Source organism: Ochotona curzoniae, unplaced genomic scaffold (assembly GCF_017591425.1).
Source record: "Ochotona curzoniae isolate NIBS_2020 unplaced genomic scaffold, NIBS_Ocur_1.0 scaffold_3171, whole genome shotgun sequence".
NCBI classification, from domain to species: Eukaryota; Metazoa; Chordata; class Mammalia; order Lagomorpha; family Ochotonidae; genus Ochotona; species Ochotona curzoniae.
The window spans coordinates 1,788,229-1,926,543 of record NW_024467104.1 but is presented as its reverse complement, the minus strand read 5'-3'; the positions used below and the strand labels follow the sequence as shown (position 1 = coordinate 1,926,543).

Below are 138,315 nucleotides of genomic sequence, written 5' to 3'. Positions count from 1 at the left end.
TTTACGGCAATTCTTGTAAGTGAGGCAATACTACCCTCATTTTTGCAGGTCCAGCAGCCAAGCAGCCTGCCTCAGGTTGGGTAATTCACGCACACCTGGGGTGCAGGACCACAACTGCCTTTTTTCTGGCACAGTGGCACAATCTCTCCGGCTTCAGGCCTTTCACAGTCCTGACCTCCATCCAGTTCTTTCTTCTTCAAAGGGGGAGAGGGATGGGCTTGGAATAGCCGGACTTTGAGGACCTCCAGGGCTTGGGGGAATGGGATAGAGGAGGGAGGGAGAATTGGAATGCTGGCTTCATCTAACCCGCCAGGCATGCCTCCTCTCCCGCTTCGGTTCCCTAGCGGCGCTTTTGATGAGGAAAAGGCGGGGTAGTGGCCAAGAAGACGCTGGCCCAGTTGCTCTGGACTCCAATGCCAGCCAGGCAGCTGGTTAGGCCGGCTAGTTCATGCTGATCACAGGCTCGGATGGGCAATTATATATGTCTTTGATTAATAAAAAATGGGGCAATGAATGAATAGTTAATCAATGCAGTCTGGCAGAAAGGCTCCTTAAGAATCCCGGCTGGGGGTGAGGCAGGGAGCAATCAAAAGGAGGGTCCTTGTGTGTGGGGGGAGGGGATGGTGCCCAAATGCCCATCAGGTCTGGTTCCCTTCTACGGGATTTTCTGGAGTGCCAGAGAGAGGGGTGACCTGGCTGGCACACTGGGGAGATGCTGTTCCAGGTAAAGCTTGCGGATGTGTCTCTCTCGCACCTGTGCCTGAAACAGCCTTAAACGAACTCGGCTGGGGAGGGAGTTACCAGGAAGTCGGGAGAGGAAAAGAGACGCCGCTGCGGGCGGGAAGAGAGTTACCGAGCAAGAGGAAGACGTCCGAAAGGGCTCCAGAGACCCACGCAGCGAGGCCGAAGGAGAAGGAAGTGGTGGAGACTCGGAGGCCTGTCCCAGCCCCTTCCGGGCAGGCGGCCGGGCGGGCGGAGGCGAGCCCGGCACAGGGAGGGGCACCGAGAAGCGCGAATCCGAACTGCGCGCGGCGCGCGGGGAAGGGCACGGGGAGCCCCGGCGTGGAGCGGGCCGGTAGGAGCCTGGCAGGACCGGTCTGCGGGCAGCGAGGGTCCTGTGAAGAAAGAGGGGGGAGGGGTGAAGGGCGCTGAGCCCTGGGCAGGGTGCCCCTGCGGTGAGGACTGGTCGGGGGTCGGCCAGCGGTGTGGGGGCACAAGGGGGCGGCCGCCGGGTGCTGCCCTGCTAGGAGTTGCGGAATGCCAGGGGAGCCCCGTGGGAACTGAAATGAGAGGCCTAGGCCTGGGTCTTTGGGCGGCCCGGCAACTCGTGTGGCCTGCGTGGTGGTGAGGAACGAACTAGCCTGTGACCTTGGGTGAGTTCCTGATATCCCTTGGAGTTTTTGGAACTGCAGATAAGGACATCTCCATGTTTGGAAGGTGGTTGTGAGAATTGGGATGCGCACACACACAGCCCCCTAGCCCCCCAGCCCGTTCAGAGGGGTGGATGGCATTTCAGTGGTCAGAACTCAGAATCTGAACTCAGGGATGCTAGCTCACCTGTTGGGAGTCTAACTTGGTGTAACTTTGTATAAAGTCTCTGCCCTCATCTTTGCCCCCAGGGTACTGCCTGTGAGCATCCTGCCTGTCCCTCCACAGCTTCCAAGAAGAAGAAAGAAGAACTGTTTTCCGTCTGGAAGTTCCCTGGAAGCTTCTGTGGCAGTCAGCCTCTGTGGATTTCCCAGGCTCCAGAGGACACGTTGATGTGTTGTGCCCAAGCCCGACACACAGCCGGACAGCTCCTAGGCAGGAAGGGCTCGCCAGAGGAATTTTCCAAGTACTAGGACGCCAGGACTGCGGCTCCTGTGGTCAGGCCCCAGGACAGCTTGGGCTTGGAGGATCGGTGCCTTGGGGCCATGGCAGCCCGGGGCCTGCCCCTTTACGTGGCCACCCTCCTGACTGGGCTGCTGGAGTGTGTGGGCTTCGCTGGCGTGCTCTTCGGTTGGACTTCCCTGGTGTTCGTTTTCAAAACAGAACATTACTTTGAGAATCTGTGTGAGCCACAGGCTGGGCCGCTGGGCAACGACACTGGTGTCGATGAGGGTGAGGGCTTCTCCAGGGCAGCTGAGTTCTGGCTTTATCTCTTTGCCTCCACCCCTTGCCTCCCACTGTCCTGACCCAGTTGCAGTGGGAGGGTCCCCAGGGTGGGCAGCATGTGGCCCAGGGGCATGGAGGCGCAGTCGTGTTTCCAGGCAAGCTATCCAGGTTGTCTGGAGGGGGATGCTGTGGCAGGTGCTTCCTGAACCTGGGGCGGAGTTGGGGGAGTTGGGAGGGCAGGGGTAGTGTGGCCGGTTAGTCCTGGACTACAGCCCCCTTCCCTGCCTTCCAGGCTGCAAAGCCCAGGATGCCAGGTTCTCCCTGATCTTCACCCTGGCTTCATTCATGAACAACTTCATGACGTTCCCCGCCGGCTACGTCTTTGACCGCTTCAAGACCACCGTGGCCCGCCTCATAGCCATGTGAGTCCCGTGGGGCCTGCTCCGGCAGAGGCTGGGAGGGAAGCCAGCTTCGGGCAGCTGGGCAGCCTTGCCTGGCTGTGAGCCAACAGCTGGCAAATGCAGCCGCGAGGAGCAGAGCAAACAGACTGTGGGCCCATTCCTCCCCCACCCAGCCCTGCTGCCCTCTCCTCACCTCCTTCCCCTCTCCAAAGGGCTGAGGCTGAGTGTTGGCGAGGACTGGCCTGGGGCCTGGGTTGTGAAATTAGGAACTCCCACACTGGCATTTCCCTGTTTTTACCCTGCGGCTCCTCTTTCTCATCTCCCGTGAGGCCTCACAGCCAGGCTTCCTCCTCCACCTCCTGCTGTCCCTCTCCCTTAGCCTCGTCGCTTCGCTCTCTCCTAGGGCGGCCATGGGTACCTCCAGGGGTGGAAATTCAGGCCCCCCTCACACCGCAGGGGAAAGAGTGGGGCTTTCCCGAACAGATAAGTCCCAGAGGGCCGGCATATGATCCTGCTCACACCCCGAGCTCCCTGGTCTTGGTGCTCTGGGCTGGGCTTTCGTGATAAACAGTGGCCTGTGGAAGGTGCGGAGGGCTGATACACCCCAAAGCAGGCCCTCCAGAGTGGGATCAGCTGCGAGAGGGAGGGCCTGGGCCAGGCTGTGGTCCCGCCAGGTGCATCCTCTCTGGCTCAGCCTTCTTGGTCATTGACTGGGGTGGGGTGGGGCTGGGCTTTCTTTTTCCCGCCCTATCGTTTCTGCCCTTCCGGTTGCCTACCCCCTCTCCTCCCGCCACGAGGCCCTGTTACCTTACACCTTAGCAGATTCTCCTCCTAGCCCCTCAGCTGCTGAGGGATCCCTACCACCTTGGGTTTGTGGTCTTGGAACGCTAGCACCCTACAATTCTAACCTTGGCTAGATCAGTCCAGTCACTTCCTTTTTTAAAATTAGTTTTACTATTTTAAATGTATTTATTTTACTTGAAAAAGTTACAGGGTTATTTGAAAGACAGATTTTTCATGTGCTGATTCATTTCCCAAATGGTTGCCAGAGTTGGGCTGGTCTGAAGTGGCAGCCAACACTTCCTTCTAGGTCTCCCCTGTGCAGGGGAGGGTGCAGGGGCCCAAGGCTTTGGGCCATTCTCTGCTGCTTTCCCCGTCACATAAGCGGGGAATTGGAAGTGGAGCAGCTGGGACTTGATCTGGCACCCATATAGGATGCTGGTGCCGCAGGTGGAAGATTAACCTGTTATGCCTTGATGCTGGTCCCTAGCCATTTCTTTTTATAGAAGAGATTGCTGAGGCCTAGAGAATCTTGACCAATGTCACACAACAAGGAGGAAGTGGAACTCGGGGTTCCCGTCTCCTGGGTCTGCCCACTGTGCCCTGAAGTCCTCAAGTAGTCATGCCCCTCGCTGAGCTTATTGCCCAACACTTATTTTAAAAAATTAAGTAATTTAAAAAAATTTAATATTCTCTATTTTAAAGATTTATTTATGTTTATTTGAAAGGCAGCTTTTTTTAAAGATTATTTATTTATTGGAAAGTCAGATAAACAGAGAGGAGGAGGAGAGACAGAGAGGAAGATCTTCCATCCGATGATTCACTCCCCAAGTGAGCACAATGGCCGATGCTATGCCGATCCAAAGCCAGGAGCCAGGAGCTTCTTCCGGGTCTCCCACGCGGGTGCAGGGTCCCAAAGCTTTGGGCCGTCCTCGACTGCCTTCCCAGGCCACAAGCAGGGAGCTGGATGGGAAGTGGAGCTGCTGGGATTAGAACTGGCGCCCATATGGGATCCTGGCACATTCAAGGCCAGGACTTTAGCTGCTAGGCCATGCTGCCGGGCCCGAAAGGTAGCTTTTATAGAGAGAAAAGGAGAGCTTCTCTCTGAAGCTCTTCAATCCACTGCTTTGCTCCCCACATGGCCGCAAGGGCCAGGGCTGGGCCTGACAGAAGTCAGACACTTCTGGGTCTCCCACATGGGTGGCAGGGGCCCAAACATTTGGGACATATTGGTTATTTCCAAACTTTCTATTTCTTCCCATTTCTGCAGGGAAGAGGGAGATAAGGGGAGAAGCCATACCCAACCTCCCAAGCACCCCAATACCTGGGGATGGGGAACGGCTACCCGATATTAACCCAAAGTCACAGTGTGATGCCTGCTCCAAGGGTTCTGCTCAAGTGAATGTGATAGTTCTGAAATGCTGTCAGTCTCACCAATCTATGGATGGGGAAACCCTGGCAATGTCCGTTGGCTGACACAGTTGACCGTAGTGTCTCCATTTGCCCAGATATTTGCTATCTTCCTTTGGCTGGGGTGGTTGTCCAAGTTGCTCTGTTCTCCATTCCCTGCTATGGTATTGGATGTCCTCTGCAGGCCTTGATGGGCCATCATATGCTCTATGTGGACCAAGGCCTGCAGTCTACCACTTTGTCTTTTACACGGAGGAGGACCGGTTCTCACAGGTGGACGCATGCTGACCCAGGCCCCACTGGACCACCCCACCCCCGAGGCTCATGGATCCAATGTCCACCTCGTAGGCAGGCTGAAGGGCCTGGGCCAGGTGATACAGGCCCTGCCAGAACCTCGACCCCCAGGGCTCATGGACCAGGCACCCACTGTGCAGGCAGGCCTAAGGACCTGGACCAGATGACCTGGGTCCTGTTGGAGCCCTGGCCCTGGGGTTCATGGACCTGGCCCCCCACCACGCAGGCTGGCCCAAGGACCTTGGACCCAGATCCCCTACCCCTAGGGCTTTTGGAGCCAGTACCTTGGAGGCAAGCTGAAGATCTGGGCCAGACAACCCAGGCCCCACCAGACCCCGTCTGTCTGGGGCTCACTGACCAGGCACTCATCACCCCCAGACTGATGACATGGCTTGTCTCAGCTCAGCATCCAACAATGGGTGTTTCAGTCTGGCTTGGTCTAGCCTGTCCCCTGGTCCAGCTCCTGCTGGTGGGTACTGTAGCCTGGCCTGTTTTGGGCTATTCTTTGCCTTGGTCCTTGTGCTTACCTGCGGGGACTGCATCCTGACAAAGGAGTTACTTGGGCCATATTTTACTGCTTTCTCAGGCACATCAGCAGGGAGCTAGATGAGAAGTGGAGCAGCTGGGACTCTGCCCAGCACCCATGTTGGATGCCGTAATTGTAGGAGGCTGCTTTACCTGCCACGTCACAATCATGTCCCATTAGTTTTTCTTGTGTTCTGTATTTCAGATTTCTCTACACGAGCGCCACCCTCATCATCGCCTTTACCACTGCAGGTGAGAGCTGCCATGTGTATGGGAGGGACACGGTGCTAGTCACGGCACAGGAGGCCTGAGCAGGGGCGGATGGGCAGGACACATACACCCCATGGTTATTCTGAGGTCCACAGCTTAAAGAATCTTGGAATTAGTGCCGTCTAGGGAAGCAGTCTAGTCTACTGAGAAACTACGAAGAGGACAGTGGAGAGTGCGTTTGGAGGAGAATTTATTCAAATGTTGCACCGCTCTTCTTACGTGTGTTCAAATGTTTCGTCTTGGTTTCGTGAAGTGGTAATGTGCATGACAGTTTTGAAAACATATAGCACAAAACCACATAATGTATGACATGTAACCACACAGAAGTCCTGTGGAATTCAACAACTTTTTTTTTAAAGATTTATTTATTTATTTAAAGATCTATTTGTATTGCAAAGTCAGATATATATACAGAGAGGAGGAGAGACAGAGAGGAAGAGCTTCTGTTCGATGATTCACTCCTCAGGCATCACCGGTTCTGAGTCCCGCAGCCCCACTTCCCATCCAGCTCCCTGCTTGTGGTCCGGGAAAGCAGTTGAGTATGACCCAAAGCCTTGGGGAGACCTGGAAGAAGCTCCTGGCTTCAGATCGGCTCGACTCTGGCCGTTGTGCTCACTTGGGGAGTGAGTCATCGGACGGAAGATCTTCCTCTCTGTCTCTCCTCTGTGTACATCTGACTTTGCAATAAAAATAGATAAATCTTAAACAGACAAAAATTGAACTGGTGCCCATATAGGATCCCAGTGCGTCCAAGGTGAGGACTTTAGCCACCAGGCCACCATGCTGGGCCCCCTCAACAACTTTCTAATTTGGCTTACAGAAATCTGGAAATTCCAATTTGGGTAATCCACATTTGCCCCAGGGTTATGCAGAGGATACACCCAAGGGTGGAGAGGAGGCTCCTTGACCAAGGCCATACAGAAAGTTAGTGACCTTGGCTGAGCTGGTGGCTAGCTTGTACGGGCCACAGGGTGCTTCCCTGGCTTGCTCCCCAGCTCTGCATTTGGGTTAGGAAGCAGAGATCTGAGATGTAATTCCAGGGTGTGTCATAGCTGTGCTGAAGCCAAAGTGTGTCATGAGGTTGTCATCTGTAATAGGACGGCTCAGGGCCTTAGTCCAAGCAGAGATGGCCTGACACCAAGTGACTCGCCCTAACAAACAGGCTTCCTGTACCCCAGCCTGTAAATGGTTTCCAAGATGACTTGAATGTGGAAGTGGAAAGCGGCTAATGTTGACTCATCGTGTATGAATCGTTTAGGCAGAAATCCCCTGTCCTTTTTCATAAAAGAGGGCTTTTTGTTTGGCCAAGATCTCAGAGGCCATAAGGACTCCATTGTGAAAGGGATCGCCCCAGCCTTCAGTTCTTTGGGACAGATGCACAGTTTATGAAGGCAGACACTGAATGGTAAATTGTGTGAAATTGCTAAAATTAGCTTCCTGCAGGGCCTTTAAAGGTGTAACACATTAATTACCGAGGAGGACATTGGGGGCATACACAGACTACATTAATAGTCACTCAGCCACCTGAGAAGACTGCACGGTGCTCCTTCCAGTTATGTTTGTGAAAGAAACTCTTGAGATGCGGCTAACATGGGTGCCCTGCCAAAGGCAGCCGTAGCCAGCTACCTGGTTTTTAAGATTAAGTTGATTTGATAGGCAGAAACGTGGTGGGGTGGGGTGAGCTCTTCCATTTACTGGTTCACTCCCCCAAGGCGGCAAATAGCCAGATTGGGTCAGGTGGAAGCCAGGAGCTATCCAGGTCTTTGATGGGAGTGATGGGGGTCCAAGCAGCTGGGCCATCTGCTGCTGCTTTCCCAGTTGCATTGGCAAGGAGCTGGATTGGAAACAGAGTAGCCAGAACACAAGCTACTACTCCCGTATGGATACCAGCATCTGAAGTGGTGGCTTACCCATTGAACTACAACACTCCGAGTCAGTAACATTGTTTTCTTCTCATTTGTTTTTAGTCACTTTCTTTTGATGACAGCGATGCCTGTGTTTCATTTGTAACAGTAATCCAAAGTGTCCTTTGTCAACAGGTCTGGGGATGATTGGTGCTGCAATTGAGAGAGAGCTTGAGATGCTTGCATCCTGTTTCATAGTGTCTGGGTTCAAGTCCAGCCTCTGCTTCCTGCTTTCTTTAATTTGAAAGGCAGACTGACAGGGAGAGGTGGGGAGACAGAGAAGAGACAGGCTGGGCTAGGCAGAAGTCAGGAGCCAGTGCTCCATTTGGATCTCCTGTATGGTTGCCAGGAGCCAGGTATGTGGGCCAACATCTGCTGCCTCCCTGGTGCGTTAGCAGGAAGCTGGATCAGAAGCAGGGGCAGGAACTGATCACAGGCACGCTGATGTGAGTGTCTGAAGCAGCAGCTGCACGTGTCCACTCCCACCTCCACTTCTGATGTCACTTCCTGCTAAGGCATGTGGGTGCCAGCAGCTGATGGCTCAGGTGCTTGGGTCCCTGCCACCTATGTGGGAGACCAAGATTGAGTTATGGGTTTCTAGCTTTGCTCTGGCCTGACGGGCATTTGGGGTATGAACACACTAGAGGGAGAATTCTTCTTGCCTTTCAATAAAGTAAAAACAAATACAAGTTTAGGAATGGTTTCTTGGGCATAAAGTGAGTCCGCTTAAACACATTTCAATGAGCATCAGGACAGGTGTGGTTTATGGCCCACAGGACTGTAGCTTGGGAACAGCTCCTCACATCGAGGGCTCCCCGACCCTCTGAGTTTTCTGGTCAACATCCACCACTTTCCAGACGTGTTTTAACAGTTGTTTGTAGGTCAGTCTCTTCAAGGGTGGAAGGATATGCTTTTCTCTTCTTGCATTTTCCAGGCCAAGCAAAACACCTTGCTTGAAAGAAGGGTCCAAGTTTACTAAATAGAAGGCGAGACCGTTTTCTCATTCAGATCTCACAGTGCCTCCTCGAGGCAGCAAGGGCAGGACTGGTGTTCCCAGTAGGATTGTCAGTGAGGCATGGTTCAAGGTCATGCAGTGAACTAGGGCCTGGGCTTGGGGGCTGAATCTAGGTTTCTGTTCCCCCACAGTGTGGAGTGTGAGTACTTGTAGTCTGATGAGGGAAAGAGGTGGTGATTTTATTCGACTCCTATCACAGACTGGGCACCATCTCTGATTAATCAAGAGACCTCCACAGGGATATTTGGAGGAAGTCTTGGCCCATAACCCAAGATCCTCTAGGAAGGATGGTAGGATTCGGGCCTTGACTCCAGTGCTGCTGGGAATTTGGGACAGATAGGAACTGGGACCATTTGGGGTGCCAGGTTTGGGTTGTGCTAAGTCACCACCTGCCTCTGACCTTGATCATTCCAGATTCTGCTCCTCTTCTCTTCCTGGCCATGCCCATGCTCACCGTCGGGGGAATCCTGTTCCTGATCACCAACCTACAGGTGTGAGCCTGCCCTGGACCCAGTCACCCAGTAGCAGGCTGAGACAAAGGAGGGAGGGAAGGAGGGGCACCTTTCTCCATCTGACAGCCTGCAGTGGGGCTTGTTGGGCCTGGGTGGGAGCTCTCTAGGGAGAGGATGAGTTTAGGGATGATGAGCACCTGTCACAGGCACGATGCTTGTGTCATGAATGACTAGATGACTCACGCTGCTCTCATCTGCTTCAGATCGGGAACTTATTTGGGAAACACCGTTCGACCATCATCACCCTTTACAATGGTGCATTTGACTCTTCCTCGGCAGTCTTCCTCATCATCAAGGTAAGGAGCGAGTGCCAAGGTTAGGAGTGACACTTGTCCTGTGAACCACGTGAGCTGTCACTCCATCCATCCCTGGAGGTGTGTGCTGTTTTACTCTCGTCTTACAAAGGAAGCGTTAGGGTCAAGGAGGCAGGATGCTTGCTTGGAGTGTATATTTGGCCCAATGGTAAAGACACCACCTTTCACGTCTAAGTGCCTGGGGCTGAGTCCCAGCTCTGCTCTGAGTACACCTTGCTGCTGGTGCATACCCTGGGAGGCAGCAGGTGATGGCTCATGCGATTGGCTTCCTGTCACTCATGTGGTTGGCACCTGACTGTAATTCCAGCTGTGGGCCATTGTGGGAATTTGAAGGATGAGTCAGCGGATGTGCTGTGTGTCTTTGATGGTTCTGCCAGTAATAACCGTGAATTCTAACTCTGAATCCCAGTTGTTCAGTTCTAGACTCTGAGCACGTGACCATTAAGAGTCTGTTCCACACTTCGCATTATGGGCAAAGGGGGAAAGAACGGCTACGATGTACTTGTGCCAATGTTGGGCAGAGAATAGGAGCCCTTTGGAATGGATGGCCAGTGGGACCCCAGGGGCAGACATGGGACCCTGGCCAGCTTCACCTAAAGCTGAAGTTCAGTGATGGGATGATAAATTGTTGCCAGTATTTTTGGGAGTCTTTCACCAACAATTTGTTGCTGACACTTTCATCTGTGCTGTGATCTGAGTAGGAAAGGGGAGGAATCTTTTTTTTTTTTTAATTTTGTCAATCTTTACATAGGTAATTTGGGCAAAAAGGGTCAAGGGTTACAGGAAAGTGGGTAAGACTATTATTTCCATATTGTTTCCTTCATATATCTGAGGTAGAGGGGGATATTGAGGGAGAAGCCCCGCCCGTTTTCCCACCCACCCAAAGTCCCGCATGTGGGGCATGCTCCAAGGTACTCATTGAAGTGGTTCCAATAGGTCACCAGTTTTGAAATTGCTGCCAATCTTGTCTCTTCAAACACGATAAGGTTGTTGAAAAATTCATTAATTGACCTTGTCCATAATAGCGTCTCTATTTGCCCGGTATTTTGTTGCTAACCTATAGCTGAGGTGGTTGATTAACTTGTTCCATCTTCTGTCCCTTCATGGTTAGGGTTCTGAGTCTGGCATTTCAATTGGGGAGGTCACCAGCGAAACTTCGTCTGAGGTGTTCCCAGGCCAGATACTCGTATGCACCAGCAAGCACAGGGCCCAGCACAGTCCATCACCTGGTCAGCTGGTAGTTGCAATTGCTGAGTTGGTTCTGTTTTCAGCCCCGCCTTCTACTGGAACCAATGGGTGTTGCAGTCCAGCCTTGTTCTGCACAGCACATACTCGGTCTTCACCGAAACCAGTGGGAGCTGCATCCTGATGAGAGCGGAAGGGGAGGAATCTTGATTAATCTCAGCCAATTCCTTCCCCCATTGCTAGTGATGGCTAGAGGTGGGCTGACGGTCAGTCTTTGTCCATGATATGACGGGGTGTAGAGGAAGATGTTAAAGAATATTTCCTTATGGGTGAAAGATGAGAACTGTCTAAAGAAGAAAACCATTTTTCTTGGTTGTCCTTTTAAAAAAAGTTTATTTATTATAGTGCCCGCTTTGTCAGCACATACACTAAAATTGGAATGAAATGTTTATTTATCTGAAAGAGTGACAGAGAAAGAGAGAGAAAGACAGAGATATTCCATCGGTCCCTTTAGTCATCAGTTGGCCATAATAGCCAGAGCTGAACAAAGTCAAAGCCAGGAGTTAGGAGCCAGGAATTCCATCTGGGATCCAAGTACTGGAGCCACTACCTCGTAGGGCTGGAGCCACTACTCCCAGGGCGTGCATGAGCAGGAAGTTGGATTGGAAGTGGAGGTGGGACTGGGACGCAGCTGTGACAAGTGGTGGCTTGACATGCTGTACCACCATACCTGCCCCTTGGTCCCTCTTCTTTGAAGGTTGCAGTGAGAGGATGTGATGGGCAGCAGCTGTGTCACAAGCTAGACGACCTAAGTCGGGCTCTAAAGGTGGCCGAGTAAGAAGAAGGAAGGAATGTGGGTCTCATTGGACGTGCATACCATCTTTTGTTTCTTCATTCATCTATTCGCAGACATTCGGGTTTTGGCTGTTGAACTGATGCTATTTTGGGATGGTCGTTAACACACTTTTCTTTTCTCGTAGCTTCTTCACGGACTTGACATCAAACTCATGCACTCCTTCATCTTCATCTCTATCTGCAGCATCTGGCATGTTGCACGCACTTTCCTCCTGATGCCACGGGGGCACATCCCCTACCCACTGCCACCCAGCTACAGCTATGGGTAAGCACTGGCATCTTCTTACTGTGAATCATGGCCCTGTCTGACTTAGAGCAGCAGCAGCGAAGGGGCATATGGGAGAGGACTGGAACGGGGGATTATCAGACGCAGATTTTTTCTGTCTACTGCTTCACTCCCCAGATGACTGCGATAACCAGGGCTGGGCTAGGCAGAAGCTAGGAGTCGGGCTTGTTCTGGGTCTTCCATATGGGTTGCAGGAGCCCAAGCCCCTGGGCCATCTTGCACTGCTTTTCCCAAATCTTTAGCAGGGAACTGGATCAGTAGAACAGCTGGGACATAAGCCAGGGCCCCTAAGAAATGTTAGCATTGCAGGTGGTAGCTTACCTGCAGTGGCCCTAGTTAGCTATTGCAGTGTATCAAACTACACTGAAACTTAATGGCTTGGATCATTAAGCACTTAGAAAATGTGTTTTATTTGAAAGGTAGAATTACAGAGAAAGAGATCCAGGGAGCTGGGTCAGAAGTGGTGTGGTCGTGGCTCTAACTGGTGCTCGTATGGCAGGCGATGGCTTCATCAGCTGTGCCACAGCGCTGACCCCAGCTAGCATTTATTATTGTTTTGCTGGTCTGTGGGGAGCCAGGCCTGGAAGGTCATGGCAGGGCTCATGCCTCTGATGATGTGGTGGAGGAACAGGCTTGGGGTGGCCTCATACACGGGACCTGCAGTGACCAGGCTGTCTGCCCAACACAGCTATCCTCCAGTGCCGGGCTTGCACAATTTTATCTAACGACCTTAAGATTCCGAAAGAAAGTGGGAACATGCGCAAAGTTTCTTGAAGTTTCGGCTTGGCATTGGCACGTGGCTTCTGCCACATTCTCTTGGCTAAAGCAGTACATAAGCCAGCTTGGATTTAGGGGTGAGGAGAAGGAATCAGAATGGCAGAGGCCCAATTTGGCAGGTGGACGTGGCAGAAGTGGTGAGGAGAGGTGACCCTGCTCATGATCACATGGAGGATGGGAGGGGGCCCGGTGTGATGGCCTAGTGGCTAAAGTCCTCGCCTTGAACATGCTGGGATCCCATATGGACGCCAGTTCTAAGCCGGGCAGCCCCATTTCCCATCCAGCTCCCTGCTTGTGGCCTGGGAAAGCAGTTGAGGACGGCTCAAATCCTTGGGACTCTGCACTCGCATAGGAGACCTGGAGGAAGTTCCTGGCTCCTGGCTTCAGATCGGCACAGCTCTGGCTGTTGTTACTTGGGGAGGGAACCATCCGATGGAAGATCTTCCTCTTTGTCTCTACTCCTTTCTGTACATCTGGCTTTGCAATAAAAATAAAATAAATCTTAAAAAAAAGGATGGGTGGCATTCATTGGTTGCTCATCTACTCTTTGGCAAGCACAGGTGCTCTCTGACGTCATCCTCCAAACAATCCCGTGTTTTCCAGATGTGCTCAGCAGGTTTTATCTTGGCAGTGTCTCTGCAGCTACAAGAGGCTGAGTGGGGCCCAAGCCCTGGTCTGCCCTCCCCTGCCCTGTGACCAGTGGTCCCTGCCCTTTACTGCTTAGTTCACGTCGCTTGGCAATCTCTTCTGTTGTTTTTACTTTTTAAATGGGAACTTGGCTTTCAACTCCAGACATTCTGGTTCACCTGCTCCGGCTGTGACCTGGGCCTCGGAGTTCTGAGAAGGTGGTTCCATTGTGCATTGTGTTGGGGATCCCCACACCATTCCCTCCAGTCTGCACCCCAGTTTTAGCTTACATTTCCCTGCCTGGGGTTCTGTTTTCACAGTCTGTGTGCCAGGGACAGTCCCACCATGACAGAGAAGCAAATAGCTGAGCAAAAATGCAGGGAGCTGCAGTCAAAGGAGTTCCTCCCGTCAAAGGAAGGTGAGTCCTGCTCCTCGCCCTCGACCTGACCCTGTCCTGGACCTGCCTGGTTCCTCGCCCGGGACCTGGCCCTGCCCAGGGACCTACCCTGCTCCTCGCCCAGGACCTGACCCTGTCCTGGTGCCTACCCGGTTCCTCGCCCGGAACCAGGCCCTGTCCTGGGACCTGCCCAGCTCTTCGCCCAGGACCAGGCCCTGTCCTGGGACCTGCCCAGTTCTTTGCCCAGGACCAGGTCCTTCCCAGGGACTCTCTTGGAGACCTAGCCCTATCCAGGGATCTGCCTGACTCCTTACCCAGGACCTGGCTATGCCCAGGGACCTACCTGACTCCTCACCTGGAACCTGGCCCTGTCCTGGGACCTACCCGGTTCCTTGCCTGGGATATGGCCTGTCCAGGGAATTGCTCGGCGAGCTGGCCCTGTCTGGGGACATGTCTTGCCTGGGGACTCACTCAACTCCTCATTCGGAGAACCCTGTAGGGGCTTGGCCTCAGGAGGAATCAGGTGGAGGAAGAACCTCTCAGATCTCCTTACTTCATCCAGGGTACCGGGAGGGCAGGAACTTGGGTTCCCCTCTGTTTCTTTCCCACCTTATCCACCCAGCCTCCCCTCTCCCCTTGGCTCCCCGAAGTCTGCCTTCCGTTCCCCTACCCCAAGGTCCCTCTTCCTGCAATGATGATATACAAAGTCTGGTTCACTCGTGTCCATTTCTGTAGTCGTCTGTTTGGGTCTGCTCTCTCTCACTGCCCTCTCTCCAGCACTGCCTCATTCTCCTGTCTTCTCTGCTTTGGGCCTTTGGTTGGCAAGCATCCCGAGTCAGTGCTGGCTACCACGGAAGGCAGCATAGGAGGCAGAAGCAGGGGGAGCAATGGGGAGATGTAGACTGAGGGATGCAAGTAGCAGATATGTGGGATGAACGTGTCTGGCCATCTTAGGTACAACATGAGAACTGTCATTAATGAAATTGTATTGTATTTTTTTTTTTTTTTTTGCTAGATTTGAGCTATTCTTGCCACAAGAAAATGGGTGGCTCTGTGAGATGATAGATATGCTAATTTGCTTCACTATAGTAACCACTTTACTATCTATATGTGTCCTATGACATCATGTTGTATACCTTAAATATACACAATAAAGTTTATTTTAAAAAATGAAGGATGAATTGGATTCTGGGAAGCTCACAAAATCAAGAGGAAAATTGAACTTGCCAGGCCAGCAAAGAACCAGGGGAGCTCTGGGCATCCCAGTGTAGTTATGGCCCGTCCTGGCCTTGCATAGGGAATGAATGAGTTGGTTGACCTTGGGTGGGGAACAGGTCACAGTCCCATCTGATCATGAAGAAGAGAGCAGGAGAAGATGCCCCAGAGAAACCCAGGAGGCAGGTACCACAGGGGAAGGAGAGGGCCTGGAACGTGGTGGAACAGGAGCTGGCCTCACCCTTCTGGCTGAGAAGGATGGACAAAGTGGCTGTGAGAGGAACTCAGAAGGGTCATTCAAGGTGGTGGGGCCAGGATGATGAGGCAGGAGGTGGGGAGGGGTGCACTGTAGGCAGCTCTAGGAGCCTGCTGGCTGAGTCCTGTAGAGAAGGGTGGAAGACTGGCTTTGCTCCCCAAGGCCCTGCTACCCTGGTTCTTCCTGAGTCTTCTCACCGTTTTTGTAATTCACACCGGATCCTCCTTCTCCATCAGAGATCTCGGGACCTGCGCAGCAGCAGGGATCTGGCTCTTTCTGGAGCTATGCCCTCTCTTGGCGCTTTGCCTGGCACCTCATGTGGCTGTCTGTGATACAGCTGTGGCACTACCTCTTCATCGGCATTCTAAACTCCATGCTGACCAGGCTGGCCAGGAATACAGAGCTCGGTAGGTGGGAGGCATGCCCCAGGGACGTGGGTGATGTGTGCTAAGCGCTGTAGGGCTGTGTGTTCCCAAGCAGGCTCAGAGGGTCGGGGGAGAGCAGCCGAGCTGGACAAGGGCAAGGTGTGAGAGCTTTCTCCTGGAAGTCAGGAGACATGTGTGGCATCCAACCCCCTTTTGCTCTCTGCAGTCAGCACCTATACAGACGCCTTTGCCATCACTCAGTTCTTCGGCATCCTGTGTGCCCCCTGGAACGGCCTGCTCATGGACCTACTGAAGCAGAAGTATCAGAGGGATGCCAAGAAGACAGGTGAGATGTGGGGGTCACGAAGTCCCCCCATGCTCTTTTTCCAGCCCCTTCAACTTGTCCTCATTCTTTCAACCACTAGTCCCCCGAGTGACAGTTGTGTGCCAGCTGTGGTGCCAGTTTCACCTTTGCCCCAGCTATTTTCAATCTAGGGAAGGGAGGAAGGAGGCAAACAGGCAGTTAAAATCTGTTTTATGATGCCTTGAGTTAATGATCTTTCAACTTCACAATGTATGAAAGTGTATTCATGCAACTGTTTTGTTGTATGCGTTCTTTTTTTCTTATTATTTTTTAAAGATTTACTTTTTTGGGAAGAATTTACAGAGAGAGGAGAGACTGAGAAAGATCTTACATCTGCTGATTGATCCCCCAAAATGGCGACAAGGGCTGGAGCTTAGCTGGTCCAAAGCCAGGAGCCAGGAGCTCCTTCCACGTCTCCCCGGTGGGTGCAGGAGCCCAAGGTCTTGGGCCATCCTTTGCTGCTTTTCCAGGCCATAAGGGGAGCTGCATTGGAAGTTGTCCAATTGGGAATATGAACTGGTGCCTGTGTAGGATTCTCATATCACAGCTGGAGGATTAGTCTGCGTCACTGTCCTGGCCTCTGTTTACATTCTTATTTAACAAATATTTTGAAGGATTTTCTTATTTGAAAGTCAGAGTTCCAGGGAGAGGGAGAGAGAAAGCTCTTCCATTTGCTGGTTCACTCCCGTGATAGCAACTGCTGCTGGGGGAGGGCCAGGCCGAAACCAGGAGTCAAGAGTGTTTTCCAAATTGCTCACATGGGTCCTAAGGGCTTGGTCCATCAGCTGCTGCTTTTCCAGGTTACTAGCAGGGAGCTGGATCAAAAATGGAGCAGCAGAGACTTGAATCAGTCACCATATGGGTGGAGGTTAATGTACAATACAATAGCACCAGCCCCGAGGAGTGTTGAAGATATATTAGGCTGAGTTATGGGGTTCAGTCAGTCAGGTGATTTAAATGTGTTTTGACTTGGGATACTTTCAACCTGCAATTGTTATGTATCCTCACTGTAAGTGGAGAAGCAGCTCTGTGTCCTTAAGGAGCTGTGGGTATACAAGGAAGGGCCCGGTATTTTTCTTTTTTAACATTTAAAAAATTTTTTATTGGAAAGACAGATCAGATTTATGGAGAGAAGGAGAGAAGAAAGATCTTCCATCCGCTGTTTACTCCCCAAATGAGTGTAATGGCCAGAGCTGAGCTGATCTGAAGCCAGGAGCCAGGAGCTCTCTCCTAGTTTCCCACATGGGTGCAGGGTCCAAAGGCTTTGGGCCATCCTCTATTGCTTTCCCAGAGCATAAGCAGGTAGTTAGATGGGAAGTGGAGCATCTGGGACACAAACTGCTGCTGATAGGGGATCCCAGGAATGGCAAGGTGAGAATCTAGCCATCGAGCCATTGCGCCGAAGACCCATATTTTTTGCGAGTGTGACAGATGTTGGGGTGTCAGTATCGGTTTCCTGCAGGAAGTGCCATCTAAACCAAGACATGAAGGATGAGTGAGACGTGAAGAGATGGAGCGGATGAGTGCAGGAGAGGGGTCAGGAGCGCAATGGGGTCAAGGAGGTCAAGCAGAGATGGACACTGAGGAATCCCAACAGGTGACATGGACAGGCCCAGGCACCGAGTTGGTGGGGTACTCGCAGGGCAGGTGCTGGGGGAGAGGTCAGCAGGGATCTGCTGTTCGCCCTGCTAAGGCATTTAGACCTGATCCTTGAACATGATGGGAAGAACGCAGTGTTGTGCGGGCTGTGTGCCCTGGGCAGTGAGGAGGCGCAGGACCGTGTAGACGTTAGACAGGAGCAACAGCGTCAGACGCAGGGAACAGGTAGACGGAAGCAACTCGCCACTCCCCTGTGCCTACTGGCAGCCCTGCCGCTCTGATCCTGCTGGAGGATTTCCAAGCTGATCTCTGTTAGCTGTAGACACTTCATTCAGTATGTGCCTCTGACAAGCATGGCCACTTTTACCATGACCATCGTCGCACTTTATAAAAACGGTTTCTTGCCTGCTTTGCAGTCACTGGCCAAATTTCCCTAACCATCTCTAGTATTTCTTTCTACAGTTAGTTTGCCATTTGCATAATGTGCCTTTGTATCTTTTAACACATGAAATGGTGTGTCATTCCTCCCATCTCCTTTTCTTTTTTTCTTGTTGAAGACGCTGGGTGATTTGTGTGGTTGGATTTGGTTTCCCCTTGGTGTCACTGGGAAGTGTTCCTTTGATTGGGTGTTTCCTGTAAACAGGCAGATGAGACGCGTGAAAGAACCTTGATTTGATTTTTTGGCAAGGCTAGCTGGGGATGCAGCTGCAGGCATTCTGTATCCTCCCATCAGCTGGTCCCTGGTGATGGTGCTAAGCTCGATCACCTAGTCCAGACTCTGATCCGTCCATTTACCAAGCTTCCCCTCAGCCGTGCGCCTAATGATTTTTAGCAGCCATTGGTGATCCTAGACCCATTGTTTTATTAGAGTGGTGAAAGGGATGATTTCCTATTTCTGTCTGTCTTTTTGCTTTTCATGGCCTGATTTCTTATAGAAATGAAAACCTTAGCTGAGTGTTTTTCTGCCGTGGAATTAGTGCTTAGTTGGTTTCTCCCTGCTTACCAGCTTCAGAGTGAGTCAGCGCCTTGGTGACCGGCAGAGATGACTACTAATGGGTTCCTTCTTGAGTCTCATTTTAAATATACCTGACAAGTTTTAGTACGTTGTGTTGTACTGCTTCTTTAGTGCACCATGTCATTGTCCATCTTTGGCCATTGAGAACTTTACTATTCTGTCATCTATACCCTTCAGACGTATGTTCTGATTTTTTAAAAAGTTAAATTTTGGGGGCCTGGTGTGATATGATAGCCTAGTGGTTACATCCTTGCCTTGCATATGCTGGGATCTCTTATGGGTGCTGGTTTGTGTCCTGGCTGCTCCGCTTGTGGCCTGAGAAAGCAGTGGAGGACGGCCCAAAGCCTTGGGACCCTGCACCCGCGTGGGAGACCCTGAGGAGGCTCCTGGCTGTTGGCCTTGGAATGTCCTCAGTTGCATTGTTGAGGCTATTAAGAGAGTGAACTAGCAGATGGAAGATCTTTCTCTCTGTTCTCCTTCTCTCTATAAATCTGACTTTCCAATAAAAATAAAATTGAAAAAAAAAATCAGAGTGACAAGAGACACAGAGCTTCCATTCCCTGGTTAACCCCCCAGATCGCTGCCAAGGCCACAAGACTGGCTGGGCCAGGCTGAAGCCAGGAACCTGGATCTCCGTTTAGGTCTCCCATGTGGGTGACACAGGCCCAAGCACTTGGTCATCTGCTGCCTTCTCTCACACAGTAACAGGGAGCAGGAGCAAAGTCAGCGAGACTCCAAACAACATCCCTGTTGCACGAAGTGGTTTAATGCACTGCACCGTAATGCCGGCCGCTCTTGATCTGTTGAAATGGCACCTGGTTCTCTCTTGCTTGACTGCTGTGTTCCCTGCTGGCGGCTGTTGGGATGGTTTCCTGGCTCTTGCTCTCACCAGCTGGGCTGGAGGGGGCAGGAGTGAATGCAGAGTCTGTGGGTTGTTAAAGGGCATAAAACCAGCAAGAGTGAGTGGGACAGAGGGGTGGCCCCATCTGCATGGTGTTCAGGAGTGATGGGCTGGTGTGGGAGCGCCCAGGAGGTCTTCCCTCTTGGATCCCAGGGTAACTCTGGTTTTAGCTGGGGGCTCCCCGTCTTTGTGGCTTTCACTGTCCTGTGCCGAGTTCTCCCCAAGGCAGCCTCTCCTCCTCCCTTGTTGACCAGGTACCTCGGACGCCTCAGTGGCCCTCTGCTCCACGGTGCCCTCGCTGGCCCTGACGTCCCTGCTGTGCCTGGGCTTCGCCATCTGCGCCTCGGTCCGCTCCCTCCCCCTTCAGTATGTCACCTTCGTCCTGCAAGTGATCAGTCGCTCCTTCCTCTACGGAGGCAACGCGGCCTTCCTCACCCTCGCGTAAGTGGGCTGCAGATGGGTCCTGCCCACGGGGGGCTAGGGGGTGGGGCATGCTCCCGGGGGTAGTGGGGTGAGAGGGGAACACCTGGGAACCAGGGAGCAAGGTTGAGGTAGAGAAACGGTGAGGAAGGGTGGGCTGGTGGTGATCAGGTGAGGATGCGCGGGTTTGAGAGCAGGTGGCCTGGCTGGGGGGAGGCTCAGGGAAAGGATGGAGCATTCATGTTCTCTGCACTGATGCGCATTTGATCTCAGTTACCTCCCCTGTGAACTCCTGTTCACCCTTCAATGCCCACTTCTATGCTGCCTCTCCCATGGAAGGATTGAAAAGAAGGTGTCTTCCTTGCTCGGTGCCCCGGCACTCTCTTCTCACCCCCTTTGGTTGTGCATGCGTCTGGCCTGCTTCTGTGCTGGCTTGTCCCTCACTCCTCCCTAAGCACTGCCTGTGTCTGGGACCCTGCTGTTTCCCCAGGCCTTAGCACAGCCTCTTCTCTCCGTGCTCTGGCTGCAACACCTAAGCAAAGGGTCAGAGGGAAGGGCTGTGCAGGCATGGATGAGAGAAGCGTAGGCCTGGGGCAGGTGATTGACGGAAGTCCAGGGAGGCCAGGCCCCTCCTTGGAGGGGGAGTCCCTAAGTTCACGGGAATCCTGTTTCTTTCTCTTCCAGTTTCCCTTCGGAGCATTTTGGAAAGCTCTTTGGGCTGGTGATGGCCTTGTCGGCCATTGTGTCCCTGCTGCAGTTCCCCATCTTCACCCTCATCGAAGGGCCCCTCCAGAGTAACCCGGACTATGTGAGTACTGCGGGACACTGGCCTTGAACCAGCAAGTGGGTGACACAGCAGCACCCCAGCAGGGGGCACCCCAAAGCTGCTTCAGGAGGCCCATGTGGCAAGAACCATACCCAGCATGCCCCTCAAATGGATCTTGCCTCTCAAACTTGGGTCAGTGGGAGCCCCGGCTGGTGCTGGCAATGTGGAAGTTGCTGAGCGAACATGGCACAGCTTCTCAGAGAGCTGTGTGTGGTGTGTGTGTGAGCGTGAGCACATGCACTTGGAAACAAATAAGCATGTGCTGGAGCAAGACATACGGTCCCAGCAAAATTTCAAGCAAAACCCCAAGACTTCAGAGGTGTTTCCTGCTTGTGGGACTGCAGGCGGAGCCTTCGCAGGGCTGCCAGCCTGCTGGCTGAGCTGGGGGTGCAGCATGCATTGCTGTCCACAGCTGCCCCGTGGCAGGTGTTCTTTGCGTCACCTCCAGATCTGGAGGGATGCTCCCAAGCCACACCCCACTCCAGCAGGTGCACACCACTCTCCAGCTTTTTGTATAACCTGGAGCAGCTCCAAGGGATTGTATGAATCAGGTTTTCACATATACACGCGTCTGCAAGTAGAAGTCTTTCAAATCCGAACTAAATGTTACTGTGCTTAACCCTAACCCTAACCCTGCTTGAAGCTGTGTCTGCCTCACTTAAAACCTCACTAGGAGGCTGGTGTTGTACAAAGAGGGTCAAATTTCCGCTTGTCATGACCAAACCCCACATCAGAACCCCTAGTTTGTTTTTTTTTAAGATTTATTTAGTTCTATTGAAAATCCAGATATACAGAGAGGAGGAGAAACAGAGAGGAAGATCTATCCGATGGTTCACTCCCCAAGTGAGCGCAATGGCCGGTTCTGTGCCGATCTGGAGCTAGGAGCCAGGAACTTCTTCCAGGTCTCCCATGCAGGTGCAGGGTCCCAAGGCTTTGAGCTGTCCTTGACTGCTTTCCCAGGCCACAAGCAGGGAACTGGATGGGAAGTGGAGCTGCTGGGATTAGAACCGGCACCTACATTGGGTCCCGGCACGTTCAAGGTGAGGACTTTAACCACTAGGCCACCATCCCGGCCCCAGAACCCCTAGTTCTTTTTTTGTTTTGTTTGTTTTTCTATTACCAGAATATAATTTATTAATTTTTTAAAAATTACATTGCATTATGTGACAGTTTTATAAGTACTGGGATTTCCCCCACCCCTCCCAAAACCCTCCCCCCATGGTGGATTCCTCCACCTTGTTGCATTACCACAGTTCAAGTTCACATGAGAGTCTTTCATTGCAAGCATATCCCAAGCATAGAGTCCAGCATCTTATTGTCCAGATAAATTCAATGGCTTCTTGGGAAGACCATCTCTGGTCTGAAGGTAGAGCTGGCAGAGTATCATCCCAATCACCCCTAGTTCTAATCCCAGCTGCTCCACTTGTCTTTGTGCTTCCTGTATGATGAGCTTGACGTAAAGATCCTTGGTACCTCTGTGGGAAACTCAGATGGAATTTCCGGCTCCTGACTTTGATGTGACTTGGCCTCGGGTCATGGACATTTAGGAAATGAACTTGGATAGAAGAACTTTCTGTCTTTCTTTGACTTTCAAGTAGATGAAAGAAATCAGTCGGGAGCGGCATGACAGCACAGTCAGGTAAGCTAGTGCCTGGGATGCTGGCCGTGAGTCCTGGCTGCCCCACTTCCAGTCCAGCTCCCAGCTCCCTGGTAACGTGTCTGGGAAAGCAGCAGAAGAAGACAGCCCAGAGGCTTAGGCCCTGCCGCCCATTTTGGAGAGCCAGATGAAATTTTAGGCTCTTGGTTTTGGACTGGCCCAGCTCTGGATGTTGAAACTACTTGGGGAGTGAACCAATAGATGGAAGATCTTTCTCTTTGTCTCTATAATTCTGTCTTTCAATCTACTATCTGGATATACATCCTAGCCAGCCCTTCCCCTGGCCACCTAATGGGACCTTGAACCCTGTGACCATTAAAAACTCTCCAGGCTTCTGGTTCCTCACCTGTAAAATGGACATCATATTTCCGCTTCATCCACTCCGACAGGGCAGATTGAAAATGACTGAAACTTCTTCCTCCAGGAGACCATAGTGCCTTGGGGGGATGCTGACCAGAAATGGGGTAGGGCTCTGGTGGCTCCAGTGGAGGGGCTGTCCTGGGCATGGTCTTACTCCTTCTCTCTCCCTCAGGTGAATGTGGTGTTGGTGCTGGCCATTCTCCTGACATTCATCCATCCCTTCCGGGTGTACCGGGAGTGTCGTGCTCAGAGGAAAGCCCCTTCTACTGCTCTGTAGCTCAGCCAGAGTCCTCGCCCAGCAGCCCTGAGGATTCTCTTGCTGATCTTTCCCCCAGATCTTGAAGGATTCCCTGTCCAGGAGGACTTCCCCTACCCACTCCATGTGTATGAAATTCCTTTAACTAACAGCTGGGACGTCTGATTACCAGGACAGAATCTCAGCTGCTAAGTGGGTTGATGCAGTTCAGACCCGAAGTCAAGGCACATGGACTTTCTCCCTGGATGTGGCCTTGCTGACCCTGGGCCCCAGGGAGGACGTTTGGGGAAGGAACCATGTGGCCTGGTGCTGCTGATGTCCGTGGGCGCTAGAACCCCTGCTGCCCATGACCTTCAAGGGAAGCCCTCGGTCGCCATGACCTCCCTGCGCTTTCCAGCCTGGAAAGGCAGTGGCGACAGTGGCCCCTGCTTGCCTGTGGCCCCTGCTCACCTGCAAAGGTGCAGCCTTGGGTACAGAACTCCTGGTGAGCTGTGGGCAGGGGAAAGGCTGCTGCCCCAAGGACATGATGGAGTCGGGCCATCCTCGGTGTCTTGGCAATCAGCTGGAAGGCCAGTGGGGGAGGAGGATTTCGATCAGCTCTTTGGGGAAGTTTTTGTTTTCAAGGTGGGAAACTGGTTCTTTAGTTTGAGAGTTTTGTAGGGAATTTTTTTCTAAGAAATAATTTTATTAGAAAAATAAAGCCTTTATAAGACAGCTGCTGTGTGTAAGCTCTCTAGGCTCTGGGGCTGGGCTCTTGTGTTCTGTGAATGTGTGAGCATGTGTGAGCCTCTATTTGAATATGTGTGTGAAAAGTGGGAGTGTATGAGAATGAGCTTTGTGTGAGAGCTTGTGCATGTGTGAAAGCATGAGTGAGCATGTGAGATGTGAGAGTTTAAGCATGTGTGTGACAACATACATGAACATGTGAGTGTCTGAGCATGAGTGCAAATGTGAGCTTGTGTGTGTGAGCATTTGCGAACATGTGCATGAGTAAGTGCGTGTGTGAAAGCCTCTGTGTGTGTGTGTGTGTTCCTGAGCAATCCCCAGCCTGGAGAGTGGGTGCAGGAGGAATCCGGCCAGGGATGCAGCTGAACTCACAGGAGGCACGGGAGCCCTCAGAGATGCCTTCCCCTCGCCCCCACGTGGTTAAGCCTCCACAGAGTGCCCTGCGAAGCTGGAAGCCCACACACAAGCAGAAGGTCCCCGTCTGAGTCAGGTCCCCCTTGGCAGCTGGGCAAGTCCTGCAACCGCTGTAAGTCACAGGTTCCTTACCTGTGAAGTGCAGTGAATCATCAGGCTCCCCGAGGGTGCCTGGGAGGAGGTGATGTGTGCTCAGCACGCGGTGGGAGCTCGGTGATGTTCGCTCCTTTCCTCACACCCAGAGGGCAGGAGGGTGGCAGGGAGGAGGGAATGGTGAGGTGGCAGGTGGGTGAGATGGAGAATCTGCCACTCGCCAGTCATCTTAGGCTACTTAACCAGGAGAGGGAGCTGGGGGTAGGGGACTGGCAAGTGGAATTTTCATTCATTCATCTTTCCATCATCCAGTCGTTCCACAAAGCCCGTGCTGGGTGCTGGGCATGTGAAGCACAGGGTCTGAAGCTCAGCTCTGCCTTCTGCCCGGGTGCTGCTCGCGGTGTCATTTCTGGGGCCCGGGGGACTGGGGCTGAGGAGATGCCAGACTTCTCATGGATGCTGATGATCTTGGTGCTCAAAAACTTCCCGTGGCTCTCCCATGCCCATAGGACAACCCAGACTCCTTTGTGCCCTTCAAGGTTCTCCACAGTGGGATCCCCAACCTCCCCCCGAGGTTCTGTGGACACACCAATTCTTCCACATTGGCAACTGGACGCATATCCGCTCAGGAAAACCACCCCATCTGCTGGAATCACTGTCAAAATGCTTCCTCTTCCAGGAACCCTTTAGTCACATCCTTCCTGGCAACTGGCACCTGCCTGACTGCAAGGTGACCTCTCCTTGCCTGGGCAACAAACTGTGTGGTGAGGGCTGGGTTTCGCTTGGCTCAATGACTAATGAGTGCCTGCCATCTGCTTGGTGCCAGTTAAGGCTTGTGGAACACATGAGCTTAACACAACAGGCTTATTTCCTGTTCTGGCTTCAGACCCAACTGGAAGAGGGTAGAAAGGCACATCAGAAGTGGGGGGCAGTAGGGGGAACCCTTGTAAATCTCATCTCTGCCATTCTCTGAATGTGACTTGGATGGGCCATCTCCCCTCAATATCTCAGCTCCTCCAGCTCTGAAATGGGAACCAGACTTCCACTCTGGCTGTTTAAGGACTAGAAGTTGGTCAGGTGCCCTGTGCCTGATAGGGGCTGAATACACCACAGCGAGTGGGGCAGGTCAGGTGGCGGAGCGAGAAGGCTCAGGTTCAGCAACCGGTGAGTGGATGAAGAAAGCAATCCATGCTGAGGGGTCAGTTTGGCAACAGAAATAGCAAGTCCAAACACATGCCAGGCATGCGTGAACTCGAGAATGCGATGCTAAGTGAAAGGAGCCAGTCATGAGATCACATAAGAACACACGCATTGAAAATGCAATGTTCTCGCTTCTCGGCCTTTTGGCTAAGATCAAGTGAGAACGCAATAAAGAAACCAGTCGTGGGTTCACATGTGAACGATCTTTGAGAGCTCATGGGAAATATGAATTATGAAAAAAGTATGCATGGATCCAAAAATGTCTTGTACTAAAATTAACTTCTCTTTCAATTCTATGTTAGCATGAATCTTTTTAAGTGTCCTCCAGGGAGGGTCAGCCTTGTGGCACCACAGGTTAAGCCATTGCTTGGGATGCTGGCATCTCATATGGGGGCCCTTGAGTCCTGGACGCTCTGCTTCTGATCCAGCTCCTGTCCACTGTGCCTAGGAAGACCAAGAGGACAGCCCAAGTACCTGGGCCTCTGACACTCAGGTGCGAGGCCTGGATGGAGTTCCTGGCTTCGAACTTTTCCCTGGCCTACTCCTGGTTGTTGTGGGCATGAGAAAGTGAGTCAGCAGATATAAGAGTCTCTTTCCCTCATCTCCCTATTGCTCTGCCTTGCAAATATTTTTCAAAAATTTAGTAAGTTCTCTTGTATTGTCTGATTTCATTTATGAATGTGAATTCAGGAGCCTAAACACTTGAGCCTGCCTTCCAGGGCTCATTAACGGAGAGTTGGGGACCTGGCGGAGTAGCGTCTGAAGTACTCACCTTGAACGCAGCAGAATCCCATACAGGCACTGGTTCTAATCCTGGCAGCCCTGCTTCCCATCCAGCCTCCTGCTTGTGGCCTGGGAAAGCAGTCGAGGATGGCCCAAAGCCTTGGGACCCTGCGCCTGTGTGGGAGACCTGGAAGAAGCTTCTGGCTCCTGGCTTCGGATTGGCTCAGCTCCAGCCATTGCGGACGCTTGGGGAGTGAATCATCAGACGGAAGATCTTCCTCTCTGTCTCTCCTCCTCTCTGTATGTCTGCCTTTCCAATGAATAAATAAATCTTAAAACAAACAATCAAAAAAATCCAACAGGGAGTTGGATTAGAAGTGGAGCAGCTAGGACTCTACCAGGCCTCTGATAGGGATTCTGCCTTACTGTGCCATGCTGCAATGCTAGTCCCTCAAGCTGCTATTACAATTTTTTCAAAATTAAGAAATACAATGCCTGGGTTTCCCAGGCAATGCAGAGAGTACTTATCTGCTGAGCGCAGTGCCAAAGCATCGGAAGTCAGACGAGCTACCAGTCCATGTGCACAGCCTCACGGCTCTGCAATGCCTTCCTTCAAATGAGGAAGCTGCCCAGCCAGACCTTTCACAAGCTGTGATTTCACTCAGCAACGGGCTTCACCCCTGTATGCTGTCACCAGCCTTAGCGGAGAGGGACCAGAAGTGTTCCAGGGTGCCAGGCTGGGTCTTCTGCGGAGGATAGCGCCTGCCACAGAGAGAACAGTCCATGGTGTAACATGGGCCCTCAGTTGAAGACCTGTAATCCTTGAGACCCAGGGGGAGTACATGAGCAGCCTCACGTGACAGAGGAGAAAAGTTAGGCTCTCCAACTAGCACACCTTGGAGCTGGTATTTTTTTTAAAATTCTTTTAAGAAGGAGAGAGAAAATGAGCGAGAGTCCTCTCCAATCTGCTAGTGCATTTTCCAAATGGCTCTAGCAGCTGGATTTGGGGCCAAGCCAAAGTCGAGAGCTGGGAACTCAACTGAAGTCTCCCACCTGAGTGACAGGGACCCTGATGACCTGAGCCACCACTTTAGCCTCTCAGATCCCACGTCAGGAAGTGGAAAGCCAGAGTAGACCCAGGACTAAAGAACCCAGGCACTTAGGTGTGAATTTTGGGCCCCCAAGGCTCTGTCTTAAGCACTACATCATATACCTGCCCACGGGATTATCTAACACAGGCCTGTCTGACTTTCAAGGTCATGTACTATGAGGTTGTAACAGCAGAAAAATAAAGAACTGCCTGAATTAGTACCCCTGCTGTGGACCACACTCCTGAGATAACCATGAGTGGCATGTTGGTGTGTGTGATAGTTAAATTGAACCTGTAGGCAATCCTTTATATTACCACCCCTCTCCTGGACTGATTGACCCCCTTGCTTTCAATTCCCCATAATGGCAGCTGCAGGGGCACCTTAGGGCAGTCCAGGGCAGCAGAACTGAGAGCATAGATGATATTCATGTTCAGGGTGATGAGCAACAGATGCTGTCCCAGGGGCTTCCCCAAGAAGAGCCACTCTGGGAGTTTCTAGAGAAGGACATCATGTCTGTGGATAACCCTCTATCCTCTGGTGGAGCAGCTTGCTGCCTACTGCTTAGGAGCTGCTGCTCTCCTGAACTCCAAGCTCGGAGCAGCACTCCAGCGGGCATGTCCTGAGCCACCTTCCCTGCTTCCTGCACAACTGTAGCTAATGTGACTAGGCACAGCAGGGAATCCTTCCAATAGTGTTCTCCATTCCCCACCTAGGATTCCAGGCCTGGGGTCTCTGGTTGTTTGTTGGCAACAAGAGACATGACTCAGCCCATGTCACTGGGGCAGAGCAATGAAACCCGGGCAGGGTCTTGTGCTCATACCAGGCCTATACTCCAGGGATTTTGACCTTTTGTTTTCTTACCTTAAACACCTGCACATAGGCCACTGGGGCATCTTTCTTTCTAGACCCAGTGATACCTGGCAAACCTGAGTTTAAGTTGGTGCGAAGGAAAGTCTCTGGGTCCCACTGGCACTGGCCAGTGGTGTGGCCCTGTGGAAGCCTGGAGACCCACTGCGCCTCAGTTGGCCCATCTGAATGAAGACAGGAAGTACCACAGGGGTTGATAGCAATGACCAAAAAGAAACTTTGAAAATGATGAGTAGAAGCAACTTGGGCTCTGAAGTTGGGTGATCCAAGGCCGTCTTGCAGCCCTTCCCGGAGACTGAAATTCTTCATCTGCAAAATGGTGTAACAAGGGTATCTTACAGATCTGTAAGGATTAAGTGACACATGAACCTCTGCACACTTTAAACAGAAGCTGGCACCTCGCTAGTGTGTGAACAGATGAAACTGCCTGGAATGATGTTATTTGCAATACAAGGATGTGGGGCCCCTGGAGGAAGGCGGAGTGAGGTGTGTCTGCATTTACACCTGGTGCCACCTGGAATGCAAGAACCTCAGTTCAGGTTGGAAAGCCACCTTGCAAACATGTGCCCAAACTTGCTTGTGCTTGCAAAGCTTCCCAAGTTCTTTGTTATCTGGAATGAGAAAACTTCAAAGGGAGGGAAAAAGACTTCCTAATTACCCCAAATCTTAAGCCAAAGTCAATGAAAAACACCAAGCTTTATATTCAATTTTTCATATTCCATTTTTGTGCTACTTTCGTTTTACGAGCAGTCAGCGTGGAAACTTAAGGTTTACATAAGACTCAGTTCCCAAGGACCGGGCTGTGTGCTCGTTCTGGAGCCCCGAGTTGGGTTCAGGCCCTATTGAGGAACAGTAAGAGAACAGGTGCAATAAGGTGGGTCAGAGACTGGAACAGACAAGAGCACATTCGTTCCCCCTCTCTGAAAGACTAAGGCAGTCCTTCCCAGATGGCTGAGACCTACAGAGAAGGTAGGAGCACAGTGGTTAGAGAGGAAAGAACATATGGGGCAAATGGAATAGCAGGTACAAAGTTATGGAGGCCTGATGAGATCATGGCATGCTAGAAAGTAGCAGGGTGTGGTGTGATGGGAGCACGTGGTGCGTATTTAGCATTTAAGGAGCCGAAGGCTGTAAAGCAGCGCCTCCCAGTAGGGTGTGATTTTGCACTTAAACAGAATACATGGGATTGTTTGGAGACATTTTGATGGTTGCAACCTGGGGGGGAAGGTAACGCCATCAGAGACAGAGACACATCTGAAACTTCCAGTGAGGTTCCGGACAGTTCACCCTAACAAAAGGGCAGAAAGATCATTTGCCCAGGAGCAAGAGAGATCAATTGAAAGCACATATGTGCGATTACCACCGGGTTTTTAGGAAGCTCATTTGGGCAGCATGGAGACAACGGAAGCACTTGGGAGTTGTTGAATGCTGTAAGTGACAGGTCGCCAGCTGTCAGCTGGGACAGCGACAGAGGGAATGGGGAAGCCTGGAAGATGGGATGGTGTAGAAGCATGATGAGTTAGGGATGTGTGGGGAGCAAAGCAGGAGGGTTGAGGGATGGCCCCAGAATCCTTGCTGGGGGTCTGGGTGGAGAGCGATGATTTCTCCTAAGAAGTGGCCCCAAGAAGAAGAGGGAGATGTTCATACAGGGGTGCGCATGTGTGTGTGTTAAGTTCAGTCTGAGATGAGTTGAATTCACAACTTTCCCGGGATTCTCAGCGAAGAAGCAGTTGCTTGTTGGTTAACCACACAGCTCAGCAGCAGGCTTGGGAGGGACTGGTGTGTGTCTGGCAGCTTAAGGCGTGAGGGTGGATGGAACGGCTCAAGGAGTGTGTGCAGAGTTCAGAGAGAAGGACACCCAGAACCACGTGACTCCCGCTGTTGAACCTGGCAGAAGAAAGTGAGGATCCCATCAGTAGAAACCAAGGACGAGTGGCTGCAAAGATGGCTGATGAAGGAGGCGGCTTTTAAGAAGGAAGTGTGGGGGTATCTCCTCCAGCCGAGGGCAAGTAGGGTAGGAACTGCAGAGTGTCTGTTGGGTTTGGCAACCGGGTGGTCAGTGGGGATTTTGGCAAGAGCAGTTTCAGTGGAGCAATGGGGGAAAGGTGGGGGACTGAGGAATATGAGGGGGTGAACAGCCAGGCCAGCTTGCTGCAGGAGCTCGGCTTTGGGGCAAAGCAAAAATCACCTCACCCTTTGATTCAACCTGCAGGGTTGCATTGTCTGTATCCTGGCTTGAATTCCAGCAGTCCTAGGCCATGGCTTGGCTGCTCAAAGTGCCCACACTTCTTCTCTGCCTGCTCTTCTTGTCTATCAGAGCCTGGCCGGAATACGTTCTCCTCCAGGAAGTCCTCCCTGATTGCCCTCACCTTTTAATGACTCTCACAGACTTGAAAACTTGTGTCTTCCAGATGGTGCTCTCCACTTCTAACAGTCTACTCAATACAGGCACCTGTTTTACTGACAGATTCATTCTGTTTGTCTTAAGCATCAGTAAATTAAACCTTCCTGACAGCGGATTACCCTTAAGTATTTTTTGAACAACCGAATGGATGAACATTTCAGAGGCTCAGAATCGGGACTGTCACGATAGTTCAACTGGCTAACCTTCACCTTGCAGGGCCAGCACCCCATATGGATGCCAGTTTGTGCCTCGGCTGTTCCAATCCCTATCCAGCTTCCTGCTTGTGGCTTGGGAAAGCAGTCGAGGGCGGCCCAAAGCCTTGGGACCCTGTAGTTGAGCGGGAGACCCGGAGAGGCTCTTGGCTTCAGATCAGCTCAACTCTGGTTGTTGTGGCCCAACTCTGGTTGTCGTGGCTGCTTGTGGAGCAGACTGGTGGATGGAAGATCTTTCTGACTCTCCTTCTGTTTGTAAGTCTGGCTTTCAAATAAAAAATAATTAAAAATCTGAAAGAAAGAAAGAGAGAAAGAGAGGAAGGAAGGATGGAAGAAAGGAGCCCAGAATTGCTTCTTTGTTGAGTGAGATTAGGAATGTACCTATAGAATTGCCACAAATAAATTCAATTCTTTTTTTTTTTTTTTTTTAAGATTTGTTTTTATTGGAAAGGCGGGTATACAGAGGAGGAGAGACACAGAGGAAGATCTTTTGTCTGATGGTTCGCTCCCCAAGCTGCTGCAACTGGCTGGAGCTGAGCCAATCCGAAGCCAGGAACCAGCTCTCCCGTGCGTGTGCAGGGTCCCAAGGATTTGGGCCGTCCTCAGCTGCTTTCCCAGGTCACAAGCAGGGAGCTGGATGGGAAGCGGGGCCGCCGGGATTAGAACCGGCACCCATATTGGATGCAGGCACTGCAAGGTGAGGACTTAAACTACTACGCTACCATGCTGGGTCCAATATAAACTCAATTCTTAAACTCAGCTGGATTTCTCCAGGGAGAGTAAAGTACGAGCTGACTAGTTCAATTGATTAATTAATTCCACACATAAATGAAAATCTCCGGCTATGACCGGCCAGAGTTCCAGGCCAGGGAAGGTTCCTGTGGTCATAGGTTTGCTTCCTGCTGTGGAAGCCAGGCAGTAAACAAAAAACCAAGAGATGAACAAAATCATGTTGTTTTTATCACTGCTCTGATGGAAACGAGCAGGATGTTATGGATCCAGGTGACCAGATAAGAATGGGGGTGAGTGGCTTCCCTAGAAAGAGCTCCCGGGAAAGCTTCTCGGAGGAGGTGACATTTGAGCTGAGACCTGACAGATGGGGAGAAGCAGATGTAAAGACTTTAGCTTGGCCAGTGCAGTTGGAGGGGGTCACTGGTCTTGGGATGGATCAGTAGGCAAGAACCCAACCATGAAGAACCTTACAGAGCGTGGCATGCGTTTGGATTGCCTCTTAATGTGTGGGAGAATTGTGAATGGGGAGCCTGGGGACAACGGGCTTGGATGTATTACCAGACCTGCTGGTGGGGCCATCAAAGTGGCAGCAGACAAGGAAGTCAGTGATCTGGGGCTGTGTTGGAGGCTAGGGTAGGGAGACACATTGGCTACTAAGTTGTATTCCTTATAAACTTACTGACTGTTCACAGGCTCTGGGAGAGAAGACCCACAGGGGAAGGAGGTAAGTGTCTCTAAGTGTGTGGGAAGAACATGAACCTGGAATCAAGATACGTAGGTCCAGTCCAGGGTGTGTTTCCACACGGGAGACATGGAGATTGCCCTGGGTCATATCTCAAGACCTCTTTCAGTTCCAGCACGTCTGTCATCTTGGCCTCTGTCAGTCGTTGGGACATCCAAATACAGAAGTGTCAGAGGAGCTGTTGTCAAAGCTGATTTCACAGAGCAATGGTCCTGGTCCTGAGCTGCTCAGCCTGGGCACGCAGTTAGCCCTTTCACCACCCCTTATCTGTCTCAAGGGCTGTTGATCAAGCCCAGTTATCAGACAGTTGACTAGCTGGTGGGGTGGGGAGCGGTCAAGTCGCTGGAGCCCAGCACATCTCTGCAGGTGGGGAGGGGGCAGTCCTTCTGAGCAGAACTGGAACTACAAGGGGCTGTTCAGCTTGCTGCATCCTGGGCTGAGTGGAACCTCTGTTCTCTCCAACCTGGCTGTTTCACTAACCCTGGGTTCTTTCCCAGCAGGTCCTCAAGGCCACTCCTTTGGGAAACTTCTCGGGGCCCAGCTTCGTACCAACTACACCAACTAAATTCAGTCCTGGGAGGGAGACAGGTCAGGAAGACTGTTAGTCTTCACCTATGTAATACATCCCACTCACACAGTGACGTCAAACAATCTGCAGTTAGAAGTTCACATTTCTTGAACACGAGTGTGTGTACCGCACGGTTGGGTTTTCTGATCAGGGTCTCACAAGGCTAAAATTAAGGGTTTTATGTTGAGTCATATGCTCTCCTAAACCTCAGGATCCTTTTCCAAGATTGTGTGGTTTTAGCAAGACTGCTTCTCCGTGAGATTGTTGCACTGATGTCTCCTTGTTTCCTTGTTGACTCCCGGAAGCAGGATAGACTCAGCTCCCCGAGGTGTCCCACCATCTTTGCCTTGTGATCTCTTCCATTCTCAAAACCAGCAGCGAAGAACCTCCTTTGGATTGGTTCTGCTTCATGTGCAGAATCTCTGATTTGAGGAAAACTCCAGCTCCTTTTAAAGGGCATGTCTGATTACCCCACATGGTCTTTCCTAACAAAGCCATGGGAATAAAATCCATTCTATTTATAGCCCTAAGGACTATGCATGTTGTGTACAAAGGGATTTGATTTCTTGGAGGGCATCTTAGAACTCCATCGCCAGGGTCCGACAGGACTCTATCGAGGAAAATGGACTATAGCATCATCCTGGGCTCTTTGGGGAATGAAGCATTCGGTAAAAGTCAGAAATTCTTTTGCCTCAGAAGAGGTCATGAAAGAACGGAAGTTTGGATCCCCCTGCAGGAACATCACATCACATGGTTTCCATGATTGCAAGATTCACGGTTTCTTGGTGCAGGTTACGGGGGAGGGATCCACGTGGAAGTGAGGGCTGAATCGTGTGAACTGAGTGTCTTGAGCTGCAGAGCTTTTTACCTTCAAGCCATCGTGAGCTGAGGATCGGGCATGGGAAAGATACAGAGCAGACTTTCTTGGCATTGGCCATCATGGCCAAGGTGATCTCTGTTCTGGGCCTAGAGTGCCCATGGGATGCCATTTGTACAGAAGGGTGCCAGGGCTACCCTTAGAAGCCTGGACTAGGGGCTACAGTCAGCTCTTCCATAAGTCTAGATTTGGAAAAGTGTCCCGAGGACGAGATTAGGAGAGACTAATGGCAGGATTGGCCTGTTTTAAGTCCCTGTTGTGAGTCCCCCATGGGAATGACCACTCACAACATTTAAGCTCTAGAGTAAATCTGGAGTCTAAAGGGTTGGGGATTCTTGAGATCTAGAATCCTACAATGTTGACAGAGCACTTCTAGGGGAGGGAGACAAAGGTCTGAGGCTGAGCTGAGGTGATTAGCCCCCGGCTCCCTTGCGCAAAAGCATAAGACCCCCAGGTGCCCAAGTCCTTCCTTCCTTTCAAAATCCGGGTCTTGTGTGCATGCTGCAGGTTGTGGTGCACAGATGGGTCGTGCTGGTCAGGCATGTAGGCCTCTTGCGTGTTTAGGTGGACTTAAACTATTTTATTGGAACCACATGTCATCTTTAGTCTCTTGAGACTTCAATGGACTTCAATGGACGCCCCCAGAGACTCTGATCACTTCTGGAACTACTAATACGAGTTGTATTCACTCACTGAGCAGTAATTATATGCCAGTTTCTGTGCTAACATCAGCATCAGTCAGGGCTCTTAAGAGCAGGCACCAGAAACCTTTCCCGGCTGATCAGAACAGAACGAGTTCATTAAAAGGAAGTGAGGTAGCTCATAAAATCGCAGGAAGGGCTGGAGAACCAGACTTAGGACCACAGCTAGGCTGCAGGATGGGTCTGGGAATAACACCACTACTTCTCTGAGATCCAGATCTTGTGCTCAGAACCCAGGCTGGCTTAGGGCTGGCTTGGTGTCTGGGTCCACCCTCTGGTTTCACGGCGCTGCAGCCACAGGAATAGCCCTGACCTGTGCATAGCTCAAGCTCATCTCTAGACATTAAGCTTCTCCTTCCATCTGATGTCTGTTTCCTTCCCTTTATGCGGCAGCTCTCCACTGAACAGAAGCCAGCTCCTTGTCTTCACAATGCCTTTTCTGCTGTCTTCTCCTGAGGACAGACTTCCTTCTCAGTGGAGTGCAGCCCAGCTTGAGTCTTCACTCTTCTCCTCTTAGGTGGTCCAGATTGGTCTCCTTTTAGCAAATGGAGAGCAAGCCATGAGCAAGGAGTTGGAAATGGAGCAACTGAGACTTGAATTGGCACCCACATGGCTTGTTGGTGCCAAAGACCAGCCTACTGTGTATGCCGCACTGCTGGCCCCCTTACTGAGCATTGTTAAAATATGTAGTCCCTACGAGGGCAGGCCCTGACTGACTACAGGTTTGGTGTGGAATTGGATGTCTGAGGTATTAGAGTTTCCCAAATGGCTCTGATGGGAAGTGGATCTGGGAGTCACTGTGCCTTGGCTCTCCAATCGCACGAAGCCTGTAGTCAGTCATATCCTCCCAGTGTAGGGGTTACATATGGAAAAGATCTCCACCAAGGGCATCAGCACAGTGGAGCAGGATGCTGAGCTTCCGTTTTGGCACAGGCATCTCATTTGGGACCAGTTCAAGTCTTGATTGCTCCACTTCCAATTCAGCTCCCTGTGTATGGTTTGGGAAAGCAGTGGAGGATGGCCCAGATCCTTGGGCCCCTGCATCCATATAGGAGACTCAGAGGGAGCTCCTGGCTTCAGATTGGCCAAACTCTGGCTGGTGCATTCATTTATGGAGTGAATTAGCAGATGGAAGATCTCTCTTGGTCTTTGCTTCTCTCTCTAACTCTCACATAAAAATAAAATAAATCTTTCAAGATTAAAAATCTTCAGCAAGGCCTGCTCCAGAATTATGCATTTATCACACTTTCATCATAACCACTGAAACAACTAAAAGTTGTGTGTTAAAAAATCCACAATTTCCGTGCCTGCTTTTTTCCTGCTCTGGAAGGCTAGCAAGTTTTTGTGGATCTTCTACACCATTCTGGCTCTATCACTGGTCTCAAAGACAAAACTCCCAGTTAACTTAATAGTCAAGCTGTTCTCCAATGAAATATTTTTCACCTGCATTTTTCATTCCTCATCGTCCTCTATTCCCATCTTTCAGATATAGGACCAGCTCTGTTTTTGACAGCTGTAGAACATTCTCTAGAATACATATGACGACACATCTTGTTGGCTACTGATGGATGTCCAGCTGGTTTTCATTCCCGCAAACACACCTTTGTAAACGTCCATTCCTGCTGGCAGGTGCTTTTACATCTCAAATGTAGACTCCAAAGGGTGAAGTTGATTGAATGATCCAATACACATTTTTCATCCCAGTAGATACGGACAGATAGGTTCTCCAAGTGTCTGTGTCTACTCCCCACCCGTGTGGCAGCAATGCCAAAGAGCTCCCCGGTGGACTACGAGCTGTGGCCTAGGGTGAGAACTTGGAGCTCAGAGCAGCCTCATGGAGCCCCACTGCACCAGGTTCCTGAGAGGGGTTGCTGGGCTCCTCAGGAAAGTGAGGAAACGGGCATTATCAGCTCTTGCATTGATGCTAGGCTGAGGCAGAACTCTTCCCTGGAGAGGTGGAGGGGCTGAGCGTGGGGACTCCCCAAGGTCCTCTGAGCTCGTGCGTGTTTGCTCAGCCGTGAGGAGCAGACTCGTGATGAGCCAAGCTGTGAGATGCTCCGGGCTGAGGAATTCTCAGGGAGCAGGTTTATGAGTGGTCAGCAGGGTACACAGGTTTTGAGGTGTGTGGGTGCTCTCCTTTTCTGGGACAGTGGAGGGTGAGGACGTGGCAGGAACGTGTGTGCCTTTTTGCACTTGGAAGAGGGGACACACTGGAAGTGAAGTGTGTTCTTGCAAAACCCCGTGATCATTGATTCTCCAAGGGCTCTTGTATCGCAAACTTGGCCAGACCACTAAGTGCCAACAAACAAGAACAGCTCCGGCCCCTTCTGCAGCTTCAAACCTCAGAATGCTTGGCAGCGGCAGAGGCGGGGCTCAGCGTTGGTTTTCTGGACCATTCTGACTCCCGTTTCCCCCCACCTCACTTCCAAGTGAGACTGTGGGATGGCTGTGGTGTGTGTGTGTGTGTGCGTCTCAGTGACAAACTGTTCTCCACTGTAGGACAAAACCAAGATGAAACTCCCCCTAGTGCTGGCTCTTCTGTTTGGGGCAGTTTCCGCCCCCCCACCTTGGTAGGTACTTTTTGACCTAGGTCTATTTCTTTGTTCCTTTCTTTTTTTAAAAAAAGATTTATTTATTCTTATTTAAAACACAAATTTACAAAGAGGACAAGAGGACACACACACAGGTTTTTCATCGTCTCCAAATGGCTGTAATGGCTGGAGCTCAGCTGATTCAAAACCAGGAGCCAAGAGCTTCTTCTGGGTCTCCCACATGGATGCAGGAACCTAAGGACCTGGGCCATCCTCTGTTGCTTTCCCAGGCCATAAGCACTGAGCTAGATGAAAAGTAGAGCAGCCAGGACTCAAATTGGTATACCCATATGGGATGCCAGCCTCAAAGGCAGAGGCTTAACCTACTAGGTCACTGTACTGGCCCCATCTTGGTTCTTTTTTGTTCATCCCCATCCCTTTACTGATCATCCCTATGGGAGAATCATACACTTAAAGGAGCAGGCATCAGGAATTAAAGGAGCTCTCCTCTCAGGGCATCTGTTAGGTCTACATTCTTGGTTCTGCTTGGCATTCCCAATTTTGTGCTTTGCACGTAATGCGAATAATGCTCCTGATATTAGCAGCTTTCTTCCCTGAGCATTTTCTGTAGGAGGTAGGCTGTATCTGATACTTCACAAATTACCCAAGTCAGAAGATGATGGGATAAGCACCTGGCTCTAAGTCCATGCTCTGACTTCCTGCTGGGGGCAGTTGGGTACCCCTCATGGAGGTCTGTTCCAGGTCCCTTGCCCAGGCAGGGTTGAGCATGCTGGTGCCCAGAGTGAAGAAGGAGCTATCCATGGTTTGGGGGAGCCACAGGGAGAGGCCAAGCCAGCACACTTGAACTTTTCTCCCTGCCAGGGACAAAAATATTCAGCTCTGAGAGTCCCTTGGGTGATCAGCCCCTGCCTCAGGATAGGAAGATGCTGGGCCAAGAGGCAGAGGAGGATGCCCTGGGGTCACTGGCACAGCTGTGGAAGGAGTGGTGCTCTGGCTATGAAGATGTCCCTGGGGAAGAGGGAGCTACTGAGTCAGGCTCAGCCTTGGATGTGGCTGACAAGGCCCTTCAATGTCCCATGGAAGAGGACATGATAAAACTGGTGGAAAGCCCTGGGTACAAGACCAGCACCCACTACCTTATAGTGAAGGAAGCCAAGACCTTTGCTGAAGCCCAGGTGAGTGGCTCATGGTGCTGAGGCCTGGGGACAAGGGCAGAGGACCACCATGACGAGATGGTGACACCATGGTTGTGAGCAGAAGCCAAGGCCCTCAGAGGTTCTGGGACGAAGGGAGGGTCCCTGTGGAACAAAGGCCACATTTTGGCATGGATTTCAGAAACATGGGGGCCCAAGGCTGCGAGCATCGAGTTTCCCAAGGGGGACACATTCCTCTCTTTGTTTTCTGTCCTGCCCTGTAGTTTTTGTGTAGGAGGTGCTACCAAGGCAACCTGATCTCCATCCACAACTTCCACTTGAATTACTGGATTCAGACGTCTGTCAGAGGATTCAATCTGAATCGAGCCTGGATCAGAGGGCAGATCCAGGGCTCGGTAACCCCTGACCGGTTAGTGCCGATTTGTCTGTGCTTCTCCCCTCCATCCTCCTCTGAACAATTGGGATTGAGAGACATCTGGGTGAGATGCAACGAAAGTGCCCAGGTACTGGGCAGGAGGTTTGGACCCAAGTTCATCTCAACCTCTGACTGTATATGTAAGTTGAATGAGACTGTTAAAGGCTTAAAAATCAGTAAGCTAAATGGGTGTGTCTCCACTTTCCAGACGAGAAAGTCATTCCTGTATTCATTACCCAGATTGGATTTATTCCCCCTGGATACCCTTACACAGCTCAATGGATTGATCCTTGTTGCAACTACTCCTTTTGTATTTTTTTGGGAAGTACATGTATTTTAATCCCTAGATAATAAACTCTGTGATAAAAGAGACCAAGTCTTCTTATTCCCAGTTATATTCTTTATGCCTAGTACAGTGCTCAGCACAGGGTAGATCCTCAAAAGATGATTGATAAACAAAAGAGTGGGTTAAATACATTACTCAGAAAAATGAAAGGTTAAAGATTCAAATCATGGGACTGGGTCAGGCAGGGTCACAGTAGCTGCCTGTGAATGCTAGGACTGGAGACTAGCCATGTCAGGCAGGACTGACACAGGCATGTGAGAGATCTGGGACTGGGAGCTGGTCTGATAGGGGAACTTGGGGAATTCCCCTGTTAGGCTGTAATTCCCACTGGAGAGTATGAAAGCAGAGACTTGGGGTAGCCTAACCCAGGCTGGGTTACAGTATCTGTGGGCAAATCTGTGGACCAGTTCTGGGGTGTGCCAGGCTGGGCCAGTCTGCAGCACCTGCTGACAGGGGTGACAACCAGTGCGGGGTGCAGAACAAACTGGGTTGCCTGCAATACCTACCACTTCATGCGAGGGCTGGGACTGGGGCATGGCCAGTCTGTGTTTGGCTAGCGCAAGCTGGGACTGGAGGCAGTCTGGGTAGAACTAGACTGTAGATTCTGCCAATGAATGCCAAGGCAAGGCTGACCAAGTCAAGCTGGACCACAGCACCCACCAGCACACTCAAGACCCAGGACTGGGGGCATACCAGGATCGGCAGGGGTGTGACACCTGTTGGCCTACATATGAGCTAGATTGTGGGGAGGATCAGCTTAGGCTAGGCCACTGCATCTGCTGGCACATGCAAGATCCAGAATAAGTGTGGGTCAGGAGGGCCTTACAGCAACATTCACTGGCAAGTGCTGGGACTGGGTGCAAGTCATGTCAGGCTGGATTGCAATATGCCCTGGCAAGTGCAAGATCTGGGGCTGAAAGTGAGCCTAGTAGGCAAACTGTGGGCATTCCTCTTCTGGGCTGCAGCTCCCACCAGTGAGCATGAGGACCAGGGCTGGGGATGGGCTGGGCTGGACAAAGCAATAGCACACAAAAGCATATGTGTGGACTGGGTCTGGGGGCGGTTGGGCTGAGCTGCAGCACCCATGGGTGTTCATGAGAGCCAGGTGATATGCAGGATGACTGCCAGACTAGACTGCTGCACATGCTATCACTGGAAGGAAGCAGCACTGGGGCAGGCCTGGTGGGGGTTATTGGGGACCACCTAACTAGGTTGAAGTTCCTCCAATATGCATAGAGGCTGGGTTTGTGGCAAGCTGGGTTGGGCTAGGCTGTAGCACCTGTCAGTTTGCATGTGAGATGGGGCTGAAAGTGGAACTGATCAGGCAACTGCATTCACGGTGCATGTGTGGGCTGATGAGGATGACAGACTGAACTGAACCCTGCATTAGCCGGCATACACAAGAATCAGGTCTGGACTCACTGCAGGCAAGGTTTCTTGGGGGACTCCCCAGCTAGAGCACTGGGCTCAAACTCCTGCCACAGGGAAAATTATAATATATGTGGTGTGACCTTGGAGTGCATGTATTGGAACTGGGCCTCCTCTGTTGCTGGTGCCTGTGCAGTGGACAGCATGCCCGGATGCACATGGGGACCCGACAGCCAGCTCATCTAGGCCAGCAGGGGATGACAACTGCCTCATCAGAGCACGGAAAGCAGAAGAGGTTGGTTGTTGCTCTTGACCACACTTTGGCAGCAAACCTCTGGTGGTATACGGATGCACTAAGGTGGACTTTGTCAACCAACAGAGCTTGGAAAGATGTTCTCAACCCTGGAGCGATGAAATCAGCAGTATCTCAGAACTATCAAAACCACTCAATGACTATCCTCAGAGCATTCCTCCGCACACCAGGGTCTCTAGCATCCATCAGATGACTGCCCCATTCCTGGGTCCTGACATAGTTGGCAGCAATGAGCAGCCCCTTCCTCTCCCCACACCCTGCCCCTGCAGATACAGTAGAAAAAGAGGAAAAATTGGAAATATTTGTCCCACCTTCCTTCCTCCTGTCTCCACCTTCCCCACCCGAATCAGTGGCACATAAGGGCATTCATCCTTCTCAGCTATGTAAGCAACATTAAAAATAAAAAATATATGTAAAACATCCTGAGGCTGGGGTTGTAGCACAGTGCTTTAAGCCACTGCCTGTGACACTGGCATCCCATGTGATCATCAATTTCAGTCCAGGCTACTTCATTTCCACATAGATTCCCTACTAATGTGCCTGGGAAAGCAGAAAATGGCCCAGATGCTTGGCCACTTGTAACCCAGTTGGGTTATTTGGACGAGTTCCAGGTTCCTGGCTCTGGCCTGGCCCAGCCCTGGCTATTGTAGCCATTTGGAGAGTGAACCATTGGATAGAAGATGTGTGTGTGTGTGTGTGTGTGTGTGTGTGTGTGTGTGTGTGTGTATGTGGGTGTGTTTCCCTGTAACTTTGCCTTTCAAATAAACAAATATAATTTTTCAAAAGATCCCAATCCAATTGTCTCTGGCATCAAACTCCCCTCGCCTCCGCCCCCATGAGCTTACTGTGTCTCAGGACATCGTGTACCCACATGAGATTCAACAGGAGATACACCCTTGTCCTCCATTTGCTAAGAGACCAATCCAGACCACACAAAAGGAGGAGGATGAAGAGTCAAGCTGGGATGCACCCCACTGACTAGGAAGGAAATCTGTCCTTGGTAGAAGATGGCAGGACAGGCTTTGTGAACACAGGGAGCTGCCTCCTGTCCCATTGCGGGATTAGCTTGTTGTGCCACTCGGCCTACCGCTCTTCTACTACTTTTGCCAGGCATATTAACAGGGAGCTGGATCAGAAGTGGAACATCCAGTGCCGGAACTGGCACTCAAATGGGATTCTGATGTTGCAGGCAGCAATGATAACGGCTATGCCACATGCCGGCCCCACAGACCACATCTCTGTAATGGACTCTCCGGGAGTTCCTTGCAGGTGTACAGCACAGAGCAGGAAGTCCGGCAGCACAGCATTCACCGTGTAATCTCTGGGAAGGACTGAGTAGCAGTCCTTGTAGTGCTGGTTTTCTGGCCAGGGCAGCCCCTAACTTCATGGGTTCTGCTATTATCCTCCATCTAGAGATGAGGAAATGAAGACCCAGAGTGGCAACCTCTGCATACTGTTACTTCAATGTGCACCACACGACCTGCTTCTCAAGTGGCAAGGCAGCTGGGGCTGGCCTCTGGATCCTGAGACACAAGAGGCAGCATCTGAGACCCTGTGATGCAAACACAAGCAGTAAGCCAGAAGCTTGGCTTTTCATAGAAAATGCTGGCACCACTGCCTGGATTGCCAGGAGCTTTGCATCTGAGTATAGCAATACAAGCAAAGACTCTGGAGTCACACACCTGTTCCTGGGTGTGTGAACTCAAGGGAGTCATCGCATCTCTCTGAACTTTTTCAAAGTGAGTGTGTAGATTAGAGATGGCAACAAGATTTGTAGAATGATTTTTTAGGAGGTAGGATGATGGATGTGAGGACCTTAGCAAAGCACAGAGGGCCTGGCCCTCAGTGGTCTTTTCCAAGTGTTACTTGCAGTTTTACATCTGACAGGCAATTTGATCGTCACAGTCACTGGCAAGGCCATTGAAGTCATTGGAATGTTTGAATCTAGGATTTGTGTTCAAAAAGTAAATAGAAACAAGGGAAAAAATGAAGACAAAAACAAGGCCAGGTCAACATGAGGGAGGGGATGAGCCGGCAAGGAGGTAGTTTCGTAAGATGGGGCTAGGGAAGGCAGGAAGCCAAAGCATGGCTCAGGAACTGCAAGTCCACAATTCAGGCTGGTGGGCTCTGGCTTAGCAGGTGACCAACTCATGCAAACTTCCTGAAAAGCCATTTCCTCTTCTGTATATTACAGCGGAGTGTGTGGAGCTGATAGTGGTGGTAGCCCACTAGTGTAGCCAAATTCATTGCTCATCTCAACCTGCAAATGCAATAGTGAATCTGTGGTTCTGGGTACCCAAGAGAACAATGAGCCAGAGGTCTGTCCCCACTCCTTCCCTCACTAGGGAAGTCTCAAGTGAGACCTGGAAAAATCCAGTACCAGGGCTTTGGATGCTGGGATGAGCCAATCCTCCCACAGTCAGAGAGATAAAAGCTGAGGGTTTGGTCCGTTGGGCCAAGCAGATAAGAGCTGATTAATAACGGGCATTACTTGGCAATCAAGCCCAGAAGTGACCTCTCAGTTACTTCCCCATTTGTGGGTCTCTTGGGCAAGCAGAGGAGGTTAAGGAATTCAACCCTCTGGCCCCTTATACCTCTGCTTTTTTTTTTTTTTTTTTAATTGGAAAGGCGGATATACAGAGAGGAGAGACAGAGAGGAAGATCTTCCATCCGATGATTCACTCCCCAAGTGAGCGCAACGGCAGATGCTTCCAAAGCCAGGAGCCTCTTCCGGGTCTCCCACGTGGGTGCAGGGTCCCAAAGCTTTGGGCCATCCTCAGCTGCTTTCCCGGGCCACAAGCAGGGAGCTGGAAGGGAAGTGGAGCTGCCGGGATTAGAACCGGCGCCCATATGGGATCCCGGGCGTGCAAGGTGAGGACCTTAACCACTGCGCCACCGCGCCGGGCCCGGACCTCTGCTTTTGAGGGTCGGACTGGAATATGGGCTGCAAAAGATGCCCTGCCCGAGGCCCAGCACGGTGGCGCAGTGGTTAAAGGTCCTCGCCTTGCACGCCCGGGATCCCATATGGGCGCCGGTTCTATCCCGGCAGCCCCAATTCCCTTCCAGCTCCCTGCCTGTGGCCCAGGAAAGCAGTCCAGGATGGCCCAAAGCTTTGGGACCCTGCACCCACGTGGGAGACCCGGAAGAGGCTCCTGGCTTTGGATCGGCATAGCATCGGCCGTTGCGCTCACTTGGGGAGTGAATCATCGGATGGAAGATCTTCCTCTCTGTCTCTCTTCTCTGTATATCCACCTTTCCAATAAAAAAAAATAAATAAAAGTAAATCTTAAAAAAAAAAAGATGCCCTGCCCAATAGGAAATCTTAGAGTTAAGTCACTCCCTTCCCACCAGTCCTGGTGGAGATCCGGCAAAGCCAAGCTCAGCACTTGCTGGCCTTTCTTTGGATGGCAATAAGTTGGGTTGGACTCAGTTGAAATTCTGAAATTTTGCTCATTATGGATATTTTGCATTGATTTTTTTGATGACCAATAAGCAAAGTTTATTAATAAACCTGTCTACAAAACCCTTGTCTGAAAGGATCTCTTTTGTTTTGTATATCCATCCATTGTTCCCATTCAAATGATAGCCAGTTGTGTTTTTTTCATGCAAATGATATCTAATCAATTGTCCTCCTACAAATTCCCCTTCTCTATTTTGTAAATGAGGCTTGAGGAAGACATGCTAGGGAGAACATGCTCTTGGAACAGCAGGAAATGGGGAGAAGTAATTTTTTATATTATACAATTTTAATTTTTCATATTATCCCTCCACCAGGGATCAGAGACCCTAACTGCCTATTATCCCATCTGACTCTTCACATCGCCCCAGAAGAATGTACCCCTGCTGTCAGGATAGGGGCCAATGACCGCTCTGGCTGCTTCATGCTGAAAAGGGGTGGACAGAGGGGCAACAGCTGTTGGGCAGTCTCCAGGGGATCGATCTAGAGGGCCTGGCAGAAGGTAGAAGTCATCCGGTGCCTGAAGTATTGCTTGGAGCTTGGAGGCTTCTCTTTGTTGAAGTCTAAATACAAAAAAACATAATTATGATTTCTCCCAAGCTAGCATGTCTTTAGAGTTTAGATGTGAAAAATGTCAGGTTCAAACCTTTGTCAGTAAACCTTAGTCTATCTTTCGGTGAGGGGTTCTCTGTCACACTTCCTATCTTCTTTCAAGTCCCTGTTCATGGGTGCCACTTATTTGCTGTCCTGCATTGATGGACTTGGTGAACTGAGCCGATAACAACACGTGAGAACTATCGTGATGGTCATTAAGTTTTACTTTTAAGCCATACTTCAGTAGTAAAGTATTAATTTCCTTTGAACTTTGGGTTTGTTTTTCTTCATCCTTTTGAGATTTACACTTGAACGAGTGACTCATTTGCCTGATCCAGGGCATGACGCTGGTGGCCACAGAGGACTGGCCAAAGATGAGAGGTGAGGATGGGGTGGGATAATGATGGGAAGTGTCCCAATCACTGGCTCTTTGCCAGCCATGTAGATATCACTTGAGGTTGGACAAAATGGCATACCAATGATCCCCAAATGTTCTCTTCCTAGGATACTGGGCAGTGAGATGTTCTCCAAGGTTATGGCAGATTGTTCAATGCTGAAGGGCAACTTTAACAATACAGATAATAGTTATGCCTGGACAAAGGGGCATTCTATCTGGGGTCTTGGATGTAATCCAGAGTACATGGGCTAACGCGTGTGATACAGGTGCTGGAAAGCATGACCCTGTAGTTTTAACATAGGACAGGGCCCAGGGGTGGGAGGACTGAGCAAACTTTATCAGCTCCACTGCTGCCCACCCAAGCCTGAGGCAACCATCCTGGCCTCTCTCCACTTCCCTAAATGCCCAGTATAAGGGCATCTGCTGGGGTGCTGAGAGCAGGCCTCAGACTCTCAGAAGGTGAATGCTGTCCTAGCTGCCTGGAGAGGTGAGTCCAAGGGCCTGAGGGTAAGCAGGACCTTATGGGGGCAGTGTCCTTCCCCTTCTTCTTTTCCAGCATGAGTGAAGTCAGCCATGACCTTCTATAGGGGCAAGAGATTGGCTGAATGTAGTCCCAGGGAGTGGGGACAGAAGTCTTAGAGAGACCAGCAGTAATGGTATACCAAGCAAAGTCACCACTTGTGGCACCAGCATCTCATGTGGGTGCTCCACTTTCCATCCAGCTCCCTACTAACATGTCTGGGAAAGCAGAGGAAGATGGCATAAGTCCTTAGGCCTCTGAACCCATGTGGGAGACCTGGGAGAAGCTCCTGACTCCTGGCTTCAACCTGGCTCAGCTTTAGCCATTACAGCCATTTGGGGGAGTAAACCAGCAGATGGAAGACTTTCAACTCCTTTCTCCTCTCTCTGTCACTCTTTCTTTTAAATAAATAAGTCTTTTAAAAATGACATCTCAGGAAAAGGGGACTTTTGTTCAGGATTACCCACCCACCCCTCTTCCTTTCGTAGTCACCCCAGCTCAGGGTAGAAGAAGAAAGAGTTTCCTTGGCCTTTCAATCATTTAAACAAATGTCTCATTTATACCATATGCCAAAAGTTGTGCTGGGTTCTCTAGGGAAGCCCTGAGAAGGAAGGAGGATCTGTGTCCCTTGTGCAAGACCAAGCAGAGATGCAAGCCCCGCTGCTCATATCCCTTCTCCTGCTGGTGACAGTTTCTGCTCTTCATCTGGGTAAGTCCTCCTTTCCCTTACAATCTATCTTTCTCTTTTCTATGACCTTTTATTTATTCTTTCATGGGGCCAGGGTTATAGCCTCTCCCCTTGAATTGTTCAGTTACTCTTGGTAAAATTTCCTATGCAGGAACCTGCTAAGGAAAGACCTTATCTCATCTGTTAAGATGGTAGCTAGAGAGTGTTCTAGGCTCCTCATACTCTTTCCCCATAATGCACTCCTGTGGTATTAGCCAGAAGTCAGAAGTGTTTGTGATGGTTTCTTGTTGGATATTGCTCCAGACAGACTCTACCAGCGAAGTCTGAGAGGGGCTTGTTGGAACTGTCCAAGGTCCTGGAATCAGGAGTGTCCAATACAGTGACCTGTTAACTGCTTCTTCCCAGATAATGATGACTACCTCTTGAAAAGCCTGCAGCTGAAGGAAGACCAGGGCCAGGACCTGGGAGAGAGCTCAGGGGAGCAGACAGGAGAGTTGTTCCTGACCAAGGAGGAGATTCAGTCAATGGAAGAGGAGGACCAAGATGCCTTTGAAGACCAAGAGGCCATGGAATCATCAGATCCAGTCATCTTAGATGACAAATTGCAATGTCCCAAGGATGAGGACGCAGTTCTTGTGCAGGGAAGTGTTGGATGTAAGACCTGCCGCTACGTGTTGGTGAACGTCAAGAAGACTTTTAAAGAAGCTGAGGTGAGTGGCAGGGAGTTGCTCTGGGCGATCTGAAGAAGAGTGGAGAGTGGTTACAACCTTCATGTTCTACTGTTTTACACCAGCAGTTCTCAAAGCCTAGTGTCAGGATTGTCTAATGGTCTCATATCAGAAACTCCTGCAGGCCTTCATTATGCAAATTCTAAGTTACTTATAATACCTGATACAATGTAAATGCTATGTACACAGTTGTAGTCTGTTATTCAGGGAATAGTGACGTGAAAAATGACACATGCATATTTTTTGAATAATCTGGATTAACAGTTGATTGCACCCATGAATATGAAGTTGAGGGATACAGATGACCAAGTATACAGTGCTAGACTTTTAAAGCTGTGGTGAGGGTTCCATGTGATTATACACAGAAAGTATTTGGAATAGTTATAGTAAATGCTCAACAAATGTGGTTATAATTATTCAGAATATTATTATTTTCTGAAAAAGTTTTGGTAACTGATTAGGAGACAAAGGACTGGAGGTAATGAGAGGGAGGCAAGTGCAACCCTCCTTACCTGTGTGCAAAGGGGCCTGGGAGTCCTGCCATGGAGACTCGGGAACTTGAGGGAGAGTGAATTCTCTACTTCATCTCCTCTGCTTACAGGCAGTCTGCAAGAATTGCTATCGTGGCAACCTGGTCTCCATCCACAACTCCAACATCAACCGTTTTGTTTACCGCATGGTCAGTAAGAGCAACCAGGCCCAAGTCTGGACTGGAGGCTACACCAAGTGCTGGGTAAGTTGGAAACCAGTTCTCAAATACATGGAGTTCTTTCTTAGAGATTTATTTAGTAGGTTAAAATAAATGAGAGAGAGAGAGAGAGAATCATTCTATTTGCTGATTCATTCCACTAAATCACCTCAATAGCAGGGACTGGTCAATGCTGAAGCCAGGAGTGTGAATTCCATCCAGTCTCCCAGATGTGTACAGGGGCCCAAACATTTAGGTCATTGACCACTGCTTTCTCAAGTGCGTCTATAAGGAACTGGATTGGAAGTGGAGCAGCTGGGGCTTGGACTGGTGCCCATCTGGATTTCCATGTCAGAGGTGGCACCTTACCCCGCTGTACCACAGCTACAGCCCCAAAGAGTTCTTGCTGATAGGTTTAAGTGTGCTAAGGCCATGCTTCAATCCAGCAGCAAAAAATTTCTTAGAGTTTGCAGTGATACGTTGTAAGTGGTTTTTACTGGCCTAGGAGACCCAAGCCACACTTGCCAGCTCTGCATCAGTGACTATATCCTTTTAGCTTGAGATCAGCTATGATGGGAGCATGCCCATACAGAAAGCCAGCAGCTGCTAAACCCAGGGCTCCTTCCTACTTCCAACTCACTTTCCCCCAGAAATAAAATGGTTTGAAACACTTCATGGCTGGAGTCAGAAGGCAGATCCCAGGCTTGTCTCACTTACCAGCTGGAGGGCTTACCTAGGGCCTTAGTTTCTTCACTTATTTTTAAATGAGGACTTTTTCTCAAGGTAGCTCTGATATTGAGAATAAGTGCACATGTATATAATTTTTGTCTATTTTTACTTGAAAATCAGAGAGAAATATTTCACCTACTAGTTCACTCCCCAAATACCTGCAACATCTTGGCCTGGGCCTGCCATGGGTGGCAGGGACTGAACGACATGAACCAATACCACCTGCCCCCTAGGTTGCATATTAGCCGGAAGCTGGCATTGGATGCAGGAGCTGAACCTAGGCAGTTTGATATGAAATCTTGGCATCCCAGGTGATGTCTTAAGTACTGTACTGAACATCTACCCCCAAGTGCCATTACATTTGGTGCTCAAGGTGTGGCCCATGGACCTGTACTGTCAAGCATCACTTGACAGCTTATCAGAAATATAAGATCTTGGGCCCTCTCCCAGACTTCCTGGCTTGAAATCTGCATTTTAGGAAGCTCCTGGGGGGGGGTGGTGCATGTATGGGTAGTAAAGTTGGAGGAGCCTGCTGGCTTGATGACTAGGAAAGAAGGCTGCTCCCCTGTTGTTGTTGCCTGCAAATCTTCAGGGATGGGTCTCCAGGGTCCTGGCAGTGGGAGGAACCAGCAGTGGATGTTTTCTGGGGGTTCCAGGCTCTGCCTGTCTTCCCTGACCTCTGCCCCATCATTGCTTCAGATCCTGTGGAAGAAATTTCGCTGGATAGATGGGAGCTGCTGGAATTATTCCAACTGGGCCAGTGCGAAAGGGTCAGGCCGATGTGTGGCCATGCGCACCAAAGGTGAGATGGATGGGCCCCAGGACAAGAAGAAACCTTACCCACTACCCCTTGCTACTGTTCTAGCGCATTCCCCCAAAACTCATACATCCTCCGAATGGGGAAGCCAAACTGCCTGGAGGAGAACTTTGGATAAGGAGGGGGCGGGGCTGCCCTTGAGTGTAGAGGGTGCTGCGTGGAGGATCCTTTGCTGCCTGTGACGCCAGGGAGGGAAACCCAAGCATCTGATGCGATAAATGAGAACAGCAGATGTGGATGTAAGGTGTGGCTGAGGGAGAGGGAAAGCAGTGGCACTGTGGGGTGGCTGAAAGACAAGATCCCATTCTCAAATACTAGTGGTGGCAGTGCAGGGCTGTCAGCTGGGAGGCAGTTTAGTGCAGTAGCTAAGGCCACCCAGCAGAGCAAGATCTCTGCCCCTCACATCCTAGCTCTGCCATCAGGAAACGGGCAGGTATATGTTGATCTGTGCAAAGCCTCAGTTCTCTCACCTGTGATGTGGGGTGATGATGGCTCCCAAGTCTTGCAGTCACAGTGGGCATCCTAGACAGCAGCCAAAATGTGCACTTAGCATGCAGCATGGGTTGGTATGAGGCTCACACTTGGCAGTGGCTGTCCAAGGGAACATGTGAAGTGTCTGAGTGGGAAAGAGTGCAGGGGGAGACTCAGGCTGGACCCAGGCCTGCAGCTGACATCACTGTACTCTCTGTACTGCTAGACGGTCGCTGGCAAAAGGCTTCATGCTCCAGGAGGTTGCCCTTCGTCTGCTTGTCCTAGGCTGGTGGCCTCAGGATATGGAACCACTTCAAGCCTTCTCCTTTCACACTTCCTGGCAGCCCTGTTCCACCCTTGACCCAGGACTGCGTCTCCCAACCTCTCCCAGTAATAAATGTTGACTGCCCATAGCACTTCCTGCCTTTCGTTTCTTCGCAATCCACTTGGAGGGCCTTTAATTGGTGGGATAGCCTGGACACATTCGCAGTGGCTGCTGGGCACCCCTGACCAAGGGTGATGCTAGCAGTTCTGCAGTAGCGCTGCCTGGAGGTGGAGCTGCCCGGGCAGCCAGCCCCATCCCTACCCCAGAAGTAGCCCCTTGGCTTTGTCTGGGTTCAGTGCAGGGTGTGTGGTGAAGTCGTTTTTCAAAGTGGCAGCAAAGGGACTGATGAGTTAGCATGACATGTTGCAGTTCCGCCTTGGGGAACACTGGAACAAGTAGGGGAGAGAGTAGTGCGGAACCTCTGTTAATGGCTCCCATAATCAGAGTGAGTGAGGCCTCTTCTGAGGTGTCCCCCAGTCCACTCCCAGGAAGGACACCAGCCTCCTCCATCTCCTCTTTCTTCCATGGAGGGGCCCCAGCTTTCAGAGGGAGCTGCTCCTCTGCCAGGAAGACTTGGAGGCCAAAGGCAGGTGTCAGTGTGGTCCCCACTTTCTATTTATTAATTATATTTTATTTTTGATGATGTTTATATAGCTGAGAAGGATGCAAACCCATGTGGACCACTGATTAGAGTGGCAAGGGTTGAACAATAGGGGAAACTGGATGAGCTCATTGTTTCCAAATTTCTTTTTCTTCTTCCTGTATCTGGGGAAACAGGAGAGAGAAGGGGAGAAGCCACACCCAGCATCCTAACAGCATCAGCATCCAGGGATAGGGGATGGCCTGATGTCATCCCTGGGTCTCCAATGTGAAGCATGCTCCAAGGGTTCTGCTCAAGTGGTTGTGATAGTTCTGAAATGTTGATTTCATTGCTCCAAGGATGAGGAAATCCTTCCAAGGTCTATTGGCTGACAGAGTCCACTTGCAGGCTCCATTCACCCAGCTACTTGATGTGAACACTTGGCTGGGAGAATTTCCAGTTTGTTCTGCCCTCCATCCTCCGCTATGGTACTAGATGTCCTTTGCAGGCCCCAAAGAACTGCCATATTGCCCATTTGCATCTGGGCATGCACTTCAGAAACTGAGGATGCCCAGTTCTAACACATGGACTCCGCAGTCAGACCAAAGATCCTGCTGACATGTGAAACAGCTCTTCCTGGCTTGACCAACACCTAGCCCTGACTCTTGTGCTCACCAGCAAGAGCTATGGCCCACCAATGGAGCTCCTCAAGTTCCCCTACCAGGCTCACTCCGAGACCCAGATCTCACATGTGCCAGTGGGTGCTAGGCCTTTATGCAACATACACTCTCTCTCTGTCCCCTCTGTCTCAGACTTTTGTGTGTTTGGTGGATGTTGTGGCCCATCCCACACCCTATTCTTGGGTGCTGCAGCCTGGGCCAGCCTAATCTGTTCCCAATCCTAGTACCCATGAGCATCAGTATATTCCATGGTCATGTGTAGTTCACCCCCAACCCCAACTCTTTAACAAACCAGTGGATATTGCAGTTCTACAAGGGTGAACCCATATCCCCTATAGAATCTGCCCCCAAACCAGGTTAGTGTCATGGTCCAGCCTAATGTTACCTGTCCCCTGCTCTGACACCCACTGGCAGGTACTGTGACCTAGCCCAGCCAGGTAAATCCCCATCCCTAATTTTAGTGTGTGCTGGTGGGTGGTGATCAGCAGTAGTTGATGTTAACTAGCCCAGGTCAGATCTCTCACATGGATGGGTGCATCAGACTGACCCAGAAAGGTCCTCTAGCTTCCCACCTCCAGAGCGTTTGGCTGCAGCCCTCTTGCTTACCTGCAAGCCAGCAGAAGTCCCCAGAAGCCATTGCTCACCTGTAACATACTTCCTCAGTGGTCCCCTCTCCCACACATCCTATACTTCTTCCCATTTTCAGATCAATCCACAGCTTCTGTGCCTGTGAGCACATGGGTTCACCAGCCTAGTCTTCTGGTTGGGTGGATGCTGGCCTGAAACCATGCCCGCCCACCTGGAACCCCAGAGCCAGCGCTGCTCCAGGTCCTGGCCTGGGAACCTGTCCTTCCACCCAGCCAGGATTCAAGTGCATTCACAAGCACCCCAAGCCCAATCCTCCAGTACACCATGTCAGCATGCCAGCCTGGAGCCCTAACATGTGTGGGAGTTCCTATGCCTGCTTCAATCTGCCAGCCCCCAGCATGAGTCCCAAGACCCCCAGAGGCCAATTAGGTGCTGGGGGTGGGGTGAGAGGAAGGTGCCCATGATCCCACTTTCTGAGCATACACAATCGTTGGGAGTTCCTAACACTGTCCTGTGTAGGATACTGGGCTCCAGGAAGGATCTGGTAGGTGAAGCAGAGTGCCTACAGCTGAGACAGTATAGTAAAAGACTTCCTGTGGGCAGGGCATATTTCTCCATGAGGTCCAGGGAGAGGGTGCAAGTATTTGTGTGTGCACAAGCATATGTGTGTGCATGCACGTTGCTCTATTCACAGGTCAGCCTTGGTGTGCATGTGCATGCTTGTGTGTGAGAACATGTGGTTCTGTGTAAGGTAGTGTGCACAGCTGGGTGTCATGGGTGCCTGCCTGGGTAGCTCTCCGTATGCTTCTGGGTGTGTCTCTGTATGACTGTCAATGTGTAAGCTTGTGCAGTTTTGTGACCTTCCAAGCTTGGATCTCTGTGTGTATGTGTAGACTCCATGTCTTCGACCAGTTGGTGTGTGGGTGTGCATGTGCCAGGATGTTTGTTCACACACAGTGTTTCTCTGTATGTGTGTTTGGTGTGTGTCTATCTGGACAGGCATCTGTTCCATGCGGTTTTGGGAACAAAGAGCAGACTTTTCCCAGATGTGCTGTTTTCAAGGATGCTGGAGCTGAGGGCACAGGACAAGAACAGAGAGTCCTGGGAAAAATGGTTATGGATGGATCCCTTGGTCAAGCCTCTGGCAGCAGAATGGGCTCTGGCCTTGCCACAGATGTCACCAGGGCTGGCCCCAAAGATTGCATCTAGGTGATGAACCTCTGTCTTCAGAGGAGGTATCTGATTGCATGTCCCAGAGGCAGGTCAGGACAGGCAGTTCCCACTCACGCCGGGTCAGATGCCCCACTCTGCAGGGCACAATAGAGGAGCAGCCGGAGAGCAGAACCCACACACAGGTTCCTGGGGGCATGCACTGTGACACGCCAGTTCCTGGTGCTGTGTTTTTACAAGAACAGTGGACTCTGGCTGCAGTGGATTGGAAGGACAGGCAGTAGGGGAAAGCATATGGGTCATTTTGGAATGGGCATCGCCGCTAAGACCACAACTCCTTTTGATCAATCTCTTCTCTCTGGCCCAAGCCAGTAGCCAACATCAGTGAAAATCCAAGAATGGATATAGGGAGATAGAAGGATAGAGGCTATAATCCTCCCACATAAGACTACGGAAGGCAGGCTGGAGTAGTTCAGCTATATCTCAAATTTCTCACACTACTACTGGTTCCTTAATTTCAGCTTGTATATACACATTGCTTTGGCTCTTTCAGATCTTGAATAACCCTTGATTTAAAAACAAGACTTTTGAGAGAAGAAATTCACTGGAATGTTATCTATTAATACCCTGGGAGGCTGGTTGGCAACTTGCTGAGAACAAGGTTTTGTGAGAAGGAACACAGAAAGGAAGGGCTTGTGGGATTGTGGGTGTGGTGGCAGTGGAGTGGGAGGGGGAGAAGTTATCTCAGAGAGTTAATGAAGTTGTACTCTCCTCCTCTTCTTCCTGGAGACACACAAAGCTGTATGTCCCTGGGATTCCTAGCAGTCAAGTCGGGCACTGCGGCCAGATGTCGAATCCATCCAACTGAATGTGGTTGGAAGTGAACTGCTCCAAGCCTGCACTTGAGATCACTCCCTTCTGCCCCTCCCCCCGACCCTGGCCCCAGCTCTATTTTCACTGCCTTGAGGATCTGCAAGCCGTGGATCTCAGTCATCACATGGAAGGGGGCTATGTTGTCCACTTGGTGGTATGGGTGTTCTGAGGTTTTACTCATTACTACAGCAAAATCTGGCTGAAACGAACACATATAGGAGGAAGGATGCCAACAACTTTTTGGGATTTTCCTGACATGGATAAGCATCGAAGCCAAGATCCTAAACTCCAGAGCACTAAAGTTTTGGGTGATTCAAACCCTGCTTCTCCCACTTAAGCTTTGTAAAATCTGAGTAAGCTTCGGTTTCTTCTTCTTTTATACTTTTAACCCAATTGCTTGCCAGTGGTGAACAACTGACACCTGTTACTTTTTACATTGAGTAGGGCTAGGAATGAGCATGGGTTCTGGTGCACTGTCCTTTCCTCTCCCATCGAGCAGGCTTTATAAGCAAGCTCCCCACGATTATACTGGTGCCTGGATGGAGTCAACCACGACACAGCACAAACACGACAGCTGTTGTTATTACTACTGATAGCAACCTTACGTCTGGCACACAGGAGAGTAACTGAGTTCAGATATGGGGGTGGGTAGGGGGACACCAGGCTCACACATCCAGGGACTGGTGGGCTCAGGAGGGATGGAAGCCCCATGCGCGAGGACCCCATGCTCTGGGGGAACAGTGGGAAGTTGCCCCTGTCCTTCCTCAGAGAGTATCTTAGCGAGGTCATCCTCAGCCCCACCTCTTAAGAGCTGGATTCTCTGAGCTTGCTTGGGGGACTCCCAGCTGGAGGGCGTGGTGCTGCCTTCACTGATGTCGTTTTCTGCTGGAGACATGGTACCTGGTCAGACCTCCAGGCACCATTCAGTTCCTTGGGCTGACCCTAGAGAAATACTACTGCACTGTCCTGAGCATGGGGCAATGGGCCTTGAATTGTGGGGGGGGGTCTCACCCCTTCTCCCCCGGGATGGGAGATCATTGGGGCAAGAGGCCACTGTCTGAGCCACCCAAACCTTTCCATTTCCAGCACCTTCCACTGAGGGGCCAGCCCTCCATCTACAGGCAAGCTTGACCCTGCTAAGATCTCAGAGTTATCTCTTCCAAAGGTTGCTCCCTGCAAAGCTAACGACACTCACGCTCCAGGTCACTCACTTGCTCACGTCCCTGTGAATATCTGGTTTTTCTATTACATTTGCCCCCACCACATGGAATAACAACATTCTTCAAGTTTCCCAAAACCTAAGCGTGTCCTGTCCCGAGCTCTGCCCTGGTACAATCTCCAGGCTGGTCATTGCAGGAGAGGTAAGAAACAAGATGGGGCTGAGGGCATCTGGGCCCATGGAAGTGTGGGGGTTGGGCAGAGGGGAATGTGGTGCTGCATCAACAGCCGCTCCAGGTTCCTGCTGTGGCAGTACACCTGGGCTCTGGCATGGTCATCAGCCTCCGCAGCGGGCAGGGCATTTTCCATTTCTGCAAATGAGCAAAAACACTGGCCAGGGTAATTTCTAAAGTTTCTTTAACTCCTCACTTGGGAAAAACGAGCAGCTTCTTAGGACCTGGAAGAAGACAGGGAAGAGGGACTGGCCTGGCTGACCCACTCATGGAGCACTGGACCTGATTGGAGTCTTCTCACCAGTGGTTTAGGGGACTTGGGGCTGGGGCTGCAGCTGGACAAGGCCCTAAGCTTGGAAACCGCCTTCTGCCCTGGCAGTGGCCTGAGCTGGCTCCCAGAGTGAAGGGTTCCAGGAGGGTGGGGTCCTGTGAGGACGACAATAATGCCCCTATCCCTGGCTTAGAGACAGAGCTGTGGGGCGAGGTGAGCAAAAATTCACCAACAGCCTCACATCTTGTTTCCTTCTGAGTTTGGGATGCCCCCTAAGTTAAGAATGAGTCTCCACGGATCCCCCTAATCTGGGACCCCAGTTCCTAGGAAAGTGGAGCTTACTCTGTTGACCTGGCTGTGGCCACGGAGCAGCCAAGAAGCAGGGTGCATGCCCCGGGGGTCTGTTCTCTCATGGTTGTGGGCAGTGACATCAGATCTGGGTTCAGAGTCCAGCTTTCTTGCTTTCTTGCTGTGTGGCCTAGGGAAGATGGCTCAGTCTCTTTGGGCCTCAAAGTACCTCCTACTTAGGGATACAAACACCTACCTTGTGGGATTAGCCTAAGGATTAAATGAGATAGTGCGTGTCCAAGTGCCTGGCACTAGGTAGCCATTTATCCTTACTTATTGTGGTCTCTACCTGTTGGGAGGGGGTGAGTCAGGTGCTGCCGCCCGAGGTTAGGTAGAGGCAGGCAAGGGGCAAAGGTGAGGATGAAGTCTTAGCAGGGGGCACCACCTGTCCGCTGGAGCAATGGGAGACCCAGGCACATGGTCCTGGCAATGGCCTCATGGGATGGGCAATGGAAATGACAGCCTTTCTTCTCTCCCATACACCTTGCCAGGAAGGGTTCTCTGTTGGAGACCTGGAGCCCTTGGGTATGTTTGGGGCTCTGGGAAGAGGCCCTAATGGCCAATGGAGAAAGCTCCAGAATCCGTGGACTGCTTCTCCTCCGTGGTCTGGTCACTAGGGTACATGGGATTGGCCGAGGCAGTGACCTTCAGTGTTGTCTCGTTCACCTGCAGGCAGAAAGGCTGGCATTGTCATGCTCCGACTGTGGGCAGGGTTTGACAGGTGCAGCAGTAAGGCCCATGGTCTGGCCATGAGGGGAGCTAGAGCAAGTCTCTAGGATTCTAAGACTCTTTCCTGGTCCCTGAGGGCAAGCAGACACTGGAGTCATCTTTTATGGTGTTTGTCTTGCTCAAGACAGAGAGGGGAATTATGCAAGTGAGGGATGCAGAGCTGGCTCTTGGCCAAACCTCTCTTGTCTGAGGTTGTTTCAGAAGACCGTGAAAGCAGAGCCACTGGGCATCCCCAGGATCCAGCACCCCTCCCAGGCCTTTCCTCCCCTACCTTTCAGGCCCTGCCACCCCAACTTACTTCCTCGAACTTCTTGGCTTTGTACTGGTCAGCCCCCTTGAGGAAGTTGAGTAGGATGATGTCACAGAGGACAGTTCCCTGTAGGAACAGCAGAGGAGGGAAGGCTCAGCGGGATTCTCTGGCATGCAAAGGGCAGGATGGCTGGAACGGGGTGGGCTCAAGAGGCCTGGACGGGATTGCTCTTGGTAGACAGGAGGCCAGGCCTGGAGTGGAGTCCTCCAGCAAGGGGTTTTACAGGTTGTCTTCACGGCCCCCTTCCCAGCTCCAGACCACTGTGACGCAAATGGGGGACATGGAGGGAGATGCAGAGGGACTGCAGGGAACGCGGCCCCTACCTTGCCCAAGTGGGTTGTGTTCTTTGTAAAGGCATCCTGGGTCTGTAGAAACCCTGGAGTTTCTTCTCTCACCTTCACGGTGAGCCTTTGTAGGAGGTAAAACTGGGCAGGTGCTTTTAGGAGGAAATGGGCTCTCAAGAGTCAAGCCTGGGCCAGGCCAGCAGAGGGAGAGGGGAGGGAATTTACACTGTAGGCTTGGCCCCTGTCTGCCCATCCATAGGCCCTTCCCTGACTGGCCTCCTGTCTGGAGGGGCTGGACTCACCACACCCACAGATGTAAAGGCTGCCACGGAGCTGATGATGGTGGGGATGATGTTGAACTTGCCAGCCTGTAGGCATAAGACCAAGGTGAGTGGGCAGAGAACAAGTTTTCAAAATTGGCCCCTGAATGAATGCTGCTCTTCAGGGCTCAAGCACTGACCTGTTGGGCCACCTGCCCAGCCCACCCACCTGCCCAGCCTGGGGACTCACATTCCCATACACCAGCACATCGAAGCGGATGCCAAAGGCCTTGAGGAGGGTGCGGTACTCGCTGCCGTTCTCCATTTTGTAGTACTTGGCGAACCTGGAGATCAGAGGAGAAGCTGGGTGCCCCTGCGATGGCCTCCTTTCTCTCCTGTCTGGATGCTAATGGTCCTTCACAGCCCTGGGGCCCTCACTGACCTTGGAGAAACACCTGCCACAGTCCTCCCTGGGTGACTTGCTCTGCAGGCAGCATCTTGGAGGCTTGTTAAAACCAAGGGAATCAGTAGCTCTGTAGGTGGGGGCCCACGGTCCTGCCTTTTGAAGACTCGGTCTAAATGGTTCTGGTGTATAATCAAAGTTGCAGCCACGTTGGATACCAGGTGTCTCCAGTGCTTGGTTGGGTTTCCCAGGGCCCAGCTCCCTGCAAATTTCCCCTCAGGCTTCTCAGCTTGCCCAGGCTCAAAGGGTGGCTCTGTCACCTATGAGCTGTGCAACCTCGGACCAGTTACTTAACTGCTCTGCAATTGTCCTTGTCTGTGAGTCATGGAGCTGTTTGTTAAAATAGAGTGAAAGCTCAGGTTTTTGGGCTCGTGTGCTGGGCAGAAATACTCGCTGATGCCTAAAGGGCCCACACTCCCTCTCCTGTCACCTTGGCCACACACCTGTGGGATCCAGTCTTTTCAGCTCCTGAAGCCAGTGCCATTTCCCCCTGTGGTTCTGCCCAGGATAGACAAAACCTTGAACATGAGTGTGGCATTGCCTTTTCAGGATACTGGAGGTTGGGTTCCTAGTGCCAACCAGCATCCTTGGAAACCTGGGAGGAGTGCGTCGGGTGCGCTGGCTCCGCAGGTGTGTGGAGTTGACATGGCTCTAAGAAGGTGCTGGCCACTCCCCTTGCTGGGCTCCTGACACCAGGCCTCTCCCAGCAGAAAGGGGCTAGAGCTGCCCCTGCACCTCACTGTGCCACTGCTGGCTTTGACCTCTCTCCCCGGGGTACTGGCATCACATACTGCACAGCAGCGAGAAGGAATGTGCAGCCCAAGCAGATCAATGATAGAGGAGTTACAGGTGTGCAAGGTGGGAACCTGCGACAGGGGAAGGGTTACCTTACAGCAGGACATGCTCTGGTTGCCATGGGGCTGTGGGGAATCTTTGGAGCCAGGTGGAGACCAGTCTAACTCCTGTCTCCAACACTTGTCAGCTGTGTGGCCTTTGATATCGCTTAGCCCTTGAGGCGTCTGTTTCCTTGTCTACATAAACAGGCATGCTCAAGGTCCCTGGCTGGTCTGGTCTGAGAGTCGGTGAGCACAGAAACTGACTCTCGCAGGCAGGTACCACTGCAGGATCCCTGCGTTAGCTTCTGGCTGCCTCTCAGCATGCACTGGCTTCCCACACTCGCCCAGCTCTGGGTCCTGGGCACCCAGTCTGTGGGGACTGCTCCTACCAGTGACAGGGGATCAGAGAGGGCAGGAGGCTGAAGAGGTCAGGATGTTTAGTATGCAGTCCCCCAACATGACCCCACCACACCAAGGCCGAGAGCCTGTTGGGCAGTCCCTGTTCTGAAGCCCTGGCTGTCTCCCAGGTTTGAGACCTGCTCCCTCTGCAGGTGACGTTAGCCCGTGGGAAGGCAGTTACCCCTCTCCCAGGACATGTCCCTCACACTGTCTCCCTCATCCTGCAGGAAGCTCAGGCCTGGAGAGCCTCATCCAGGCCAGGAAGGAGTGAGTGCAGGCACACAGGGAGCCATCTTTTCTCTCTCTGCTCTGCCTGAGCTGGGCCAGAGCCCAAGACCTTGGGGAGACACCTGCTATCCCCTTGAGAAGGAGAACCCTTGGGGGAGAAAAGGGTTCTGGGAGCAGCCTGATCCGGGATGGCGCTTCTGGTGGACTCTGTGGCTGAAAGGAGATGCAGAGGGAGCGTGAGACTCAGAGTGCCAGCGTGGCTGTGGCAAGGAGGTGAAAGGCAGTGTGAGTGGAGAACAGGCTGGAGGTCAGGAAGAGCTGGGCAAGGCCAAGGCAGCTTGCAGTTGGGCGGTGACTGAGAGAACTTCACAGAGCAAGGCGCAGAGATCGTACTCCACTTACAACTGCGTGAGGACAGGAGGCAGACACCAACAGGGGTGTTTCCAGAAAGGCAACACTGTCCAAGAACCACATCTTTAAGTAGGTCTCCAGGAGATTGGAGAAAGAAGAATCTGGAATGGTAGAAGGTTCCAGAAAATCTTCCCTATGCTTCTCAGGTTGGCCAGAGGCTAAGGAAAGCCCATCACCCCTCATTTCTACAGCACCAGAAAGAAGCATGCAAATCCAGTACTACAAGCACCCCAGTGAGCCTCACGAGGGACACATGGCTATGGACCCATTAGACAGACAGGTGGGTGGAGGGGAAGGTGCTAGCCAGGTTGCAGATCCACATGGTGTCACCACAGGCCGTGCTGCCTATCCTGAGCCGTGCTGCCCACGAGGGAGGCTAAGAAGGTAGCACTTGTGGGGGCCGTAGAGCCCCTCCAAATTCTCTGTTTCCAAAGTGGGGAGACTCTAGGTGCCAGTGGGGACCAGGCCGGGTTTGGGTTGAGTCAGAAGTTCAGCCAGAGCCAGGGTGGGGCTGGGGTCCTGTGTACTCTTCACTTCCGGCCCAAGACTTCAATCACGCAAAAAAAAGAACACTGTGACATCGACTCTGAGACAAGAAATCGGCCTCCCGCATGCTGCTCCTCCAAGCGAGGGCTGGCTAAATTTATCCTGGGGAGGAATGCGAAGGGAACAGAGAGAAAAATGCAAGCGGACTTGGTTTTCCTCCAGCACCTGCCTTCCAAGAGGCAACAAGCATGGGAAGATCATCATCTCACCACCACCCGCCCTCAGGGAGGCTTGGCAGGGACCCATTCTCTGCCTGGGAGGGAGGCAAGAGAAGCAGAACTGAGGGGGTGGGGGTCAGGTCGCTGACTGAGGAGTGACCCAGGAGCTCTGGCCACTGGTGGCACTGTGACACCTGACACCTGGGACCCAGCCCATCCACTATGGCAGAGATGGCTCCACGGTCACCCGGTGGGGCCATATTCCTGGTCCCTTGCACCTCAATGGGGCCTCATGACTAATTGTTGCCATGGAAGGTGAGTGGAAGCCAGTCTGTTATCTCACACAGGACACTTTCTTCCATTTCCCTATCCTTACCTGATGGCCAGCTGCTCAGGTGCAGGGCAAGGACCCTGAGACCAAGAGGAGACTGAGCCCAGTCCCCAAGTGGCTGCGTGGAGCTCTGCACCCTCCTGGCCCACGCAGTGCTCCAGCCCACGCAGATGAGGGCCTCTGAGATGTACTGACCCAATGTACTGCTACCAATGTCCCTGGCTTTCAGGATGAGAAGGTTGAGCCTCAGGCAGGGAATCATTTGCCAAGTACCAAAGCCCAGAGGTGGGGAGTGAGTTCAGATTAGAGAGAATGGAAAAGACTACACAGCTGTGTTCCTAGGTAGATGCATCTCAACTCCACCAATAACATCCTCTGTCTTCCTTCACCACCACACGTTGCTGGTCCTGGTGGGAGACAATGCTGGCCTGGCAAGGGCCATGGCCGGGCGGTGAACTTGCCATAACAGCAGCCAACACTTTGGTGAGAGCTTACTGCATACCTGGCATTGTGCCAAGTGCCCCATACTCAACTCATGGAACACAACCACCTCCACAAAATTAGAGGCAGTGGTTCCTCCTATCCCACAAATGCAGAAGCTGGATTGGCTAGGTTAGGCAGCTTGCTTAGCTAGGGTTGCTAAGCATTGCTGGGGTTAAGATCCAGACAGCTCAGTGGCAGAGGGCATATTCCTAGCCAGTATTCTCCTTCTAGACTGTGGCTGAGCTACACTATTCCTTGGCCTTGGTAGCTCCCAGATCTTCCCGTGCTGACCTTTCTGGCTTTGTCTTGTCTGGGAAACAGGGATGGTGAGGATGGCCAGACCACCTCCCACTGCACTGGCCTGAGACACAAGGCTCCTACTAGACTGGCTCAGAAACTTTTCCTCTCACCACACTCTCAGTTCCAGCCATTCCACACGCCTGCCTCCCTGTGCTTCCCCAACTCATTCCATGGGTGTCCATGCTCCTGCCCACGCTGCCCCTCTGCTAAAGCCCTTTCCAGCTGGCAAAATCCTGTTCACCCATTAGGACCCAGCTCACGGAGCAACTCAATCAGCAACCAACGGACACTCGGAGCGCACCTGTTTGTTGTAAGCCGGACCCTGTGTTAGGCACCACCAATACAGTGGCAAGCTCTGCTTGTCCCGGAAGCAGGAAAGCATTCATTAATCATGTAACATAAATAGCTAAGATCAGATGTAAGAGAAGGCAGGGAGAGGAGCTCTACTCTAACAGCTCCTCCTCCAAACACATTTGGCTCTCGGGGGGCTCCAGTGAGGTTTCAAGCTGTGTGACTTGACGGGTGGAGATGGAAAGGAAGACAGGCAAGGGCCCAGGCATCTTTGTGGCTGAGGAACCTCTAAACCCTGTTGTGGGAAAAGATCTCCCAGTGGAGTAGACACTGGAAGATGGACGGAAGCTCCAGTGGCTGGGGCCAGGTGGAGAATGTACAACCATGTACACGTCCTTTCCCAAGTTCTCCTTCAGCCACTTTGTTCTTGCAGCTTGAACTGGACCGCAGTGGAGATGAGCGAACACTACATACTAGGCCTGTCTTTCCCTCTGCTGGCTGGGTTTACCGGCATGGCATTGAGGCTGTGAACTGTGTGGGCTGCCCTTCCTACCCTCCCTGTGTCAGGGCCCCTACCGCAGCGACTGCTGTGCAGGATCAGACTCAACCATTTGGATCACGGCCTGTGTGGCCCGGAGCTGGCAGGCTGGGCTGGGTAAATGCTTGCTGGAAGAACAAACAGATGCCTAAGATTCTGGAACATCTCAGGGTTTAGCAATGTTGGCCTCAGGGTTTCTTCCTGCTAACTTGGGCCTTTGCAAATGCTGCTTTGGCAGGTAGAGCCGGGCTGAAGTGGTAACAACAAGCTGTGTCTCTCCTAAACAGAAACCATTTAGATCTGGCAGCTGGTGAGGTGGGAAAGGAGGTGCCACGGGGGGCAACCAGCCTCTGTGTTGGGAAAGTGAGGAAATGAGTGGGGATACAACACACGCGACAGGAGCCCTGGGCTTCAGGCTTCCGTGCCCATCGCTTCATTCAGGCCTAACAGCAGTTCAGACAGGGTAGCTGGCGGCCTCGGGACTCTGAAATAAAACAGTTGTGGACTTGACTCTTTAGCTGGTCCACTTGAATTTCCATAGATGGCCTCTCTGGGAAAGGAACTTCCCTGGCTGCATCTCAGTCTCTACATCCGTAAGACAGACAACAGCAGTGGCTACAGGGTTGCTGGGAAAGTTTTTAAACGAGCTTGCTGCATGCGGCAGGGAACCTGGCACACGGCCATCAGTGAACGGTGCCCATGGCTCTTTGCAGGGAACACAGTCCCAGTTCTACAAGGTGGGAGAAAGACCCAGCCATGCTTGGGTTGCTCAGACTTGCAAGGGGACACAGGAGAGAGGTGAACTTGGCTGTTGGTATCCAAAGCTGCTTCATAGCCCTGTTGCTTCAGGCAAGGAGAACTGGCTAAGCTGCTGCCTGTGGAAACACCACTGCTTGGCTGTGACCACCATAGGGCCTGAAGAAACATTAGAAAGGGACTGAACCCAGACTCCTGCCAGTGCTAATCCGGGAAAGGGGAGGACAGGAGGGCAGGGGCACAGGCAGGGCAGGGGCTGGCAGAGGCTGGAAGCTCCTCTGGAGTGCCCAGCTGGAAGGGCCACCTTTGCCTAGAAGGTGAGTAGAGGCTGACTGCCCTGGCCTACCCCAGGCTCCAGGCTGTGGCCTTGAGAGCTTTGCCACCGCCTTGGGTAGGCCACCTTGCTTTCTAGGCCAGCAGCGCAGCCTGTGGCCATGTCATTCTGTGACTGCTGCTTCTGTCAGGGCCTGCAGACTCGGACCAAACCCCCACCCCTCCCGCAGTGGGATGGCTTCTTACTCTACCCCTTGGCTTGCCTAGCTGTCCAGCTCAGGTCTCATGGACCTTTGGCCAGTCACGGAACCTTCACCGAGACTCCTAAGGTGTTCTGTGAGCTCCCCACTCCACAGGTCTGAATGTAACATTACATAATGTGCATTATGCCCTCGTGTCATTAGCTGCGAGCTCGAAGGAATGAGTGAGGACGAACGAACGTCAATTACCGCCATAAATCACTTGTCACACGTGCCTGTGCAGGCACGCTTGAAACTCATCCCAATGTGATAGGTCTATAAATAACAGTCTAACAGTATGCGTGCATCAGTAGCACCGGCTTGCAACGCCCTTCCCCTCTCACACCCACGTGAGGCGATGCAGCCTCCCAGCACCGGGAGGGCTCTGAAGGACGATCACCTTTAGCCAAACGCAGTCTAGAGAAGATGAAACCGAGGCCCTCGGAGGGGAGGGGACTTTCCGAAATTCATATCCAGGATTTGCAATAAGGCCTGAACCAGAACTTGACCACAGCCTGAACTCTTTGCTATGTCTCGATTACTCCTAACTTTGCCTCAGTATGATAGATATATATATATATACATATATATGTGCATATTGTATGATGCATCAGTCATACAGTGATCTGCATTCAGGTTTATCATTTCCATTCGCTTAAAAAAAAAGAAGAACTCTTGATCGTAGGAACTGGTGTCTCATTCATCTGGCTCTGTTTAGGCCAAGAAGCCCAGAACATACCACAACCATGAGTTGGAGGGGACCCTTCGCATTCTCCCAACACGATCCATAAAGGGTTTCCTGGCACCTAAGTTCCCCGTAGGGCACCAGGAAGCTCAGTGCCAGAGGAGCACCCCAGTGGCTAGCCGGGCTTCCTCCCCATGCTGAGCCGTTGAGATCTGCAGCAGCAGGCAGCCAGCAGGCGCCTGCTGAATGGAGCAGGGCTTTCACCAGCACGCACCAGAATCCCTGGGAGGCTCTCAGACATCTGTTTGGAGGGCTGGAAATTCCTTCCTAAAGCAGGGACACCTTACGGTGGCAGTGACAGGAAAAACAGCAACAAACTCACGGGATCCCCGGGTTTGACTTGCAAGAGACAACTTGGACCCGGAATCTGGGTTTCGAAGTGAGGGAGGTGGCGTTCTTAGCAGAGCTCTGCCTGGTGGGAAACGATTTTGCCAGCTGAAACACATTTTTTACAGTTGATTTTATGCTGATGGGAAACTATCTCCAGGCAGATCCATTACATGGTGGTGGAGGGGACATCTCCGGAGAAGAGCCCGGACCATGTCCGTTTACTTGAGTTCTAGGGAGTTTGTGGAGGTCAAAGGGAGACATCTAAAGTATGGTCACTTGCTGGTCTGTCTTTGAACACACTCCTATGCGTTGGCTTGTGACCATTGGGGCAGGGCAAGCCCAAAGCCATACTTGAGAGCCAGCTTACTAGCTGTCTGCTCCTGGGGGTGGTATTAGCCTTAACATACTGGTCCCCACCAGGATGCTTGTGGTCGCAAGCTGGGGATCTGCAGCCAGGTTGCCAGGGTTGAATCTAGCACTATGAGGTGTTGTGGGCTTGAGCAGGTGAACGAGACCCCAAGGTCCAGCTTTCCAGCTTTTCTGAGTCAGAGACATCATCCGGATGGGGCACCTGCCAAGTCCCTGGCGCCCCGGGGAAAGCGCTCAGTGGCTGCTTGCTAGCATTTCCCACTGCTCATAATTGGGTGTGAGCACAGGACAGACGGGAAATGTTACTCAGGGCTTCAGCCAGAAGCTCTTGAATTGTCACGCCTCCTGCTGGCACCTAAAGGTGAGCAAAACGGAAGCCAGGAGAAGTAGAGCAAATGTGTTTCGCAAGAGAGGGCGTGTGTGTCTTCTGTGGAAACTATGGAAATGGCAGCTTTTTAACACATATTCTAGAGCTTTGGGAAGAACAGTCCAGATTGCAGGGAGAGCGCACACAGCCAGGGGCGCACCTCCACTCTGTTGATTGGCCTCGGCTTTTGCTGATTCGCACGCGCCAGCGCGGTGGCAGAGGAGCAGGAGCTGGTGCCCAATCTCTGGAGCTGCGGCAGCGGCTACGATACCTTCCCAATGGGGAATGAGTGCTCCAAGCACCTCGCACACACGGGGAGCATCTAGCCGCTGAACAAGCGGGGTTCCCCCCCCCCCCCCGCGCGTCCGGCCCATACAACAAGAGAGAAGATCCCCAAACTGCATTGCCTTTTAGTAGCAAAGCTGTGCTTAGGGGAAGCAGGGAATCGGGCACCGCTAACGCCCCACCTGACCTCCCTCACGTTACAGCAGCAGTCCCTACCAAACGGTGACTTTTCTACTCCTTACTCCCCGAGCTGTGTGAGGATGGAAGATTGCCATAGAAGCAACAGAGACCAGGCTCTCAGGCCCTGAGCCCTGATGTGCCACCTAACTAGATGGGCAACCTTGGGCATATCTCAGAATCTTCCTAAGGCTACGGCGGGCAGCTGAGAGTCCCACCCAAAGCAGGTGTGAAAAGGCCGTACAAAAGGGACTCTTGAAAGTCTACAAAGGGAATTTCATGCTGCATAAATTTGAATGCAGAGAACCAGGGCTAGAAGGAAACTCACCCAGTGGCCCAGGATGTTAACTTCCTGCCAAGGGAGGGGCACTGGAGCTGTGTGTGTGTGGTTTTCACGTGTCATGATGCCACATGTACACCAACACTGCTGGCATTTATTTCTCCCATTGTAGTTGTATCTTATTTGCAGAAATAAAGCATCCTGGGGACCAGCCTTGCGATGTAGCAAGTTAAGCTGCCGCTTGCAACAGTAGCTACTATGGAAGCTACTCTGCTTCCAATCCAGTTTCTTGCTAATCTGCCAGGGAAGAAGCAGACATCCAAGCACTAGGGCCAAGCCACAAGCATGGGCGACTAGGCCAGAGTTCTTAGGCCCTGGCCTGGTCTGGACCTAGCTGTTGCCATCATTTGAGGCAGTGAATGGCAGATGGAAGATCTCTGTTACTCTGCCTTTCAAATGTATACTTTTCTTTTTAAAGAAAGAAATGTAGCATCTTTTAAGAAATAAAATTGCCAGCGGTTGGTATTGCGGTATAGCAGATAAAGTTGCCACCTGCAATAAAAGCACCCCATATGGGTATCAGTTGTAGTCCTAACTTCATATCCAGCTCCCTGCTAATGCACCTTGGAAAACAGTGCAAGATAGCCCAAATGCTTAGACCCTGCCACGCACATGAGTGACCTGGCCTGGCCTGGCCTAGCCCTGGCCGTTGGGGGAGTGAACACACAGAAAATTGTGTGTTTGTGTGTGATTGTGTGTGTGTGCCTGCCTCTCTGCCTGTCTCTCCCTCTTTAACTCTGCCTTTTAAATAAATCAATCTTAAAACTGTCTGAAAAATTGCTTGTGTCTATGAGTGCACACATTTTTCTTGAGCAATAATCAGTGATTTCAGTAGGAACAGAAAGTTAGTAGGGGTGGGGCCTTCGCAAAGCTGTAGTTAGGACTCCCCCACCCCCGGGCTCTCTGCAGTGCCTCTGTCAGGCCCTCCTCCCTTCACAGCCTTGTGGGTCCCCAGGCCCCAGAAACCCCTTCTTCCCCTTGCCCTTTCTCACACTTTGGTTGGAACTGATAGCCTGTTCCTGGCCCCAGGCTCTGCACACTCCTATGTGGTTTCCCTGCACCCTGCCCACACCTTTGAAATAGTCCCTTCATTAAACTCCCCTCAGATTACCCAATTTGAATGTGCCATCTGTTTCCTGCTGGGACCCTGACAGATACAGTATTATTAATCTGTCATTGCACCATCAATGCCTGCACATTCACACATGCACACACACACACACACTCACACATTCACCCACTGCAAACACACCCACTCTCTCATAGAGTCCCATGTGCGCACACACATTCAGATCCAACACTGCCTTGGGAGATGCTGGGCTCAGGTCAGAGTCCTGTGGAATCCAGGGCTCTGCAGGAACCCTTGGTCTAAGCTGCAGGCTCTGCCGCTTACCACTGGGGTGCCTTTCCCCTGCCCACTGCTATTGAACTGGTAACTGGCGCTGGATCCTCATTCGGAAGCACTGTGCTTCATCTGCTGCAAGTTCAGATGACCCCACCCCGATTGTTCCAAGTGCATAAGGGGTCACATCAAAACGCTGTCTGAAGGGCTAGTGTTACAGTGTAGCAGGTACAGCCGATCCTGGCACCCTACATCCCATATGGACACCGGGGTTCAAGTCCCAGCTGTCCCCTTCTCTTCCAGCTCCCTGCTATTGTGCCTGGGAAAGCAGAGGAAGACGGCCCAAGTAGTTGGGCCCCTGCACCCATGTGGGAGAGCCGGAAGAAGCTCCTGGCTCCTAGCTTCAGGCTGGCCCAGGTTCTAGCCATTGACACCATCTGGGGAATGAACCAGCAGATGGAAGATCTTTCTGTGTGTGTGTAACTCTGCCTTTCAAATAATCTTAAAAACAAAAATCCATTTTGAAAGCACTGCCCAGAATTGTGAGCCAGGGAATGTAGATCCAGGAATAAAATCAAAATCTTTTCCTCAAAGAGCTGAACGCATGAGATCACAGCCATGAAGATGCATTTACATGGAAAGGACGCAGTGCACTGGGCAGGAGTTGAAGGGAGACAGATTTTGGCTCGTTATTAGGTCACCTTTCTAGTAGCTGCAGCTGTCCAATGACGGACAGCTCACCTTGTGAAGCGAGCCCTTAGCTGTGTCCCAGAGAGTCTCATTAGGATGTGGGATCAAATGACCTCAACGGATGCCCTCACATGCATTCATGACCTTCGGCAGCTTCTTCCTCCTCACCTCCAACATGACCCCTCTGTCTAGGTGTGTCCCAGGGCCCCTCAGCAAGCCGGGAACGCACAGATTTCCTGGCTCTGTGAGCAGAGAGCCTCACACAGAGTTGGGGAGGGGGTGGCGGCGTTTGGAAAGGAGCCGCACAAGTAATTAGCGATGGAAATGCAAATCTCTCGCTGCCTCTGGGATGTCTTCGTTTGCAGATTAAAACAAGGCTGGCTGAATCTTGGATGAATAATTCCATTCCCTCCAGAATCAGCTACAGACTGTAGGACACTGAAATATCGGCTCCGCTTTGCAGGGGGAGGCCAAGGGGCAGGGTGCGAGTGGTGCCCCCAGCAGATGCCAGCCCTGCAGCCTCCTTGCCACTCAGCCTCCTGGCCCTTCTGTGGGGATGAAAATGCCACCTGAGAGGCATGCTTCCCTGGGCACTGACCCGTACAAGGTAGTGTCCCGGGTCTGGTTGGAGAGATCATTCCAGAACATGTCTGCATCTAGAGCTCCCATACGGACTCGCTCTGGGGTTCTGGGGATGGCACTGAACCCAGGAGTTTCCATTTTCTAATCTGCAAAGTGTGTGTGTGTGTATGTGTGTGTTTCCCAGTCCTATGCGTGCAGCATGCTTGGCATGCAGGGTAACTGGAATCCTTCCTACCAACGAGCCTGTGAGGTTCTAGGGAGCGGCTAGAATTCTAGAGAATTCTAGAATTTTCTAGAATTTCTGCATTCTGGAAGGCATACGTGGCTTAGCAAGCCTCTCGATCTTACCCAAGGATTCAGAAAGTGAGCCTAGGGGCCTCTCACCTTAGTCTAAGGTGTCAATGGAGGCAGTGTGAGGGCTGTGGGTGGATGAGGCAGAGGGGTCCCCAGAGCTCAGGCAGAACCCTTTTGCTTGCTATGGCTGTCAGGTATTTTCCATGTCAGCTACTGGAAACTGCTTTAAGCTCGAGGATCAAAAGCAGCAGCAGCAGGACCCCTTCCCACTCTGGCCCGGAGGGTTTGGTGAGGGTCAGTTACACAGGGTCCTGGAGAGGGTGCAGGTGGGGATGGAGAACTCACTTCTCAAAGGCCCCTGGGGACTGAGCTGGCAAGGCCCTTGGAATCCTGTGCTGTATCCCCGAGTACAATCTAAGCTTGACCAGGCCTCTCCCTGCTTCATGATATATGCCTTTGCAGGGGGCAGGAGGGTGGCTCCCTGTACAATGCATTGGAGATAAAGAACTCAGGACCAATCCTCCTTTAGTTAAAAGATGCTCTAAAATGTACAACTACAGCAGCCAGGGTCTTCATAATAGTTAGCATTCTTCAATCAGCTTTCCTGCCAAATGAGTTATTTGGAAGGTTGGAGAATTCCCCATGGCCAGAGGGAAGAGATGAAGATGAAAACTTGCACTTTAGATAACGAGGATTTTATTAATTTGTTACTATTTTAAGCTTCCATACAAAAATCTTTTGTATTGATTTCAGGGTGATGTACTGACTAGATAAATATGCCAAATTGTACCAGTGAGCCAAACAGTATTTTTAACCTACTTTAAAATATGTGTTGTTTCCTACGGTTTTTTAAAGTTTGGAGTTGATTATGAAAGCATTTTCAATTTTTTTTTTAAATTCTTCTTTCCAGAGAAAATACATTTTTTAAAGTATTAACTACGAAGCTTAATGGGGGAGGGTGATTATTTTCTAAGTTACAAATTAAGTTTAGAAAGCAGGAAATGTTTTTCCTATGTATGCCATTGTATTGGGAACTACTATCACAACAAAGGAGATGTGAATAAAATCCTCTGCATACATAATTGAAACATATTCCTATGTGTAATTTTTTTTTCCCTGATCACTGCCTATTTAGTCTAATTAGCCTCGTCGGTGCATAACACTGTGTACTTCCTCAGGCCCCCACCACAAACTTTGGGATCTTCACAAAGGAATGGGAAAAGCAAGCGCTGGCTAAGACCCCATCTACCCATTCAGCCCAGCCCTGCATGTCATGGGCATCTGGGATACATAAGCTCTACCTCTCTCTCTCTCCCTGTCCCTCCACCTTTCCAATGAAGAAAAGTGGAGGTTTTTTTCGAAGGAAGATGGCAGCGGCCCTACCACCGTGTCAGAGCTGGAGAACTCAGGCTGCGGGGGGGCCAAACCCCAGCTAGAACATCCACTGGTTCCAAGGACCTTGCCATCTTGCCATCTTCTCATTTGCTTGCTTCAACACGGAAAAATCCGTGGCCCTCTCAAGGCCACGGGGAAGATGAGTGAGATTGACAGAGGGGTTTGGGTTCTTGTTTGGAAAGCCATGGCAACGACTATCGCGGTTACTGGGGACTCTGCCGCTGTTTCCCTCATACAGAAATATGAAAATCTCACTTTGTGCGACGCCAGCGATTGACTGCACTTTGGGTGGTGGGAGATCTTAGAATATTCAGGTGCAGGGCAGGGACCAGGGTGGGGGGCTGTCTGGAAGTCACCTAAGCATATTACAGCAGCAGGACAAGAGCTGAGAATGGGCGAGGGCTCATGTTCCCAGTCGGACTGCCCACCGGGAGCGGGAATCCTCCGTATGGTCCCTTCTAATTTTAGAAAGCCCTTCCTGGGGCCAGCTCTGTGGTGCAATGGGTTAAGCCACTGCTTGCAATGCTAGTATCCCACATCCTTGTTGATTCAAGTCCCGGCCGTGTTACTTCAGATCCAGCTCCCTGCTAATGTGTCTGAGAAAGTAGTAAAAGATGGTCCAAGTGCTTGAACCCCTGTATTTATGTGGGAGACTCAGATGACGTTCCGGGCTGCTGGCTTCAGCTTGCCCCAACCCTGACTACTGTAGCCAATGTAGCCATGAACCAGTGCATGGAAAATTCTCTTTCTCCTCTCTCCCTCTCTGACTCTGCCTCAAAGAAATCCCTTCCTGTTTCTGAGCTGAAACCTGGCTGGATAAGGCAGGTGTGGGGTGGTCTTTCTACCCCTGTCTGCTTTAGTTCCCCCTCGCCACAGCCCAGGCCTGGGCTTACCTGAAGTTGTAGCCTGGGGAGACGCTGCTCTTCTCAGAAACGCCATCCAGCCGGGTGAAGGAGTATTTGGGGATGCACTGGTCCCAGGCCTTGTCCAAGTCACACACCCAACCGATCTTGATGCCCAAAACTCCGCCCTGAAGAGAGGGCCGATGTGAGCTCTTCCGCGGCCCTCTGACCCCACCTTGATACGGTCAGGGGTGGGGGTCGGGAGTGCTGTGAGCAGAGCAGCACCTCCTCAAAGACCCCAAAGTCTTGTATTCAAGCCACTTTGGGGGCTGGGCCTGATGATGGCAGGCACTTGCTCACCGCCTGGTGACACGTGCCCCCCCCATCCTCCCGTGTGGTATGCCCCAGCCTGAAGGCTCTCCCAAGGCTGGCCGCACGCCCTGAGCGACGGGCTCCTGCTCTTTGTACTGCTCTCGGGCATTTTGTTACAGCAGCAGAAGGCTGACTGAGCCGGCCTGCTGTGGTCAGGGCGAGACGTCCTGGGCCTCCAAACCCTGTTTATGGAATCCTCGGCTGCAGTGCAGGAGAAACTGGCCACAGATCTGCTTTCCTGTTGTGGGGCCCCTTCCTGAGAGCTTAGGTCCTTCCTGGAAGGGCAGTGTGAAGGTGGGAATGGGAAACTGAGGTTCCATGGGGGGGTGGGGAGGGGATCTATAGGGATTGGAGATCAGCCCAGCCAGACCACTCAGGGCAAGGGGAGAGAGACTGATCCAAGCCAGTCGCGGGCCTGGGATGCTTCCACCAGGCGGCGCTGTCTCGAGGTGGGTCCTTCTTCCTGGTGTCCCAGCTGCCTTTCCAAGGGGTGTCTAAAGCCTGCGACTGAGTTTCCGGGCTCAGGGTCACCGAGGAAAGGTTAGATCCTTACCGTGTTGGCCAGTTTGGCAAAATCCTGCCCCGCAAACTTGACCACATCCCCGACCCTCAGGATGGGGCAAAAGGGAGCCTTCTCTGGGTGGAAGCGGCAGGTCTTCATGTCCTTGGCTGTCAGGTTGGGAAGCAGGTTCCCCCTAGCAGGAGAGAAGCAGGCCCTTGCGTGGGTGAGGAGATGGGTGAGCGCCCCACCACCACCACTGCCATACACTCACTCTGCTCCTGCTGGGGCGGCCCAGGCAGTGGGGTCTGAGCCCTGAGCCGGGAGCCTACCCCCTCTTCTGCCATTCCCTGCCTGCTTCTTCCTCTGTCCCTGCCCGCCCCGTGCCCACCACAGCTGCCAGGCAAGGGTCCCTGCCCTCCAGGAGGGTTCTGGCCAGCATGCTTTGCACCTGGTCAGCGCCCATGGAACAGCTGTTGAGTGAACTGGGGACGTGGGGACACGGAAGGAGACCAGCTGCAGTGTGTTCAGAGCCAGGTGTAAGCCTGGTCCCCATCCCCTCCCCAGGACCCGTCTGGGTTCCCAGCCCTTAGGGGGAGGGGAGAAATTGGTTCCAAAGTCCTCCTGATGGTCAAGGACATCTGGGAGGTTGGGAGTTCAAGTCCCCAGGGAGAGAGGAAGCTGAAGAGAAGGTGGGAGGGGGCATTTCCTCGTGTGTGTGTGTGTGTGTGTGTGTGTGTGTGTGTGTGTGTGTGTGTTGGGGGGCCTTTCGACTTCCTGGCTTCAGGCAGGAAGAGTGGACTCACTTCTCAAAGTTGAAGAGAGGGAAGCGGATGCTGTTCTTGATGAAAATGGTGAAGTTCTCCGCTTCCATCATGATGGGCCTGTGCAGAGGGGGAACAGGAGGCCTTAGCTTCTCCAGGAAGAAGAGCAGAGAACAAACAAGCCTTCTCCCAGGGACACCTCTTACGACTGCGGGCCACTGGGAAAGGCTGGACAGCCCTGAGTGTCGGAGGGAGAAGAGGACGAGCGAGAGGCCGGGTCCTCAAGCCAGGAGTGGCTGCTGGGCGGTGCAGGGGCCTGCTGAGCTCCAGCGGGGCCTCACCTCTCCACCGTGTCCACCTCGGTGGGGCACCAGCCCTGGATCTCACAGGTCCGGAGCTCCGCACTGTAGTTCACGCAGCGGCCAGTGAGGATGCCTGCGAGGGTGGAGCCAAGGCTGGGTGACCACTCCCTTTCCCCTCTCCTCCCCCACCCCCTCAGCGGACAGGTGCAGGGAAAGGCAGGCAGGTGGTCCCTCCCTCTCTCCCTCCTGTCCCTCTCCCTCCCCCCATCAGAGCCCTGGATCCAGCCAAGGGGGAGGGGACCAGCCCCCCCCAATCAGCCACCCACCTAAGGACCTGCCCGTTTTCCCTGCTTTTCTGCCTTTGCCCCCCACGCCCAAGCCTGCTGCAGCCTTCCTCCTGCTCAGAAATGAAGCTCCCTTGTGCTGCCAGAGCCCATCCAAACATCACCGCTTCACAGAAGCCTTTGGGGGCCACCCAGCCAGGACCAATCTCACTCCTCTCAGGCTCCCACAGTCGATTCCTCAGCTCCTTGACTGCAGCTGCCACTTCATGGCACCTATCCATCATGGCACCTGTCGCTTCGTGGCACCCATCCATCAGAGCACCCAACACACTGCCCAGACTGGGAGCTCCTCTGAGGTCAGGGGCCATGCTACCACAGGGGCTCCCATGGGGCAGAATGATATGGGACGGGTAAAGTCCTGCTCCCTTCTCCTAGGATGGGCTCCGGGATCCCAGGGACTCACCCCCACCCGGGAAGCGCTCCGGCCCGCATTGGCTGTCAGACACACAGCGGTATTTCTCCTCGTTCTGTGGACAGACGGGGCTGCAGGTGGGTGAAGGGCCCCTCTGAGCCCCTGGATGCCCGCCACCACCCCAGCCATGGCATCAGGAGGGCGGTGGTCCCTGGTGACAGTCGGAAAGCCCTCTCCCTGCCACTGCCCACCCCCCCCACCCCTCCTCTGCCTCCTTGCCAGGCTCCCTCTGGGCTGCCTGCCTCACCTCCGGGCAGAATCCTTGCATCTGGTTTTCTGTAACAATCATCTTGGTGATGATGACAAAGACAGAGGTGCCCTGGGGCGAGGAGAAAGGGAGGGGGGTTAGAAACTCAACAGCCTCAGCATTCAAGGTGGGGATGGTTCCCCTCCCCCCTCCACAGACAGGTCCAGGCTCCTCCAACACCCCCCTGCTTCCACATGGCTGCCCTGGGGTGGAGTGCTACCTGGGGAGGGGTCACGTAGTCCGACACGTCCATGACTCTGTTGGCATAGCGTCCAAAGCCCTTCACCTTGGTCACCACCGAGGACTCGATGGCAGTGTCCCGCACCTGGTATGCCTTCTCATGGAGGAAAACCCAACTGCGGCAAGACAGGAGGGATGGGGAGGGAGGAAGGAAGAGGGGTGGTCAGGACAGGGGTTCTGCCTCCGTTAGGACAATGGGGCAGGGGGTCCGGCAGTGAGGAGGCCCATGCTGGAGGGCAGGAAGCCTTAATAGGCTCACAGCAGCATTTCCCATGACTTTCTGGAATCTTTTAACTCTAATATCAAAGATAATCTGTTTATGTGCTATATGCTTATTTAGGGATTATGCATAAAATTAGTGAGTGGGTTTTACTTTTTTTTTTGGATTCCTTACAAATCCGCTTTCACTCCCTTGGGGCTGTATTGTCCCTATTGGGAATGCAGGGCTCAGTGGTTCTGCCGAGAGAGGAGGCCACCAGCAGAGGCAGAGGACCCTTGGGCCTCTCTCTGATGCTGGGCATTCCAGCTTCATCCATGGCTGTGTCCCAAGGGCCAAAATCAATGAAAGTCCTTGGGGCTGGGGTGCAGAGGAAGGTGTCTATCTGTCCAAGGGTCAGGTGAGAAGAATGGAGGAGGAAGAGAGGGGCAATAACTGTGGGTACCTGGCAGGTACCTGGAATTGGGTAGAAGTGGGCAGTGGCGGGAGTGGAGCCGCCCCAATCTTATTCCTTGGATTGTGCTGCCCCCCAGTGGTCATTTACCTGTACTGGCATCTCTATATATCTTTAAGCCATTCCCTGTGTACAAAAAACCAGGGAGAACCCCTTGGCTTCTCTCACCCCACCTGCCTCCTCCAGCTCTCCTAGATGGTCCCAAAGTGAGGCGGGCCTGCACACAGTCACTGCTGATAACTCCTTCCCTGAGTTTCTTCCAGAAGCTTGCCTTTCCATTCGGAACCACTCAGAGCAAAGTCCTCAAAGCTGAAGCCTCCATCAGGGCCTCCATGGGCACTTACCTCCCAGCCTGCGGCACACTGAGAAGCATATACTCTAACTGTCCACCCCCCCCACCACTGCAGTGAGAAGACCCCACCCAACAGGCCTGCAAAATGCTCCACACTGCCCTTTCCCCCTCAAGACACAGCACCCAATGCAAATAGACAAAGCCAAAGTACATCTGGTAAACCTTGTTGAAGTACAGGGCCATAGCAGCCAGCCTTGAGAAGGCGTGGTAGTGACATCTCGCGGACTGGAAGAGCACCCCTGAGGAAATGCTGGGGTCATTTTCTACATCTAGCCAGGGTGGTACAAGGCTGGAAAGCCACCTCGGAGCAGCAGATCATAGCAGGACTGCAGAGCGTGCAGCCCAGGAGGGCAAAGGCGTGGGAGTCCTTGGCAGGGTGGCTACAGAGGCCGGACCAGGGCTGCGTGAGGCATTCCAAAGGGGGGAGGGCAAGGGTCTCAAGTCCAGGACCTAGTGTCTTCCTTCCCCTTTTTTTCTTTATTTCAAGATTTATGCATGTATGTAAAAGGCAAAGTCAGCAAGAGAGAAAGAACGTCTTCCATCTGCTGATTCAGTCTGAATGGCCACAGCAGTCCGACCTGGGCTGAGCCCAATTCCAGAGGCCAGGGACTTCATCCCGATCTCCCAAGTGGGTGCAGGAGCCCAAGTACTTGGCCCATCTGCTCCTGCTTTCCCAAGTGCTTTAGCAAGGAGCTGTGAGTGGAGCAGCTGGGACATGAACCAATGTCCGTGTGGGATACCATTATACCCATTACATCACAATGCTGGCCCCAGTTGACTTTTGTAATGACCCCCCAACTTCACTCCCCTGCCTCGAGTTGGTCATTCATGGGCAGCTCTGGGAGATGGTGGGAACTGTTTAAAACATATTGAGATTGGGGCTAGCATGGTAGCTCAACAAGCTAATCCTCTCTCTGCAGCTCCAGCATCCCATATGGGCACCAGTTCTAGCTGCTCTACCTCCCATCCAGCTCCCTGCTTATTTGCCTGGGAAAGCAGTAGAGGGTAGCCATAGGCCTTTGGACCCTGCACCCATGTGGGAGACAAAAGAAGCTGCTGGCTCCTGGCTTACGGATCAGCTCAGCTCTGGCTGTTGCGGACATTTGAGAGTGGACTAGTAGATCAAACATCTCTGTCTCTCCTGTCTGTATACCGGCCTTTCCAATACAAATAAAGAAGTCTTTAAAAAATACATATTATTGGGGCCTGGTGAGGTAGCTTAGTGGCTAAAGTCTTCACCTTGCACATGCCGGGATCCCATATGGGCACTGGTTCTAATCCTGGTGGCCCTGCTTCCCATCCAGCTCTTTGCTTGTGGCCTGGGAAAGCAGTCGAGGATGGCCCAAAGCCTTGGGACCCTGCACTCATGTGGGAGATGTGGAAGAAGCTCCTGGCTCCTGGCTTCAGGTTGGCACAACTCCGGCTGCTGCGGCCACTTGAGGAGTGAAGCGACAGACAGAAGATCTTCCTCTGTCTTTCCTTCTCTCTGTATATCTGACTTTGCAACAACAACAACAAAAAACTTTAAAGAAATACAAATTATAGAGAGAAGGAGGGATGCATATACTCACTTCCAAATGCCCACCATGGCCGGGTCAAATCAATAACTCAGGCCGAGCCACCTAGCGGGTGGCAGGCACCCAACTACTCGAGCCATCAGTACTGCCTTTCGGTACTGCCTTCAGGGTCTGATGGAGAACTGGAAGCTGGGATGGAGGCACAGCCAGGTCTCTGTGAGATCGAGTCTGGGCACCTCCGTTGGCATGCCAACGATGGTGCCACATGCCTACCCTGCAGGGAGGCACCTGAGGCTCCCCTTCCTGGTGCTGCCTGCTCACTAGAGCTGGAGCCATCCCCAGAGCCTCGGTGGATCTGACACGGAATGGGCACATGGCTCTGTGTTCATCTAAGGAGACGCTTTCCTGGTGTGGAAGTCAGGTCGGCTGACCTTGGGGTTCTCAGCCACTGGAAGATGCAAAGGGGAGCAGCCCCCAGGACACATGGAAGTCAAGGTGGGCACTGCAGTCAAGTTTACTACCAAGTGGCTCCAGCTCAGCTCTCAGTGCAAGGGTCCGTGGTTATCCCCCTCCCATGTGGCTTATTTTGCTTATTTTTTTAAAAAAAGATTTATTTAGGTCCTGGCGCAATAGTGTAGTGGTTAAAGTTTTCTCCTTGCGTTCACCGGGATCCCATATGGGCGCCGGTTCTAATCCCAGCAGCTCCACTTCCCATTCATCTCCCTGCTTGTGGCCTGGGAAAGCAGTCGAGGATGGCCCAAAGCCTTGGGACCCTGCACCCGTGTGGGAGACCCGGAAAAGCTCCTGGCTCCTGGCTTCGGATTGGCTCAGCTCCAGCTATTGCGGTCATTTGGGGAGTGACTCATCAGACCGAAGATCTTCCTCTCTGTCGCTCCTCCTCTCTGTATATCCATTTTTAGGATAAAAATAAAAAAGATTTATTTATTACGATTTTTATTGCAAAGTCAGATATACAGAGAGAAGGAGAGACAGAGAGGAAGATCTTCTGATGATTCACTCCCCAAGTGAGTGCAATGGCCAGAGCTGAGCCAACCTGAAGCCAGGAGTCACTTCCAGGTCTCCCACACGGGTGCAGGGTCCCAAGGCTTTGGGCCATCCTTGACTGCTTTCCCAGGTCACAAGCAGGGAGCTGGATGGGAAGCAGGGCCGCTAGGACACAAACCAGTGCACATATGGGATCCTGGCTTGTGTAAGACGAGGACTTTAGCTGCTAGGTTACCATGCCGGGTCCATGCTTGCTTTTAAAATGTTCATGGACAAGTAATCCTTGTATGCATTCATTGGATGCAAGGTGAATGTGTCAAAATATAGATACGCTGTCCCATGGTTATCAGGTGCTATTGCCTCGTGTCACTTTTTGGTGGTGTCTGTCACTTCTTGCACGCATCGGGGGAAGGGTGGACTGATGGACGCACGGGAGGACCTGGCAAATGGTTCCAGGCCTGTTACCTGGTCTGTGGCTGCTGCCTTATTTACAGCGGCAGCCCTTCTGATGGATGCACCATTAGGAGTTACTCACTTGCTTGTAAAATGCCTTTATGAGTGCCGCACGTCTGTGGGGATGGGCGGGGCTCTGCCCTCTCTCTCCCTAGCACATATTTCCTTTATTGGGGAGGGGTGGGGTTGCATCAAAATCTCGCATGGTCATCTCACCCATGTAGTTCTCCAAACGGGCACGACCGGCTCGTGGCCCCAGGCTCTGTGCAGTAAAGGCCATGACTCTCCCCAACCCCAAACACACACACACACCCTGCACAGGCTCTCTCTGCTCCCAGGGGAGACGGCTGTTGTTACTGCTATTGCACACTCACCTGAGCGGAGCCACAGTCTAAACACGCCCTTCTGGAGTCTCGGAGTGCCTAGCCACGGAACGAACACGCTGCCCAGTGTCCATCGGAGGGATGGGTTTTCTGAGGCCTCTGCTCTCCTCCTTCAAGTCCAGCAGCATTTGCAGATCTTAGCAGGCCACTATCCCCATATCACCCACAGGGCCTGCTCGGCCGATCCTCCCCTGAGACAACTTAATCACGTGCAAGTCCCCCAAAAAGGAAGCAGGGGCAGATGGGCTGTGCTAACGCCCCCAAGACCCAAGGTGCGTCCGAAACCTGCTGTTGTGCGCTGAGCTTCTCGCAGCCACCCCACCGTGGCCTCCCTCTCCTCTGTCAAGACCTTCTTGGGCCCAGTGGCAAGGAGAGGCCATATTCATTGGAATTCTGAGCTAAGTAACAAGTGGAAGGCGGAGTGCCCCCCCCCCAGGGGCTGAGGACGTCAGCAGGGCAGCTGGAAGGAAGGGGAGGCCTCACTTCCAGCACACAGAGGCTGACGCTGTCTCCCGGGGCCTGGCCTGGGGAGATGGGGCAGGGCTCAGCCTCCAGTTCTTGGCATTGACTCTGCTGCTCTGATTTTTTTTTTCTTGCATTCCTGGTTTATTATTTATGGAGCGGAAGTCGGGTGGCAGCTCCTTGGCAGGTGCGATGGAAAGCAAGGAGGCCAGAGTGGTGTCCCAACACCTTCCCGTCCGTGTCCCAGGGTGTCAGGAAGGAGGCCGGGGAGTGGGTATGAGGAATGTGTGCTGTGTGCGCCTAGGGAGAAAAGGGTCTTCCCGGGGAAGAGGTGTGACCTGGGCAGAGTGCATTGTGGGAGAGGGGGTCTGTGGAATCCACGGATGACTGAGTCACTGCCTCCGGCAAGGCGACCAACACCTATTACCTCCTCTCCCCTCACTGCCTGCGAGGATGGACTCCTAAACTCATCTCCAAGTCCAAGGACTAAGACCTAGAGGAGGACAGGACCTTGTCCAAGGCCCTGATACTACTTGGCATCAGAGATGGGCTCCCAAGCAGGTGTTCTCCGTTCACTGCTCTCCTGGCTGAGCTAAGCGGGGCGTGACACCTCTCTCTTTAAATCAGGACCATGCCTCCATTTAACCGTCTTATGCATTGAACTTACACATTAGCTCTATAAAGAGGCTGAATACTGGGAGGGGGTGTTGGCTTCTGTGCAGAAGGGGAGTCTACAGACTGGGCCTGGGAGAGGGGGAGGAAGAAGGCAGGGAGAGCAGTCCTGTGACTGATGTAAAGCTTCGTCAGTCATATTCCTGAGGAATGGGGTAGCAAAGGGCTGGGAAATGCCCTGCCTGTTAGGAGGCAGCTTCCTTAGGAAGATCCCCAAACCAACCTCAGGTCCAACGCTGGCCAAGACCTGCAGGGTCTCCTTCTGCTTCCTCCTCAGGTCTCCCCACAGGGTGCAGGATGGAGGGTGACGTTAGGAAGCCCTGCCCCCACCTCCACGGTCAGCCCTGGCCTGTCTGCACCAGGGCCAGTAAAGGACACAGCGCAGGTGTAGCGTCAAGCGCAGACAGACACGCAGCCAGGACTGCAGGCGGCGTGAGCGTGTGGAGGTTAGATGCCAAGCTGCTGTGATACGCACAGGAGTGGTGGACTCGCCTCCCGCAGGCTCTAGGCGCTAAAAGTCTTTCCACGGTCAGTCAAGTCCAAGCTGCTGGCATCTCTCTCCAGATGCCTGCAACACCCTTGAACAGACCTTCCTGTACCCGTCCCACTGTCTCCAGTGCCTCAGCGCAGCCGCCAAGGGTGATCTTGCCAACTCAGATCTCTCATCAGGTCTGTCCCACCTGTCCCACTCCATCTCTCTCTCTCTCTCTCTCTCTCTCTCCTCTCTCTCTCTCACACACACAGAGTTAAATGCTTCTGGGGGCAAGCTCCCTGAGAAGGCTTGCAGAATGGCCACTGTGCTCCCACCCACCTGACACCACCTTCGCCTCTTCTCCCTTCATTCCAGCCACATGCCCCCTCCACTTTGCCAGGCTCTTGCCCCAGGCATGAAGGGGCTCAGGGCCTCGAGTCATCCTTTCTTCCCCCTAGGTTGCTTGCCCCCATCTTGCAGATCATGGCTTGCTACCTCACATTAGCAAGAACCCTTCCCTTCACTCCTGCGCATGTCGTAGCAGTGGCTCTCCTAGCTCTGGGTGCCTCAGCATCACGGTTACAACCTGATGTGTGTGTGGAGGTCCTGGAATGAATGTCCATCTCTTGCCTCACACTCAGAGCCCCACAAGGACGCAGAGCCCTGTCTCCTTTATGCCCAGCACTCTATGCTTCGTACACAATGCCTTGCATGGAGGGATGCTGGCTACGTCTCTGCTGAACGGGTGATGATGGGTTCACGGAGTCGCAGGAGCTGGGCTCACATGCACAGAGACGGGTGGGTTCAGGCCCGGGGCTATAACTGGAAGGCAGTGCCCTGTGGGGGAGCTGTCAGGCTGGCAGATGGATGGTGGTTAGAAATCAAGACGCCAATGAGCATCGCGTGCTTGCTTGCAGCCCCACGCACTGGAGAAACATGAGCAGGGGCAGCTGAGCGGGGCCCGTCCAGGAGCCGGGGCTGGCGGCGTCTGTATCCCCCATCACCCTCGCCTGCAGCCTGTGCAGCCAGTCGGGCCCAGAGGTGCTGAGACAGCTTTTTTGCATTCACCTGGCCCAGCGCTCATCTTATGGCTATAAGCAGCTCCAGCCTCGAGCACATGAGCCTGGGACGCTCAAGAACCGACTTCTAGCCGTTCTCCGAATGACCACGGGCAAACCTCACAGCTCACAAACCTTCAGTGTCAGAAGGGAATTCCAGGCCGTTAACCCTACTCCCTGCCTTAACGCTTCTGCACTATGCCCATTCGGGATACACAGCCTTGCTACGATATCCTCAAACCGGAGTCCATTAGCTTTGGCTAAGAATGTGCAGGGGAAAACAAAATTGCTTAAAAGCATCGCCTCTTCCTACTTTTTGCACGACTCGAAACTGGCAGGCAGGCAGGCAGGCTCCAGCATGCACACCCTCAGCGTCTCCATCGCTCGTCTGGTTTCATTCAGGCCAGGCAGTCTGTGGCTGGCTGGCTCTCACAGACTCACTGTCAGGAGGAGACTAAACATCCACATGCCAGAAAAACCTTGGAGGTTCCTGGTGCCCACCAGTGCGTGGAAAGGACCATAAGAAACAGCGGCTGTCCTTTTCCGGCCTCCCCGCCAGGTCTACCGACAGCCCTTTGTGTGCACAGAGGTGTGAGCCTCCAAGAGGCGGGGCCGGGAGGGGCTGCCTGCGCCTGGGAGACTGCAAGCAGAGGCTCTGGCCAAGTTACCAGTTACCCTGCGATGCCAGGTCAGGCAGGGGCAGGGGGCCCACAGGATGCAGCCTGCTGGGGGTGGGGGTGGCGGTTTCTCTGGCAGTGACCCCCCCATCCCTTTTGGGAGCGCTCCCTCTCTGCTCCGCAGACCTTTCCCCTTGACGGCTCTCTCCTCGTGCTGTCTGCAGCAGCAGCTGCCCTCCGTGTCCTACCCTCCAAGGACAAGGGCTTCTCTGCTGGCCAGTCCTCTGCCCATCTGCCCTCCACCGGGACCCAGAGCTGGTTCTCCCTCCCTCTCACCATCTACCCCTTCAAGCCAACAACCCTCACCTTGCTCCCCCTGCATTTTTTTGAGACTCTCCCCACCCAACCCCAACCTCCTCCCTAGAGTTGACTGAAAGGATTGGGAGAGATCTGCCATTCTCAGGTTGGCAGGTGGTGAGGGAGAGAGCGGGGTCATTTGGGAATGCTCCCAGAGGAGGGCAGGGCCAGGTCCAGGACCCGACTCCTTGGAACTGGTGTCCCGGCCTTCCTCTAGGGGCCAGGTCCAATCTTTGGGATGTGGTTGCGCAGCACCCAGGGTTTCCCCCTAAGAGGAGAAGTCCACAAAGCTGGGTGCAGGGGAGGACCACAGACTCACCCCACAAAATAGGAAATGATGAGAAGCTGCACAGCGCGGTTGATGATGCCGATGGTCCAGCTCTTCACCACCACCGACTTGGTGGTCTCGTAGGTGAAGAAGTCCGAGACGCAGTTCATGCTGTGAGGGTGTTCAGGGGTGCTGGCTCAGGGCAGAGGGGGGAGAGCTACAGCACAGGAACCCAGGCTCCGAGGGGCAGTGCGGAGATGCTCCAAGGACTAGGCACCTGCTCCTGCAAGCCAGGCAACCCCAGTCCAGTGTCCAGATTCTCTGCTCTTGATACTCTGGCTGTCAAGAGTCCAGGGCCAGGGCGGGGGACCCCCTTTTATGTGTCTCCACCCCACTCCCCTGTGATGTCACAGCAGGGGTGGGGTCTCCCAGCCCGGGCTGATTGCCTGGGAGGCAGCTGCCTAAGGGCCCTTGGGGACTCATGTTTTATCTGCACTCTGTCTCCCGCTCTCTTAAGTTGCATCCTCATCCCAGCTCACCAGCTGCTTCGGGCTGGTCCCTAAAGCCCTTTGCAAGTGCCCCTCCCCCACGGACACCCCCTTGCACGCGCGAGTTCCTGCCTGGTTCCACCCAATCCTGCAGCCTACCCTTCCCATTCTAAGCTGCCTGAAGAGCCCCTGCCAGGGGAAAGGGTAGTGAGGGGGGGAGGGGAAGTCTTGAATATTTTCCTCCATCTCCTGGGAAGGAATAAATAGCAAAGAGTCATATATTTTTAAATCCAGTTGGTTCTTGCTGAAGCTCTACCTGTGGCATAGCAGTTACTGTATTTTTTCTTTTTTGATTTCAGGTCGCTTGTGGGATTATGTTTCCCTTAGAAGGCCGGGGTTTTCCTCTTGTTCACTCCCATCCTAGGAGTGCGCTGTGTTCATTACAGGACCCCGCTACCATGAATTTCTCGTGTTGTGTTGTTGAATAGTGCTGGCGTGGCCACTACCACGACACGTGGACAGCGGTGCTGGAAGGCTCTTATCCCAGGGCTGAGTTATCTGCCTGGTGCAATGATGTCAGCGGAGTCTCGAGGCTAGCTACTCCAGGTCATGAATGTGTCCGGCTCAGAACACATGCGACCCGAACCATCGTTCTGGACATACAGTCACTGGTGTGGAGCAGAACTGGACAAGGGTCGGGGGCTCACTCCTCTTCTCCAGCTTTGTTGCCAGACTCGCTGAGATCCCGGGCAAGCTCTCTGGACCTTCCCAAAAGGAGGTCTGGGGTGGGTAAACCCAAACTGTCTCCCTCAGATCTGGCTTGCTCTGATTTTCTTTTTTGTTTTTTTTTTTTTTTTTTTTTGCAAGAGACACCTGGCAAAGAAAGAGAGAGCGAGAGAGCGAGCTCATATGGTTTCCAATCAGTTCTGGCTGGAAGGGGAACCTGGCACAAGCACCTGAACTTGAGCCTGCCATTTGCCAGTCACTGCCGGAGGGGAGTGCAATTACCGAGGTGCGCCTGACAAACTCCTGTCAGAAAGGATCGATGGCAGTCGGACAGCCAGACACTCCCGGCGACACACAGGCTCCTCGGTCCCAGTGTTTCTCTCCGTAACTTTTAAGTATTTTTCTTTTGGTCCCACACACTCCTTTCTGCTCTCACAGAAACAATTCCGCGGGAGAGAGGGGGCAGGCGTTATTTCGATTACCGCTCGCCCCTCCCCTTCCTCTACCATGGGAAACTGAATAAAATAAAGCCACAGTGCACAGTTTCCCTTTTAGGATCCAATCTCCCGCTTGAAGAGGCGCCTGCCACTTTCTAAAAAACCCGGCACGCCCTCACGTTCTAATCCAACCCAGTAGGGCTCCACCTCAAGCCACTCCGGCCTCGGGTCCTCCAAGCGCCGCCGTCGCTCTAGGCCACCGTCTCGTCGGCGAGCCCGGATCACGACTCTCTAGCCAGCTCAGCGTCTCGATGCGCTTGTGCGCGGCTTCCGGTGGCGGGACGCGGGGCCGCGCACGCGGGAAAAGCTTTTTCGGCTAACTCCCGTTCCCCGCGTCCCCGCCCCCTAGCCCCCGCATCACCCCCCTCTCAAAGTGCCCACCGTCCGCGTCGGCCCCTGGCGAAGCTGCAGCCTCAAGAGGTGGGTGGTCGTCGTCCCTGGGCCCCGCTCCCTCACCCCCGCGGGACGCTCCCCAATGGGCCGTTCCGCGATCGAATCCGCGGGCAGCGGGCGAATCCATTTTAGCGGGAGGGGAGAACCATGAGGGCCAGGATGGAACCCGGCACTCGGAGCCGGATTCGGGCGCGGGGAGGTGATGTGCGCACTCGGGGCAGGTTCAGGGGTTCAGCCTCTTGTTACCATGGCTCCCGACCGGGAGGATGGAAGTGCGGGCTGGCCCCCCGGGAGCACGGGCCGAGCCGGCCTGTGGGGTGCTCAGGCAGTGGAGAGCCTGTGATCGCCTCCCTGCTGCTCCCCGGCCGGACCCGGCTCCATCAGTGAGCAGAGTGAAGGGTTTGTCTTTCATGTCTCTGTCCTTGCATTCAGATTCGCCAGCCTGCCGACCGTCTATCTGCACGCCGACCCAGGTCTTGGGGGGCACCCCCGGCTCCCAGCTGATCGCAGTTTTCCTTTGTGAGGCCTGGGGATCTGCCCAGGCCACCGGGGGCAGGTCAACATGGCAGAGACCTTGGAGTTCAACGATGTGTATCAGGAGGTGAAAGGTTCCATGGTGAGAACGGCTTGGGTTAAGAAAAAAAGAAATGTGGAAAAAGGGAGTGAGGTACTTTATGTCCATGAACAACCACGTGCTCTGATGACGTTGCTGCTTGGTTGCCCCACCTTCCGGGCAAGGGCAGTGCTAAGAGTTGTTGGGTCTCAGAGTTGGAAGGACCTGGATTTGTTCTCCAATTCTGCATCCCTGGTGTTACCATTGGGGAAAACAGGGCTGGCAGGAGACGGGTTCAGGGTGCCAGAGCCCTAGGACCCAGGCTCTCCCGGATGATCCTCGCCACATGAGCTGCTGGATGGATGCTCTGGCCAGCCTGCGATCCCCCCATCCCCCACCAGGGTGAATGCTGGGTACGGCTGCTGCCCGGGCAGCACGTGAGACTCACTTCTCCCAACAGAATGACGGGCGGCTGAGGTTGAGCCGCCAGGGCATCATCTTCAAGAACAGCAAGACGGGCAAAGTGGACAACATCCAGGCTGGCGAATTGACGGAAGGCATCTGGCGCCGGGTGGCTCTCGGCCACGGTCTGAAGCTGCTCACCAAGAACGGCCACGTCTATAAGTATGACGGCTTCCGAGAATCGGTGAGGCACCTCAAGGCTGTGCCTTTGCGTCCGCTTTCCAGCGTCTTGGTGGAGTTGGAGTTCCTTCTCATGGCCCTGTCATTGGGCAGGGTCGTTGAGGTCCCTGAGCAACCACTGGTTCAGCTCTTGGTGTTCTGCAGTCTTAGGAGTTTTTCTTGTGAGGGGGTTATCAGATCCCCTTCCCACTTTGGCTGGAAAGGGTGGTTCCGCTTGTTGCTTGCACTTGTGTTGGGAATCAGCCCGGTACTGTTCCTTCAGGGTTGGTGCTTCCATTTTGAACTGCATGACTTACAGACTTGATTTCAAGTGTCTGCTTGTTATTAAAGCTGTGGCACACACAGGGGTTAGAAAGTCAGCACGGGGAGGCCCACACTCAGGGCTTTGAGCCTGCCCTTGCCTAAAGTCTGATTCCAGAAGTGGCCTCTCGCCACACCATTGTGGACGATTTGGAGGGTGAGCCACCATGCCAGCATGTTTTTTTTTTTTTTTTAAGATATATTTATTTATTTATTTTTATTGCAAAGTCAGGTATGTAGAGAGAAGGAGAGACAGAGAGGAAGATCTTCCGTCCGATGATTCACTCCCCAAGTGACCGCAATGGCCGGTGCTGTGCCAATCTGAAGCCAGGAGCCAGGAACCTCTTCTGGGTCTCCCACGTGGGTGCAGATTTCCAAGGCTTTGGGCCGTCCTTGACTGCTTTCCCAGGCCACAAGCAGGGAGCAGGATGGAAGTGGAGCTGCTGGGATTAGAACCAAAGCCCATATGGGATCCCGACGCTTGCAAGGCGAGGACATTAGCCAGTAGGCCATGCTGCCAGGCCCCAGCATGGGTTTTTCACAGAGGTGACATTGGGGGCAGTTTCTCAGGATGTGCGTGACTGGTTTAAGGCCACTGCCATTGACTGGGATTGCACGTTTCTCCCTTCTAAACTTCACAGGAGTTCGAGAAGCTCTCTGATTTCTTTAAAACTCATTATCGCCTGGAGTTGATGGAGAAGGACCTGTGTGTGAAGGGCTGGAACTGGGGCACCGTGAAGTTTGGTGGTGAGTTCTTGGGGAGGTGGAGCTTTGGGGAGCAGGAAGGATGAAGGGTTGAGGCCGTTCTTGCTCTCTTGCTTGCGCCCTGTCTCTGGTTTGTGCCTGGGGAGCAGGTGGTGGCAGTGTGAACTGGCAGCCGCAGGCCCCTGTCCGCAGGGCCCCTTTGGGAGGCACTGTGGCCGGACAAACCCTTTGCTCCCAGGGCAGCTCCTTTCCTTTGACATCGGCGACCAGCCGGTCTTTGAGATCCCGCTCAGCAACGTGTCCCAGTGCACCACAGGCAAGAATGAGGTGACGCTCGAGTTCCACCAGAATGACGACGCCGAGGTGTCTCTCATGGAGGTCCGCTTCTACGTCCCTCCCACGCAGGAGGATGGCGTGGACCCTGTGGAGGTGAGGGCTCCCCGGTGCAGAGGGTGCCTCCCCAGCAGGTGGGTGGGGCAGGGGATGCTGGCCCACAAGCTGTGGCCCGTGGCGCGGTTAACAGCACGTGCCTCTGCAGGCTTTTGCCCAGAACGTGCTGTCGAAGGCAGACGTGATCCAGGCCACCGGGGACGCCATCTGCATCTTCCGGGAGCTGCAGTGTCTGACGCCCCGTGGTCGTTACGACATCCGGATCTATCCCACCTTCCTGCACCTGCACGGCAAGACCTTCGACTACAAGATCCCCTACACCACGGTGCTGCGTCTCTTCTTGCTGCCCCACAAGGATCAGCGCCAGATGTTCTTTGTGGTGAGCGGGAACCTCTCCTGGGGTGGGCGACGCACGTGGCCTGAGGCCTTCAAGCTGTGCTGGTGTTTTGTGAGTCCCTGGGGGACATCGCCTTGTGCTCAGCCCTGTCTGCTCGCTTTCCCTTTCCAGATCAGCCTGGACCCTCCCATCAAGCAGGGCCAAACCCGTTACCACTTCCTGATCCTGCTCTTCTCCAAGGACGAGGACATCTCCCTGACTCTGAACATGAACGAGTGAGTGTCTCCCTGGACTCGTTGGCTACACTGCTTTTTTGCAGGCCGGAGGCAGATGTGCCCGTAGAGACCAGTGACGTCACGCCGGTGACGTCGCCCCGCTATGTTTGTAGGGAGGAGGTGGAGAAGCGCTTCGAGGGACGGCTCACCAAGAACATGTCCGGATCGCTGTACGAGATGGTCAGCCGGGTCATGAAGGCACTGGTGAACCGCAAGATCACGGTGCCAGGCAATTTCCAGGGGTGAGCGTGTGAGCCGGGGTCCTGGCCTGCCCAGCGATGGGAGGCGCTCCCTCTCACAGAGGCTCCCATCACATGTCCTCACAGTGGCTGGCATCCCTGCCAGAGCAGCCGAGTGAGGCATGCTGGGCTGAGAGGCTCTGGGTGCGCATGTGTTGCTGGCTGCCTAGTGGGCCCCTTGGTGTAGCTGAGGTTGGCACTGACCTGGCTCCCTGCCCCTTCCCCTAGGCACTCCGGGGCCCAGTGTATCACGTGCTCCTACAAGGCGAGCTCTGGACTGCTGTACCCCCTGGAGCGGGGCTTCATCTACGTGCACAAGCCCCCCGTGCACATCCGCTTTGATGAGATTTCCTTTGTCAACTTTGCTCGTGGCACCACCACCACTCGTTCCTTCGACTTTGAGATTGAGACCAAGCAGGGCACTCAGTACACGTTCAGCAGCATTGAGAGGTGAGAGATTCTGTGTGTGCGTGCACGTGTTCCAGCTTCGACTTGGAGGCCCGTGTGTGTGTGTTCCCATCTCGTGTGGCGCACGCCCGCCAGCTGAACTGTGAAGCCCGGCGTGGTCTGGGGCCCTCTTGGGCCCTCTCTGGGGCCGCGATGCTTCCTTCTGCTTCACTGAGGTTCGCTCCTCAGCTTCCGGAAGGCTCTCCGTTGCTTTCTGTCTGTCCTTTCGTCTGTGAAAGCTGTGTGTGGTTGGTGCCAGCTCTGCGTCGCCAACACTGCCTGTGATGGAAGCGCTGCCTCCTTCCCGGAATGAGCTGTGGCTGAGAACAGCAGCTAATGTTTAGAGTGCTCGTCGTGAGCTAAACGTTTTACAAACGTCTTCGTGTTTAATCCTGATAACCAGCTGCTGAAGCGTGTTGGAATGCAGGCCAGGGAAAGTGGGGAGGGCGCCCTCCCCCAGCATCCTGCCCCTGCTGTGCATGTATGTCTGGTAAACAGGGGTGCCTCCCCCTGCCTTTGCCTTCTAGAGCTCCTCTGATTTGAGCCATGCCCTGCTTCAGGGTCCACTGGCCTCGGAGGGGGCTGGCAGCTGTTGGGCCACCAGTCCAGGCTGCAGTCCAGGCCGGCTTCTTGGTATCTGACTATGGTTCAGCCCCACTCAGTGTCCTGCCCCGGCTGGCTTGTTGACATGGTGCCTCTCCCCTCACAGGGAGGAGTACGGGAAGCTGTTTGATTTTGTCAATGCAAAGAAACTCAACATCAAAAACCGAGGCTTGAAAGAGGTATTTGCGGATGGGGAGGACAGCAGGCTCCTGTTCTTTTTGTAAAGAGAAAGGGGAGACATTTTTTTTCACTCTCTCTTTGGCTTCTTTGTCACTCTGTCTTTTTTTTTCTTACCCTTGTAGAAAAAAGAGGTGCGTGTGACCCCTTCCCCTCCTGATGCAGGTTTCCTCTGCATGACCATCAGCCTGTGCAGCCCCCCAGAAGCTCCCCCGTGGGGCTGGGAGAGGGAGGGGCTTGGACTAACCCAGTCGCCAGGAAGTAGAGTCCACGGGCGCAGTAGGCCCTGCTCCTTGGCTGTGTGTGGTGTGTGTGGACAGAGCAGCCCTGGGACCTCCTGGGAGCTGCTTCTGATCTCACAGGCATGGGGGCGTGCTGTGAGTGTGCGGGGGTCCGACAGAAGGGCAGGTTGGGCCTCACGCATCACCTCTGGACAGGGCATGAACCCAAGCTATGACGAGTACGCGGACTCAGATGAAGATCAGCACGATGCCTACCTGGAGAGGATGAAGGAGGAGGGCAAGATCCGGGAGGAGAACGCCAATGACAGCAGCGATGACTCCGGAGAAGAAACCGGTGGGGTGGGCCGGCCTCTGCGCTGGGGCCGGGGCTGGGGAGCAGGCTAGACCCCAGCTGTCCTCCCTGGCGCCAGAGCCGGGGGTCTGGGTTGGAGGGGAGGGCGGGATTTTCATCAGAGCAGAAGCTCACGTGTCCTCTGTTCCTTTTTCAGATGAATCTTTCAACCCGGGTGAAGAAGAGGAAGATGTGGCAGAGGAGTGAGTTCTGGTTGTGCGTTCAGGGGGTGAGATGGGAGCTTCCCAGCTGACCAAAACCACAAGGCCTCTGTGCATTTCTCAGATCCTGGTGTTAGTCACTGCCCCAGGAGTGGGAGAGTGATCTCCAGGGAGGTGACAGGTGGCAGTGTTTTAGAATGGTGCAGGGTTTTGTAAGTGCAAGGCACATGTAGAAGCCAGAGCGGCCCATTAGGGGAGAGAAGAGAAATGAGGACTGGTGCTTCCTGTTTATTCCCTGTGGGGGTTGGTTAAGTCCTTGATTCCAGCTTCCTGCCCTAGAAATGGCAGCCGTGGCCTATGCTACTTGGTCAGGAGGGTTGCTCAGCCATGGGGACTTCTGAAAGCTCACGGAGCTGGGGAGTTTCAGGTACTGATCAATTTAGGTGCTCACAAGTTGTAGGGGGGAGATCCTTTAGTAGTTGCGTTTTCTTAGTTCTGTAGACTTGCCCCACGAGGTGGCCGGGTAGGCTTAATCGTACTGGCTTAACGCCCAGAGGGACTGCCTCTTCCAGTGGCAGCCTAGTAGCCAGCCTGATGGCCTTCCTCTTCCTGGGAGTGAGCTGAAAGGTATGCATGTGGGCTGGAGCAAAGCCACATGCCCACCCTGAGAAACTGTGGCCAGTGATGCTCTCTCAATCCAGAAGGGTTGAGAGTGAGTGTTGGATAGCAAATGCCATGCAACAGGAGCCTGCTAGTGCTTGCTGCTTGCCATCTGCTTGCAAAGGGTCCCAAGTAAGGCCTTGTGATGGTGACTTGAAGACCATCGGCAGCTTGTGGGGCAAGGTGACTGCCGCTTTCTGCAGCGAGTCACATGTATGGAGCAGGATGGGGCCGTGCTAAAGTTGATTTCCTCCACTTTTGTTAGTCTCTTCATCAGAAAACATAAGATTGTGGTGAGGTGGACTTGGAGGCAGGAGTGAGACCTGTCGTTGGGCACAGGGGCTGAAACAGGACCTGGGCCAGGCCAGGAGAAAGGAGGAGGGAGGCTGGTGGAGGCCCAGGGGCTCCTTGTTTTCCACGGAATGACTGGCGGGGGTGGTGGTGGTCCAAGCCACCTTAGCGAGGGGCCTCTGATCTTGCCCACCCCGCCCCGGCCCACTCAACCCTCCCCCCTGGCTGCTTTCTGGGCAGGCGATCTTGGATTTGTTATGCTGAGTCCAAGCCCCATTCTCTATCTGCCAGGTTTGACAGCAATGCCTCTGCCAGCTCCTCCAGCAATGAGGGAGACAGTGACCGGGATGAAAAGAAGCGGAAACAGCTCAAGAGGGCCAAGATGGCCAAGGATCGCAAGAGCCGCAAGAAGCCTGTGGAGGTGAAGGCTGCCCCACGCGGGAGGGGGTGTTGCTCCCCAGAGCCAGTGACTATGGCTTTGTGGGCTTCTTGTGGAAAGTTTTGTCTCTGGTCCTGAGATAATTAGCTTCTGCAAGATCAGAAGTAGGAGATAGGCTGGCTTCTGCTTAGGGGATGCCTGGCGAGCAGGGCCCCCTGGGTGTGGAGGAGGGGACGAAGGCATGATTTCTGCAGGCTGGCCTGGTCCTGCCCACACCCCTAAGTCACGAGGTCTGACTAACTGGGAGAACAACGGCCATAAGTAGCAAACAGATGGTTGAAGACCCCTGGGCTCTCTCCTGTGTAGGTGAAGAAGGGCAAAGACCCCAACGCCCCCAAGAGGCCCATGTCTGCATACATGCTGTGGCTCAATGCCAGCCGGGAAAAGATCAAGTCGGACCATCCCGGCATCAGCATCACAGATTTATCCAAGAAGGCGGGCGAGATCTGGAAAGGAATGTCCAAAGAGAAGAAAGAGGTGGGTGGCGGCTGAGAGCAGGAGTGGAGGGCGGGGGCAGGCAGGGACCTCTGGCCGGCCGGAGGGACTGTTGGGGTGGCAGGTCTTGTAGCAGAGGGGCCTGCGTGCCGTGATAGAGCTTCCTGTGTGGGTTTTTGCCTGCATCAGAAAGACAGTCTGTTGATTTCCCTCTGTCTCACTCGGTGTGTGAAACAGGAGTGGGACCGCAAGGCCGAGGATGCCAGGAGGGAATACGAAAAAGCCATGAAAGAGTATGAAGGGGGCCGCGGCGAGTCCTCCAGGAGGTGAGCGGCAACGAGCGGAGCGGCCCGAGACTGCCCTTTGTTTTTCCTTTTCGGGGTGAAGTTGGGAGTTGAGGTGTTGGTGGGGTTCTGACGGCATCTTGGCCATGCTTGATCCTGTGTGAGGCCGCTGCTTGAAGGGGACTGGATCCACATGGCTCATTTTCCCAGAAGGCCAGTTGTACTTGGGGATAATGGGAGTTAAAAATTGTTATGGAGAATCATGAGAAAATCACCAGAATTTTTTTTTTAAAGATTTCAGTTTTATTTGAAAGGCAGATTTAAAGAAAGGAGATATTCTACCTATTGGTTCACTCTCCAAATGGCTGCAGTGGCCAGAGCTGAGCCAATCCAAAGTCAGGAGCGTCCACTGGTCTCCCACATGAGTGCAGAGTCCCAAGTACTTGGGCCATCTTGCATCCTGCACTGCTTCCCCAGGCCATGAAGGGAGCTAGATGGGAAGTGGAGTGTCCGGGACGTGAACCAGCAGCCATGTGAGATTGGTGCTGCAGGGAGAGGCTTCGCTTCTTCTACCACAGAGCCAGCTCCGGGTTTTTAGTGATAAAGCAAGAAATGTGAAACAGGTTTGGCCTACGATGTGCCTCAGGTCGTGACTATTCTGGGGCCAACAGGGCCAGCCATTTACCTTGGGAGCCAAATGGGCAGTGTGGCTGGGATTGGGAAAGACCTGGTGAAAGCTGGGCGAGGTCTGGCCTGGGTGCGGATAGGGAGGGGCTGCCCGGAGGCTCAGCTCCCTTTGCCTCTTGCTGCTACAGAGACAAGTCAAAGAAGAAGAAGAAAGTCAAGGCCAAGATGGAAAAGAAATCTACCCCCTCTAGGAGCTCATCATCCAAGTCGTCTTCGCGGCAGCTGAGCGAGAGCTTCAAAAGCAAAGAGTTTGTGTCCAGTGACGAGAGCTCCTCGGGCGAGAACAAGAGCAAAAAGAAGAGGAGGAGGAGTGAGGTAGGGCAGGTACTGCTGGGTCGGGGAGGGCGAGGGCAGGTGAGTGTGTGTGTGTGGGGGGGACTCTGGGGGCGCAGGGAGGACCAGGGCAGCTGAGTGCTAGGTGGGGCAGGGAGGGCAAGGGCAGGTGAGTGTTGGGGGGAGACTATGGGGGCACAGGGAGAACCAGGGCAGATGAGTGCTGGGTGGGGCAGGGAGGGCAAGGGCAGGTGAGTGTTGGGGGGAGACTATGGGGGCACAGGGAGAACCAGGGCAGGTGAGTGCTGGGTGGGGCAGGGAGGGCAAGGGCAGGTGAGTGTTGGATGGGGCAGGGAGTGTGAGGGCAGGTGAGTCGGCGGGGACTATGGGGGCTCAGGGAGGGCAAGGGCAGGTGAGTTGGGGGGGCTGAGTGAGGTAGAACAGGAATGGGGACACATCAGTACTGGGGGAGTGTTTGGGTTGGAGTGAAGCGCAGTGGGTAGGAGGCACTCCAAGGTGGTAGAGGCAGCTGCCAGCCATGCAGGGGCTCCCGGTGGCTGGGCCACCGCTGTTTCCTGGAAGAGACCTCTGGTTTTCAGGACTCCGAGGAAGAGGAGGCAGCCACTACCCCGCCCAGCTCTGAGGACTCGGGGTCGGGATCCGATGAGTGAGGAGATGTCTGCTCCTGCGCTTGCCCTGCCACAGCCCCAGCGCCCCACCGGGTCTCGGTCCTAGCTCTGCTCCCGGGACTCTGCCCTGGGGAGGAGTGCTGCCTCACAGGACGGCTCCCTACAGCTGGGGGACAGACGGGGTGGGAGGCTGGCACACTGGACCCACATCCCTGTCCTGCTTTCCCTGACCTTAGGGATGTTGCTCTTTCTTGTCCTTATTAAATCGCCATAGCGGGAGTCATGGGAAGTCAGGCCCGAAGCTCCTACCTGGGGTCTGTTTCTACCTTTATTTTGTATTTCTGGTCCGAGAAAAATCAACATTTAATAAAGGGAACTGACTTTGGATGATGCCTCCTCCTGCCTTCTCCGCAGCCCCCTTGAGTCACTCCCCCTTGCCTGTTGAGTGCTCCGGGAAGCGGGTCTCCAGGTCCATGCCGCTCTGTTCCCGGATGGACCCGCGTTGGTTTTCAGCCCCTTGTGCCGGGACGGGCCACCTGAGAGGCTAGAAATGAGAGCTGATCTGATTAGGAAGTCTCTCTCACAGTTCCACTCCATTAGGCAGGCGGCTCCTGGCTCCATTGTTCATCACCTATGAGTCAAGGGCCTTCCAAGGCTCCGGCTAACACAATCAGGATCGACTCTCCTGACGGTGACTGGGGGAGTGTGGGAACCCGAGCCGGAGCCGGGGGAGGACCGGGAGTGAGTGTGTGAGTGTGTGAGTGTGTGTGTGTGTGTGTGTGTGTGTGAGAGAGAGAGTGTGAGTGTGCAGCTCTTCCGGGAACAGGGCGGAACCACACGTTAGGGCTTGAAAAAAGTTATTGCTGAGGAGGAGACGACGGGCACCCCAGGACAGGAGGGCCGCCCCTCGGCTGGGCTGGCCCCACTGAGCTGAGGCACGTGGGGCCGCCACGTCGCGTGTGTCCTCGGTGGCTGGAACAGGAAGCCGCCCGACGTGGCTCTCCTGGCTGCTGCAGCCCGCCGGGGCCGTCCTCAGGCCGCCTCCTCTCTGGGCCGTCGTCTCGGTGGCCATTTTACCCAAACGCTCCAAGCCGCTGAATTGCGTCAGTTTCGCCCCAATCTGCGCCCTGGGGCGGTCCCCTCATTTGCAAGATCATGAATAATTGAGTACTGGGCAGCGTCTGTTTGCATACGGCGGGACGGACTCGGGCGTCCCACTCGCGGGCTCCACCGGCTCATGAATATGCACGAGGCGGCCCGGGGGCGTGGCGGGGGCGGAGCCGGGGGCGTGGCCCCGCCGAGGCTGGCGCTGGCTCGGTCCCGCGGCGGCGGCGGCGGCGGCGGCGGCGGCGGAGGGGCTGGCGGGCACTGGCGTCGGGGTGCCGGCCGAGCACAGCCGGATCCTGGGGGAGCGCGTGAGTGCGCGGGACCCGGCGGGCGGGAGGGCCCCGGAGGAGGCGGGGTCCGCGATGGGGCGGGGAAGGGGCAGGGGAGGAGTGGGCGCTTTGCTACCAGGACCTGGGGTTGCGGCGGCGGCGGCGGTGGAGGTGGTGTGTGTGTGTGTGTGTGTTGGGGGGGTGTTGGGGTATCGTGAACAGGAAAGTTTGCAAGGGCTGGGGGCCCTGGGGACGCGGGGAGACGGGGGTGCTGCCGCGTGTGTGCACGCGGGCGTGGGGGGCTCCGGTCCGGAGCTCGTGCTGGAGGAGCGAGAAGAAAAAGGGGGGAGGGGGCGAGGGCTTGGGGCGGGGCTGGGGGCGGGCAGAGCTGCTGGAGGGACCCCCGCCTCCCTGTCCCCCTCGGCTCCCTCGGCACGCCCCCAGACACCCCAGTCCGCCCCCACGTAGCCGGGCCGCCGTCTGCTCGCCGGCTGCTTCTCATCCCGCGCGCGGGTCCTCGGCTGCTGCGGCCGTCGCCTCCTCCTCCTCCTCCTCCTCCTCCTCCTCCTCGCCTGCTGCCCGCCGTCCCCTCTGTGTCCAGAGCTCCCCGCAGGGCCCCTCCAGACTGCCGCTTGCCCGGGGCTGTTCTGTCTTCTCGCTGGCCCTCCCCCTTTCTGCAGTTTGCACGCTGTCCCTGCCGACCTCTGTGGCTCCGCCTGGACCTTGTGGGGTCCACACGGACGATCCCGTCTGTGCCGAGACCGCCCGGCCCCTTCCCAGCCTTCTGGCAGCCCTTGTCCCAGGGGTCGCCTGCCTCGGGAGGACTCTTTGCGGGTGTGTGGGGGGGTACTGGTCAGAGCCGCCGCTGGGCTTGCGGCTTCTGGTCAGCGGCTTGTTGTGGCCACCCCCCTCACTGGGGCGGGGGTCGAGAGCCCACCCTCAGGTGATAGGGTTTCTTTAGTTCTGGGCCAGTTGGTCGGCATTTCTTACCCACCCACACCATGTCCCTTTTAATACCGTTCAAGGACAAGGGAACAGTCTTGTGTTTGAATTTATTTTTTTCTCTCATGTGCTCCCCCCTCCCCGTGCACGCAGGCACACTGGGCTTTGCACAGTGGCTCGCCCACGGTTGGGCAGGCCTCCGTGCTGGTTGCCTGACCAACGCGTTGAGTCTCTCCGCTGTCTTTGTGGCCTCGTCCATCTTTGAAACCAGCTGGGGCAGGGGCGCAGAGGCGCAGGAGGAGGGCCTGGCGTTACAAAGGTTAGGCACCAGTTTGGGGTTTGAGGGCGTGGAGAGGTTACGTTGGCCTCACCCATCCTGTAGGGGGCCAGGATAGGCCCCCCGCCCCACCCTGCCTCTCTTTTGAAAGGATTCGGCCGGAGAGCCTGGGAGGGGGAAAGGGCGTGTTGTGGTTGGATGGGTGGTGGGAGTGCCTCAGGAGCCAGGGTGGGAAACGAGGAGGTGTCGGAGTGTTTACAAAACAGGTGACAGGCCCGGGGCCTTGGGGGAGTGAAGGAATGGTCTGGGAATGCTGGCAGCCTGGGGTTGGGCGAAGCGGTAGAGGTGGCTGCCAGGGATGGCAGCTCATTGGTGGCACTGAATGGAGTCACGGGGTGGCCAACATTTATTGGACACTTGCATGCTGGGCATAGTGTTAAGCTGTTTCCATGCGTTATTTCACTGAAGCCTCCTTTGAGTCTGAGGAACCCCACTTTTCAGACCAGGAAATTGAGGCCTGGAGAAGCTATACAGCTAGAAAGTGGGGCATACTCTCCTGGATCAGAATCCTGTGGTGTCAGATGTAGAGGGTTTTTTTTGGGGGGGACACTTGTGTGTTTGTCACTTGGTTTCATTTCTAATGCCCCCTCCCCTTAAAGCCCCTTCAGGCCGGCGAGGGATGCCCACGTGGCCACTTTCTCACAGGCGATGGCTGTCCCACCCCATTGACCTGGAAGGGGGAACCCCAGGGAGTTTTTCCCCAAGTTGCTCCACCTCCCGGATGTTCCCAAGCCCTGTCCCGCTCGCTCCCAGCCCAGCCCAGGGCCGGCTCCTCCTTCCTCTTGGCGAGGCCCTGGAAATCCAGTGGGAGGCCATTGCTATGGCAACAGGACTAGGCCCTGGCTTTACCTCATCAAATTCCAAGCTGAAGCCAAAGCGATTGAGAAATTGAAGAAAAAAAAATGTATTCCAGATGTTTACTTTTTATTCCTTATTTTTCCGTGTTTGGATGAGACAACTCCGAGGGAGAGAGGGGAGGAGGGAGGGAGGGGGGGAGCCGGGGGCAGGGATGTGGAAGAGAATGGGGAGAGAGGCTGGAGAGGAACCGCCGGCAGCTGCTGGAGGGAGGGAGAGAGGCAGGCAGTGGGGCGGAGCCCCAGGTTGGGGAGGAGCGGGTTTTTCCCGTCTCCCGGTGAGGTGATTCACGGAGAGACTTCAGACTCCTGCGACCTACTGCTCTGCCTGTCAGAGATCCCGTCCACGGGGCTCCCTGCCCGACGACAGGGGTGCCCTGGGAGCTGTGAGTGGGGTGTCCTGGGGAGCTGGTCAGAGGCGGCGACTCCCTGGAGCCCCAGGACGGGGTTAGGAGAGCAGTGTTGGAGAGGGTGTGGGAAGAGTTGGGGCCACGCCTGCTGGGGACCTCCCTGGCCTTTGCTGTCCGCCTCCTCCTGAAGTTCTCTCTTCCTGTCCCACACTCTGCTGGAACCAAGAGAACCCCCGACTCCCGCCCCTGGGCTGAACCTGCCTGCTGCCCACGCTCTTTCCTTCCCTGCCCCGTGTGTCTCTCTCTTGAGTCTCGAGCCAAGTGCCTGCCGCTCACTGCACTCCGCTTCCCGATTTTCAAGCAGGATCTGCCGCATGTGATGGAAGTGTCTACTCTCAGGGAAAGCTTAACCATGGCTTCCCCACCGCCCCGGGAGATGGAGGAGGAGCTGGTGCCCGCGGGCTCCGAGCCAGGTACCCATGGGTGCAGGGTGGAGCTGATGGCTAAGAGGAGGGCGGGAAGGGCACAGGCTGCACCCCCATTCTGTTCTGGGGGTTAGTTGAAATGAAGTGTGTTCAGGTGGGTGTGAGGGAGGGCACGGATACTAGCAAGTGCAGGATGGGGCTGGAAAGACCCTCCGGCCTGTGGAAATTGTAGCTCTCCAGCAGGTCTTAGGCAGACGGGACCCCAGGCATAATGGGACTCAAGTAGTGTGTTTTGCAGGTGGGAGTGGACGGCGGAACCCTGAGGTCCGGGCACTGACTTGGAGCGTACCTAGCAGGGTTTATACCTAGGCTTCCTGCTCGGCTCTGTGGTTCTAGACTTTTCCCCTGCTTTAGCCAGATGAGTGGGGAGAGGATTCTGTGAGCGAGCCGTGGTGCCCGCTGTCGTTTATAGGGCATTGGAGTGCCTTATATAGAAGGGACATTTCTGGTCTCACTTTTAATTTTTTTTATCCCCCTCTGTAGCAGCTTTACTTTTGTTTGGCTTAGGTCAATAGTAAGTTTGCATTCCCTGGTCACACACCGGATGACAGTGGGGAGGTGCCCTGGGTGTAGGTGGTGGGGGGGGGGAGGGGGCAGCTGGGAGGCCTGGTGGGGAAATACAGCTGGGGTGAAAAGTCTGCCGGGGGTGACAGGGCGGGTGTGAGGTGGGAGAGGACTCCATTGGGAAGATGGTGGGCTGATGACCTGGACACGGAGCCATCATGTATTGGTTCTCACTCACTCATTCGTTCACGTGTCTGATTAGAACTTGTGCAAAATACTGTACGGGAGAAATGTGGTGCCAGCAGACCCTTATATAGCTTTGCTTTAGAAGGGGAGAGCTGACGGAATGCTTATGGGGTTTGCAGGAAAGAGAATCTGCTTCTGGAATGTATGTGGAAAATCAAGGGAGCCTTCCTGGAAGAGATGGCATTTGACTGTGCCTATAAGAGCATATATCTTCTGAACTTGGAGGGTGGGTGATGAGGGCAGAATAAGAAACCTAAGAACTTTAGCTTCCTGGTTCTTCTGACAACCTCCACTCCCTCCCCTTTGCTTTTGTAGGTGACCCTCGGGCCAAACCCCCTGTGAAACCTAAACCCAGGGCTCTGCCTGCCAAGCCAGCCCTACCCGCCAAACCCAGCCTCCTGGTGCCTGTTGGGCCTCGTCCCCCCCGGGGGCCCCTGGCCGAGCTGCCTTCCGCCCGGAAGATAAACATGCTAGCAGGACCCCAACCCTATGGGGGCAGCAAGCGTCCCCTGCCCTTCGCCTCGAAGCCTGCGACCAAGGCCTCTGCCGGAGGAGAATCTGCTCAAGAGCCTGGCAAAGAAGAGGCTGGGAAAGAGGGCCTGCCCCCGCTGACACCCCCGGCTCGCTGTGCCGCCCCGGGGGGCGTGCGCAAGGCTCCGGCTCCCTTCCGCCCAGCGTCTGAGCGCTTTGCGGCCACCACGGTGGAAGAGATCTTGGCCAAGATGGAGCAGCCCCGAAAGGAGGTGCCCGCTAGCCCTGACCGCCTCTGGGGCTCCCGCCTCACCTTTAACCATGACGGGAGCTCACGGTACGGCCTCAGGACCTATGGTGCGGCCAACAGTCCCAGGGAAGAAGATGGCAGGGCCCCGGCCAGGGAATGGCCACAGGAGAGGCCAGCTAAGTCTCCAACAGAATGCCTGGAACAGCACTCCAGGACCTCGGAGGAGAGGTGAGGGATTGGGGTGGCAACTGGGGGGTATATTTTGTTGTACCTTGGTGGTCTTCAGGCCCTAAGCACCAAGTGGGTGGCCCTGTGTGCGGCCATGGCCTTTATTTTTTCTTGTGAATGCAGACAGACATAGATAGACAGAATGCCTGTGCTGGCATTCGGTGCCGTCATGGCTGCGTGCTATGGAAGCACTGTCCTTTCACTGAATTGTTGCAGAGTTCAAACACAGAGGGTCCTTATTTTTTGTGTACTGAGAACTGAGCAGCAAACCTTGCCTCCTGGTGAAGGCAATATTAGATCCATTTTACAGATGAGGAAACTGAGACTCAAAAATGACTGCACACGGCCTGGAGGGGAGATCTGATTATAAGGTTTGAAGATTAGAGTGTCTTGGGGAACATTGTGTGTGTATGTGTGTGTGTGTCGGGCTCCGTGGGGCATAACCCTCGGAGGAGGGGCTCTGATGGGAGAGAAGACCGGAGCACACCACGATTCTGGGCCAGCTGGTGTCTGCGCAGAGATCACAGGCCATTTGAGACATTTGCATATGATCCATTTCCCTAGAGTCTGCATTGGAGCCAAGGGCAGGCTGGCCAGGGGAGGAGGAGGAGGCTGCAGGATCGCGGGAACCTTCCCCTGCGCCAGGGCCTCAGGGCAGGGCGAGCCAGCTGCAGGCCTGGCTGCTCTGAAGGCTGCTGGGCTCTGGCTGGGAGGAAGCTGAAGGTCCCTGCTGGCCCTGCCCAGCCCTGCCCTCTAGCCTTGCCCTTCTTTCACCTGAAGGCACCTGGAGACCCACAGGACCCTGGGGTTAACCCTTGGTGTGCTGTGAGCCCGGCAGGCTGAGTTTGGCTCCTCACCCTCCACCCCTTCCTGACAGCTTCAGCCTTGGAAAGCCACCCTTCTCCTTCCCTCCCCGCCTCCATCGCCCAAGAAGTGTTGGCAGGGCAGTCGGGACCAGCTGCAGTCTCCCTCCCAGGCTGGAGGAGAACTTTAACCCTGCTGGGGTAGAGGAAGGAGGTTTTATCTTCTGGGCGTACAGAGGGAACTGGGAGGCTTAACCCGTTACATACGGATGGGGTGTCTGCACGGTCTCCTGGGGCTCTTGCCGAGTGGAAGCCACAGTCTCTTTGCCCATGCAGTGGCTGTCTAGGGTAAATGCCCAGGGATGTGAACCCCACTGGAGATTGTCAGATGTCTGTAGGGAGGCTGTCGCCCCTACCGTGTGACAGCCTTCCACATTTATGCTTTCCGATTTTCTTTCTCTCCCACAGGAGCTCCCCTTGTGACACTGTGGCCGTTAATGGGGACCTGGCTAAGCCGGCCAGCTCTGAGCCACCTGCTAACGTGAGTTCCCTGCAGTGACGGGTTAGGACCATGGTGTTTTAAGGTGGCAGGGGTCAGTGGAGCAGCGTGGGTTCAGCCTCCCGTAGTTCATGTAGGGACACCAAGGAGGGAGGACTTGCCCAGGGCCTGGCTCCTGGAAACAGGTTCCTGGGCTCTGAGGCTGGTGCTTTGGGTTACCAAGGGAACTACCTGTGGTCAAGCTGTGATCACACAGTCCCCAGGCCTGGGGTCACTATTGATGCACCTACTGTGTACTGGGTGTGCCCCAGGAGTGCTGGCCCACTTACTCCTCACAGTAACTCTGGCTGGTGGACCCTGTGAGTTCCATGTGAGGGACGACAGTGCCAGGGCTTGCGATGGTTGAGTGCTACACTCGGGCCAAGGCGGGGACTGAAGTGTCTGCTGCCAGTGCCCTCCCTGCCTGGGCTGCCTTCTCTGGGTCCTGAAGAGGAAAGAGACCTTGTCTTGGGGGTTCTTTCTTTAACTCAGCACCTCTCGCCTTTAGCACCTGCTTGCCTGAGTAGACACTGTAAACCGGGGCCCTTCTTACTCAGCGCCACTGTGCGCACACTCCATTTAGTTGTGCATCCAGCAAATATTTACTGGTACCCACAATGAGCCAGGTGGTGGAGAAAGAGCAGCGTAGAAGGCATACACAGAGGGCAAGTCCCTGTAAGCCCATCTGGTCTGTAGGGTTCTGGCACAGTGGGAAAGCTTCAAGGGGGTGAGAGGACTGAGCCCAGGTGGCAGGGGCCTCTCATGCCCCAACTTTGCATAGATGGTGTGCAGGGGACAGCATTCTTGGCAGAAGGCACTGCGTGTGCAATGGTCTGGGTGCCTTCCAGAAGCCCAGGAGGCCTGGATGGCCATGAGAGAGGTGGAGGAGGATGCAGAGGTGAGGGGTTTGGGATTGCGTGGAGACCTGCGTGGGTTTGGCCTCGAGGAGGAGAAGAAGCCACCGAGGGCTGTGGATTCGAGGAGTGTCTTGCTGCTAACCTGGGTGTAAGGAGTCGCTTTGCCTGCTGGGCTGAGAGCTGGTCATGAGGAGGAAAGACCAGCCACAAGGATCAGTGAGAGGATTCCCGGATAATCTGGGTGGCAGGTGGTGAAAGCTTGGACCCTGGAGACTGCCTGGGATAGGGACGCTGAGACGTGATAGATTCTGGATAGAATTCAAAGGTGAGCTGGGCCAGACTTTCAGATCAGTTGGTACCAGCACAGAGGATACAGAGCCCAAAGAAGCTTCCAGGGCTTTGGGCTGAGCAACTGGGAGGATGAGATGGCCGTTTACGGAGACGGGGACTTCTGAGGGGGAGACAGCATTGCGAAGACAGGAAGAGTTTGCTCTGGCTTTGTTGAGTTTCAGATGCTTTAAAAAAAATGTTTATTTTCATCTGCTTGGACGGCAGCATGACAGAAATAGGGGGAGAGAGAGAAAGCTTCCACCTGTTTATTTTCCACATGGCTGCCACAGCTAGGACTGGGCCAGGCCAAAGTCAGGAGTCAGGGACTCCATCCAGGTCTCCCACGTGGGTGGCAGGGGCCCAAGCACTTGAGATATTATGTGCTGCCTTCTGGGATGCATTAGCAGGAAGCTGGATTGGAAGTGGAGCAGACAAGCACTTAGATGGGCACTGTAATATGGGTTGTAGGCATTCCAAGCTGTGACTTCACACGCTGCACTACAATGCCTACCTTGAGGGTTTTTTTTAGCTATTTATTTTTAACTAATTAACTCATTATATATAGAGCTCTCTGCTTGCTGGCTTGCTTTCCAAAGGCCCACAATGTTGGGATTGGTCCAGGCTGAAGCTAGGAACTCCAGCCAAGTCTTCCACATGGGTGGCAGGAACCTGGTTACTGGAGCCATCACCTACTGCCTCCTGGGATGTGCACTACCAGTTGGATAGTCAAATCAGCATTCAGATAAAGTCAGGTAGGGAGAAAAATGAGGACCTGTTCGTGTTGGGATGATGGTGGAGGGCTGGAGGCAAGAGGCCCGAGGCATAGCCGGAGAGTCTGGGCAATAGCCAGAACTGAGATGGGAGGAGAGGCTGGCTCTGTCAGGACTGACTGCCCCCAGCACCAAAGGAGGTTGTGGGTCTGTTTGCTGTGGGGTGTCACTGACGTGGGATGCCGCTCTCAGGTCATCCAGGGTGAGCACTGGATTTGGCTTCAGGGAGATTCTGGGTGACCTTGACAGGAGTAGGTAGGCAGGAGGCAAGGAAGAGGCTTGTTTGGACTGGGCTCAAAAGAAAATGGGACAGAGGAACTGCAGGTCGTGCTTGCAGACGATGCGCGCAAGGCAGAGAGTGGTGGCTCTAGAGAGATCTGGGGTCAAGAGTGATTGTCTTGATGCTGTTTTCTGAAGGCAGAAGAATGGAGAGCAGTTGGCGTGCTGATGGAAAGGATCCAGTAGCGAGGGAAAAGCCAGTGAAGCAGGAGAGAGAGGAGAGATGAGGAGCTGGCCCTAGCCACGAGCAAGGACAGTGCCTGGTGATGGGAGGGGGCAGGACTTTGGGCTCACCTGCACATGGCAGGGAGTGCTCTTGGAGAAGCACACCCAAGGCCATCGGTGGTGGAGAGAGGGAGGGGAGGAGGTGTTGGAGCTGGAGGGAAGATGTGGACGTGTTGCCTGGGAGAGTCGGGGAGCAGATGGAAGTGGGAAGTACATTTTAGGATTTTAGGAGGCAGCTCTGGGCCGGGTTTGAGTCAGTGGTGAATATCAAGTGAGGTTATGGCTGCGTGTTTCTCCGCAGCCTCATTCTGTTGCTCGGGTGGGGCTGGGCTTGGTGGAGAGCTGAGCAGTGTGGGGAAGGGAGCGAGGGTCGTGTTCAAAGAGGTAGAAAGAGAAACAAGGAGAGGAATGGGAAAGATGAGCTGTAAGTAGGGTCGGCAGCCTGCGCTTCCGAGAAGAGTTGAGGAACCAGGAATTGGAATAAGGATGAGCTTTGGGGCTAGTGTAATGTCGCAGGCTGGAATGTTTGCACGTCTGAGTTCCTGGTTGGCGTGTGGGGCTAGTTTGGGACTAGTTTGTACTTCTGATCCAACTTCCCACCAATATACCTTGGGAGGCAGTGCACCACGGCCGATACTTACCTACGTGGGAGACCCCGATGGAGTTTCTGGCTCCTGGCTTCAGGCTGTTGATTTGAGGAATCAACCAAAGAGGGAAGATCTCTCTCTCTCTCTCTTTTTTTTTTCTTTCTGTCTCCTATTATTTCAAATGAATAAATACACCTTTGAAACAATCGCAGACAAGAGTGAGCCGGGCAGAGAGGGATAGAGATGGATGAGACAATAGGAGGGTGGCATTGTGGAGGGCTGCTGGGCAAAAGTAGGGGAGCGGTCTGGGGTCTTGCAGGCGGGTCCTGGAGTCACTGGGGACTGAAGAAAAGGGGTTCTAGCCCAGGGAGCCGAGCTGTTGGGAGGCTTGACTCAGGCCGTGGAAATTGCAGTGAGCTAGAGGAAGGCGGCTTGGGGGCACCGTAGCAGGGAAGGGCTAAGCTCTGAACACTGGAATATTTTCGAGAAGAGGGAAGCTGGTGGGACCTGGAGGGACCCTTACCTCTGTCCAGACCTGCTGAGGCCAGGGGAGTTTGACCTCTGACGAGCCCAAAGGTCAGATGGAGCCAGTTAGACTCATTTTGTTGTCTGGGGACCCGCACAACCTGCCCAGGCAGGGCCAGGGGGTGGGAGGCTTGGTATCCCCTCCTCTAGCTTCTGATCCAGCCATTATCTTCCTGCTGTCCCATCGCAGCCCTTCAGTTCTCTCTACCCACCCCAGGGCGGCATGAATCTCAGTCCTTGCCTGTCCTACTGCGACATGGACATTGTGGCCCATCAGCCCCATTGCACGCAAAGGGCAGAGGGAGTGCTGGCCCTGGAGGTCATGGTCACACCCCAGCTCACTTTGCCGGAATTCCACAGCCTTGCCGCTTTTCTCAGAAGTCTTGGGACCTGGGAATCCACAGGGCAGTGGGGTGAATTGCCAAGCCTGGTGCTTCCCTGGAGCTGTGCTGGCCGTAGGGTCCTCTTATTCACTGATTGCCCAGATGGTCAGACCCCGGGTTCATTCTTTACTGTGTCAAGCAAATGTTCTTGACCCATGACTCGTGCCTGGCTGGGGGCTCCTTAGGTATACTTTAGACAGGCGGTGGCTCTAGCCAGCTGAAATGGTGTGAGTGAGGCTGAGTGGACAAGGCCCAAGGGACAGCTCCGTGACCCCAGGATGTTGGAGAAGCCCTTCCTTCCTGGGGTCATTCCAGGGCCTCTTCCTGCCGTCCTGAGCTCTGGTTTCCTCCTCCCCTCTTGGGAGTGAGAGCCTGAAGGAGCAGCCAGTCTGGGCCTTTCTGGGGACAGAGGGGCCTCCCTCACCCAGCTGAGAGAGGAGTAACAGTGCTTGACTTTTCTTTTGCAGGTCTCCAAGCCCTGGGACCCCTCAAGTCCAGGCCCTGCCACAGAGTCTGGAGGCCCTGCCAGCCTGGGCCTCTCTTCCCCGGCCTCTGCCCGGGAGGCTGCTCAGCCTCACTCCCCGTGCCACACTCAGCTGCTAGAAGGCCAGAGCCCTGTAGCTCCCCACTCTCCCCCCAGCATCCCTGAAACTCCAGCTTCCCCACAGGCAGCCATCCCTAATGAGAGCCCCTGTCATAGCCCTAGCCCAGGGCACCCTGCTGAGCCTGCCCCAGAGGCCCCAGCACCCAGCAGCCCTCCCCTTGGGAGCCCTAAGGCGCCCCTACCCGGCTCCCCCCAGCACCCCACCGAGGAGGGGCATGGGCTTCTGGATCCCACTCCGATGTTCCCACGTGGAGAGGAGGCAATGGCCAAGAGTGACCCTGAACCCCGCCCCATTAGCCTTGTCCAACGCCGATTCTCTGAAGGGGTACTCCAGCCACCTGGCGGCCAGGACCAGGAGAAGCTGGGGGGCTCACTGGCTGCACTGCCACAAGGCCAGGGGAGCCAGTCAGCTCTCGATCGTCCGTTTGGGAGTGGGACAGAGTCCAACTGGAGCTTGTCGCAGTCCTTCGAATGGACATTCCCCATGCGACCCTCGGGTCTAGGGGTGTGGCGGCTGGACTCCCCACCCCCCTCCCCCATCACCGAAGCCAGTGAGGCCGCTGAGGCTGCAGAGGCTGGCACCTGGGCTGGGGCCAGCAGGGAGGAAGGGGTGACCCAGCAGGGGCATGGGGCCGGGTCAGCTCCTGGGACTGCAGGAAGGCCTGCTTCTTGGGTTCAAGGGGATGACCCAGGCATTTCCCTGCCTCTGAAAGGCAATGGGGAGAGTCAGTCTCAATACCCATTTGCTTCCTCGGAACCCCAACTTCCAAGCAGGGACTCCCCTGAACCAGCCTTGCTCCAGGCAGAGGAGCGTTATCAGGAACGAGAGCCAATGACCGGACAGGAGTGTCCCCTCCCGCTGGCCACCAGGGAGGCAGCCCTGCCTGTGCTGGAGCCAGTTCTAGGGCAGCAGCAGCCGGCACCCCCCCATCAGCCCTGCGTCCTCTTTGCTGATGGCCCTGACCCTGGGCAGGCGATACCTGCCAAGGAGGAGACGGTGACCCTCGCCCGGGCCGAAACCACCCAGCCCAGGACAGAGGTGCCTGATCCCTGTCGAGTGTCCCCGGAGCCCACTGGGCCTGAAGGCAGCTCTCGCTGGCTAGATGACCTCCTGGCATCACCACCGCCCAGTGCTGGCAGTGCGAGGCGGGGAGCTGGAGCTGAGCCGAAGGACGCCCCGTCAAGTACCAGCTCCGAGGTGAGGATGGGGACAGGGGAGGTGAGACCTGGGCACAGAGTTGGCGAAGGTGGCAGAGTTGTACAAGACCATGTTTTAGTGCAAGTTTAAGTCGCAACACCTATGTTCTTGGAGCGTCCCTCAACCTCCTTGCTTCTGCTTCCTTTCACAGTAGTAGCGTTTGCCTCTTAGATTTGTGTTGTAGGTCAGAGACAGGAAGGGCACTTGGTACAAAATGTGGCCCAAGTGTTCATTCCATCATTACCAAGGATGTGTGAGACCAAATAGTGTAGCCGTTCTGAGCGTGGGCTCTGAGACCGCACTGCCTGGGTTTATCTCCTGGCTCTGCTGTTTCTTTGCCCAATACCTGGAATAGGTTGATTGTCTGCTCTCTGCCTCAGTTGTCACATTCTGAGAAATGGAAATAGCAGGTGAAATGTAGCAGAGAGTGAATGAGGGGTAAAGTAGTGAGGGTGGCGTGGGGCTCATTACAGGTGTGCGCTGTTGGTTTTTACCGACTTTAGTGCCGGTGGAGCTCAAGGCTTGCCCTGTAGACTGGCAGCTGACGCTCAGAGGAGGCAGCAAGTCAGGCCGGTCACTGGGCCTGGGCCAGCACAGCAGTTCCCAACCCGGTGCCCTTTCTCCTACTGGGCTTCTTCTGAATTTAAGGGCTAGGAGCCCCTGTATTCTTCTGAAATCTACTTTTCAAGCCTGCCCTAGGCTGGGGGAGAGAGAAGGAGAAGACTGGGGTGGGGGGGTGGCTCTGGTGGTGGGGAAGGAGAGGAGCAGGAAGGGGTTAAGACCAGACTGACTCTTGCAGTGGGTGTGTCTGTCCCGGGATGTGGGTGACTCAACCGGCTTCTGGGCGGGGTTGCCAGAGCCGCAGCTGCTCCCGGAGGGAGCAGGAGTGGAGCTGAGTGGAGAGAGTGGGGCTGGGGCAAGCAAGAGAGCCAGAAGCCAGAGCCGTCAGACAGGTCTGGGCTAGGGAGCTGGGGGAGCAGCCTAGCCCCATCCTGGTGCCTGCCTGCCTGCCTGCCTGCCTGCCTGCCGCACCCAGCAGCCTCGGGCGATCTGGGGGGCAGGGGCCATGTCCGGGGCTGGGGACGCGGAGGAGGCTAGTTTGTCTGTGCTGGAGCGCCTGTTGGCCAACGCAGCTCTGCGAGATGAAGCTGGCCGGCTGCGTGCCCCTGAGCCCCCTGCCCGCAAGCCCTCCGGGGTGAGTCAGGGAGAGGTGGTGGGGGGAAGGGGAGCCCCTTACCTTGCCAGGGTGTTGCCTCTCCTCTCTCCCTCTCTCCCGCAGGCAAAATGAAAGCTCAGAGATCTTCCGGGGAGAGGACTGGGCAGAGGGCACTCGCTGGCGGGAAGGGCCTGGGTCCTCGCCCGCTGCCTGACGTAGGGACCTTGTCTTGTGGGACCTTACTTTGGAGAGAAGCTTGTGGAGGGGCTTTGAGGCTTGACCCCTCTCAGTTGGAAGCGGGCTGCTTCTCCCTGCTCCCCTCCGCATGGAGACCCCCTCCTCCAGGCAGACTTTCTTCTGGCCCTTAGCCAGGTGTTGCCCAAGGGCTGTAAACATGACCATGGGACCATCGATTGAGTGCCCATTTTGTGCTAGGCCACTACGCTGAGTGCTTGGTTTCACTGATCTTGCTTGGTTAAGCAGCTTCTTGCAGTAGGAATCATGCCTACCTAGGGAGGAAACTCCTGAGGCTCAGAGAGGTGAATTCATTTGCTCAAGGTCACACAGCTGGAGCCAAACTCAGGCTTTCTGTTGCCAGAGCGGGGGCTCTCAGGCGCTGGGCAGCTGTAACAGATGGGCTCCCACCCCGACTGACTCCAGCATTGATTCTTCTTGTGTCTCCCTCCGCCCACTTTGATTTCCCAGGGACTCCTTGGCTGGGCCCAGAAAGATCTGCAGAGTGAGTTTGGGATTACAGCCGACACACGTGCCACAGACCTCAATAGCTCCAGCTGGTCCCAGGATACTGCCCAGGAGTACAGCTTGGGGAGTGCAAACCCCAGAGGAAACCCAGGCCTTGGAGAGAAGAATTGGAGCAGCGAGTATGGGCAAGGAACAGGGGAAGGGCATGCCAGGGAGTGGGCCAGCAGGTGTGTTGGCATCAGCCCGGAGGAGATGGAGGTCGGCGGCGGCCGAGATGGGAGTGAGGTGTCTGCCCCGGGGGGCTTTGGGAAGCCAGCCTTGCTGAGCACAACGGCGCAGAGTCCCGAGGAGGGCGTTCCGCACTGGGAGTTCAGAAAGAGCGATTCCCAGGGCACCTACTCCAGCCACGACGCTGAGCTCCAGGACCAGGAATTCGAGAAGAGAGATGGGCTGGGTGCCTACAGCCATCGCGATGTGAACCTTCAGGACTGGGAGTTTGGGAAGAGGGATTCTTTGGGCCCTTATGGCAGCCAGGAGGCAGGCAAGCAGGAAGGAGGGAGGAAGGACCCCCTGGGCAGCTACAGCAGACAGGATGCTGAGGAGCAGGATCGTGAATTCCAGAAGAGGGATTCCTTGCCTGGCACCTATAGCAGCCGGGCAGCTGCGCAGCATGACAGGGAGTTTGGGACAAGTGCTTGGCTGAGCGACTACAGCAGTGAGAGCGGCTCCAGGGCCCCGAGTGCCCAGGACAGAGGCTTTGCACTGAGAACCCTGAGCTCCGGATTCAGTCCCGAAGAAGCCCAGCAGCAGGATGAAGAGTTTGAGAAGAAGCTGCCGGGTGGTGAGGCTGGCAGGGATACAGGCCGGCCAGAAGAGAGCAAGTCGGGAGGTCTGTTCAACCCCATCACCCCTCAGCGGCAGGATGGGGGGACACTGACACAGGGAGACCAGAGCGGCTGGCAAGGCAGTGACAGCAGCCAGGAGGTTGGAAGGCTGCAAGGGAGACTACAGGCAGGTGGCCAGGGCCCTGGTGATGCTGACCTGACTGCCGGTGGCGGCGAGGTAGGGAAGCGAGGCTGGGCCGGTGAGGCCCCCGAGATGGAGTCAGGGTTTAGCCCTGGGCAGCGAAACTGGGACAGGGACTTTTGCGCTGAGGCCGCCGGGAGAGGTGATCAGTTTGGTATCATTGGCAACGACAGGGCGAGTGGTGCTGGCCAGAGCCCTGCCAGCCAAATGGAAGGGGGTCACCCTGTGTCTCCTGGGAAGACCACAGCCGGGCCCGTGGACTGGACTGACCAGCTGGGTCTCAGGAATTTGGAAGTATCCAGCTGTGTGGGTCCTGGGGACTTGAGTGAGACTCAAGAGGATGCTGTGGGACAGATGGGCTGGTCAGACACCCTGCCCTTGAGAGATGTGGGCCTGGCCGGCGCTTTGGAGACTGGAGGGCCTGAAGAGCCCAGAGGCCTTAGAACTGGGGAGAAGGACTGGACCTCTGACGTAGGGGTGAGGAGCAGAGATGTGGCTGGGGCAGGGGAGCTGGGAGGCCACAGCCAAACCAGAGAGAGTGGTGTAGGTCAAACTGACTGGTCGGGTACGGATGCCGGAGAGTTCTTGAAATCCCGGGAGAGCGGAGTGGGACAGGCCGACTGGACAGCTGACTTCGGACTGAGAAACATGGCCCCAGGGGCAGGCTGCAGCCCTGCAGAGCCCAGGGAGCGCGGCGTGGGCCAGATGGACTGGGGCAATGACCTGGGCCTGAGGAATCTGCAGGTGCCCTGTGAGCTGGAAGCCAGGGGCTCTCGGGGCTGCGCAGTGGGGCAGATGGACTGGGCCCAGGACTTAGGGCTCCAGGATGTGCAGCTCTCTGGGCCCCTGAGTGAAGCCAGGGAGCGTGGGGTGGGAGATGTGGGCCCAGGCCTGGAACTGGGCCTTGGGAATAATGGTGGCTTGTCCCCTGGCCCTGAAGCCAGTGAGGCCGGCGAGGCCTTGGAGATCCGGGAGCTGGGGGTCGGTGAGACAAGTGGGTCTGAGAGCCAGCAGGAAGACAGCACCTCACCTTCCCTGGAGACCCACCTGGAAGATCCCAGGATGGAGACGGGAGATGCCTCCAGCTCTGGAGCCAGGTAAGGGAGCCCTGTGGTGAGGTGGGAATGGGGTAGGAGGAGGTGTCAGGCTGTCTGCGGAAAAAGCAGGCCCTCTTCACTGGGGCAGAGAGGCAGTGTTGGTTTCCCAAGGACTTTGTTTACGAGATGGAGACACTTTGGACTGTCAATATTCGGTTCAGTTTTTTGGAATTGGATACCAGACAGGAGAGGGTGAAGTATTTACTCTTTCACAACCCGTGCCTAGGGCTGCCTTGGTGCTTTTGCTTCATGCGGGGGGAACAGTATCTGCTGCATCTTGGCTTGGTTTCTGGGAGGTGCCACCTGTGGGCACTCTAAGGCTGTTTCCCAGGCCTCCTGTCCCTGAGACCATAGGGGTTCCTGGGCAGGCGGTGTGGGTGCTTGTCAGGAACATGGCAAGGAAGAATCCATGTGTTCCTGGCCTGGGCCCAGAGCAGAGTGAATGGTGGCATTCTTTGATGCTGGTAGGTTAGGAACTTGGAGCTTCTTGCTTACTGGTGTCATAGAGCAGCACAGAGCACCTGAAGGGTGTGGGGGCCTGGCTCCTGGCCCCGTGACCTTGACCTCCGTAAGCCAAGTACTGAAAGAGTACTTTGCTAGAGAACAGACTGGTAATTTCCAGGATAGGCCTGGTTCATGAATGACCTAAAACGTGACTGGATGGCTCTGCATGGGGCTGCATCGATTTCATTAACATTCCCACCCGTTGGGATCTGGCTTTGCTCTGTTTAGTGGATAGGGAACATTAACATTTCCAGCCAATGGAGCTTCTCATTGGGCTTGGGCAGTGAGGGCATTCATGGGTAGGGGATTGGAGAGCAGGGGCTGGAGTGCTTCCTTGATGGGGCTGCAGGATTGGGCGATGGCATTTTAGGGTGGAGGAAAAGGAGGGAGAATATGGGACTGGCCATGTGCTGGGGGGGACGGGTGGCGCTGGAGAAGCGGGCTTTCTGGAGATCAGACCAGGGAGGAGGCCTTCAGGGAAGGGAGGAATGCACAGGACCACGTGTTAGGGGTCCTGGCATCCTGCAGGAGCCGCCAGACCTGCTGAGCATCTTTCTGAATGTTACTCCTGGGATGCCCAGGGTTCTCACTTCACCATCGCTAGTGCAAGACTGAGGGTCAGGCCGTGTGAGCTCTTGTCTCCACCAGATCCTAAAGCGCTCAGGTCCTCCCAGCCATGTGCCTGTGACCAATGTTGACAGGACCTGTGCCCTGGACTGAGTGAGCTGTGATGCCACAAACGTGAGCCTCACTTTCTTGCCCGCTCCGAAGCGGAGAGGAGGAGGCAGTTGGTTTGGAGGGGCCAGTTTGCGTCTTGTGTCTGCAGGCTGCCTTTTCTGAGCTGTGTTCTAAAGCATCCCAGTCCGTGAGTGTTTGGAAAACAGCGCTTGCTCTGGCTGCGCCAGGTCTAGGGCACATACTGTTGGCATGGACGTTGAGCCCTTGGGATGAGGGCTGCAGTCTTTGCCACACTTGGAACGATGGCATGGAGCTGGTGTTCCGAGTGTGGAGTTTTGGAGGTTCTCCTTACAAGGCTCTGCACCTGCCGGCGGCCGGGTTTGCCTGATTCTTTCACCACCTCTGTGACCTAGGTCAAGTTCCTTCCCTGAGGGCCTTCAGTTCCCAACCTGTAAATTGGAAGTACTTTGCTGCTAGTACCTGAGTTGGTCTAGTGTTAGTACTTGCATCGTGGTAGGCTGGCCTGGTGTGTGTGATAACCCCTGGTTTGCATTAATTGTGCAAGTTTAGGTGTGAGGTCCATAAAGCAGGCCCCTGGGGACATTCTTGTGATTGTCCCCATAATACACAAAGGTGTGTCTAATGATAGCTGTTGCCTTGCAGCCCTGTCTGCTGCAGCAATGAGACCATGTGGAGGTGAAGGGATTGGGAGTGGGGCAAGCGCTGGGAGACCTCTGGGTCTGGGGCTGCCTCGTCCTTGTCACGCTTGTGCTCCTGGGTCTTTGCTGGAGCGAGGGCACTCACTGTCCCCTGCTTGCCTGGTCATCTCCTGCCCCTGGCCTGGACCCCGGCTTTGCAGTCACACTGCATTTTCTAACGCTCTCTTGTTCTCCAGCCTCATTCCTCCTGCCCCTTTCACCCTCACCCCTCTAAGAACCTACCAGACTCCCACCACTGACCTCTACCCATGTGGGTCAGAGGCAAGTTTGGACCTGGGAGTGGATCTTCCCACCCATCCTGGGCCGTTTCATATCCTCTTAGCTGCAGGGCCTGCCCACAGTCTCTGCTGCGCCCCACCCCAGGGAGAGGCTCTGGGCCTCGTGTCCTCACTCTTCCCTGCCTTCCCAAGCCTCCTTGACTTTAAGCTGCCTGTCAGGCTGAGCTGGTCTTGGCCCCCAGCCAGGGTTGCTGGTCTGCCACTGCCTTGCTATGCTGCTGTCTCCTCCCCTCCCCTTCTCCTTCCTCCTCCCTCTTCCCAGCTTGCTTTAATTTCCATCTGTCAGCAGCTTGGGGAAGGACAGACTGACATGTTCCCTGCCCCCTCTTCCTGTTCTAGACTGACTCACCTGCCTCATTCTCCTCCCCCGCCAATCTCGCCAGGAATTGGGCGTCCTGGCTGCTGGGCACTGCCCTGCTATCCTTCCCACACTAGTGTGCGTGGTGTTGAGTGTGTTGGGTGTGGCTCTGTGTGGTGGTGTGCGGCATGTGTGTGGTTTGGGGAGAGGCAGCTTCCACATTGAGGAAGTACCTCTGGGGGCATGGCCGTGTCATGCTTGGTGGGAGCAGCAGGCATAAGATGCTTGAGCTGCATCCAGGTCCAAGGTGACCCAGCGTCTCTTTCCTTCTGCAAACATTTGCTTGGTCCTGCTCCTGGCCAGGCGCAAGGCCAGGAGCTGGGGGAATAGAGGCAAAAAGGAGCAAAGGGCCCCGACTTTGTCCTTGACGTGTTCCCAGACGGTCAGTGGTGACAGAGTGGCAGAAGCAGGTACCGGCACAGGCAGATCATGTTCTGCCCGTGGTGGCTGGGGGGCGGGGCAGGCAGGGACTTGAAATTTAACTTGCATTGCAATCAGGAAGGGCTGGGGTTGTACTGTCATCCGTGGTGGCTCTGAGAGAGTAGGGAGCAGAGGGCGATGGCATTGGGGTACGGGAGCTGAAGGTGACTGGAGGAGCTAGGCTGGCATTGTGATGAAGTGGATAAAACTGCTCCTGTGACACCCGCATCCCATATATGCCTTGGTTCAATGCAGCCCATAGCTGATGCACCTGGGAAAGCAGTGGAAGATGGCTCAATTGCCTGGGCCTCGCTCCTATGTGGGAGATGCAAATGAGACACCTGGCTCCGGGCTCCAGGCTCGGCTTAGCCCTGACTGCCGTGGCCAATAGGAGAGTAAACCAGCATGTAGAAACTCACTTTCTCTCTCTCCTTTTCCTCCTTATCTCTCTATAACTCTGTTTTTCAAATCAATAAAAATCTTGAAAGAAAACAGAAAAGGTGACGGGAGGTCGGGCAGGCAGGCAGGCAGGCCAGCACGTGGCCCATCTCAAGGGTGAGGCAGCAGCAGCAGGTGCTCCTGGGAGGGCGTGCTTTTACAGCAGGCACAGCAGCAGCTGCTGCAGAGGCAGCCCGTCTTATTTGAAGCACATTCGGAATGCTGGGCTCTGTACTCGGCACTCTCACCTTTTCCCACAAAGGTTTATTTATTTAAGAGAGCTAAAGGGGTAAAGAGAGAGAGAGAGGGAGAGAGAGAGAGAGAGAGAGAGGCTGAGATCTTCGCTCTGCTGGTTCACTCCCCTGCTCCACTCTATGACAACCCAGAGACAGGAGCTTCCTCCAGGTCCCTTGGGGGTGGCAGCAGCCCAACCATCTGGGCCATCTTCTGCTTTTCCCGGGTCATTAGCAGGGAAGCGAATTGGAAGTGAAGCAGCCAGGAGTTAAACTGGCATCCGTGCGGGTGGTGGTACTGCAGGTGGCGGCTTTACCTGCCACACCACAGTGCCAGCCCAGTGTGACTGTATAGTTAAAGGGACCTAAGGTGCTAACAGGTACAGGTGGCGCATCCCTAATCTGGAAATCCAAAGTGCTCCAAGATCTGGGACTTTCTGAATGCAGAGCTGGTCCTAAAAATGAAAAATTCCCTACCTGACCCCGTATGGTGGGTTACAGTCAGGAAACAGGTGCACCAAACACATTGTATAACATCACGTCCAGGCTAAGTAGATGAGGTGTACATGGCACCCTGTTAAGTTTCATGTTTAGACCTGTCCCCATGGCATTTCCTGTGTATCTAAATCTGGGATATTCTAAAATTTGAAAAAACCTACAACACTTCTGGCCCCAAACATTTCAGATAAGGCAAGCTACATCTCTAGCAGGTGGCGGATGGGAAACTTGAATGCTCCCTCCTCTCACCAGGCCAGCCCAGCTCTCCTTTTCCTGCCCCAGCCCCGACCTTGACATTGCCGAAGGAATCAGGACAGAGCCTGAGAAGGAGGGAGGGAGGGAAAGGTGGGGGCAGGAGGAGATGGATCCTGTGGAGATGGACCTCCCTCGTGACCTTGCTCTCTGTTGCATCCCCCTTGTAGCCCCAGTGGGTTTCTGGCCCGCTCCCCACCATCTGGCTCCCAGGACCTGCCGGAGGAGGGCCTGCTGGCATCCAGCAGCTCCCCTAGAGAACCAGTCATTCCGGGCCTTGGGAGTCTCTCAGAGGATGAAGAAGCAACAGCAGGTGTTGACCAAGGGGAGCCTCTGCCCTCCTGCAGACCCCAGCCAGATGGTGAAGCCAGCCGGGCAGAAGAGGTGGATGGTACCTGGAGCCCGTCAGGGGCTGGGCAGGGCGAGCAGGGGCCAAGCCTGAGCCCTTGGCGCCCTCCCCAAAGACCTCCGCCCAGCACCCCCAGTCAGGACTTCTCCTTCATTGAGGTCAGTGGAAGGTGGGCCCAGGGCTGAGGGTGGGCTGCAGCTGGAGCAGGGGCATGGCAGTTGAAGCCTCAGCTTTGCCTAAGCAGCCTCAACCCTGAAGGGAGAAAGTAACTATTGTGAGGGTTGGGTTGGGGGGAGGGTCTGGGTAAAGGAAGCTCCACCAGCTGCTGTTGGGGGGCTCCTGTGGGTGGGACAACAACCATTGTCCCCAACAGGATACCGAGGTCCTTGACAGTGCCATGTTTCGGAGCCGTGCCAACCTGGGGCGCAAGCGTGGCCACCGGGCCCCGGCCATCCGGCCTGGAGGTACCTTGGGCCTGTCGGAGGCGGCAGAGTCGGACGCACGCCTCTTCCAGGACTCTACAGGTGGGAGCAGTGTCTTCCTTGGCGGTGTGTCCGTTTGTGTCGGGGGGGTCATCAAGCCAGGCTTGTGCAGGGTGGGCACCTAGGGATGCTCTCCATGCTGATCTCCTTTGTCCGGGCCTTTGCAGAACCGCGAGCTGTTCGGGTGCCATCCTCAGACGAGGAGGTTGTGGAAGAGCCTCAGAGCCGCCGGACACGCATGTCCTTGGGCACCAAGGGGCTGAAAGTCAACCTCTTTCCTGGCCTGAGCCCATCAGCCCTGAAGGTACCAACTGATCAGTGAACTTATATGTGCAGCCTCTGGGCCAGCTAGTCAGCTTGCACCCAGCCTTTCTGCTGTCTGTCCTTGTATTTGTCCCATAAGGCCCCTTCCCCATGTCTCTGCCAGTTCCACTGTCCACTGAGGGCTTCAGGAAATCTCTTCTGGCCCTCCTGGACCCTGTGTTGTGTGCCAGATGGGATGGAAGGAGAACAAGGGGTGTTCTGGTCTGGGGACCTCAGGGAGAGTGGGGGAACATGAGCCTTACTTATAATTAGATTGAGTGAGGAGTTTAGGGTTATTGGGTCAGGGGGCACTGATAAGGTCTGGGTGTTTACGGACAGGGAAGAATTATTTCCTGAAGGTGGATGGGAGGGGGCACTTGGGCAAGGTCTCAGGTAAGCTCTTGCTCTCACCTTGCGGTGGGCACAGCTATTGACTGTGGGGCTGCGGTGGTGGGAGGCAGCCAGAGGGTATCTCGCTTGTCTGAATGTAACTCAACAGTATCTTTTTTAAAAAAAGAAAAGATTTATTTTTCAATTTATTTGAAATACGGAGTTACGGAGAGAGACAGAGGTAGTCTCCATTTACTTGTTCACAGCTCAGGTGGCTGCAACAGCCAGGGCTGGGTTAGGCCGAAACCAGGAGCTTCTTCCAGATCTCACACATGGGTGCAGGAGTTCAAGTACTTGGACTGGTTTCTGCTGCTTTCCCAGGTGTGTTAGGAAACTGGATCAGAAGTGGAGCAACTGAGACTCGAACCCGTACCCATATGGGGTGCCATTGCCAAAGGTGGTGTTTTAATGTTTTACACCACAGTACTGACACCCAGCAGTATGTTGCCTGTGGCTGTGTGTGAAGCTTAGTCTCCAGGAAAGCTCATCTTTAAGTGGCTGCCTGTGCATTGGGATAAATGGATCACGGAGGAACCAGAGTGTGGTCCTGGTGCTGGGTGAGTCCTTCTGCCTCTGTTACCTCTGTCTGAACTTGTCTCTCAGGCCAAGCTGCGGTCTCGGAACCGCTCAGCGGAGGAGGGGGAGCCGGTGGAGAGCAAGTCCAGCCAGAAGGAGTCTGCGGTACAACGTTCCAAGTCCTGCAAGGTCCCGGGGCTGGGGAAGCCCCTCACGTTACCTCCCAAGCCAGAGAAATCCTCAGGGTAGGTGACCTCTGCCCTGGGCATCGCCTGCTTTACTGATGAGGAGAACTGAGGCCAAGAAAGAACGCCCCAGATCTACCCGTCCGGGGGATGGCAGGGGCCCAAGCCTCAGTCCACTTCTTGGGAGTGGTTCCATCCTTGCCACACCTCCCCTTTTGTTTCCCTTTTTCTTGAAATTTGTCTTCCAACCCCTGCCCTGTAGGTCGGAAGGATCCTCGCCCAACTGGCTGCAAGCTCTGAAGCTGAAGAAGAAGAAGGTCTGAGGCGGCACCAAGGTCAGGGCCAGTCCTGGGCAGTAGCCAGGCTAGGGGTGCAGGTGTGAGCAGGTGAGCAGGCCCTGCCTCGGAGGATGCCTGAAACTGCAGCACTCCTGTGAAGCCTTAGTTTTCCAAGCCCCTTCCCAGGTGACACTGGGAACAAGTGGGGATACTAACTTCTAGACACTTAGTAAGGCCCTTGGCTTCTGGGGTGGGACGGGGTGGGAAATGAGGAGCTCTCTCATCCCAGCCTGCCCCCTGAGCTTAAAGAAATTGCCACTTGCCTGTGGCCCATTTGAGCAGGGCTAGCCAGCTTGCCTGGGCTGGTACAAGTTGGAGCACTCAGGAGACTCAAGGTGTCAGCCGGGACCCGGCTCACGACTGGACTCAGGGAGGGAGCCAGAGTGGGGGTCTGGGAGAGGAAACTGGGGGCTGCCCCCACTCTCCCCTCACTCACCTCTTTTTCTCCCTCCTTGCTACAGGCCCTTACCATCTGGCAGTCTCAGGCAGTGCCCACTCCTGTGGGGTCCCTGGGCGAGGAGGAGATGGCTGGAGCCCCACCATGCCCCAGGCTGCAGCCTCTGTCCCCCTCCACCTCTGCAGAGCGTCTGGGGAGGCACATTTATGCACTTTGTATCACCTGCCCAACTTTTCCTCTGCCCCACCCCTGCCCTGCCCTCCCCCTTCCCGCTGGATTCTGTCACTAGTGGTCGAAGGTTTTGGTCCTTTCCTGCTGTCTTCCCTCTCCCCACCGCGCCCCTCGCTTCTTCCTCCAGCCTCCCTTGGGTTTTCTTTTGATATCAATTTATAGCATTTTTTATATAAAAAAAAATCTGATTTTTTTGTAATGGGTGGAACACTGCCCCCAGCCCCACCCCCAGGTCCCCCTCACCCTGCCAGGTGCCTCAGCAGACACCGATGACATTTTGCCACTTGAAAACAATAAAGTTTTTTGGAAATTGGTGCTGCCCAGGCTTGTGTATGTGGTTATGGCTGCCTATACCTCATCCTGACCAAGACCTTGGTTGGCCAAGTGCTGGTTCCAGTCCTAGAACACATACCCTGATATGGAGTATGTCACTTCCCTTCTTTTACTCATTGTGCTCCATGTCCCTGTAGTTGGAACACCGATCACTGGTTGAGACAACCCCCATCCATGGGCCAGCCAGGGTGAGCTGGGTTGTGAGTAGGGGTGCCCTGTGCCCTGGAGTGGATCCCAGGTCCCCACTATGTTGTGGCTCAGCCTTCTCCAGCAGCTTTGAAGCTCTCCACGGCGTCCAGTAAAGGTGGGGAGGGAGCCATCCTTTGGGAGACCATCTTGGGCCTCTCGGGCCACTATAACACAGTATCTTAAAGTAAGTCCTTCGAGAGCCCAGTAATCTCTTTGTTGTGACTCTGGAAGCTGGGAACTCCACAGTGAAGGTACCGGCAGGTGTGGTGTCTGCTGAGTGTCCCATGTTCACAGGTTTTCTCTTGCTGTGTCCTTACTTGATGAGAGAGGCAAGGCAGTCCTCCAAGGACTCTGATCCCATTCGTCAGGGCTCCACCCTCGTGACCTCGTCATTCCTTGTCACCTTAGGGGTTAGGATCTCAGTGTCTGTCAGGCGCAACCATTCAGAACATGCCACTCTGCCTGTCAGTGCAATGTCTCCTCTAAGTCACGTGTAGATGAGACTCCAGACGCATGGCTTAGGCAAGCTGCTCTCCAGCTGGGAACCTGAAGCATGAGCTTCCAGGTAGGTTATGTAAAATCAAACACGAGCTTCCAAAATACAACAGTGGGATAGGCTTAGGACAGACCTTCCCATTCAGAAAGATAGAGACAGGCAAGGAAAGAGTAGCAGGGCTGGTGCTAAGGCCTTAAGGAGATGAATCATCTTCAACTTGCGGCTCTGCCCTCCTGGCCCATGGAGAGGAAGCCTGCAGAATGGACCCATTGGGAGTGACTTGGCCCTGGGCAGCTCTCTGTGGATGGCTTCCCTCTGGGATGGCTCTGGGGCTGGACCAGGTACCTGTGGTTTCCTGGGCTTGCACACTGGTGGCTGATTCGAAGTTTTGGGTGGTGGCCTCCCTCCATGGCTCCACTGGCATTGCCTTCGAGGGGGACTCAATAGTGGCCATGCCTCTGCAGAGGGTCTCAGCCAGGGTTCTGATGTGCTCTCAGGTATCCTTTGAAACCTGGGCAAGTTGAGGGCTAGCATTAGGACACAGCAAGTTAACCTGTCACCTGTGATGCCAACATTCCATATGAGCACTGGTTCAAGTGTCACTTCTTTCTTTTTAAAGATTTATTTTTTATTGCAAAGTCAGACATACAAGAGAGGAAGAGAGTCAGAGAGGAGGATCTTCTGCCTGATGGTCAATCCCCAAGTGGCCACAATGGCTGGAGCTGAACCAATCCGAAGCCAGGAAACAGGAGTGTCTTCTGGGTCTCCCACATGGGTGCAGGGTCCCAAGGCTTTGGGCTGTCCTTGACTGCTTTCCCAGGCCACAGGCGGGGAGCTGGATGGGAAGTGGAACTGCTGGGATATGAACTGTAGCCCATATGGGATCCTGGCATGTGCAAGGCAAGGACTTTAGCTGTTAGGCTACCACGCTGGGCCCTCAAGTCACACTTCTAATCCAGCTCCCTGCTAATGTGCTTGGGAAAGTGAGGGCTTGGACCCCTGTACCCGTCTTTGGCTTGGCCCAGCACTAGTTGATGTGGCCATTTGGAGAGCGAATCAGTAGATGGGACAGTCAATCTCATGTCTACTTTTAAAATAGGTAGAAAAATAAGTCTTAAGATATATGTGCTGCCAAAGTGAGCACAAAAATCTTAAGATTAAAAAAACAAAAAAATCCAGGGGTGGTAGCTAATGCCTATGGTTCATGCACTCTGCCCCAGCTGAGATGACTACCTGTCCTTAGGAAAGCAGTTGGCTACTATGGTTTCCACTGTACCTGGGCCTACTGGAGCTGAATCTGGGTGACGAGGAGTGCTGTGTGTGCTGAAATGGAGGGAGTGGAGCCTTGAGCGTCTGCTGGGTGGTGAGCATTTCCCATCTAGCTCCCTGTAGGTGCCTGTGGTATGTCTGTTGGACATGCTCGTTGCAGGCCCTGGCACTGTGCCTCCCTGGAAGGGGAAGCCCTGTAGCCTGACAGGTCTAAGGAGCAGTCCTCCATTGCTCCGTTGAGCTGCACCTGGCTGAGCCTTAGGAATCTCCGTGTCAGACGGTTGCTCGGCCACACCTTTGTTTTCCTCTCCTATGCACAGGTTAAGAATTTTCCAAATCTTTAGGCTCTGCTGAGTCACTCCTGAAAATGGTTTTTGTCTTCTTGCATTTTGCTATAAGTATCCAAGGGAGACAATGCTTCATTTTCTTTTTAGAAAGATTTGCTTATTATTATTCGAAAGGCAAATTTTACAGAGAAAAGGAGAGGCAGAGACAGAAACATCTTCCATTCACTGGTGCATTGTCCAAGTGGCTGTAACAGCCAGAACTGAACCCATCTGAAGCCAGGAGCTACTGGGTCTCCCACATGAGTGCAGGCTTCCAAGGCTTTAAACCATCCTTTACTGTTCTCCCAGGCTACAAGCAGGGAACTGGATCATAAGTGGAGCAGCCAGGTCCCAAACTGGTGCCCATATGGGATGCTGGCACCAAAGGGTGGAGGATTGGCTTGCTGAGCCACCACACTAGCCCCAAATAAACATTTTTAAAAGATTATTTTTATTGGAAAGAAAGATTTTACAGAGAAGAGAGGCAGGGAGAAAGGTTTTCATTTTGCTAATTTACTGCCCAAATGGCTACAAGCAGCCAGAGTTGATCTGATCAGAAGCCAGGAGTCTCTTCTAGGTCTCCCATGCAAGTACCGGATCTCAAGGCACTGGGCCATCCTAAACTGGTTTCCCAAACCTTAAGTGAGGAGCTGGATGGGGAGTGGAGCAGCTGGGATACAAACCGGTACCCATATGGGATGCGGTGCTTACAAGTGAGGGATTAGACAGCTGAGCTATTGCACCAGCCTCCTAAATAAACGTTTTTAGAAAAAAAAATTTAGGGTCCAGCACAATGGCTTAGTTGGCTTGTCCTCCTTCAAACACCAGCCTCCCACATGGGTTGGAACCTTGGACCCACGTTGGAGATCTGGAAGAAGTTCCTTGCTCCTGACTTTGGATTGGCTCAGCTCTGACCATTGAGGCCATTTGGAGAATGAATCTATGCATGGAAGATATTTCTGCCTTTTCTCTGTAAAATCTGCTTTCCAAATAAATAAATAAATCTTAAAAAAACACCTTAAGATACATTTCTTTTTTGTTTGTTCACAAGTTCTACTTTTGCACCAAGCACTAGTACGTGAATAAAACTCAGCCAGCTGCCTCTCCTTCATTTTCCAGTAACATGCTTCTTGTGCCGTCTGAGACCTCATTAGTGTGGCCTTCACGGACCGGAAGCTATCCACATTCTGATGGTGGCACTGAGGTTGTCCTGGGCTTGAGGCTTTCCACACAGCTTTCCCTTCTGAGCCCCTGATGGTCTGTTCATGGTGGTGGGGGCATTTTCCAGCATGCATCTCTGGATTATTCCAGCTTCTGCCCATTACCCAGTCCCAGAGATCTTTCCATGTTTGGGTATTTGTCACAGCATCGCCCTACTTAGTGTACACTTTGTCTTGGCTGTTTGTGCTGTTAACGACAAGATCCGGTGAACTGATAGATTATCCACAACAGAAATTCATTTCTCTCTGTTCTGGAGGCCAAGAGGACCCAGCTGGAAGCACCGGCAGGTCTGGTGTCTGGCGAGGCTATGGGTCCGGGTTCAGAGATGTCATCTTCTGGCTGCTGCCTTGCATGGCGGGAGGGACAGGACAGCTCTCTGAGGCCCCCTTTGTGGGGACATTCACAGGCGTCTTCTCTCTGGACCCATTCACCTCTTGCAAGGCCCCACCTACCAACACCATCCTTGCCTTAGGGGTGAGAATGTCACTGACAGACTCCAGGGACATACATTCATATCACAGCAGAGACCTGCTCTGTGGTCAGGGTTCAGCTTGTGGCCCCTACTGTGTGTAAGGGAGACTAGGGAGTGTGCTTTGCTATGCGGCCGACGGACAGAGCAGCAGATGCCGGTGGAATTTCAGAATTCGGGACTTGTGTTTGCCTGAACCAACTGCTACTTTTCCAGGTGTGTTAACAGGAAGCCGGATCAGAAGTTGAGCAACTGGGGCTTGAACCAGCACCCGTAGGGGATGCCATCCGAGACCTCAGGTGGCAGCTCAACATGCCATACCACAACACCAGCCCTTGGCCCTTCTCTTTAGAAAGGGTGCTGTGGCTATGACCTACCCTTGGAATCTAACCAAAGCCGTGACTCTAGAAAACTGCGTGTCTACACAATTTCACAAGCCAGCCAGGAATCCCTGTCCCTGACTTCCCGAGGCAGTGGTTATCAAACTTCCTGGTACATCAGCCTTCAAGGGTATTTATTTAAAACCACATTCCCAGACCTGCCCTCGGGATTCTAGTCCAGGAGAGGTACCCAGGAATCTGCATTTGAGGAGGACGCTGAAATGGAGGCTCAAGAAAGGCAACGGGCTTTGAAGTTCCTGGGGGGCGGGGAGGGAGGGATGTTGTGCTAGGCAGCTTCTGTGTCAATCTTCCCCAGGGCCCAGCGGAGCTGAGCTGGCAGGAGCTCTGTCCCATTCTCTCCCTTCCCCTCCCTGTAGGAGCTGGACTGGCAGGAGCCCAAGCCAAATACTTAAGACTCATTAGTGGAACAAATGGAGCCTGGGTTGATCCCAGGGCCTGAGTTTTTTACTGGGAGAGAGATGAGGTGGTTGAGAGAGGTGAGGGGAGCTGATTCTGGGGAAGGCAGAACCAGATTTTGAGTACAGGCAGGAGTGTCTTACGCTCTCCTTGCTGTTCAAATTAGAGAGAGAAGAGGGCAACACACACACACACACACACACACACGGCCTGTAGAGTAGCAGGTGTCTGATGAGTAGCAGGTGTCTGATGCTAAGATGCTGTTTGTATCATCCTGCAAGGGTGGCCTCAGAGGGGTAAGCCTTGGGCTCCAGAGCATAGGTTTGGATTTTGGAAACATTTAAGGGCATGTGGATGCCTGCCAAGGTTGGGGGAGGGATGTGGGTGGTGCTTTGGACAATCAGACAAGCTTGATCGGTTTTGGCCAGAAACGACCCTGAAGGCAATTTCTGAAGATTTGGATGAGCCCTGGAAGGCAATAGTTCTGTGTGTTTAATTAAAAAAGCAAACCCTTTTCTTCTTGTTAGAAAGCTGAGTTGTTTTTCCCCGGGGTTCCTGTTGATGATTGCTATGGAGAGATTCCAGCCCAATCCCAATGCAGTTAGACATGTCTCAAACATCTCTCTTCTAGCCCCTGCTTCTGAGGCCGGAGAAGAGGGCCGGTCCATTAAGAACTGGACATCAGGACAGTGGAGGGTTCCTTGGAGGCTGCACAGAGGGTGGCCAGTAGGCAGTCCCCTGCCCTCTCCCATTCCCCGTGATTCAGGAGTTGGAGTTGATGTTCAGGTTTGAGCACAAACTGGCCCTTGTCCACGGAGCTTTTGGTATTTCAGAGGTGCATCAGCAGTGAGTTGGATCAGAAGCAGAGCAGCTGGGACTCTGATATGTTATGCTCTGTCACAAGCAGCAGCTTAACCTGCTGCGCAACAATGCCTGCCCCTGAGCCTCTGTCTCTAATATGGATAATCTGTTCTCCAGAGCCTGCAGGGTTGGTGAGCAGGTGCCTGGAGCACGTGGCCCTGTGTGGACTGGTGGGAACTGCAGACCAAGGCGGTGCTACGTCTTCCTGGAGAGTGACCCAAAGCTGGTTGACTCTTGGCCTGGAAACTGCTGGACAGAATTCCCTTGGGCCGATTAACTTCAGGGTCTCTCATGGTCAGAAGCGTGGACTCACCTGGAGCAGCCTGCTGGCTCCCCGCCTCTCCCCTGGCCACAAACATCCACCCCTGCTTAGGGGAAATGCTGGTAGGTTTCAAAGGCATACCCGCTTCCCCAGGGAGAGTGCCAGCCCCACGTGGCCAGAGCTGCCTAGGCACCGAGTAATTTTTAATCGCTGCCTGAGGAATGACTCTAATTATAATTTTATTTATGTAGTGCTCCATTTCCAAAGGGCCCAATACCCATTCATTCATTTTTTAAAGGAAAGTTTATTGAATTTTTTTCTGATGACAAAAGCAAGATGTATTCTGGAGACCACCTACAAACTACAGAAAAGTACAATAAGAGATGATCTGTAATAACCTTACTACCCATTATATTACTGACATTTTAAAAAATATATTTTATTTTTTATTGGAAAGTCAGATATACAGAGAGCAGGAGAGATAGAGAGGAGGATCTTCCATCTGCTGATTTGCTCCCCAAGTGGCTGCAATGGCTGGAGCTGAACCAATCTGAAGCCAGGGGCCAGGAACTTCTTTCATGTCTCCTACACAGGTGCAGGGTCCCAAAGCTTTGGGCCGTCCTCGACTGCCCTCACAGGCCACACACAGAGAGCTGGATGGGAAATGGGGCCACTGGGATTAGAACTGGCGCCCATATGGAATCCCGGCACGTGCAAGGTGAGGACTTTAGCTACTACGCTACCGCATTAGGTAGGATCCAGCTGCTAGCAGTTTTAAGTGTTTACTTCCAGTCTAAACCTCTGTCTTCACCGCACCATCTGCAGCATGAAAGCCCTGGCTTCACTGGGTGGCTCTGTTCTGGATCTTTCAGAGAAATTGACCGGCAAGTGTTGCTGGAGCTTTTGTCTGGGAGATGCTCAATGACTCTGTAGGCTTCAATAAGTTTCTTCCCATATTTATGCCTCAGTTTCCTTACCTGTTGAGTGAAGACAATAATATTATCTTCTATATAAGGCTGGTTAAAACAATGACCAGCTCAGAGTAAGCATTCAGTGAGAGCTGTGTTAGTACTGTACTGTGTTTTCATTTGCACTTCTATCCACAAATCCACCAGCTGTTCACCTAGTGTCCACGCATCTCTAAGAAGTACCATGTACGAGGCCACCACCTTTGTGGCACAGTGGGTTAAGCCACCTCCATGGACACCAGCATCCCATCTGAGTGTTGGTTTGAATCCTGGCTGCTCTACTTCTGATCCAGCTTCTTGCTAATGCACTTGGGAAAGCAGTGGAAGATGGCCCCAGTGCTTGGGTCCCTGTCACCCATGTAGGACATCCAGATGGAGTTCCAGGCTCCTGGCTTCAGCCTGACCCAGTCCTGACCATTACAGCTGCTTGGGAAGTGAACCAGTGGAAGGAAGATCTTTTTCTGTCTTTTCCTATCTCATTGTCACTCTGCCTTTTAAATAAACAAAACTTTGCTGTTTTTAAGAATCATGACTTAATCCATACCTCGTGTCCCCATCTGTTTTAGGGGGTTACAACATAGTAAAAATTTTCTCCCTGTTTTGTGTCATGAATGCTTTTGGTCAGCTGGTGAAATGAAACACATATGAGAACAAATTTTACTACTTATCCTAAAATAGAGTTATCAAAATATGAAGAACAAATTTGTGACACAGTAATATATTTCTTTATTTATTAGTCCACTAAACTCATGGTGAGTCCAGTTTTCACAGTGTGGACCCACTAATAATAAGCAAGGTTTCAAGGATTTTGCAATGCCTGCAATGACCCGTGAGAATACCTATCATTATCCGTGGTGAGACGGTGTCAGGTACACCTAATTCTCATGTGTTGTCCATGTTCATAACAGAAGGAAGTGCTAGACTTCGGCTTTAGGGCCTTCCTCCCTTCGATCCACATTTGTCGAAGGCAGAGTTCTTGTCACAGACTGAACTGGGGGATACCTTCCTTTCTAGCTCTGAGTCTTAACCCCAGGGAGTGCTCAGGAGAGAAGAGGGGCGCTGGGCTCTGGGATAACAAGCCCAGAAAGGCCTACAGGGAGGGGTCCTTCAGACCAGCCGGCTGGCTGGCCTGCTCCCCCAGGAGTCTTGCCCTGTGTACCAATGGCAGTGACTGCTGGTTGCAGCGGATCTATTGACCCAAGCCTTTGCTTTCAGGAATCAGCCGGCCTCCCTCTTGTTAACTCCGACTGGCCTGGCCCCGGTCGGGTGTGGACACCCAGACAGGGACAGCATCTCTCCAGCATCATCCACCAGACATCTGACTGCTTGTTTAATCAGCTGGCGGCAGATGAGCCAGGCCTTTGATCAGGTCTGTTTGCCCTCCTTGAGGGCTGAGCTTAGGGTTTTTCCTGCCCTACCCTGCACACACACCCCCTTTGCTGGACCCTCCAAAACGTGCCCTGGAACTCACAGACAGCCCAGGGCTGCCTCACCCAGCATGAGAAAGAGCCATGCACTCAAGTTACAGGGCGTAGGGAAGGCTGGAAGAGCAGCGCCTGTGCTAAGGTCTGTTAGGTTCAGCTTCAGACATCCTTTGCTGTCCCTTGCCACTGAATAACATGTGACTGGGCATGGAGCATTGGAGCCTTTTTCTTTTTATGAAGCTTATTAAAACAGCATTTACTCATTTATTTGAGAAGTAGAGTTACAGAAGGGGATGGCGGAAGTGACAGAGAGAGATCTATTGGCTGGTTCACGCCCCCAAGTTGCCACAAAGGTCAGGGATGGGCCAGATTGAAGCCAGGAGCCAGTAGCTTCTCCAGGTCTCCCACATGGGTGTAGGAGTCCAAGTTATTGTGCCATCTTCTGCTGCTTTTCCAGGCACACTAAGCGGGGAGCTGGATTGGAAGTAGAACAGGCAGGACTTGAATAGGTGACCAAATGGGATGTAGCAATTCCAGGAAGTAGCTTAACCAGCTCTACTACAATGGTGGCCTCAAAAATTTAGTTGTTTATATATTTACTTGAGAGCGAAAGAGAAAGGAACGCAACAGAGAGGCACAGACAAGAGAGGTCCCAAGTGCTGGCCTGCGGTGGCCAGGTCTAGTTACGGGCCAAAGCTGGGATCTCTGATGTGGGTGGCAGGGATCTAATTACTGAAGCCATTATGGCTGTCTCCGAAGGGCCTCGTTGGCAGCAAGCTAGTCTAAGCAGAGCTCGGAACTGAATCAAAGTACTTGGATGTGAAATGTGGGCATTGTTTCTTTTGTTTATTTTTTTTTCTTAAAGAATTATTTATGTATTTTACTTGAAAGTCAGAGAGAGAGAAGAGAGACAGAGAGCAAGATCTTTCATTGCTGATTCACTCCCCACATGGTTTCAACAGCCAGAGCTGTTTCCAAGCCTCCAATATGGGTGCAGATACAAAGATTTTGGGCCATCCTCTGATGCTGTTTTTTTTTTTTAAAGATTTATTTTTATTGCAAAGTCAGATATACAGAGAAGAGAGACAGAGAGGAAGATCTTCCGTCTGATGTTTCACTCCACAAGTGGCCGCAATGGCTGGAGCTGAACCAATCTGAAGCCAGGAGTCAGGAGCTTCTTCCGGGTCTGCCACATGGGTGCAGGGTCCCAAGGCTTTGAGCCATCCTCGACTGCTTTCCCAGGCCACAAGCAGGGAGCTGGAGGGCCACCAGGATTAGGACTGGCACCCATATGGGATCCTGGTGCATTCAAGGCCACTAGGATATTGCGCCAGGCCCCCTCTACTGCTTTTTCAGGCCATTAGCAAGCAGTTGGGTCAGAAGTGGAGTAACCAGGACTAGAACCAACACCCACATGGGATGACAGTGTCACAGGTGGAGGATTAGCTTGCTTTGCCACTGCATTGGCTTTGAACACAGGCATCTTAATCACAAAATCAAATCACTCCAGTTTTGTCTTAAAACATGTATGGCCCAAAGCCTTGGGACCCTGCACCCATGTGGGAAATCCAGAAGAAGCTCTGGCTCCTGGCTTCAGATCAGCTAAACTCCAGCCATTGTGACTACTTGGGGAGTGAACCAACAGATGGAAGATATTTCTTTCTGTCTCTCCATCTCTCCATAAATCTGCCTTTCCAATAAAAACAAATAAATCTTAAAACAAAAATGTAACATGTAAGTCCATTCTAAGCTTTGGCCTTAAAGCCTTTCATAATGTCTGTGCAGGTGCTGAAGGGGAGACTGTGGCATGTGAGTCAGGAGAGCCCACTGGGGGATGCTGAGGCCCGACTGATGTGTTATCATCAAGCCACCTGTTACTCATGCTTGAGATGGCAGAGATGAGTCAGGTATGGCTCCTATTTCCGGAGCCAGAGACTGGCAAGGGAGATGGCTCCAGAAGATAAACCAGAGTGTGATTTGTGGTGATTACAATGGCATTGCAGGCACAATCTTCCCCACGATCCACAGTTTCATCTTCCACAGCTCCAATGACCTGTGGGCAACCAGGATCTGATAATACCAAAGAGAAGATTGCAGGAATCAATGGTTTACACAGCTTAAATTGTCTGCTGTTTCCAGCAAGGTAATGAATTACTCACCTTGTCCTGTTCCATCCTGTCTGGGGTGTCACTCTCTCCTTGTGCAGTATGTTGACATTGTATATACCACCTGCCCAATAGTCACTTGAGGGCTTGGTCGTCAGACCAGCTAATTTGGCACCACAGTGATTCTGGACTCAAAGTCTAAGTGGAGTGATTGCAGCAGTTCAGGTACACCAGAGAGAACTTTTCTTTAAGGACTGTATTATGTTCTTGTTACTATAACTAAGTACCTGGCACAAGTTACTTACAAAAGAAGGAGGTTGAGTTCTGTTCCCAGCTTTGGAGGGTGACAGTCTAAAACTGTGTGTGCTGTTTCAGTGCAGATGTCTGGTCAGGTTGAAGACTGGCGATGGTGGAGTGTTCACATGGTGAACACAATGGAGGAACAATCATATGGTGAGCTGGGACGTGGAGAGAGGGAGCATCCTTCTCATCTATGTGATCTTTCTCTCCCATATCACAGGATTGGGTCCTGGGAGCTTCATCCTAACAGCCTAATCAGACCCACTATTTTCCAAAGGCCTCATGTTCAGACACCATAACTGGGCTTAAATTTCCACTGTGAACCGAATAACCTTTAACACTAGACTCTGGGGACCAAACCTTTAACATACGGGCCTCTGGAGGGCACCCATATGGGATTTCCGAACAAAATCATAACATGTATCATGTGGAGTTGACATTGTGACAGAGTTAGGCTTAAGACTCCACCCACAAAGCCAGTATCACATATAGGCACCAATTTGAGTCCCAATCGCTCCACTTCTGATCTGATTGTTAATGCACTTGGGAAAGCAGCAGAGGTCCCGTGTGGGAGACCCAGGTGCAATTCTGGGCTCCTGGCTTCAAACCTGACCCAGCCCTGGCCATTGTGGCCATTTGGCCAGTGAACCAACAATGGAAAATTGTTTTCCTCTTTCTCTTTCTCTCCCTCTCTGTAACTCTGTGTTTCAAATAAATAAATAAATCTTCAAAAAAAAAGTGTTATCTCATAATATCATAAGAAGAAAGGTTAGTACAGTATAATAAGAAAATATTGACAGAGTAAGAAGTTGAAAATTCACTTAACTTTTATGATAGTACATTGTTGTAAATCTTCTATTATTGTTAATCTCTTACCATGCCTAACTTATAAATAAAATTTTATATTCTGTATGTATGTATGGGAAAGCTACAAGTGAAATTGTATAGAGGATTGGTCTGAACTTCTTGGGAAAGAAAAAGAAAGAGCTTCATTCAGCTTAGTTTGAAGGTTGCCATCAGGACTGGGCAGTTTCAGAATCAGGTGTCTGTGGAGGTGGCCAGGCAGGTGTGTGATCACAAGGTGAGACAGGAATTAGAGAGAGGAGTTGGGCTGAACCAGAATAATCAACCTCTCCCTAGGGTTTACCCTGGTGACCCAAACACCTCCTATCAGGCTCACCTCTCGAAGGCCACAGTTAGATCATATCTCCACCTTCACCTGTCAGCCACGAGTTGAAACATCTGTGTATGTTTCGGAAAGACAAATCATGCTCAATGCAGAGCACACCCCATGGCCAAGAGGGGACCTCTAGAGCAATTTGCTGACACAGCTGCTTTGAAGGGCAGTCTCATTCAGCAGGTAGCAAGGAAGGGCTCACGGTAGAGTGTGCTGGAAGGAAAGAGGGGTGGGGAGAAACACTACCTTGGGCAGGGAACTCAGTATGGGCAGGGGGTGGCCATGAACATGACTGACACTCAGGGCATGAGGGCGGGCTCCTAGGTTGCTCCAGTAAAATGCCGCTGATCTGGAGGCTGGAGTCGCAAAACAAGGTGCTGGCAGGTGTGGGGCCTTCTGTGGTCGCTCTAGTTGGCTCACAGACAGTACCTCCCGTGGGGTCACATGTGGGCTTTCCTCCGGTGAGGGCATCCCTGGTGCCTCTAAAGATGTCTAAATTTCTTTTTTCTGGAAGGTCATCAGATTGTTCTAGGTTCTGCTCTAACAGCCTGGTGTCTACTGAATTGCTTTCATAGGTGTCACAAATACAGTCACATTCAGAAGGACAAAGTGGGGCAAAGACTTCAACATTGGATCTAGGGGCACAAAGCTCAGTCCCAAACAGGAACTAACTGGGAAGGAGGCAAAAACAGGGTATTGGGATGGTGGGGTTGGGTGTGCTAAGCCAAATCAGAAAAGGCCTTGGCCAGCAGCGTGGAGCCTCTTGTTTCAGGCCTCGGGAGGCCCATTAGGAAGCCCAGCGTCTCCTCTTCCTGCTCTGGCAGTTCTGGAAGGGGTGAGATAACTCAGGCTCGCAGCTCCCAGGCCTGCCTGCGGGAATCACGCCCTGAGGAGGGGCCGGCCTTGGCCCTCTGCCGGGAGCTCTGCGCCCAGCTGGGTGGGTCCCGGAAGCTGAACAAGTGGGAAAATGTTCTGCTTTCCAGAAACTCCCATGTGGAGAGTTGTGGTTGCCACAATCCCGCACTGGGCTGTGGGGAGCTCAGCTGTGCTGAGAGCAAAAGAGGACCCAGCAGCCCGTTCTGGCTTCAGCAGAGCCTCGCGGCAGAGGCGGCCAGCAGTGGTGTGTGGCTTCCTGGGCTGGGGGCCGGGGGCCGGGGGAGGCCCTGGCTACCTCTCTGGGTGCACATTCAAGGCCCTCCACCTTTCCGCTTCCTGCTTTCCTTCTGCATAAAACCAGGGGTCAGACTCAAATTGCTGAGGGCCTGGCTGTTCCTGTATCCTTAGATCCCCAAATGGAGAAGGAAGTGGGGCTGGAAAGGCAGAGTCGATGGAGAATAACCACCAGCTAGGGCGGTGAGGCTTCCATGTTCTACCTCGCAGCCAGAGTGGGGAGGCCTGGGATCTATGTGGCATGGATGGAGAAGACAAGTGCTCTGGCTGGAGAACTCGTATGTATATATATTTAGAAATTTATTTTTAAAGGGTTTATATGAAAGACATAGTTGCAGAGAGAGAATGAATGAGAAACATTTCATCTGTTGGTTTACTGCCCAAATAATTGAATGGATGGGGACAAGGTCAGGCCAAAGCCAGGAAGTGTCACTCTATTCAGGTCTCCTGTGTGGGTAGCAGAGATGCAGGTGCTTGGCTCGTCCTCTACTGCTTTCTCACGTGCATTTGCAGGGAGTTGGATTGGAAGTGGAGCAGCTGGGAATCCAACTGTCACCCATATGAATTTCTGGGCATCTCAGGTAGCGGCTTAATCCACTACACCCCAATGCTGGTCCCTGGATAACTCCTTCAATCAAAGTGGAAAATGCATGATATGGTCAGTGTTTGAATTTTAAATGTAGAGCTTGATTAATTTTTTTAAACAGATGAATACATTAACGCAACCACCCTGGGATTAAGACAGAGACGTGCCGGAGGCCCAATGAGCTCCCCTACTTGTGTTCCTTTGCCTGCCTCCCCCAGGGAACCACTGTTGCCTTGTCTTGCCCGTATGCAGCCAAAGTGGAACTGTACAATATGCTACGTACTTCTGCTGTGATCTTGCTCCCATTGTGTCTGGGAGATGCGCCCAGTGGGTTCTGTGGGAGACAGGTGAAGGGACAGAGGAGATGCTCTGCGGTCTCTGTGGTGCTCAGCTTGAGCAGGCTGCTCCCTGGGGTCAGCGTGTGAAGGTTGGAAGAAACGGCCTCTGCAGTGGGTGTTCAAGTTCACGCCATAGCGGAGGACCTGGCTACTGAGGGTCTAGCTCCAGCTCCTGACTCCAGTTCCCTGCCAGTGTAGACCCTGGGAGGCAGCACTGACCACCCTCCTGGGAGACCTGGATTGTATCCTCAGCTCCTGGCTCTGACCTTGGCCCAGCGCCAGCCATTGCAGGCATTGGAGAAGTCAATCAGCAGATGGGAGCTCTGTCTGTGTGTCTGTCAGTCAAAGATAATAAGACAAAGCACCCACTGCATCCAAATGCTCTAGCATTCCTCCCATCTGGGCATCCCTGCCTGTCAATCCTGTTTCAACTGCCTCAGGCAACACAGTGGCTGCTGGACTTTCCAGGCCGTCAGATTCATAGAAGGCTGTGCAGCTTCTGTATGATTGGTGTCGGTGCCCCAAGGCCATGTGGTTGGGCCACACAAAGGTGCTCTATTGCTGGGGCCTCTAGTCTCCCACCATTGATGTAAATGTGGCCCAGGTGACTCCAGCTTCAGCAACCAAATCCTTCCCTGAGATTGGAGTCTTCTCTGTTGAGGTACCATCCATCATGCAACAGACCAGCCATCCATTCGGGTTACCGCATTCACCCTCTCACTGCCCCAAATCCCAAACCCACAGAATACAGATGCATGACAAAACAGTTGCTTCAAGCCACAAAGTTTTGGGGTGTCTTGTTAAAGAGCAACAGTGATGGGAGCATACGCGAGTTGAGCCTTCTCACTGGTGGAAAATAGTAAGAAATTTGGCTTTCCTGGCAGGTAGCTTCTTCCTCATCCATGGCTGCTGTCTTCAGAGCTTCCCTTACTGGTTTGAAGCCACTTGTCAATTTTCTGCTCTGGTCCTTTAGAATGTGTTCTCCCACAGATCTTTGCCTCCCCGGGTGTCTCTTGAAGATGGGGAGAGATCATGGAGAGCGTGGGGACCACAGCTCGTCTGTGGCAGGTGCGAGTAAATGGCTTAGCACAGCTCTTGGCTGAGGGCTCAAGAGGGCATTATCCCTCCCGCTTGCCCAGCAGAGATCCCTTCTGCAGCCTGGGCATGGGGCCATGGCTTAGGGAGAAGAATTCTAGCATGCTGCCTCTTTATTACTTAAACTTTTCTTATTGATTTGTTTTGCATTTTATTTGAACGATAGAAAGGCAGAGAGCTAAAGAGACAGAGAGATCTTCCATTCCCCCAAATGGCTGTGATAGCTAAGACAGGCCAGGAGAAACCCAGGAGGCTGCGACACAGTCTGAGTCTCCCATGTGAGTGGCAGGGACTCAAGCAGTGACATTAGGATCTGCTACTTGCTGGGGTGTACACGATTAGGAAGTGGCATAGCTGGGACCTGGACAAGACACTCCCAAATGGAGTATGGGCGCCAAACTCCTCTTTGGAACTATTTTTTTCTAAGGGCCTAACTCGACGTGAAGTTCATTTAACTGCATTATGCAATACCACCCTCGCTACTCACATGGAACACAGTATGGGACTTAAAACAATGGGTCGGATGTCGGGGCTTCACCACTTATTGCCCGTGTGACAGTGGAGAAGTTGTATGAGGTTTTCTGAACCTTAGCTCCTTCAGCTCTAAAAAGGGCAGCGGGATCAATAGTCCTGACTTCGGAGTGGAGGTCCACTGAGATGCAGCATTTGCTTAGTATAGGCAACATCTTCCATCAGTGTCAGCCAACCACGACATGGCACAACAAAAACGGAGTGGGGCTTGAGGGCTGTTTGTATGATGGGCATCATGACTGAATATTTTAGCTGGGGAAGACAGGGCTGAGGTTGCAGAGCTAATGGACAGAAGAAACACGCTGCCAATTTGGGTCTGTCTGTTGCCAAAGTTCACTTGGCTTGCTCCCCGTCTGTGGAGCAGGTGCCTGTGGGTCTGGAGCACCTGCTTGACCTTGCAGAATTGAGTGCCTCCCCTAGACTCACAGCCATGCCCCAGGCTGGCAGAGCTGTGTTACTCTCCTTAGGACCACAGTGTATCCTCCAGCAAGCCTGGCTGTGCTGGCCGTTGCCAACTGCTGCAGAGAACTGCCTTCTAGAAGGCCCAGTCTGCTCCTTCCATTCTGCATTATCCAGATTGGTAGGAATGCAGAGATGGTGAATCTGATCTGTTATTTTTAAAAATAGCCTCATTGAAAAACAGTACTCACTGTAAGTGGCTGGTTCAGGGCTGACTCTGTGGCGTGCAGGTTAAACTTGCCTGCAACATGGGCATCCATATGAGTACTGGTTTGAGTCCTGGCTGCTCCATTTGCCTTCCAGTTCCCTGTTAATGGTCTGGAAGAAGCAGCAGAAGATGGCCTAAGTTGCTTGCTCCCTGCACACATGTGAAAGACCTGGATGGAACTGCAGGCCCCTGTCCTCTGCCTGACCTAGTCGGTCTGTTGACGCTATCCGGGGGAGTGGATCAGTGGCCAGACCTGTCGCTGTCCCCTTTCTCTGTATTTCTGCTTTAAATATAAACTTTAAAAAATGTGCAGCTCAGTGGCATTTAGAGTATTCTGAACTGCACAACCGTTATCACAAGCAATTTCAAAACATCATAAAGATGCTTTGTCCCTTTTAGCCTTGGATGCTACCTGCACCTAGTGCACTTTCTGTCTGTGCTCACTTTCCTATTCTGGACATCTCATATAAACAAAATCATATAACATGCTACTTTTTGAGATTGACTTCTTTGACTTACAAATAATTTTTTAAAAAAGTATTTATTGATTTGTAAATCAGTCACACACACACACACACACACACACGAGAGAGAGAGAGAGAGAGAAAGAGAGTCTTCTCTCTGCTGATTCACTGTCCAGGAGACCCCAGTAGTCAGTGCCAGCCTAAGCTGAAGCCAGGAGCTGAAGACCCCACCCAGGTCTCCCACGTGGGTGGCAGGGCCCTAAGTACTTGGGACATCTTTCTCTGCTTTTCCCAGACTATCATCAGGTAACTGGATTGGAAATGGAGCAGCCAGGATTTGAACTGGTGCTCATATGGGATGTTAATGTCTGTAGGAAACGCCTTTCCCAGCTCCACCATAATACTGGTTCCTCACTGAGTATTTCTAGGTTCATCCACGTTAGAACACTTGTCATTCCTTTTCATTGACAAGATTCTGTGGTAAGACCGTACCCCCTTTCTTATGTGGTGGGCATTCAGGTTGCTTTTACCTCTTGCTCTTACAGGCATCACTCTTAAGAAAATCCATGTGCCTATTTCCATGGGGCACTTTGCTGTACTTCCTCGAGGACTGGAGCTGCTCAGCCACATGATCGCTGACCGGCCAGGCTCTCTCCCAAGCCGTTGCTCCATTCTGCGTTCCTCTGCCTGCTTGCTTGCTTGCTGGTGTCTGTGTTCCGATTTCTCTGTCTCCTCATTCACACCTGTCTTTTTCATTCTAGCAGACCCAGTGGGTGTAAAGTGGTTTTGTTTTTTATTTCCCTGATGGCTAAAGATGCTGACTGACTTTCTCTTTGGCCTAACTTTGGAGAAATGACTATTCAGAACCCTTGCTGATACATCTTGTTATTGTTGTAAGAGTTTTCAAAATATATCCTTGAGACCCGGCCTCTGTGCTTGGTTTGTTTTCAAGGCTCTTTAGGAAAGGCCTTTTTGTAACTTCCTTGTTTGTGTTTGCTGGCTAGAGAATTGCAGCAGAAAACAAAGCCCTTGGAAGCCACAGAGCACACGTGCTCCTGGTGCTGGTAGAAGCCTATAGGTTCCTCCTGGCTCCCCGTTCTCCTGTCTCATGGAGCAAGAGGCAAACACAATCACCTTGTGGGGACTGGCATCTGGCCTAGAAGGAGTGATGCCTGTGTTCTACATGGTGGTGCCTGGATTCCATTCCCAGCTCAGGCTCCTGGCTCCAGCCTCCTGGTAGTGCAGACTGGGAGGGTGTAGTGAAGGCTGGAGAGATTAGGTTCCTGTCACCCACCTGGGAGCCCCAGATTGAATTTCTAGTTCTTGGCTTTGGCCTGGCCCAGCTCCAGCTGCTGTGGGCATTTGGATAGTGGACAGTACATGGGAGCTCTTTGTTTGTTAACACACAAAATAAAAGCAAACTCAAATCACTAAAAACAAAACAAAACAAAACAAAACAAAACAAAACAAACCCAAATACGCACCGGTGGGTTTCTTTCAACCCCTGTAAACCTCAACTCCATGAAAGTTGAACTTTGCTTCTCCTGCCCTTTGTCTTCTGAAAACCACGGTCTCCAAAGGAACTCTTGTGAGCATCCTTGTGATATAGCATGACGCGGCCCCTGGGTGGCAGCAAAACTGAGCTGGAGGCCTAGGAAGGGAACCGTGGCCAGAGCTGATTTTTAAAGGCAAGAACATTGTCTTCTTACAGACACGTGAAGCCTGGTTAGGTCAGATGGTTCCCTGGCCGGAGCCAAGGCTGTCGTGTCGTGAGACACAATCATATCCTGGGACTGAGAGAGGGGACGATGGCATCTTTTTGTCCGCAACAAGGCTCTTGCGGCATCGTTCCATGCTTCCGTGTTTGTGAAGCTGTTGTGTTCACCGGGGATGGTGCTAAGCATTCTATAGGTCTCATCTTGTGTAGTCCCCTTCCAAATCCTGTCAGATAGTGACGGTTCATCTTTATTTTTTGGACGAGGAAAGTGAGTGCACATAGATGAACTTGACACTGAGCTAGCAGGTGCCTGAGCTGAGATGAAAAGCAAGATTGTTTGCTTTTAACACTTGCACACTTAAACTCCTCCTTGATACTCAGAGCACCCGATCTCTTGAATGCGAATCCTATTATTGTTTATCTTTACATTGTCAGTTTCCATAGAGATTTGCACAAGAGGCAGCTAAGCTGTAGGAGAAAAACTCAGAGCATGTTAGAAAATCACGGAGTATTTCAGCGCACACGAGTTTTGTGTGACATCACCCTTCTCTGCATTTCCTTACCATACAACGGAGATAGCACACCCGCGTCACGGGCTTATTGTGAGGGCCAAATGAGATTGTAGTTGTATGATTTGTGAGCACCAATGTTTGAAAAGTCAGGGATTGTTATTCTTATTACATTGTTTTCTTAATTCAGGTCAAATCCTGTAATTAGCAGCCCCAAATCCAGATAACAAGGGTTCTAGCCAAGAAGTTCAATGTCAGCTTACTTTGTCTGAGCAACATTCAAGACAATGGAAAGGAGGTCCCGCCCAAACATTAGGTTTTGGAGTTTTGTACTTGGTTAATCCCATACTGCTAGCCATCCCTCCCCACTCCTCAATCATCAGCCTGGATCT

At 53.3% G+C, this 138,315-nt stretch overlaps 5 protein-coding genes across 5 annotated transcripts; 4 read left to right on the top strand and 1 right to left on the bottom strand.

Moving 5' to 3' along the window:
- The first annotated feature begins 1,417 nt into the window (after positions 1 to 1,417).
- On the top strand, positions 1,418 to 23,594 carry SLC43A3 (solute carrier family 43 member 3). The gene is made up of 12 exons (XM_041004016.1): positions 1,418 to 2,100; positions 2,387 to 2,516; positions 5,710 to 5,756; positions 9,108 to 9,184; positions 9,409 to 9,501; positions 11,685 to 11,824; positions 13,570 to 13,667; positions 15,354 to 15,524; positions 15,709 to 15,828; positions 19,616 to 19,802; positions 20,466 to 20,589; positions 22,797 to 23,594. The coding sequence occupies exons 1-12, from the start codon at positions 1,914 to 1,916 to the stop codon at positions 22,899 to 22,901; spliced, it is 1,479 nt and encodes a 492-aa protein (XP_040859950.1). The 5' UTR covers positions 1,418 to 1,913; the 3' UTR covers positions 22,902 to 23,594.
- Positions 23,595 to 45,245: 21,651 nt separating this feature from the next.
- Positions 45,246 to 49,883, top strand: LOC121172312 (proteoglycan 3-like). The gene is made up of 6 exons (XM_041004163.1): positions 45,246 to 45,313; positions 45,923 to 46,055; positions 46,440 to 46,744; positions 47,364 to 47,495; positions 48,879 to 48,981; positions 49,694 to 49,883. Exons 2-6 carry the CDS (start codon positions 45,995 to 45,997, stop codon positions 49,750 to 49,752), a joined length of 660 nt encoding a protein of 219 aa, XP_040860097.1. The 5' UTR covers positions 45,246 to 45,313; positions 45,923 to 45,994; the 3' UTR covers positions 49,753 to 49,883.
- Positions 49,884 to 56,204: 6,321 nt separating this feature from the next.
- Positions 56,205 to 83,207, bottom strand: P2RX3 (purinergic receptor P2X 3). Its single transcript, XM_041004010.1, has 12 exons — positions 82,805 to 83,207; positions 74,447 to 74,582; positions 74,227 to 74,298; positions 73,971 to 74,034; positions 73,263 to 73,356; positions 72,964 to 73,041; positions 72,212 to 72,353; positions 71,338 to 71,474; positions 57,527 to 57,620; positions 57,319 to 57,384; positions 56,721 to 56,798; positions 56,205 to 56,359 (listed from the first exon to the last, which is right to left on the bottom strand). Exons 1-12 carry the CDS (start codon positions 82,921 to 82,923, stop codon positions 56,246 to 56,248), a joined length of 1,194 nt encoding a protein of 397 aa, XP_040859944.1. The 5' UTR covers positions 82,924 to 83,207; the 3' UTR covers positions 56,205 to 56,245.
- A 1,559-nt stretch (positions 83,208 to 84,766) lies between these two features.
- SSRP1 (structure specific recognition protein 1) lies at positions 84,767 to 94,342 on the top strand. The gene is made up of 17 exons (XM_041004009.1): positions 84,767 to 84,884; positions 85,290 to 85,473; positions 85,871 to 86,056; positions 86,994 to 87,099; positions 87,296 to 87,486; positions 87,596 to 87,826; positions 87,956 to 88,059; positions 88,173 to 88,301; positions 88,527 to 88,748; positions 89,455 to 89,527; positions 89,963 to 90,101; positions 90,256 to 90,301; positions 91,502 to 91,631; positions 91,956 to 92,126; positions 92,322 to 92,410; positions 93,184 to 93,370; positions 93,928 to 94,342. Exons 2-17 carry the CDS (start codon positions 85,420 to 85,422, stop codon positions 93,997 to 93,999), a joined length of 2,130 nt encoding a protein of 709 aa, XP_040859943.1. The 5' UTR covers positions 84,767 to 84,884; positions 85,290 to 85,419; the 3' UTR covers positions 94,000 to 94,342.
- Positions 94,343 to 95,325: 983 nt separating this feature from the next.
- On the top strand, positions 95,326 to 118,952 carry TNKS1BP1 (tankyrase 1 binding protein 1). The gene is made up of 12 exons (XM_041004210.1): positions 95,326 to 95,372; positions 98,181 to 98,289; positions 99,367 to 100,000; positions 101,272 to 101,344; positions 105,765 to 107,099; positions 108,961 to 111,080; positions 115,629 to 115,965; positions 116,181 to 116,331; positions 116,457 to 116,593; positions 117,586 to 117,743; positions 117,946 to 118,018; positions 118,483 to 118,952. The coding sequence occupies exons 2-11, from the start codon at positions 98,196 to 98,198 to the stop codon at positions 118,004 to 118,006; spliced, it is 5,100 nt and encodes a 1,699-aa protein (XP_040860144.1). The 5' UTR covers positions 95,326 to 95,372; positions 98,181 to 98,195; the 3' UTR covers positions 118,007 to 118,018; positions 118,483 to 118,952.
- The last annotated feature ends 19,363 nt before the right edge of the window (positions 118,953 to 138,315 follow it).

Excerpts from the sequence above, each read along its gene's own strand:
- LOC121172312 (XM_041004163.1), top strand. The coding sequence starts at position 45,995 with ATGCAAGCCCCGCTGCTCATATCCCTTCTCCTGCTGGTGACAGTTTCT. Across the intron at positions 46,056-46,439 it reads AGTTTCTGCTCTTCATCTGG|ATAATGATGACTACCTCTTG; the intron begins GTAAGTCCTCCT and ends GCTTCTTCCCAG. Across the intron at positions 46,745-47,363 it reads AGACTTTTAAAGAAGCTGAG|GCAGTCTGCAAGAATTGCTA; the intron begins GTGAGTGGCAGG and ends CTCTGCTTACAG.
- TNKS1BP1 (XM_041004210.1), top strand. The coding sequence starts at position 98,196 with ATGGAAGTGTCTACTCTCAGGGAAAGCTTAACCATGGCTTCCCCACCG. Across the intron at positions 100,001-101,271 it reads TCCAGGACCTCGGAGGAGAG|GAGCTCCCCTTGTGACACTG; the intron begins GTGAGGGATTGG and ends TCTCTCCCACAG. Across the intron at positions 101,345-105,764 it reads GCTCTGAGCCACCTGCTAAC|GTCTCCAAGCCCTGGGACCC; the intron begins GTGAGTTCCCTG and ends TTTCTTTTGCAG.
- SSRP1 (XM_041004009.1), top strand. The coding sequence starts at position 85,420 with ATGGCAGAGACCTTGGAGTTCAACGATGTGTATCAGGAGGTGAAAGGT. Across the intron at positions 86,057-86,993 it reads ATGACGGCTTCCGAGAATCG|GAGTTCGAGAAGCTCTCTGA; the intron begins GTGAGGCACCTC and ends TAAACTTCACAG. Across the intron at positions 92,127-92,321 it reads TGTCCAAAGAGAAGAAAGAG|GAGTGGGACCGCAAGGCCGA; the intron begins GTGGGTGGCGGC and ends TGTGTGAAACAG.
- SLC43A3 (XM_041004016.1), top strand. The coding sequence starts at position 1,914 with ATGGCAGCCCGGGGCCTGCCCCTTTACGTGGCCACCCTCCTGACTGGG. Across the intron at positions 2,517-5,709 it reads GTGGCCCGCCTCATAGCCAT|ATTTCTCTACACGAGCGCCA; the intron begins GTGAGTCCCGTG and ends TCTGTATTTCAG. Across the intron at positions 13,668-15,353 it reads GTTCCTCCCGTCAAAGGAAG|AGATCTCGGGACCTGCGCAG; the intron begins GTGAGTCCTGCT and ends CTTCTCCATCAG.
- P2RX3 (XM_041004010.1), bottom strand. The coding sequence starts at position 82,923 with ATGAACTGCGTCTCGGACTTCTTCACCTACGAGACCACCAAGTCGGTG. Across the intron at positions 74,583-82,804 it reads ATCATTTCCTATTTTGTGGG|TTGGGTTTTCCTCCATGAGA; the intron begins GTGAGTCTGTGG and ends GTCTTGCCGCAG. Across the intron at positions 73,357-73,970 it reads GGAGCGCTTCCCGGGTGGGG|GCATCCTCACTGGCCGCTGC; the intron begins GTGAGTCCCTGG and ends CCACCCTCGCAG.